The 144,179-nt window shown below is 41.2% G+C and overlaps 1 protein-coding gene across 1 annotated transcript; it reads left to right on the top strand.

The window, feature by feature from the left end:
• Positions 1-48,734: 48,734 nt before the first annotated feature.
• Positions 48,735-119,767, top strand: LOC126474000 (peroxisomal membrane protein PMP34-like). Its single transcript, XM_050101390.1, has 8 exons — positions 48,735-49,094; positions 49,670-49,730; positions 49,808-49,874; positions 89,874-90,025; positions 97,786-97,905; positions 108,066-108,313; positions 112,385-112,452; positions 117,320-119,767. The coding sequence occupies exons 1-8, from the start codon at positions 49,029-49,031 to the stop codon at positions 117,477-117,479; spliced, it is 942 nt and encodes a 313-aa protein (XP_049957347.1). The 5' UTR covers positions 48,735-49,028; the 3' UTR covers positions 117,480-119,767.
• The last annotated feature ends 24,412 nt before the right edge of the window (positions 119,768-144,179 follow it).

Raw genomic sequence — 144,179 nt, 5'->3', positions numbered from 1 at the left:
GATGATGAGTGGATTTAGTAAAAGGACGGATATTTAAGTGGTTGTACTTAGACTTCTAGATATATCAAGATAGTCTGACATTTGCATTAAGGAAGAGAATACTTTTGTGGTGAAACCTTTCAGAATGATACGCAGAATATATTCTATTTAATTTGTCGTAGGTAGTTGTTCACAGAAGTAAGACATACATCGAAATTTTTGTTGTTGATTTTAGGTGAACAGTAAAGCCTTCGCACTTAAGCCAGATATTTACGTTGAATGTGAAAGACGCTTCGACTGAAACACACATTTATGTTTGCTGATGCTTTTGTCCTGTATAGTGATTCGCTAAGTACGCAGTAGATTTACAAAAGATTTGTCATCCTCAAGTAGGGATTCTTTGGTATTTAAATACGTTTGAGACTGTTACCAATGAGAATCCCGAGGCACTCGAATTCATCACTGGTTATCTTTACTGAATTTAATAACCGAGGAGATGCTGGCAAAATATTAAAGCCATTCATTTCGTAATGTCTGAATAACTCACTCATAGCTTTTTGATCATTCGTACTACGAGTCAATTTTCACTTCTTGTGTTGTCATACATTATCCGCTTGTTGTAAAACCGCCATGTCCTGGGAAAAACTTTTATTAAACCCTAATGTGAACACATTAAAACACAGAGATCATGATAGTCCTGCACATATCATACTCAAACCACAATATTTTTTTATTCCAGTAATCAACGCTCTGATGGAGGTTGCATCAGGTTTCTTTAAAAAGTTGGTTAGGATATACAGCCTCTCCCACCTTCGCACCAGCATAGATAAGATCACGTTATCGTATGTGTTCTGATATGTAAATCTCATCTAAGGTTGCTGTCAATGCAAAGTCCAAAATCCTCGCCTGAAAAATAATTCACACAATTCAAGGTTAAATTCTATACCAGTAACATTTATCTCCTGCGAATCATGGTCGATGTATTGCCTTGTGAAATAACATGGACTCCGTTCTTCAGATATTGGAATACTGGACTTTTTTTACGAGTAACAGGAAGGCTAGGGCCGTCTACTTACTACGACATTGTTCAGAACAGCAATGCGAAATTCTCGTATTGTCTTCAACGCTCAAGGTGATGGGTACGGACGGGACTGTGTTTGACTTGAACTGGTCTTATTTAGATCCACTTACTGGACGGGCGAATTACGCCTCTAATAAGCTCCAGCGAAAGTAGTGCCTCCCATTGAAAAACTAGGCAAAAATTTTAGGAGCGTTGACTGTTGTTGGCTGCAGAAATGGTTAACGCACAAGTTTCCTGTTTTTAGAAAAAAGGAGTGAAGTTAATGAAACTGTGTAACTTAACTACTACTGCTACAAAAATTGTTCTTTGTACTTAGAGTGAAATTATTAAATGTAAATATTTGCTTTCTACGTGCATTCTCTAATGCATTCTCGGCGTCAAAATTGTGGGTTACATCGTTTTACCTCCAATAAAAATTTGAAACTTTATTGGTGTATTCCACATTTTTGTACTTTTACACGTCATTGTTGCTCTCTACGAACAAAACGTGCATTTACTGCCAGAATCGAGTAACCTACATTATCATAGTTTTAAGAAAAATGATGGAAATAACACTATTTAAATTAAACAAACCGTACTATTAAAGAACACAAACAATATTTATTTCACATTTTGCTACAAACATGGGACACAAAGTAAAACCTCTTTCTCTACTGACGTTAGTACTCACAATAATGTAACGTTTTAAGGCAATATTACAAAAATGTCTAGACATTTCTCCCAGTAAACAAGGTCTCACTCATTTTCGACTTCTTCACTCAAAGATATGTCTGTATCAGACTCTGGAAGTGTAGTCTGTGAATTAATAATATCTTCATAAAAGCTGTGATGGATGGGAGGAACATATTTCATCAGTTTCCTTAAATCTGTAGCTTTAGCATGTGTTAGAGTAGGTTTTTTCACCTCAGATAGCTTCAAAAGCGTGACACAACCTGGTTGATGTATATGACGCCCTTTTCTGGTTTTCTTGCAATTCATGGACCTGTATGGCATATCTCGATTTACTGTTTCCGAGAAATCGATTTCAAAAGGTTTTTCCTTGTGAAATTTCAGCCGCTGTATCTTCAGTCATTTGATTTTGTCACAGTCCATACATATTTTCTTCTTAACAGTTACATCTTTCAAAGGTTTGATTCTTTTAAAATCATCTTCCTTGAGTGACTTGACGTTTGTTTCCTTTCTTCTTTGCCTCCACAATAATTCAAATAAGACTTTCTGTATCAAAAATATATTGTTCGTTCTTCATCTCATTATCTATGCATGAGAAATCCTGGTCACAGGCCTTGAAAAAGTGTCCTGACACAAAAAATTTCGGTTCAATTGTCTCAACACTTATCTCTGGGTTCGTGACAATATGCAGCAACACATGAGACAGATTGAAAATTCGATTTTGTTCCCCACAAGTATCACTATAGCAGACCAGTTTCTTAACATGCAAGGGAAGATTTTTCACATAACGCAAAATACATGAAGCAACTTCCTGCAGTCCTCTAACTGCTTGTGCCTCTTGTCAGAAATACATGGAAGCATTGTCTTCCACTAGATTGTCGATACAGAAACTTTTGCAACTTAACTGCAGGGAGTTTAGGCAATGAAAGAACACTCTGCAAATCGAATGCTATAACACACATCTAAGGATCAGATCTGGCCAGTTCTACATCTTCCTTCACTTGGGACATCGTCAGTTCAGCTCTTCGAGGTGTAGTTGACGTGACAGTTCCAACATTTTCTTTTCATTTTCATCAGTTGAAGCTGCTGTTTCTGTTTTCTAAATTTCACAACAGAATGTGGTGGATGGAATGAAAGTTTGAAATCTGAAGTAAATACCTGACGGTAAAGAGATCCCTTTACTGGAGTGTAATCTCGTTCTTTACACCAAACCTAATACAAGCGATGCATTTTGGCAATGTTCATTTCGGGGTTAAGGTGTTCTCGATTTGGATTGTCCTTTCTAGAATAGTGTAAGTGATACCTTGGGAACGATTCTTCGTGTTCTTTAACTTGACGTTAGACTTCTGCATGAGTTTTGTTTGCAGGTTCAAATTTACCAAAATTATCTGAAGCGACTTCTCATTTTTGTTTGTAAGAAGTAACAGCACAATCTAGCCAACCAGACGAAATTTGAAAGGTGGTTTTGGAAAGCAATTCTGCACACATTAACATTAGTACCACCCTGTTTCTTTAAAGCATATGTCAGAGTGAATGCACGACATGATTCTGTTGTACTATATGACCGCTTCTTCATTGTTTGTTGCACCAATCCACGGATAAAACTTTTTTGAGCTAATTCATCTTCTTTGCGGGAAGAGAACCTTTCAAAATTGCACTGCCTGTCTTCTTCAGGGACATTAACCTCACAGCTTTTAGGACAACTGCAATGATATAACTAAACTTCTTGTACATGCCAGTAACACGTTCCATCTTCTTTACATTTCGTTTCCACAAATCAGTATTCCTTGTTCTCTTTCTACCCTTTTTTGAATGGCAGGAGGGTCATCTTCAACAGCAATAAAGTTTCCACCCGCATCCAGATCAGCAATTTCACCTTCAACGACAGTAACTGTTGTTTTAGTTAAGGTACTTGGCATTTGTCCATCATTTCCAGGATCTGTGAGAGTAGGGTTACCTCTTGTACTGACGCAGCAGATGGGTCTTGCTGTTTCAGCATGGGTTTGTCTTTTCACATTTCTCTTTTTAAGCTTCCTTTTGGGGGTTTCATAATCTGAGTCACCTTCGTATGAAGAAGCATGTGGAACATATTCTTGATCAGAACCAGAATCACTCAGAGTTTCTTCACGTAATGAATGCATAGTGGCTTTCATCAATTTTGCACTCAATTAATTTTAAAATAATTGTCTACAAGCTACACCACTAATGTTTTGCTCTTGAATGGCACCTGAACGAAGTACAAAAAGATATGCTATAAAAACAATGTAATGAAGCAACAAAAAACACAAAAATATAAAAATGGGTGTTTGTGGGTTACACCATTCCTGCGCCAAACTCCTCAATTGTATGTGAGTAATTCATAATTCTCAATTTTCTACTATTACTGTTATTACCACTACTGCAATTGGCGTTCTCTTATACGTTGTCTTGGTCGAGAGAACACTTTCAAGTTACACATAATTGCAAGGTGCAACAATCGGGATGATTCACTAATTTGACCGTGAATTATTAGCCAACATAGTCTTGTTGTGATGGCACTTCAAACGGCTGAAAGCGAGGGAAATTGCAGCTATTATTTTTCCCGAGGACATGCAGCAGTACTGTGTAATGTAATGAAGACAGCATCCTCTTTGGTAAAATAGGCTACCATTTGGATCTCCGGTTCGGGATTACTCAGCGGGATGTCGCTCTCAGGAAAAACGGAACTGACGTTCTACGCATCGGAGCACAGAATGTTAGATTCCGTAATAGGGTAAATATGTCAGAGAATTTAAAGAAAGATATGGAGAGTGAGAAGTTAGATATAGTGGGTATTAGTGAAGTACGGTGGCAGGAAGAATAGGACGTTTGGGCGGGTGACCACTGAGCTATAAATACAAAATCAAATATGGGTAATGCAAGAGTAAGTCTAATAATGAATAATGAAATAAGAACGCGCGTAAGGTACTACGAGAAGCGTAGTGAACATATTATCCTAGGCAACACAGACACAAAGGCAACACAGATGTAGGATAGATTGGAAGAATGTATGATGAGATAAACCACATTATTCAAGTGGTTAACGGAAACGAATATTTAATTGTGATTGGGGATTGTAATTCGATAGTAATAGAAGTTAGAGAAGGAAAAATGATAAGAACACGGGGCATGGGAAAAAAATGAAAGGGAAAGCCGCCAGAATCGTGTACAGAGCATAATTCAGTCAACGCTACAACTTAGTTTAAAAGGACCTTTGGAGAGAAGGTAAGCTGCTGTTTGATAATATAAAGTTTAGATGGCAAGCCAGTACTAAGCAAAGAAGCGGAAGATGAAATGAAAAAATATAGAAGGACTATACATGGGAAATGACCTTCAAGATAGTGTTCCAGAAAACGAATCAGAAAGAGATGACGATGCGATAGATGATATTGCGAGACGAATTTTACGGAACACCGGAAGAGGGTTGGGTTGGGTTGTTTGGAGGAAGAAACCAAACAGCGAGGTCATCGGTCACATCAGATTAGGGAAGGAAGTCGGCCGTACCCTTTCAAAGGAACCACCCCGGCATTTGCATGGGGCGATTTAGGGAAGTGACGGATAATCTAAATCAGGATGGCCGGTCGCGGGTTTGAACCGTCGTCCTCCCGAATGCGAGTCCAGTGTGCTACCACTACGCCACCTTGCTCGGTAACGCTGGAAGACTTCAATCCAATATGACCCATGGATGGATGACATTCGCTTGAAGTCAGAGAGACAGAGAGATTCTCGTGAGAACCAGTCATGACAAAACTATTCCACTTGGTCTGCAAGAAATATGAGACAGGGGAAATACCCTCCGACATAAACGAGAGTGCAGGTCCGATTCAAAGGCAGTCGTTGACAGTTGCTGATATTACCGAACTATCAGTTTAAAAGTCATGGTTGCAAAATACTGACGTGATGACTGGGTGTTGTGTGATGTTCTTAGGTTAGTTAGGTTTAAGTAGTTCTAAGTTCTAGGGGACTGATGACCATAGATGTTAAGTCCCATAGTGCTCAGAGTCATTTGAACCATTTTTTTTTGCAAAACACTGACAAGAATTATTTACAGAAGTGTGGAAGCCAACCTAGGGAAGATCAGTACAAACACGCGATGCAGTGTTGGCCCTACAGCATATCTTAGGAGATAGGTTGAAGAAAGGTAAATCTACATTTATAGCATTTGTAGATTCAGAGAAACCTTTCGACCATGCTGACTGGAATACACATTTTGAAAAACTGAAGATGGCAGAGATAAACTTCAGGGAGCGAGAGTTCACCTATAACTTGTACCGAAAATAGACCACAGTTTTAAGATAGGACATGAAAGGGAGCCGTTAGTTAAGAAGGACATGCAAGAGGTCTATAATCTAGCCTCCATGTGATTCAATTTCTATACTGAGCCTGCAATAAAGGAAAGCAGGGAGTTAATCTACAGGAAAGTGAAATAAAATCGTTGAAACTTGCCAACAACATTGTAATTATCTGAGAAATGACAAAGGACGTATTAAAAACAAATGACCGATGAGAATAGAGTCTTGAAAAGAGATAAGTTGTTGATGAATTTTGCTATTTGAGCAGCAAAATAATTGATGATGGCTGAAGTAGGAAGGATATAAAATGCAGACTGCAGCACTTATGAAAAAGAGGAATTTTTTAACATCTAATATAAATTTATGTTTCAGGAAGACTTTCCTGGAGGTATTTGTCTGGAGTGCAGCCTTGCACGGAAGTGAAATATGGACACTAAGCAGTTCAGACAAGAAGAGAATAGAAGCTCTTGAAGTGTGGTATTGCAGAAGATTAGATCGAATAAGTAATGTGACACTACAGAAGAAAACTGATGATCAAATCGAATAACTAATGATGAGATACTGAATCGAACTGAGGAACAAAGAAATGAGTGGTGCAACTAAAGGAGAGATCCGTTGATAGGACACTTCCTGAGGCAACAAGGAATCGTCGGTCTGATAATGGGAGGAAGTGTGACTGGTAAAATTGTTGAGAGAGAGACCAAGTCCTGGGACTGAATACCAGAACAACAGCATCAATCCATGCAAGAATGTACCCAGTATCTGATCAGGGGGTGGGGGGAGGGGGTGGTGGTCATTTCATGTTATTTTTCATGTTATGGCTTTCTTCAAATTAATGTTGAGCTGATGCGTCTTACGTTTGGTGATGGAAGCGGAGGAGGAGGAGGAGGAGGCGAGCTGAGTTCGGCTTCGAAGATTTTATTCTATGGGGAGGAGGGGGGGAGGTACCTGTTTTCCCCTTCCTCTGTCTCTAGCTGCCTGTACTCTTGAATTTATGTGTGTAGCTTACTCCCCTCACCTTATATAAAGATACCACCCGCCTTCCCAAAAGTTGCGAGACACGATTTGTCTGATTATAGAAGGCCTCTCCGGCTTGGATGGTAGCTGTCGTACTGTCAACATAGCCCTCAGCTGCATCACAGCATACAAACCCTCCCGTTCGCCACTGAAAATGTTCCCCTGGAAAAGTACGGAGGATGTAGTAGCAGATCTAAGCACTTGACGACGAGTCTTGAGTCGTGCCGTAGTAGCTCTTCTGCTAAGTACACTGCGAACGAAAGGCAATCCAGTACCATAAAATAAAGGTGTAAGTGAAATATCCAGTTTACATTCTGCATGAGTCATTATATTTATCAATTGGCTATTCATAGACAATATGCTATAATTAACTAAGGGATCCAATATGCTATAATTAACTCAGGGATCCAATTGAGTGTCTCATCTGTATATTGAGAACTTCGGATATTTAGAAAAGATGGTAATCTTCGATACAGCAATAACAGTATATGAAATTAAGAGTATACACGTTAGACACAGGATGAATTAGGACTCTGCCGTCAAATATTCAAGGATACCTTCTGACTATTTCGGTCTAAGGGACACGCGGTCTCCGGCGGCTTGTTAGAGAGTAATGTAATTATGATTTATTCGGTTTCTTGCCACAGTCTCCCATGTTTCAGCGAAAATGTCTTCACAACAGTGAAGAAGTCAAAACGTACAACACACAACGCAGAGTAATGCAACCACCCTCAGACGAAACACTGTACTGTGATTTCGTTGCCGTCACTGCCGAAACAGCCCAGCATAGCGTCGTCTTGCCCGCTCTTCCATTGCATTCTTAGAACGGATCCCACCAGCAAGCAGAAACTATAGGAGATTCACTGGAGCCGTGCTACTCATAGCAAATAAGTGTACTATATCAAAAAACTTCCGCAAGTTATATGTACACTGACGGAAAAAAATCGCAGTACCAAAAAAAATTAATATAGAGTAATGAAATTTTGGGAATACATTTGTCTAGCTAATACATGAAAATGATTTACGGTGCAAGATCACATGTTAATGTAAGCGCGAGATAATCAATTGCAGATGTGAAATGGTGGTACATTAAATAACCGGAGCAACCACCAGTATGTTGATTCAGACATGCAAAAGTGCATGCATTGTGATGTAATGGTGCGAGATACCAGTTTGTGGGATGGAGTTCCATGCCTGTTGCACTTTGTTGGTCAATACGGCGATGGTTAATGCTGATTGTGTGTGACACTGGTGTCGTCCGATGATATCCCATATGTCTCGATTGAAGATAGATTTGCTGATCGAGCAGGCCAAGGCTCTCTGCACAACAGGTCGTATAACCAGAATGAAGTACAAATTTGCAGTCAGGCTGCGCGGGATAACCCGAGAGTGCTCCTGCAGTCATACAAAATCGCATCCCAGACCATAACTCCAGAGGTAGGTACAGTGTGCTAGCATGCAGACGAGTTGGCTACAGGCCTTCTAACCAACACACGGCCATCACTGGCAACCAGGCAGAATCAGCTGCATCAGGAAACAAAACAGACATCGGCCTTGTCCTCCACTGACCACTCGCTTGGCACTACTGAAGTCCCAAGTAGCGGTTGTTTGGGGTTAGTGGACTGCACCTGCAGGGCGTCTGGCTCGGAGCTGTCCTAGAAGTAACCGATTTGCAATAGTATGTTGAGTCACTGTGGTGCCAACTGCTGCTCAGACTGCTGCTGGAGATGCAGTACGTGTGACAGAGCCATATGCTGAATACATCGGTCTTCCCCCTCGGTAGTGCCATGTGGTCGCCCAGAGCCCGGTCTTCTTGTGACCATCACTGCCAGCAGTGAAGTACAGTGGCCACAATCCTGCCAAGTCTTTCTGCAGTATAACAGAAGAAACATGCAGCTTCCCGTAGTCGTACTACACGACCTCGTTTAAACTCAGTGAGGTGATGATAATGGCTTCTTTGTCGCCTTAAAGGGGTTCTTGACGAAAATTAGCTCACCACGTTCAGTTTCAAAGGTAGCTAACGCTGACAACCATTACATCATGTAATTAAAGCGATTTGCGTCCTCATAGTGGTGCTGCTAAGGCCACTCTGTTGCGACTGGTGTGAAATATGAAAAGACATCATCTTTCAGATGTAGGTCCTACCAACTTTCGTTTATGTCACATAAAAGCATCTTGCTGTTGCGTTTTTTTTTTTTTTGTTGTTGTTTTTTTTTTCGTCTTTGTACCCGTATGAAGGGACAAGTTCGAAATTACAAAAAAAAAAAAAAAGTGATAACAATGACTATCAAATGGTCGACGAACTTCTGGACAGTATTACAGTATTGACGCTGCCCACTGTATACAATGGACTGAAGTAGACGAGTCCTCAGACTTCCGCATCTCAAACAGAAAAGCCTGGTCCTTGCTGAGAAAAATAGAAGGTACCAACATACTAAACCGCATGAAGGAGGCTGTTACTCACAAGCAAGTAGCAAATAACATTAACTCCTTCACCTCTAGAACTCCTAAGATTCGATCACATACAATTAAGGTCAAAAAGGAATTAAGGTTCTCAAACTAGCCCACAAATCTGAGTCGGACTACTCGAGACCATTCAGCAGTATGAAAATAAAAGAAACTCTCAAAGAAATGAAAACACGGAAGGCACCTGGTTTTGATGGCTTCCATTCAGAATACCTAACTCACAGTGGGAAGTATGTAAAAAAATAGCTAGCAGCATTCTTTACTAATATGCTCCAAACCGGTAACATAAACCGTGATCTGAAACGAGCAAAGATCATAGACTTCTTAAAACCATGTAAAGTAAATGAGAAACCATAAAACTAACGACTGATTTCTTTACTTGGCACGGTACACACATTTTGGAAAAAGTGTTGTATAACAGAATCAGCCACAAATTTTTCGAAACCTGTCTGCTGAACAGGCAGGATTCTGCCCAAACTACAGCTGCACCGACCAGGTTCACTCATTGACAACTTTTCTTCAAGCAGGATTTCAAAACAAGCAAAAGACCTCCTTGATGTCCTGAATGCTGGTAATGGGACAGAGTTGGTCCCACACATGTGTTATTGGAGACAGACCTAGGAATCTTGTTACCCATGGGAGTATGTCAACATCACGCAGAAAGTTCAGAGACACAAGCAATGTCCTGTTGAAAAATAGCACAACAATATACTCTTTTGGAGGGTAACATACGAGATGCTTGTTGTTTGTGACATACCACTGTGCAGTCAGATTTCCCCAGTCATAAGCAGCTGTGACCTGATGTCATATGCGATGACTCTCCACACCATGAGACCAAGAGTGACACCACCGTGCTTCTCCAAAACATTGGAAGAAAGGGACCCCATCCCAAGTCGCCACCATTCTCTCCGACGAGGGTCATGTGAGGCAGTATGGGGTAGGGCAGAACTGCGATTCATCGCTGAACACAATGCGACACCATTTGTCGACAGTTCATGTTTCTCAGTCACAGCATCACTTCAAGCACAGCAATTTGTGTTGTGACGTTATAGACAGCCTGCGCATAGGACAGTAATTCCCCAATCTAGCTGCTGCTAGCTACCGACTTATGGCGTTGTACGGTGCATTACTTTCTCTCGGATGTCAGTCGCAGTTGTGAGGGGGTTACGATATGCTTGGTGCAGAATACGGCAGTCGCCCTTTGCACTAGTCAGAGGTGTCCGATCGGAACCTTGACGACGAGTATATCTCCCCTCATGTTACCAAATAGTACAGCATCGGGCCACTGTCACACCTGTATGTCCCACAAATCTGGACATAGCACGATTCGACCTGCTGGCCCACAATGGGGACCCTCCCAAACGCTGTCAGGCACTGATAAATCTGTCTCGCGTGAGTACACGGCATCTCCGTGTTCTTCACAGTGACCCCTCAATGTGTGACGCTTTCAGGCCCCTTACACAACTTAACAGGCCTGGTAACAATAATAAACACGAATAACACGTTGGTGGCCATTCTACCCAACACAGACAATTGCAGCTCTCATCATTTACAAACCTGCCGATGGTGTCTACGCGTACTTTTACATCCAACCGTCTGTTCCGGAGCTATCTTCGTCAACTATGCGCTACTGCTGCAGCTCACATCATCGACTGTCTTCCTTGTATGCTCATATGTAGGCAAGCCTTTGAGATTTTTTTTTACTATCCCTTGAACTACAGTTTTCAGCAAAGGTCATGTCGCAATATGTACCAAATCGTCCTCTCTCTTCGAGGCACTTTTCGCGGCGACTCATTACAATAGCTCTTCATTCGTTACTCCATCAACAGATCTGATTTTCAGCAATCCTCTATAACACCATATTTCAAAGTCTTCTAATCGTTTCATTGCTCTCTTCCCGTGGTACACGTTTCGCTTCCATACACAGCTCGAAGCCTGACATAAGTCCGCCCCGACGGCTGGATGGCCTCAGCCGTGCTAAGGGGCCTTGGTTCGATTCCGGGCTGGGTCGGGGATTTTCTCCGCTCAGGGACTGGGTGTCGTGTTGTCTTCATCATCATTTCATCCCCATCCGGCCCGCAGGTCGCCCAGTGTGGCGTCGAATGTAATAATAAGACCTGCACCAAGGCGGCTGGACCTGCCTCATATGGGTGGGGCCTCCCGCCCAATGACGCCAAACGCTAATTTCATTTTTAACTAACCTAAAGGTTTTTTGACTTTTGTTTTACAGGTTACGTTTTTCGATGATAGCATCTTTTTTTTTCAGTAAGCCCTCTTGCCCTGAGAAATTCTTGCTACATGTACCTCAGAAAGCGTCGGTCAATGCAGCATCGCCAGTGACTCGTGCAACGATCCCGCCTCGGCGCTCAGATATTGCGCAACAAAAAGTGCTGAGCCCTTCCTATCGGAAGTGCCACCTGATAAGCAAACGACCGCAAACTCGTTAAAGCGATTACGAAGCGAACGGTTTCGTTAACTCGTATATGCCGCCATTCACACGAGTTACGGCGCCGACAGGCTTCAGAAAAAGCTCCGAAATCTGGAAATTTGTTGTAAGGTCTTATGGGACCAAACTGCTGATGTCATCGGCCCCTAAGCTTAACGCACTACTTAATCTAACTTAAACTTACTTACGCTAAGGACAACACACACACCCATGCCCGAGGGAGGACTCGAAACTCCGACGGCGGAAGCCGCGCGGACCGTGGCAAGGCGCCCGAGACCGCGCGGCTACCCCGTGCGGCTAAAGAACTCCGAAGTAACAAGTCGCTTCGACCTGTGCGGATAATAGTTCATTGGAGAAAACTGAACTAACACCGAACCATGGCACCGACCGATGCGGCTAGTTTTTGGGACCGGCAAATTCTTAAGATTTTAATATGGTTCCAAAAGGATTAATTAAAGAAGAAAATGAAAGCTTGGCATAAATGAAGAAGTGTAAGAATCAGTTGGAAAAACAAACCAAACATAAAAATTCAGTGTTTTACTGGTAATTTCTGTGTAAGTGTGTAAACATATGTTTATCACTGATTTTAGTTTTGATTTACTTATCTACTTCGTGCTTTTTCATGCATTTGCTTAATATAGATTTGTTGCAAGGTAGGTCCATATTTGTTTGGCTAACAGTGAAATAGATCGCCAAATGTCACCCGCCTGTACAAACCCGTTGTTGCAGGTTCTATTTCACATACTGCAGTCCAGTGGTCGTCAGACTGCAGCCTACCGAACCAAATATTTGTGCAGCCCGCGGTTCACAGCCGTACTTTATAATAACTTGCATCTAGTGACTAACAAACGAATCCAGAAACGTCAGCTAACCTTAAGAGATTCTACGTATACGTCTTCAGCTACATCCATACTCTGCAAACCACTGTGAAGTCCATGGCAGAGGGACGTCCGATTGGACCACTTATTACAGCGTTTTCCCGTTCAATTCACGTATGGAGCGCGGGAAGAATGGTTATTTAAATGGATCTTTGCGCGCTGTAAGAAATCCAATCTTGTCCTTACGGTCCCTTTGTGAGCGATGGTTGGGGGGTTGTAATATATTCGTAGTGTTACCATTCAAAGCTGGTTCCCAAAACTTCGAAAGTACGTTTGGTCGGAATAGTTTCCGTCTATATTCAAGAGTCTGCCAGTTTAGTTCTTTCAACAAGTCTGTGACACTCTCGCAGGTCAAACATACATGTGACCAATCGTGCTGCTCTTCTCTGTATGCGTTCAATATTCGTTTCAGTGTTATCTGGTATAGGCCGCACAAACTTGAGCAGTATTCTAGAACAGTTTGTGCGAGTAATTTGTAAGCAGTCTCCTTCGTTGACTTGTAACGCCGGAAATGCATCTCCTCCTATTTCCATCTATTGTACTATAATTTTTTTTCCTTGTTATGTTACCTCAAGATATGACATTTCTGTGTCTTTATATATTGTAATTGTTTTACTATATATATATATATATATATGCATTTGTGTCGATGTATAATTGGTTGTTTTGTAAATATTATTTGTATTTTTACGCTGGGTCTTGCCTAGGGAAAACTATGCTATCGAACGAATACATCGATAGGTCGTGTGGAGAACCAAAGTGTTTAGGATCTTTGAGAGTGTTAACTCTGCCGCGCGGAGCGCAAGCAGAGGGGAGTCTGGCTGGAGTAGTGCAGTGGAGCAGGTGTGTTGTGTGACGCTCCCGCGAGTTGCCGCGCTTTCGGGGTTTGGCAGCATGTAATTGCGCTCGAATTGCTATGATAGTTTCTGACACGGTGTCGCGGACGGGAAGCATTAGCTGGCGCACATTAAGAGCCCGTTTCGCCTGGTGACCGTGTCGAGAAGAAGGCGCGCCAACATCCAGCTTCTGCAACAGCGACGGCCGACAATGAGTGACTGTCATCACCTGCTCGATCGACGGCTTCAAACCTTCAATCAACCAACAAGGAAGACTGGTAGCACGTAAAGTTTTAGAACTGTATGGCAGACCTCAGCTTTTAAAATTGTTGCATCACAAAATTACAGCAACTTAGCATGAACCTTTGTTGCTCATTGTCCCAATTGCATTACCAAGCAGGGTCCCTTCCTTTTCCGGAATGAACCCGAGTGTCGTTGAAAATCAAACGCCAGCATTAAAGTAATATCATTCGATTTCACTGCTTTAATTTCAAAGTTCAGTTAAGGTATTCATAGCTGACTACAATATTTAGATTACACAAGCACAAATTAAGGGTGCGAGTATTGTTACCGTATTTTAGCTTACCTGTGACTGCAGCTCAGCTTGGTATGTACTAAATTTTACTATTGTCAATTGTTCAGAATCATTTAATTCAAGTTCAAAGTTAAATCTCTTATTTCTCAACTGCGTAGACTCAAGTAGCTTTTGAAATGATTGCTGAGGTAGCCCAAGACTAACCGTATTTTACTGAATTTCGATGTGCTTCAGAAACAAAGCTCACTATTAATTTCAGTCACTAAATTAACGTTCAACTTTCTGGTTTTATTAATTCTTTTGCTAAATTAAGTCAAAGTGTAGCGAAATTTATTACTTCTGACAAACTTTCAGTTTTCACACCAAACGTGTCAACCTTCAGTTGCCACGCTTCTAGTGCTAATTATATGTGTAATAACCTTTCTTTTTCAGTTACTATAGTAATTGTCCATAGGACTGGCGACCGTAATTTCCCCCAAATATCAAATATCTAATTACCGCTAGTTAATTGTTAATGTAACGGCCGCACATTTACTTTCTTTATTAACTTTACCCCTTTTCAAAATTAATTTCAGCTAGTTTCATTTGCATTTTTCCTTTCATTTAGATGTAACCATTTCCTCCCTCTTTACCGACAGATTAACTTCGGTGACGATTGCTTTTCCCAAATTTCCATTAGGTACACGCGGTTTAATTTTTCACTGTCATTAAGGTCGATAAGTGAGGGGGAGGCTGACTGCATTTCCCTAATACCGGTATTCTGCCAAAAACCGTTCTGTTATCTGCTTTACCCGTGACTCAGCCCATGAAAGCGATCGCTTCAGTTCATGTGCCTACAAAGTTTTACACTCAGGTATTTGTATGAGTTTACCAATTCCAATTGTGACTCACTGGTATTATAGTCATTGGTTACTGCGTGTTTTCGTTCTGTGAAGTGCACACTTTTACATTTCTGAACATTTAAAACAAATTGCTAATCATTAAATCACTTTGAAATCTTACGTAGGACCTGATTGGATACTTGTGCTGTTTCTTTCAGACTGTACGTTGTTATAGATAACTGCATCATTTTCGAAAACTCTGAAGTTACTATTATTATTGTCCACAAGACCATTCAAATACGACATGAATAGCAAGGTACGCAACACACTTCCCCTGGGTACATCTCTCGAAGACTCTTCATCCAAGATAACTTGCTGCATCCTCCCTACCAAGAAATCCTCAATATAGTCACAAATTTCGCTTCACACCCCATAATTTCGTACTTTTGATAATAAGCATTGTGTTGGTACTGTTAATAAGCGTTGTGTTGTCACTGTGTCAAATGCTGTTCGAGAAATATTGCGTCTACCTGACTTCAGTATGTTACACCAGAAAAGAGCGACTTGTGTTTCACATGATCGATGTTTTCGAAATTCGAACTGATGGCAATGAAGAGATTATTCTGTTCGAGATTCCTTATTATGTTCGAGATCAGAATATGTTCTGATTCTACAGCAAATGGATGTCAGAGATATTGGACGGTACTTCTGTGGATCACTTCAGCTACCCTTCTTCTATACTCGTGGGGCATGTGCTTTCTTCCAGATACTGGCCACGGCTCTTTGCTCGAGGGATCTCAGCTGCAGAAGGGCTCAGCGGCAAATTGGGCATAGAATCTGATAGGGGTTCCGTCGGGAATTCGGGCTTCGCTCAGCTTTAAGGATGTCAGCTGTTTCTCAACGCCACTGACACTAACATCACTAGCATCTATTTCACTCTACTTTTCAGTGATACGAGAATGAAACTGGCGCAATGGTCCTCGGTCTTCTTACTTTTTTCCACATGTCTCGTTTTCATTTGCCTGCTCCTTACAGCAGAAAGTAGATGATGTTATTTCTACTTACGTTGGGCGGTTGCTCCGAAACGATAATCGCTTACGTATCCAAGCACGTGATACACGTCATGCCTATTTGACGTTTGTTGCATGCTGCCTTCACTGCGTTGCAACTTTTATGGCCAGCAGTGTACATCGAAAGCGATAGTATTATCAAGAAACCGAATGTAAACCTAAATGATTATGTCCGTGGTTCATTGAAGAACATAGGCGTCTGATGCTTCGCTGCTCTATAAAGTAGAGTACGTGGTGATAGGTGTGGCTGCTGGTAGTAATTTAATAAAATCTAGGAGGCAGCATGTGTTTCGGAGCATACGTTACATCACACTTTATTGGAAACGGTGGTCTGAAACAGACGATACTTATAGACAGTCCAGTGACGTTGTGACCATGTGTCAAAAGCCTCAATAACCATCTTTTGCAGCACGAACATTCAGGGAGAGAGTCAGTGAGGTTCTGGAACGTACCGACGGGTATGTGGAGCCATGCCGACTCCAGTGCCGTGTCCAGCTGCACTATGTTTCTCGTCTGAGGATACATGGCGCGGACAGCCCGATCGAGGTGGTCCCAACATCCTCGACTGGGTTTAAGTCTGGCGTGTTTGGTGACCAGGGGAATACTGTTAAATCACTCTTGTGGATTCGAACCACACATATAAACTGCCAGCTGTGCGAAATGTTGGATTATCCTGTTGGTAGAGCCCATTATTCTGAGGAAAAATAAACTACATATAGAGGTGGACTGGTCTCCAAGTATAGATGCATACTTCTTTTGATATACTGTGTCTTTCAGAATGACGAGATCACTCACGGAATGGCACGAAAACATTCCCCGGCCCATGGCACGCCCTCCTCCAGCCTGGTCCCTCCCGACGATTGTTGCAGGCCGTATACAGCCCTTGTCGCCGATGCACAGCATTCAACGTGGCTGCATGAATCGACTGCCTGCTGCAGAGGCCCATACGCAGCAACATTCGTTGAACGGTCGTTGAGGAGACATTTTTGGTATCCCCTTGCTTCATCTGGGCAGTCAGTTGCTCAACAGTTGTACGTCTATTTGCCAATACACATCTCTGCAGCCGTCGTTCACCCTTGTCATCTATGGCCCATGATCCACCGCAGATTTAGATAGTGCCATTTTGCTGTGCATGGTATACTTTAATCACGGCAACACGAGAAAAATTTACAAACTTAGCCGTTTCGGAAATGTTTCCACCCCTATCCTGTAAGCCAATGATCGTGTCTTTTGGACGTCAGATAAATCGCGCCATTTCCGATTAGGACAACGTCTGCACTCTTTTCCACATCCCCCTTACACTCTTTATATACCCTCCACTGTTAGTGCTGCCACCTGCGGTCTGTGCGTGGTTATTACACGTTGACGTCGAACATAGGTTGTGCTTACATTAATGTATTAATGTGTCTGGACCGTGTATGTGATCTTGTCAAAATCATCAGCTAAGATTGTAATGGACATGAAAACAATGTGGCTAGACAATGGAAATTTGCTGGTCAGGGAATGGAAGTGTGAAATTTTGTCTTCAGAGATGGGTGCTCGAGACATGCAGTGCCAGATATGTTCAGAAAGCACTATGTGGTAGTGCTATATTCTTTTCTTTCCCGGTGGGGGGGGGGGGGGGATGAGGTTCATACATGAAAACTGTTACAACATCGATATAGTCTTCCCCACATACAAAGAACCTGCAGCAGTGGTATGACGAGAATGAATATTTGATGTTCTGGCCTTAAGATTTCTTGGATATCTACCCGGGGAGTACGTCCAATATTTCATCAAGTAACACCCCCCCCCCCCCCCCCAAACCACTACTGGTTAGATAATGTGCAGCTACCTCTGCTAAGTTACTAAGAACTAGGAGAGCCGGTTCCACGACGAAACACAATTGTGTTCAGGTGCAGAGAGAGTCTGGTCAGGATAGTCAAGGTCTGGGCACTTACAGAATACGAAGTTTCTCGTGGACTAGAAGGAAGTTCATTTCTTTTACGGGCTGCAGTTGGATACCCCCCAGATCGATCTGCAACGTCACCGGTCGTGACGAGACCGAGAGGCGGCACATTGGAATTGTAAGTTTGCCCTTTCGCACTTAGTTCCACAAAGGAGTTACGAAGGAAACATCTCCTAGGTAGCTGGATACGGGTGCAAGTGCTATGTGAGGCAGACTGTGTGAACTAAACGTAAAGAATCTGAAGGCAGCTTAGGATGAAGAGAGGCTGGCTGTTACTTAAAGTGCACAGACAGATATGCAATGTGCGGTCAAGGCACTGCAGAGTAATCGTAGAACTGAAGTCAGCAGCAGCCGGTAACTACTTAGCAAACAACTCTGTGTTAGCTAACCTGCCACTTAACTCCAACTTTTCACACCACGCTGCTGGAAATGACCAGAAACGTAATGAAAGAAACATTTGTACAGGAGGTGGAGATGAAGTCAGTAATGGCATGTAAATAGCCAGTTCCTCAAGATTTTAAGATCTACAACGGTGCTTAGGGAAGAAACGCAAGAAATTAAAATAGCCAGAAAGCAACCAGGAGATGCAGATAGTTGCCACATGGCCGTCCCTGAATCTCGTAACCTTCGAAGTGGAGAGCTCAGGCAGCGGCAGTTAACATTTACAGTGTGACCACACATGGGTGTGCTGTACATTGATAAGCAAAAACATTACTACCTCCAAACTGGTCGTACTTGGCACGCAAGACGACCGTAAAACTCGCCTAGGCAGTCCGATTATTATCTCTTACTTTAGGATGAGATTTTCACCCTGCAGCGGAGTGTACGCTGATATGAAACTTCCTGGCAGATTAAAACTGTGTGCCCGACCGAGACTCGAACTCGGGGCCTTTGCCTTTCGCAGGCAAGTGCTCTACCATCTGAGCTACCGAAGCACGACTCACGCTCGGTACTCACAGCTTTACTTCTGCCAGTACGTCGTCTCCTACCTTCCAAACTTTACAGAAGCTCTCCTGCGAACCTTGCAGAACTAGCACTCCTGAACGAAAGGAGTGCTTCGGTAGCTCAGATGGTAGAGCACTTGCCCGTGAAAGGCAAAGGTCCCGAGTTCGAGTCTCGGCCGGGCACACAGTTTTAATCTGCCAGGAAGTTTCATATCAGCGCACACTCCGCTGCAGAGTGAATATGTCATTCTGGAAACATCCCCCAGGCTGTGGCTAAGCCATGTCTCCGCAATGCCTTCAGATTCTTTATGTTTAGTTCACACAGTCTGCCTCACATAGCACTCATTGTAGCATATTTTCGTACTGTGTCGCATGCATGAAACCTTCAGCCGACGTAAGGTGTCGTCTTGATGCAACGCTCCGAGGAATTTCCTACTCGTCGTTTTTAGAGGATTATGACAAACAGACCAGACAACAAAGAATCGTTTTATTTTATTGCTTTGCCAACGCTACTCATTTATTAATTTCGTATTTGGTCTACAACTTTGCTTCCGCCATTTTTTCTCGAGGTTCGAAGCTTTATTGTGAAAAAATTACAAAGCATCTACGATTCAGAGTATTGGCCACCGCTGACTGCTACTTTCTCCCATCTTTAGGGTAGCATACGAATCCTTCGGCGGAAGAACTTGTCGTCTTTCGAGACCCATAAATCGATCCAGTTTTGCACTTCTGCATATGACAGAAGTATCGGCAGCCAGAACGCGTGCCTCTTGGTCGAAAAAGGTGGTGCTCAGAGGGAGCAGTATCTGGAGAATACGGCGGGTAGGGTAGCACTCGGCATTTAAACGTTTCTAACAAGGGAACCTCCCCACCGCACCCCCCTCAGATTTAGTTATAAGTTGGCACAGTGGATAGGCCTTGAAAAACTGAATCCAGATCAATCGAGAAAACAGGAAGAAGTTGTGTGGAACTATGAAAAAATAAACAAAATATACAAACTAAGTAGTCAATGCGCAGCACAGGCAACATCAAGGACAGTTTGAGCTGTAGAGCGCTGTGGTTCCGTGGTTAGCGTGAGCGTCTCCGGAACCAGAGGTCTTTTGTTCAAGTCGTCCATCGACTAAAAAGTTTAATTTTTTATTTTCAGACAATTATTATCTGTCCGTCCGTCCGTTCGATGCGAGGTAACTGCACCGTAGTATGGGGACGCCACACCTAAACAAACATCGAAACACACGACGTCAGTCGACAACAGCGCACGGAAGAGAGAGTATTCCTGCTAACGAGGCTCCCTGGATGGCAGTTAACTGTTCACTACTTTGGACGAGAGTGCATCAAATACGTGAGATGTATTCCGTGGGCAATATGAATCCAGCAAATATAGCTCGCGACTTCAATAACAATCGCATGGTTTTGCGGTGCGGTCGCAAAACACAGGCGCGTAACTTATTACAGTGAACAGAGACGTCAGTGAACGAACGGACAGATCATAACTTTGCAAAAATAATGAAAGTAAAATTTTCACTCGGGGGAAGACTAGAACCAAGGACCTCTACTCCCACAGCGGCTCACGCTAACCACGGGACCACGGCGCTCCTACGCTTAGACCGTCCTTGATGTTGCATATCTTGCACATGGACTACTCAGTTTGTATATTTTGCTTACTTTTTTCATAGTTCCACACAACTTCTTCTTGTTTTCTCGATTGATCTGTGTTCAGTTTTTCAAGGCCTATCCACTGTGCCAACTTATAACTAAATCTGAGGTGGGTGCGATGGGGAGGTTCCCTTGTAAGTATGTTTAACGGGTTTTGCGACGCGAGGTAGAGCACTGTCATGCTGCAAAATCACTTTTCAGGTCCATCGTTGTTTGTGGCCGTTTCTCTTTCAGTGCTCGGCTCAAACACATCAATTACTTTCGATAACGATATCCTGTGATTGTTTCCGTCGGTTTCAGTAGCTTCGTAAACCTTCTCTCTTCCAACGCCATGCCGGCATTCGACGACAAAATCGCCGTTCTTGAAACAATTCTCTGACCAATCTTTCACTAACAGGTGCCTCACCATTGGTCTTACCCAGCATTTTATGAGTCTCAGACGCAGATTTCTTCATGTTAAAGCAGAAAATTAAAACTTCCTGCAAATGGCGAGAATTGGGCTCGTAAGTTGACATATTCAACCGAGAGTAACTGTGTAATGCTATCACAAATCGACTAGCATTTTAATGCTGTTATGTTTACAAATGCCCAAATTATTGTATGACACCACTTGCACCACCACCAGCTGCTACTGCCATCTGTTGCAAAACGGCGAAAACAAAGTTGTAGACCTAATAGATTTATTTTTAGTATGTTCCTTTTCATACTTATCACAGGAGATCATTCATGTTATGAATGATAATGCGTGTGGTAAGGCTAGGAGCCCCACCTGCGGGGAGCCCGGCCACCTGGTAAAAGTCTCTTTAACTGCCGCCACTTGGGCGAATTGCATGTCGATGAGGATGAACTGATGATGAAGACAACACGATACCCGGTCCCAGAGCAGAGAAAATCTCCGACCCGGCCCGGAATCGAATCCGAGCCCCATACGTTGCATTTCGCCGTACTGATTACTCAGCTATGGGGACGACCTTATGTTATGAAACTTGGTACGTATAAAACTTGGGCAAAATAAAAGTGGCTCTGAAAATATTTATAAAACTGACCCATCTTAATTAAAAGAAGGACTGCTCATGGCAGAAGACACTGGAAACCGTAATTTCGATGCTCATTCTGTTGTTGTCGCAGGTTTGTGCATGAGGATCTCCCGCACGTTCTGTCATGATATTTCAGTGAGTGCTTGGACCAGACGTGTTTAGTGATCCAGCTGAATGATACACCAAATGATGCTCACTATAAAACATGCACGTTCATGTTCATTGTCAAGTGTTATGCGATGCACGATTCGTGGCATACGTGTGCGAGACAGTTTGGGCAACAGTATAAAGCTGCATTTGTTTTGACAAAAGCTGCAGCAAAATCTACAGTGCAAAATTTAGTGCCCAGATGACGCGAAATGGGCTCTGTAGCGAATAAAAATCATAACTATCCTGAAAGTATTCGAACACCAGAGAACAATTCTGTAGTGGAGGAAGACCTGGAATAAAATCCGGCGAAATCTCAACGCCGTTTATACAGGATATTTAACTCGAAACAACTAAATATTTCGAAAACTACACCATCTTACGAAAAAAAAATGTTCTAGGTGAAAAGTTAATACAGAGGGGTCCACAAAAATGTAGGAACTCTTTGATTTTCAATATTAATGGAACAAAGTGACATTCTGTTTCCACTTTACAGCCCTCTGAATTCGACGTACACTTGATCGGTTTACCCCGCTTTCACATGCACAAATCTTCGCCGATTTTTGAGTTGAACTAGTAAAATGTTGCAACACAGCAGCACTGGAAGCTGGATTTGTTGATGTTTTTGGTCGGTCAGACCTATCCTTATCAGCATCTTGAACATTACCGATGGCTTAAAATTTATCCGTAATTCGATAAGTAGTTGTATTTTTTGATGACTGGGTTGTGAAGACATTACGCCATTGCCGTTATGCCTCCCATCATATTTTCGTTCTTCCAGTACCACTTCGATGCGGCCTTGCGTTGCGTGAACGGCGATCTTACCTCATCCACTGCTGCACTCACGTGTACTGGAAAACGAGCGCGAAGATCTGCTGAGAAATCAATGGACCACGCTACCGCGCAAAACTGACGTCCCGTTAGCGACAGCCCCGGACGATGCACAAGTCCCACCCAATCACCCCCCTCCACAACAATCCATATCCTAAGTTCCGCCCATGGTCTGCTGCATGTTCCAACATCAAAGTTGTTCGTATCACAGATATGCCAGTCATGGTTCAAGTGGTTCAAATGGCTCTGAGCACTATGCGACTCAACTGCTGAGGTCAACAGTCGCCTAGAACTTAGAACTAATTAAACCTAACTAACCTAAGGACAGCACACAACACCCAGCCATCACGAGGCAGAGAAAATCCCTGACCCCGCCGGGAATCGAACCCGGGAACCCGGGCGTGGGAAGCGAGAACGCTACCGCACGACCACGAGATGCGGGCTATGCCAGTCATAACAAGGGAGAAAATCAGTAGTTAGTACGAAATACAGTTTTTCCAGTACCATTGTGAAAAGAATTAGAAATCTGTTCATTGAATACGCGAGTTGAAAAATCATCAATAAGAAAGAAAAATAAAAATGGTATCCACGCTGTCTTTTTTATTTCATGAGCTTTCATCTGCACTATATCAAAAAATCTGATATTTGTTATCTGCAGTGAGCGCAAATTTCCGTCACCTCGCGTAGTGTAAGAAATTCTGTTGGGAAATATTAATTGGTAGTATCGCGAAGGATGCTGTCCATTATCTCGATTGTCTAAAGTCAATGTTGTGCATAAACAAGGCAAAGTCGGTGCCTTGGTTTGTTTCTAATTACCTCATTAAGACTAAAGAATATAAGAGTGGGATAATGTAGAAATGCGTAATGCAAGCAGTCAGATATTTATACAGTGACTTTCTTCATTAATATTTGCCTGTGTAATGGGTGAATTTTTACTTGTGAACTGTTGTGACTGCTTGCTTATGGCAGACACAAGTTCTTCTTCAGTGTTTGAGAGCTTTAGAGCTGCCTATTGTTAAACATATGTACATAATTTCGTCAGTGTCATTCCAACAAATCTTATCGTACTTTAATGTCTGTTAGATATCAGTTTTGACAGCAGTTGGCCACAACAGTCAAGATTAGGTGCATTGTGTATGATAACTTTATTGAGAGTGCATATCTACGTTTCATTTTGACAGTATTACACAAACTGCTAAGAAGTACTAACAGCACAACACTGCTAGTATGAACAACCGCGGTGAAACAAAAAACGAGCAAAAACACGACAGCGACGAGAACTACCGAAGATCATATTGATGCGCTCTTGGTTGGTGTGGCGGGGGGTAGGTGTGGAGGGGGGTAAATGGGCGGGGCTTGTGCAAATGTCCGGGGCTGTCGCTAACGTTTCCTGCAAAACTGCAACGATATGTCATTTTGTTCCAAAGCTATTAACTATCAAAGAGAGTCTACATTTTTCTGTACCCCTGTGTATTAGTAAAAGGGACATCTGTCTGTGTTACAACTGGCCACTTCCTAACCAACCCTTCGACGTGGGGGGCGTCAACTCTGAATTTTCAACCCACCATTTTTATTGCATATTCGGAGTCTACGCCAAAAACTACCTACGGTTTACTGAAACCATTGTTTACATTCGTGGTAGATGGCGCTGTAATCGACAAATATCAAAGTGTACATGTTCTTGCAATTACGAACCGACACATTTGATTCTACTGTTAATTTATGATTTAAATGTAAACCTTTGTGTTCTAACGTTTGGTACTGATATTCAAACTTTACTTGAGTGCTGCAAATGTGATTGTACAGTACATATAGTATACTATACATTGACTTTTTGGCAAATAAGCTACTTGTATGGTAATGAAGTTTTCTGTTCCTTACGGCGTTGGTTGTGGTGAGCCCCCAGACCATCGGAATGCCTGATTTCGCTCTCGAACCCCGCCATCAGGGTGACTGATTTCGATGTGTGTTTACATCCAGGCGCCGTAACTCTCGCTCTGGCCGCTACGCGTCTACCGGCGAAATGAAAACCACAACCGTTGTAAAAGAAAGGAAGATTGGGTTTGACGTCCCGTTGACATCGAGGTCATTAGAGACAGAGCACAGGCGCGGATTGTATCAAGGATCGGGAACGAAATCGGCCGTGCCTTTTCAAAGAACGCATCGCGGCATTTGCCTGGAGTGATTTAGGGAAATCAAGGAAAACCTAAATCTGGATGACGCGATGCGGGTTTGATCTGTCGTCCTCCCAAATGCGAGTCCAGTGTGCTAAACACTGCACCACCTCGCTCGGTACAATCGTTGTGATAGGTAAAATTCCCATGAAGTGATAGTGACAGCCGCACCTGCCATGGATACTCACAGAAATGAAGCACCTCAGTAGTGAGAGGCAAGGGGACTCGCCGAAATCAAGTATCCACATGAGACAAGAATACTTATTACATGTCACACAGTTGTTTCTGGATCACGCTGAACGTAGTTTCTGACCAGACACTGAAACGGTAACATGTTATATTACACAGTCGAATTAGAAACATAACAGTAAATTTCGAACTTAAATGTCGAATTGTAGAACACATTTACATCATAAATGAAGTGTAGAATCAAATGCGTCGTTCTTGATTGCGAAAACAGGCACACCTGATATTTGTCGATTACAGCGTCATTGTCCACGAATGGAAAACAATGGTTTTGAGTAAACCGTCAACATTTTTTGGCGTAGAATGAGAAATGCGATAAAAATTGGGATTTCCCATTTGAAAATAAAAAATGTTGACCCTACCCACGCAAGAGAGGTGTAGTACAGACAGATGTCTGCTTTACTAATATATTAACTTTCCACCTAGAACATCTATTTTTGTAAGACGCATCGTTTTCGAGATATTTAGTTGTCTCAAGTTAAAACTAACATCCTGTAGTTCCAAGTGTCAAATAAAAGGTCGTCGTGTCCAATCATTTCAAAAAGAACATGCATCTCTATCATTACAAATTTGCTGCTGGGCAAGAGTTAAAACGTCTAGATGAACTTTCCCGTGTTGAGTTCTGCCGGTGGTTCCTCAGCGAAGTGGAATCAAGACTTTCGGATCGTCAGTATTTCATAACTTCAGGTAAGGGTTGGTTCAACATGTAAGGGTACATAAATAAATGTCGTGTGACTAGGGCCTTCCGTCGGGTAGACCGTTCGCCGGGTGCAAGTCTTTCGATTTGACGCCACTTCGGCGACTTGCGCGTCGGTGGGAACGAAATTATGATGATTAGCACAACACAACACCCAGTCCCTGAGCGGAGAAAATCTCCGACCCAGCCAGGAATCGAACCCGGGCCCTTAGGATTGAGCCGGCCGGAGTAGCCGAGCGGTTATAGGCGCTACAGTCTGGAACCGCACGACGCTACGGTCGCAGGTTCGAATCCTGCCTCAGGCATGGATGTGTGTGATGTCCTTAGGTTAGTTAGGTTTAAGTAGTTCTACGTTCTAGGGGACTGATAACCTCAGCAGTTAAGTCCCATAGTGCTCAGACCCTTAGGATTGACATTATGTCGCGCTGGCCACTCAGTTACTGGGGGCGGACGAAGGGCACGTGAACCCACAGAACATTCATCATTATGCGTAAGAAAATATTCCTCAGACCTATTCCATAATGTTAAGATTGATGTTTGATGCATAATGTCTAATGTCTGCACCGGAACACGATTCTTTCACCAAACTGTTAATGTTGACCGTTAAGTCCAAGAACTGTTTAATCCATATGTCGATCAACTTACAGATGATGAATAACTTCATGAATATTTTCAGCTTGCCAGAGCAACAGCACGCACCGCCTAGACAACAATCTCTCTCCCTGTGATTTTTGCCTGTGGGGCATATTGAAGGGTCATGTGCATCAAACAATCCACGCGCACTGGAAGAGCTACTGCAGAACAGTGAATACGCCATTGCTGGTATCCCTCAGACAGAGCTGTTACGCGTGTCTCACAGTTTGATAAATCAAGCAAAGCCCTGCATCGTCGTCAACGGTGGCCGTTTCCAGCATCTTCTGTGATGTTCATTAAAAATGGCCAATCTAGCGACATTTTTGCTGTAAACATTTCCTCCGCGACGGTTTTATTTTACCTGTCCTGTACAGTAACTGTCCGAGAAATTTCTAGAGGTAAGTTGGGCATGGAAACTCTGCAATGTGGTGAGAAGTTTCAGTTGAACCTGGAGAAATTTCAACTACACTTGGTACCTAGAGCAAGTGGTCTACATTCTTTAACTTTTTTTTTCATGACAGGAGTGAATGTGCCACTTTAGTCTGGCCTTGCGTTTCGCCTTGAAAACTTATTGCCTCATGCGGGACTCTGTTGCTTTCTTCAGTTTGTAATTTACGACAAACTGATAACATTTATCTCAGTACAAATGAAATTGTTTGGACACTTAATGTGTTATTAATTTCTTTATTAAAACCTGAGGTTAGTCCACTATAATGACCAAAACTAGTAGTGTTTCACTAGAGAGGGGACACACGCCTACTATGTGAGCAGTAGGGCTATGCTGACTTTTGCACATTGACACTGCCAGGAAATTCAAGAACGCAAGATGGCAGTACTAACCCTATTATGCTTGCAGGAAATTAAAAACAAAAAATCCGAGAAAGCGGATCTATCTAACATGTACAAGCAGCGATTATGGTGCTATGTTCCGAAGTATCCATACGATCTGAAATTTGCATCATGTTCAAAAGTATATGAATGACTTTTAACATTAAAACCATGTGCAGATATCGACAATACTACAATATTTCCATCTCAAAAAAAGTCAGCTTCACCTGAATTTCGCGTAACTTACAAGTTAAGCAGCATTTGTCAAAGAGCTTAGTTCGATTAATGGTCCACACTTGGTGTAAGACATGGTAGTTCCTAAAATTAAATACACATACACACACACACACACACACACACACACATACATGCTTCTAAATTTTACACCGTGTTCAAAACTATCCAAACAACTTGTATTAGTTATCAAAATATGTAAGCTCCACCTAAACTGTGTAAATTAGTGTCATGTTCAAGGCATCTTAACGAACTGTATTATTTATCAAAAATATACAGTACGTATTTCTACGTCTAAAACCTATGTGAAAACACATCAGCAACACAGTGTTTATGTCAAGTGTCACAACATTATTTGTATGTGTAAAACTTCTATCTCAGTATGTAAAGGGTGCAGGTTACAGTATTTTCACATTTAAATTGTTCTATAACTGTACAAAACACATGGTATCTGCTCAAATAACGTGCTAAGTAGGCATTCAACATTCCATCCTAAGCCTGAATGAGACTATGTACAAAAACAATCCTGAAGAAACACCCCTTTTTGAAACACCCCTTTAGGGGGGGGGGCAGACGATAAACACACACACAATGTTTATTTCAAATGTCACAATCTTATTTTCATGTTTAAATTGTCCATAAAAACACATAAATGCCTTAACTTAGAGCACTTCCATGTCTAAACTGTATGTGAAACTCTATGTCGGGAACACACACAATATGAACGAATAACTAATCTAATATAATCTAAATACAATTGTATGGCTTCTGTAGCCAGATATACTTAACATAAAATTTTTCTGTGTATGTTACCGTGTTATAATGTGAAACATAGTAATGGAAAACCAATGTTTTGGCCATGGTTACAGTGGACTTCTTCTGGGTCTACTATATGATATGGTGCTGTACCCAGAAAACTTGTATGACAGCACACATCACCTTTATGTCCAGGTTTACAATGATATCTGCATACCTAAAACGTCTGTCAAGATATGTAAAGAGTGTTGACATTTCGATCACAGTCTTACTTGAGGCTGTGTTACTCACAGTACAAAAGTCAAACTAGTAGCATCTGACATTTTAAAGAGTTTTTCAGCAAAGCTTCTCTTCAGCAAGCACCGTTTAGGGGGGGGAAGAATGCATCATCTTCTATACTAGAAAAATGTAATCGATGTTTAGTGACAGATTGATGCTGGTTTTTATTATGCCTGATGTAGGCGTATTCGACGTTACGTACAAAAACAATCTTTCAAAGAAGGACGGCGCCAAGGCTCTCTTAACATTTACAGATTGAATTTCCTTTCTTTTCCATAATCAACTACTATATAACATCAAAATTTAATACAAGGGTAAACACACAACATAGCCAAAGATAAACATAATGACCGAGCTTCATTTTGGGGGGAAGAAGGTGTTTTGATGAGACATTTTTTTTTGTATCACTTAAATTGCATATTTTCGTAAGGTGCAAATATGACTTCATAATGCTCTGAATACAGGGTACAAACACAGAACATGGGCAAGGAAATTGATGGACAAGGTTCCACACACACACAGAGAAATTTGATACCACAAAAAAAGATCTTCGCACCAAAATAACGTTACTGATCAAATGTGTAATGATTTTGACTGTATAATTATTTATCAAAGATTTAAAGATTTTGACTACAAAATATGTGCAGGTTGCTTATTGTACTACACAAGTACAATTTATTACGGATTTCTGAATGCAAATGAACATTGATCTTGCATCAAAATAATATTATTTATCAAAATACATAAGACCTTCGAGTGGAAAACACACTTGGTAGAATCATCATAGCCTGACTGTTCTGTAACATAAAACGGTTTCCATAATAGCGCTACTGACAAAAATTACAAGTTAAGCAGCACTTGGTGATGACTGAATTTCGGTATCAGTTCCACACTTTTTATGGCACATTAAGGGACAAAGGTGAACAAAATTACTTATAAAGTGCATTCCAGATGAATATATTTGCATAAGGAGATGCTTACTGAAGAGGGGAGAGTTCTCATTATGAATCGAAGTTTTGGATTAAACAAATTCAGTGCACAGTGCAAAAGGACGATGAAGCTGCTCAGGATCATTTAATTTCTGACGATGAGTTTCAGATGCAATTTGCTATTTTTCACTTTAGAGTTTCTAGTTTTTTTTTCGTTCAAGTAATTACTTTCTTTGTAACATTATTCCTACATGACTCTGCCAAACAGCATCAGCATTTTTCTCTCTATGCGTATGAAATTTAGAAATCGCAGTTTCACAGTGGCCTTCTCACAGCTCAGCTAACCACCTTGCAAAATGAGAAAGATGGCCTTAAAATACGAGAATAAATCAACAAATTACTCTATTTCTTCTCATATTTTGTTGCTACATGTTGTTTCCAAGGCCTCAGCTTATTCTGCCTCTCACAAACATGTGACAGGCAAATGTTGATAAGTTAGCTACAAATAACTACATGAAGTGAAGTACCAACTTGACACCTGCGATGACTGTAACTGGGTGTCCTAAGACTTGAGCTAATGCATACTGATTGTGTGCAAAAAGCAGAAGATAATAAAATTTGTGTTCATGTGTGTGTGTGTGTGTGTGTGTGTGTGTGTGTGTGTGTGTGTGTGTGTGTGTTTGAGAGAGTAGAAGAACATGTGGCACAGAATTCTACACGAAAAATATTTTTCTCCAGAACGTTTCAACTATCCAAATACCATTATCCTATTCCTATAATGTTCCTTCTATCACATGTAATTCACTGAACATAAATGAACCGAAGACATGTCAATAAAATATGCTCACACTTGTACAATATACCCATACATGCATGGTCTGATGTGGCAGAATACACCCCATGGGATGTATGGAGAGAGTTAGCTATACAGGCCAATTCAAAGTGAATATACCGATGACAAAGGCTATAACTATTTAATGCATAGTGATACATCGATACGTTTTACAGAGAATGTAAAAGAAAGTTCAAAATTACTATCCTTGCGCAAGTGCAATGAATCGGAAAGCATGCACATTTTTAAATCAACGTCTTCCGTAAGTATTAGATTGGCCATATTGGACATGATGACAATGTGTTATGCTCTTGGCCACATAGATCTCTGGACTTGATGCTAACTGACGTTTTTTATATGAGGTTATGTGAAAGACCTTGTGTATGTGCCTCCTTGGCTAAAAGCAATTCTGTATCTCAAAATGCACATTTCTATTACACTTGCCGTCGTTGACTCCACATATGGTTCAGAATGTATGGAGTGAAATTGATTATCATTTACATCTTGTCGATGTGATCAAGGGCACTCACAGAGAGCAGCTATAAAGTACGTAATTTTTTAACTTTCTTTCACATTTTCTGTAATTCTTATTTACGTATCGCTAGAAATTAAATAGTTTTAGCCTTTTCTAACCGCTATATTCGTTTTGGATTTCACTGCATTGTACACCCTTCTCCAGTTCTTTCCCTTTTGCACCAGCGCCAGTAAGAGATCTCTGCTCTCCACTATACTGCTGCAGTAGTCCAGATGCTAGACTTGTTATTGGAAGAAGCGAGATTCAACTTACCCTTTAGCTATCCACGTTTTGGTATCTAGTGCTATCCAGAGACCACTAAGCGAAAGCAGACGCAAGTCTTTCTACTGTGCCACAGTCGGTTTCTCTCCACACTTAAGTCCATGACTCTCTGATGCCCTCCACATAGACAGGATATTAAACCCTAAACTTTCCTACTTAGTTTCCTTCTACTCATTTTTTGTAGTCCCATATGACTGTGACACCTATATATCCTCTCTGTCAACAGCTTTCTCACCATCCTTAGCTTATGCAACTTTGCCACTGCTAGCAGCTTCTACCAAAGTTAACTCCAAAGAAACTAGACTAGTATCACAATATACAGTGGACAACAGAAATACGTCGGTCGCGAATACATTCATCACATTGCCATCATTGCCTTTTAAAATGTATGCAGCTCTTATACTAACATTCTTTGAAATGACGTGGTTTAACCAAGAAATCATTTGGCTGTTGCTGGCCCACCCCATCCTAGGCTTGGGATGAAAAGTAACGAACACAAAAGAAAAACAGTCATCCGCCCTTTCCATTACACTGAGTGCTGGCACGGAGAAAAATGGTTCAAATGGCTCTGAGCACTATGGGACTTAACATCTGTGGTCATCAGTCCCCTAGAACTGAGAACTACTTAAACCTAACTAACCTAAGGACATTACACACATCCATGCCCGAGGCAGGATTCGAACCTGCAACCGTAGCAGTCGCGCGGTTCCGGACTGAGCGCCTAGAACCGCTCGGCCACCACGGCCGGCTGGCACGGAGAGTACTGTGATGCCTGCTCATTGCAAAACAGAGTATGCAAACAAAAAAGGGAGCGCAGTGGCTCCGGCACTGGCCTATCCTGGAAGTTCGAAGTTCAAATCCATGTCCGCTATTATAAGGGTAGGGTTGCTCCTGATCTCCCAATTCCGGTGACTGCTGGAATGGTTCTTTCGAAAAAGCTGGATTCTATTTCTTTCCCCACTCTTCTCGAATTCGAACGTGTGTAGTCCAGTCAATGAAGACCGAGAATGGTTGAATAGGGAAAAAGTATTTAGCCAGTGATAGCAGAGACAATAAAATCGCCATAGTCAAATACATATTGACCATGTTACACTTGCGGTGGGCTCTTGAGTGTGGTAGACAGTTTACAATTCCAGATGTTCAGCTTTTTTTTACGTAATGGCTCACTTAACAATTACTAATAAATACTCATTTAATAAACTGAAAATAACTCCACTATATCAACACGAGCTCAGAGAAGTTATTTTGTCTACTCATATAAGAGAACTGGACGAGAAATGCTGCGCACGTTTAGTCTGCCTGTAAACTGAAAAGCGAGCACCTCTCGTAAGATTGGGGGGAGGGGGGGGGGGAGATATCTTTTCCGTAAGAACGCTGGAGCTGTCGTACAAGATGAATTGTAAAATTCGATTTCCCCTCTACCAGCGTAGCACTGTGTGCTGAGATCTGTGTAGATTCTTTCCATAAGCGTTTCTTGCTTTGGTATTATTAGTAACTCATACGTATTCCGTGTAGTGTTACTGCACTTTGTGGAAAATAAACCACCCTTCCCCGGGCGTATCTACGTAGTGCATCGCCAGTGACTCATAAGGCGTGCTGTGGAAGGGTTGGTACAGTTTTGCGAAACTCCCTGTAGTTGCTTCTTGTGGCGTAGTGGGGTAGAGAGAGTGGGGAACCGCTTGCTCGCTCTTCAGTTTTCAGACCTATTAACGAGGGAAATGAGTGATCCACAATCCGGCGACCTCCCTCTCACCTCTTGTTTCTGCTCCTTCAGAAGACAATATATCCCGTGAAATGCCTCTACTACAATTAAGACATGGTACACACATTTAATATTTGCTTTTAATCCACTTCATTCAATAATAAACATTGATTCTTTACCACTATTTTTAATAGCCTGCGAGTTAATCCTAAACGACAAATTAGTCGGACAATTTCTGTAGGAAATTTAATGGAGTTTAATTTTGTACTATTTATAGAAACAGTAATTTTCGAATTATTTAAAGTAAACAAAAAAAGTCACCTTTAAACGCCCCCTCCCCCCGCCCTCACCCCTCGCTGGTCATACCACACTGGTCAGAATTTTTAGTATGTTGTTCATGGCGTCCCACCCCACCACTGTACAAAAACTTGCAACTACCCTTTTCTCCCCATAATTTTACTTCGTTGACTGGACTTCTAAAGATCTTTTCTTCGACGGGAAGTTAAATCCTTATCGCCCATCTTTCACGTAACAAAAACTCGCCGTACTGTCGGAGTCGAGCAACGGTATCTATGCCTAGGCTAAGATACCGGATACTTTTACTCAACTACCCACAGGAGGGTCAATGTGGAGGCTGGCCTCGCCCGTTCATCCTGTCAGTGGGCCCGAGCAGGCACACGGGGGCAAAGGCTTGCTGGTTATTGGGAGCTCCAACATTAAGCGGGTGATGGAGCCCCTTAGGGAAATAGCGTACGGGGCTGGAAAGAATTCCAACGTGCATTCGGTTTGTCTGCCCGGGAGCCTCATTCAAGATGTGGAGGCGGCCTTGCCTGCGGCTATCGAGCGTACAGGGTGCAGTCGTCTGCAAGTAGTTGCTCACATCGGCACCAATGATGCCTGTCACTTGGGTTCTGAGGCGATCCTCAGTTCGTACAGGCGGCTGGCGGATTTGGTGAAGATCGCTGGACTTGCACGTGGGGTGCAAGCAGAGCTCTCTATTTGCAGCATTGTTCCCAGAGTGGATCGGGGTCCTTTGGTTTGGAGCCGAGTGGAGGGTCACAACTAGAGGCTTCGTCGACTCTGTGACGGTCTTGGCTGCAGATTTCTAGACTTGCGCTATTGGGTGGGGAATTGTCGGACGCCCCTAGAAGGGTCACGGATGCACTACACAAAGTAAGCGGCTACTCGGGTAGCAGAGTACTTGTGGCGTGCACATTTCATCTGAATATATTGGAGGATCAACTTTCATAAAAGCATGAACATGCTTACCTTCCACAGTGTGGAAATCCTCCTAGGCAGTAGTGCGAGGTGTCCTGATGAACACTCACCAGTCGACGTGCAGGCAGGGAAATCAGGACGTGCTCAGTGTAAAGACACTTCAGCTATCAAGATATTAGAAGTAAATTTTCAGAGTGTTCAGAATAAAGTTTCTTAATTTACTGCCCTCCAGGAAACGTGTGGCGCGCAAATTATTCTCGGGACTGAGACCTGGCTGAAACCTGAGCTAGGAAGTTCTGAAATATTTAGTGAGGGTTGGAACGTGTATCGGAAAGACAGATTAGACACCGTTGCAGTTGACAAAAATATTGTGTCTACTGAGGTCGAAGTAGAGCGTGATTGTGAAGTTTCTGGACACGTTTAACAGGGCTAGGAGAAATAAAGTTAATTGTTGGATGTTATTACCGGCCACCAGGTTCCACCGCGACAGTTCTAGAATCATTCGAAGGGAGTCTACACTTTGTATCGCAGAAGTACCCGGGCCATGCTGTATTAGTCGGAGGCGACTTCAACCTACCTAGTATAGACTGGGATGTCTATGGATTCATTACAGGTGGTACAGACAAGCCGTCGTGTGAATTACTTTTGAAAACATTATCCGAAAACTGTCTCGAGCAGTTAAATCGACAGCCAACGCGTAATGGAAATATTTTAGATCTGGTAGCCATGAACAGACTAGCCCTCATCGACGGTATCAGTGTTGAGACAGGGATTAGTGATCATGATGTTGTCATTACGACTATAGTTAAAAAGTCGGTCAAGAAGGCTAGGAGAGTATTCTTACTAGAAAGAGTAGATAAGCAGTTGTTAGCATCCCACTTCGTAAATGAATCGACTTCATTTACTTCCGGTGCGATGGACGTGGAAGAATTGTGGGCAAATTTACACATTGTAAATCACGCATTGGAGAAGTATGTGCCGAAAAAGTGGATTATGGACGGAAAAGACCCACCGTGGTTTAGCAGCGCAATTCGGAGAATGCTCAGGAAGCAAAGACAGTTGCACTCGTGGTACAAGAAAGACCAGGAGAATGAGGACATGAAAAAGTTAGTAGAGATTCGTGCTGCTGTAAAAAGAGCTATGCGTGAAGCATACAACCACTACCACCGTGGTAGTGAAAGGAAATTCTGGTCTTACGTAAAATCGGTAAGCAGGTCGAAGGCTTCAATCCAGTCACTCACTGATCATTCTGGCCTTGTAAACGGAAGACAGCAAAATGAAAGCTGAAATTTTAAATTAAAATCTTTCATTCACGAGGATCGTACAAACATACCGCCGTTTGAGTCTCGTACAGATTCTCGTATGGAGGACATAGTGAAGCAGCCGAATGTGTTGAAAATAAATAAATCGCCAGGTCCTGATGGGATTCCAATTCGATTTTACAGAGAGTACTCTACTGCATTGGCTCCTTACTTAGCTTGCATTTATCGCGAATCTCTTGCCCAACGTAAAGTCCCGAGCGACTGGAAAAAAGCGCAGGTGACACCTGCATTAAGAAGGGTAGAAGGACGGATGCTCAAAATTACAGACCAATATCCTTAACATCGGTTTGTTGCAGGATTCTCGAACATATTCTCAGTTCGAATATAATGAATTTCCTTGAGACAGAGAAGTTGCTGTCCATGCATCAGCACGGCTTTAGAAAGCATCGCTTCTGTGAAAGGCAACTCGTCCTTTTTTCACATGATATCTTGCGAATCATGGATGAAGGGTATCAGACGGATGCCATATTCCTTGACTTCCGGAAGGCGTTTGACTCCTAACTAAGGTAGGAGCATATGGGATTGATTCCCAAATATATGAGTGGCTCGTAGACTTCTTAAGTAATAGAACCCAGTACGTTGTCCTCGATGGTGAGTGTTCATCGGAGGTGAGGGTATCATCTGGAGTGCCCCAGGGAAGTGTGGTAGGTCCGCTGTTGTTTTCTATCTACATAAATGATCTTTTGGATAGGGTGGATAGCAATGTGCGGCTGTTTGCTGATGATGCTATGGTGTACGGGAAGGTGTCGTCGTTGAGTGACTGTAGGAGGATACAAAATGACTTGGACAGGATTTGTGATTGGTGTAAAGAATGGCAGCTAACTCTAAATATAGATAAATGTAAATTAATGCAGATGTATAGGAAAAAGAATCCCGTAATGTTTGAATACTCCATTAGTAGTGTAACGCTTGACACAGTCACGTCGATTAATTATTTGGGCGTAACATTGCAGAGCGATATGAAGTGGGACAAGCATGTAATGGCAGTTATGGGGAAGGCGGATAGTCGTCTTCGGTTCATTGGTAGAATTTTGGGAAGATGTGGTTCATCTGTAAAGGAGACCACCTATAGAACACTAATACGACCTATTCTTGAGTACTGCTCGAGTTTGGGATCCCTATCTGGTCGGCTTGACGGAGGACACAGAAGCAATTCAGAGGCGGGCTGCTAGATTTGTTACTGGTAGGTTTGATCATCACGCGAGTGTTACGGAAATGCTTCAGGAACTCGGGTGGGAGTCTCTGGAGACATTCTTTTCGTGAATAGCTACTGAGGAAATGTAGAGAACCAGCATTTGAGGCTGACTGCAGTACAATTTTACTGCCGCCAACTTATATTTCGCGGAAAGACCACAAAGATAAGATAAAAGAGATTAGGGCTCGTACAGAGGCATGTAGGCAGTCATTTTTCCCTCGTTCTGTTTGGGAGTCAAACAGGGAGAGAAGATGCTAGTTGTGGTACGAGGTACCCTCCGCCACGCACCGTATGGTGGATTGCGGAGTATGTATGTAGATGTAGATGTAGAAGATGAAAAATGTGCATATTTCGTCAATTAACTACGACTTCATATAGTCTCGGGAGTACCGCGTATTCGGCTCCAATCTCATTATGCAATTATTTTTCTTTTGTTATCGTATATACAAATGTAGGCAACAGTCGACTTCACATTCCCATCATCGTTCAGCTTCAACCGAAAAAAGGAAAAAAAAAAACCGAAACATTCCACAGATTACTCGCAGAGACGGTACTTGACGCACGTTCCTTCTTGAGAAGGTCAGAATACTGCCTGCCGTTATCTCCTGGCCGTAATATCTCTTACACTGACCGATGAGCCTAGTCATCAAAACAGTTACTCAGTGGATTTTAAGCTGAATTGCCGATAACCAAGAGACTCGATCTTCAGGGATTCTCATTTGCGTTCTCGGAGTATCTTATAACATTTGCGTGTTATTTGAACCTACTGGTAACAAATCTAGCAGCCAGCCTCTGAACTGCGTAGATGTCTTCCTTTAATCGACTTGCTGCGAGCAGTCCTCAAGAATAGGTAGCACTAGTGCCATCTATGTGGTCTTCTTTGCATCTGAAACGCACTTCCCTAAAATACTCCCAATAAACCATTCACCTTCCCTAGTACAGTCCTTAAATGCTCGATCCATTTCATATTACTTTGCAATTCGCCTAGATATTGGGTCAAAGATCATACTATTAATGCTGCATTCGAACATTACTGATCTGTTTTTCCTAATCAACTGCAATAACTTACACTTTCCTACATTTAGAGACAGCTGCCGATCGTCACACCACTAGAAACTTTATCTAACTCATCTGGTGCCCTCCTACAGTCACTCAACGACGACACCTTCAACTGCACCACAGCACCATCAGCAAAGAGTCGCAGATACTGCCCACCCTATCTGCTAGATCATTTACGTATGCAAAAAACGACAGCTGTCCCATCACGCTTCTCTTGAGTCACTCCTGACGATACCCTTGTCTCTGATGAACACTCGCCGCCGAGTACAAAGTACAGGGTTCTATCACTTAAGAGGTGTTCCTCCCACTCACGTATCTGGGAACCTAAACCGTACTCTCGTATCTTCGTTAAGAGTCTACAGTGGGACACCACCTTCAGAAATCTAGAAATATGCACTGTTCCTGTTGCCCTTCATCCATCATTACAGATTTAGGATGTTGTAGGCTGTGCAGACTGGTAAAATAGGGCAGGGGGGCAAACTGTGGCAGAACTAACACCAGACTTTAATTCTGGGCAGGGTAAAAGTGTGTCTGAACACACTGTGCAGTGAACTCTCTAACGATGAGCCCTCGTAACTGACGACCCATGCATGTGCCAATGTTAACACTGTAACATCAGCAACTACAGCTGAAATGGGTATGTGACCATCACCAGTGGATGTTTGCACAGTGGCATAGTGTCACATATTCTGATGAATCCTGATATCTTCTTCACCAAGCAAATGGGAGGGCACGAATCCGTTGTCTTCCAGGGAAACAGCTCCTTGATACCTGTACTGCGGAGCGGAGGTAATATGGTGGCGACTCCATTATGCTCTGGAGAGCTCTGGGCATCCATGGGTCCAGTGGAGCTCGTGCAAGGCATCATGACAGCCAAGTAGCATCCTACACATCCTACACATCTCTTCATGACGATCACATTTTCCAAAGGCATTGGCCGGCTGCTGTGGCCGAGCGGTTCTAGGCGTTTCAGTCCCAAACCGCGCTGCTGCTACGGTCGCAGGTTCAAGCCCTGCCTCTGGCATGGATTTGTGTGATATCCTTAGGTTAATTAGGTTTAAGTAGTTCTAAGTTGAGGGGACTGATGGCCTCAGATGTTAAGTCCGATAGTGCTTAGAGCCATTTTGAACCATAGGCATTGGCATTTTTCAACAAGATAATGTTCCATGTCACAATGCCGGGAATGCAATGGTGTGGTTCGATTTGACGAACACAGTGGTAAGTTCCAATTGATGTGCTGGCCCCCAACTCACAATATCTGAACCCTATCGAACACATCTGCGATGTGATAGAACATGGCGTTGGAGCTCATCGTCCCCCCACCCCAGAATTTACTGAAAGTAGGTGACTTCGGTATGCAAATGTGGTGCCAACTCTCTCCAGCGACCTACCAAGGCCTCATTGCTCCCATGCCATGACATGTCGCCGCTGTAATCCGTGCCAAAGATGGACATACTGGCTATTAGGTAGGTGGCCATAATGTTCTGGCTGATCATTGTGTACCTTAGTCTGTTCTGCTAAGAAATTCGTGGGTGGAGTAGAAAGAGTTGGCCATCAACAAATCCTTTATGCTTCTCTTAGAATGAAATTTATTGGTAATTTTTATGGCTGCTGGAATGTCATTGAAAATGAGTGCGCTTACTAGGTGTAAAGGGGCTGTAGAGAGGACCCAGGTGAGGATACTCCACGTAAAACGACTGAGGCCAATTGTCTGTAATACAACACCTTATTGATTGGCAGCAATACACATAACACGTGACATACTTCAAAGACTCAAAATTAAATGACTCCAAAAACAGTCATGCAGCACCACTGTGCCACTCACCAAGGAGTTTCCCCTATGTTAGCTGATGCAGACGCTGCTGAGTCTCTGCAGAGCTCCCTACCCAGTAATGTGCATCGCTCAGGGGGAGAGGGATTTGGTTGATGACACTGCCATTGACCTACTCTTCACGCAAGCACGCATGAGCAACCATGCTTTGGCTGGATTCCTAAGATGGGCAGGGCTGTACCGTTTCTCAGCATATTGAGTGGTTGTTATTGGTCAGTAGACATGGTATTGTGGAAGGGAGGGAGAAACCATTGTGGTCGTCCTAAAGGGATTGCTGATTAGCATTGGAGTGGGGGTAGGGGTAGCTGTGACTGGTGGAGGTGCTGAAACTGTGGCTACAGGTGTAACCTGTTTCGTTTGGCAGTGCTGTGGCTATGGTTTTTCTTAGTGGCTGTGAGGGTGAAGGTTCTGTCAGCTGACACAACCGATAATAAATGGTGTCTATGTTGACATCCTGTGGAAGTCTGTAATGGCGAGTGTGTATTTCCATAGGTGTGCCTTCATTACTCTGCCATTCATTGTGTTGTCCTTCCACTATGAGAATGTGAGTGACGAGTCTAACTGAGATCTCTTCAGGCTGAAATTGTTGCTTTTCTAATCATACTATAAATATATCATCATCCTGATCGATGTGAGTAATGTTTGTTTGTGTAGTTGGTGCTATTTACCATCACGCTGGAGGTATCCTCAGGACTCACACAGGTTTGAGTCTATTGACAGTAACATTCGTCGGTTTCCCCTGTAACTCGGCACCGATTGCGCCAACTTCTGTAAACTTGTTGAAATCCCATCTAATCACTTTGTGTGGAACTGATTACGGTACTTGCAATGTCAAATGGAAAGTATGGACTCTCGTTACTACCGTACATAACCACAGTTCTTTAGGGCTCGATGGACGAAGATTTTATGTGAGCCGTGTGCTTTGAGGGCGGGGGGGGGGGGGGGGGGGGGGGGGGAAGCATATCTTGAGACGAGCAATTTGCTACTTCACCGTATAGATGAGCATAGTGAGTTCCGTAAAGGATTTCTGCTAGAGATGTGTGTAGATCATCTTTATAACGGAAAGCATGCATAAAATTACCCATGGTAGAGCTTTTGTCCACTCCCCTCAATGTCACATGTCACATGAAGACTGTTTATAGTGTGCAGTGCCAGCACTCCACTAGTCAATTACTTGGAGTGTGGTAAGCTCGAAAGTGCTGAACAGTGCACAAATGACAAAGCTTGGTAAAAAGTGCTGATTCATATTGTCAGCCAGTTGTAATTAAGGCTGGCAAACCAAAACGGGAAATCCATAAATTGAACGGTTTTGCTGTTATTTCTATTGATGTAGCCATGATCCAGTGGGCTCCCTGTTGATTGCTCAAAAGATATAACAGATACCATATGAGTCAGGAGGGGCCTGTCGAGGTCTACGTGGATATGCTGAAATTGGGCCTTAGAAATTGAATAACAGGTCTGTTGCTGCTGTGTACGCCATCCTATTTTGGATTCTTATCAGTCAGTTGAAGCTTGTGTTCCAATTTTACAATCTTTTTTGACATTTAGGCAAATGAAGCAGTCTGTGACAAGTTTCATTGTTGGAAGGATCACCGGATGGGACATCATATGTAGTTTGTTGAAGAAGAGCCTCCGTGTGCTAAGATGTACTAGTGGTCGAAGACAGTCCTGTGAAACATCACACAGTACTTGTTTTGAGGAGCTGGGAACAGTGGGGCATTCTGTGAGGGAACTAGTTATGGTGTCATGTAAGACTTCACATCGACGAGTGTCCTTCTGCTAGTTTGTTGTAGCCAGTACGCACTGAGAGTGCATTGATCCTAAAGAGAGATAATCTGCTATGACGTTGTCAATGCCATGAAGATGTCGAACTTGTGTTGTGAAACGTGCAATATAATCTAAATTGCGAAGCCGCTCTGGGTAACAATCTTTTACTGAATTGTGAATGGGATCTGCCAAAGGCTGTGATCAGTGTAGATGGTCAAAGGCCTGTCCTCCACATCGTCTTTAAAGTACCGTAGTGCTTCGTACACCACCAAGAATTTCATGTCATAAGCCGACAGCTTATGCTGCGAGTCAGTCAACGTTTTGAAGAAGAAGGATGTGGTTATCGTGTTCGTGCTACTGACTTCTGGAGAACCATTCCAGTCGTGGAATTGCTCGTATCTGAAGTGATGGACGATTTTGCAGTTGCGGTCTGAGAAAGCCAATCTTTAATTTGCTCAAATGCCTGTTGCATTTGTGGAGTCGATTAAAATGTCTCTTTTGCCTGTTTTTTTGTTTGCTTGCTAATGCGTTTGTCAGTGTTATCTGGATGGCAGTTGCACAAGGTAGGTGTTCGTGGTAAAAATTTAACATGTCAAGGAATCAGCATGTTTCTTAAATGTGATGTGGCCATTGAGGTTGCCTGATGATCTCAGTCTTTTGTATTGTAAGCTGTATACGTTCACTGCTAACTGAATAACGAAGAAAGGCATCTACTTATTGTCACAGGTTGACATTTGTCATCATTGACTTCCAAGTTTATGTAAGGCATCAGAAACAAGTTTGAGATGCTCACTGCATTTGTTTTGAGGTGTAGAGAAGACTAAAATAGGTGTAGCAAAAGGAAAACAGTAAAAGTGGTAGTCTATGAACCTTTACCATGTCTGTACCGCATTTTCGTGTCCGTATAGCTTGTAACGGATTAATGAAGTCCAAAGGGTGTGATAATAGCTGTATGTGGTATGTCCCCTTCGTTCATGGGAATCTGTTAATAAGTCTTTTTGCAGACCAATACATTAAACACACGGATGCCTGCTAAATTATGAGTATATTCCTGAATATTCAGAACTGTGGGACAGTCAGGAATAGTGCAGGCGTTGAGAGCCTGATAGTCACGCACAGTCTATGTATTCCATCCTTAGGTACATGATACATGGGTAAGGCCCAAGGATTATCAGACTGTCTGATAACACCGGATTTTAATAATTCATACATAGCCAAGGTGGCTGTGCAAAGCTTATCTGGGGCTAATCTACATGTCTTATGTCAGAGATGAGGGACTGCCACAGTGTTGATTTTATTAACGGTTCTGTCATCGAGAGCACGTTGTCTGAACTGCATAGCTGACTCTGTTGAGGCTGGGGGGACACAAAATAGCAGCATGGGTACCGGAAGAATGATACACTGGGCTGACCTGTGGCAGTTCTGGTGTAGATGATGCAGGCTGCTTCGATGGTGCATGTCTGACTGTTGCCCACTACCCCCTGCTCGCTGACTTGTTCAAGGTGGTAATGTTAGAAAGATGGGGTCGTTCTCTAGTGAGCTGCTCCAAGTATGCAAGAGAAGTTGTGAGCTCGTCTGTGGATGCACGATTTTCATCATGCACAGTGTGTTTCTGTGCAGGCAAAGTGTTTCTTGTTTAATGTCGAGGTAGTACGGACTGAGTTGTTGCTACTTCAACACTGACGCCAGACAGTGTCGAAGTGTTTGCTGGTCCCGTTTGTGTGTGTCGACAGGAAGAAGAGTTTGTGAGTTGGAGTCCACGAAGTTGGAAGTATGGATGGCAGTAGACTGCCAAAGATTCCACTTCAAGAATGTCTGCTGCTATAATGCAGAAGAGTTCCATTTGCCAAATCTGGGAAGAGATGAAAATACTGTACTGTTGTGCAGTGTCTGCGTTGTATTATATAGTCCGAAATAATGTTCCTTCAGACATGAGTGCTTGTTTGAAGAAACAGTTACTGCATTGACAGTCAACAGCCACATTTAAATTAAGAAATGATTCACAAATTGCGATTATGGTTTTACAGCAGCTGTAGAATAGTTAGGAAGAAATTAAAATCTTTGCTGAACTGGTACTTGAACCCGGATTTCCTGCTTGGCGAGAGCAGCTCTTTAACCCCTTTGACCGCGTGGAGTGGCCGCGCGGTTTAAGGCGCCATGTCACGGACTGCACGGCCACTCCCGCCGGAGGTTCGAGTCCTCCCTCTGGCATGGGAGTGTGTGTTGTTCTTAGCATAATTTAGTTTAAGTAATATGTAAGTGTGGGGACCGATGACCTCAGCAGTTTGGTCCCTTAGGAATTCACACACATTTGAACATTTTAACCCCTTTGGCTATCCAACCACGCTTTTAAAAGTAGCCTAAATCTTCATTGCAAATCTCCATACATGACCAAAGAAACATTGCTTGAGACTATATACTATAGCACAGGCATTGCCCTACAGTACAGTATTTCAGAATCTTGGTAATATAGTTCGAGTTCTAGAGAATGTAGGCAACAGGAGAAATGGCGATTTGGGTCACTTCTGGAGGTGTGCTCAGATAGCTGAAGTGCTTAAATGACCACTTGTGACAAGTAGGAAATCTGTATTCGAGTCCCAGTATAGCACAGATTTTCATTTGTTCTCAACTGCAGCTGATGTGGAACCGTATCGCAGTTTGCAAAGTATTTCTTAAGAGATGGAAATATCTTAGAAAGTCAGTCCCCAGTATGGGTTCCCTGACGTCAGTGATGAAAAACTGCCATGTCTTCCAAACCCAGCTCCAAGGTTCGAGATGTGGTTACATATACTAAATTATGCGAATTTTTCACCACAGAGATTTTTTAAGGAAGATAAAAGTTTCTTCCAAAGATGGTCTCTCACTTGGCATGGCGCTCACTTCAGTCCCAGTAACAACAAGAAAGTGTTGGTTGCGAATAAGATCCAGGACATAGAGTTACCGCCCTCACTTGGGGACATTGTACATCTGGATTGGCTCACGTGTTGAGTAGCTAGTCGACTTTTGGCAGTGCAACGATCTGGAGCACCTTCTGCGGATCGTTCTTTCTGTTTTAGTGATTGCAAGGTGCTGCGCGGTTGCATGTTTTACGGCCGAAATGCGCCTGAAACCAACAAAAGCGTGGCTGCATCTTGTTGCTGGCATCTGGGGTGTTTGTTATGACTGGCTGGAGGTCGCTGCCCATGTAGGTGCGAGTGATATCATCCTTGGCTGCAATCGTGCAGGCTCGGATCTACTTGTCTGCGTCATATCATCCTTCACGGACTGGTCCCTGAGCGAGGGGGGTGGGGGGTGGGGGTGGGGGTGGGTGGGTGGGTGGGTGTGTTGGTAGGGGGGGGGGCATCTGGTCATTATTGTCTGCTGCATTAAAGCATTTTCGAATTTTCGATGTAACAGTCAGGAGTCTGTCTGCCAAAATTACTTCTCTTTCTAATGACTCTTGCTTATGTGAGATCATTTTATGTTCTGACTAAGGAGATAATTTCACTATGAATGGTGTTCACAAGGTGTGATCTAGCGTGAGTATGACGTCGATTAACATTTGAAGGCATCTCCAGAGATGGGAAGGCGTTTTGATTCCTAAATATCCATCATAAACAACTTGGCATTACTGCTGTTCCTCTGTTCTGCTGAGGTGTGGGAGGATTGCTGTCTTCACTATGTCATATTTGATGGAACCTAGGGGCGACAAAACAGTCACTAACAGTGTCAGGATGCTCAATTAGATGGCTCAGGAACGTGACAAACAAGGAACTGTCCTAAGAAATTCCGTGGTTGTAGAGGATGCACTCGGTGAGAACATACCACACAGCCAGTAGATCAGGGTGAAAGGGTGACAGTTTGGGCTGTGGACTGAGGTGAACAGTACTATCATCAGAATTCTGGTATGCATGTGGTATCACAGTTGGCAGGAGAACGACATGGGATGGCCATGAAGCAGAAGGGAGTCCTGTGCATGTGTTTGTCCACGGCCCACTTGGTGGTGCAAACGGATTCAGCAGAATTTAAGGGGCCCGGCGATAGAATCGAGGTAAATTCCTCTGTGTCTGTCTGTGATAGTTTGTTTAACAGCAGATTGTTCATATGCAAAAGAGATGCATTTGTTAACAAAGTCAACCAAAAGACTGGTAATCAGGACACATTGTGTGGATGCATGATGTGGCATTGTTGATAGCATCAGCACTGCACAAGAAAGTCGTATTTTCACGTTTTAAAAAAGGCGAAGGTTGTTCCTGTTGAAACAGAGCACTAAACTGAACACTGCATAAGTCACTATTTGTATAAGTATTTCTCCAGACTAAAGTTGCAAAATGGTTCCACTGTGGTTGCATACAAGATGAAATTGAGAACACAGGACAATTTGTACTGTAGTAGGTGCGAACAATCGCTGCTGAGACATCAGTTGTAGAGTAGACCCAGGTGAGGATACTCCACGTAAAAAGACTGAGACCGCAGGTACTTAATAGAGTACTTTATTGCTTGTCAGCAATACACAAAACGCAAGCACATACCATAAAGGCTCAGGTCGAACCTACACTAACGAAGGTGATAAAAGTCATGCGATACCTCCTAATGTCGTGTCAGAACTCCTTTTGCCTGGTGTAGTGAAGCAACTCGATTTGGCATGGACTCAAGGAGTCGTTGGAAGTCCTCTGCAGGAATACTGAGCTATGCTACCTCTACAGCCATCCATAACAGCGAAAGTGTTGCCGGTACAGGATTTTGTGCACGAACTGACTTCTCGATTATATCCCACAAATGTTCAATGGGATTCATGACGGGCGATCCGGGTAGCCAAACCATTCACTCAAATTGCCCAGAATGTGCTTTAAACCAGTCGACCAACTGTGGCTCACTGGCATGGCGCATTGTCATCCATAAAAATTCCAATTTTGTCTGGCAACATGAAGTCCATATACCATTGCAAATGGTCTCCAAGAAGTTGAACATAACCAATTCCAGTTAACAATCGGTTCAGTTGGGCCAACATGTCATGTCCGGCCATCCTCATTAGGTTTTTCGTGATTTCCCTAAGTCACTTCAGGGAGGTGCCAGGATGGTACCTCTGAAAGTACATGGCCGACTTCCTCCCCTGTCCTTCCCTAATCCAATGAGACCAATAACCTCGCTGTTTGGACCCCTCCCCAAACCAACCAATCACGGTCCTACCCATATGGTCACAACCCTAGGAAAATGCTTCAGGCGAAGTCGTGCTGTTAGCAAGGACACACTGACGGTCATATTCTCCTATAGCCCATTAACGCTAAATTTCGCCACACTGTCCTAACGAATACATTCGTAGTACGTTCCACATTGCTTTCTGCGGTTGTTTCACGCAGTGTTGATTGTCTGCTAGCACTGACAACTCTATGGAAACGCCGCTGTTCTCGGTCGTTAATCAAAGACCTTCGGCTACTGCATTGTCCATAGTGAGGGGTAATGTCTGTAATTTGGTATTTTCGGCACACTCTTGATACTGTGGATTTCAGAATATTGAATTCCCTAACTATTTTCGAAATGGAATGTCCCATGAGTGTAGCTCCAACTAACATTCCGCGTTTAAAATCTGTAAATTACCGTCGTGCAGCCATAATTACGTCGGAAATCCTTTCATATTAATCAGCTGAGTACAAATGACAGCTCCGACAGTGCATTGCCCTTTTATACCTTGTGTTCGCGATTCTACCGCCATCTGTATGAATACATACAGCTACCCCCTGACTTTTGTCACCTCATTGTACACCAAAGATAGTCCTGCGACATCACTCCGCCACTAAACATTGAGTTTTCCGTATGTTCGCAGATGCAGTCGTTGCCGAGTCACTACAGAGTCTACATGCGTCAGGAACGTAACTGAAAAGTATGATTCGTTTAAAGTAGCTTGTAATTTTCAAAAATTCCCTACTATTTTCGAGGCTGTTTTCATGGTACTTTAATTTCCGAAAATTAAACGAGAAAGTTGAAAATTGATAGGCGTATGTAAACATAAAAATGTTTTTAGCACCCTCATCCCCCGCCGTTTGCATCCGCGCCTGTCTCATCCCGCAGAATGACAGTAAAGCAACAGTGTTCATTGTTTTTCTTCCCAACAATGTCAATGTTTTGATTTGATGTACAGTGTTAACGCACCACGGTTTTCACTGTACGAGGTGCAATCATAAATTTGTTATCATCACCACAAAATTATAAAGTTATCTAATTAATTTTTTGTTTGGTAATAGGTACATGTCTGGAGTCTTGATAAAACATTGAAATATCCGCGCCGCAGCACGCTGCTAGAGGAACCAAAACAAAGTGACACAGCCCATGAAAAGAAAAAAAATGGATTTTCGAGCCTTAATTCATTTTCGACAGCTGCGGAAATGTTGTAGCTGTTTCAGGACAATCCTAAGGTCCAAAGCAGTCATCTAGATTAGCTTGCTATTGAATTCAACAACGTAGCTTAATGTCCATTGGCTCCTTGCTGTAGGAGTGATAGGACTGTATGTGTGTACACTTAAGTGCATGATTACTTGGGCCTATGTTACCTCCTACCATTACAGCTCATGGATAATGGCTTATGTCTATGTATTTAGTTCTACTTTTAAATTTCTCCTAGTTAGTTCACTTTTAACAACCTCGACAGTTCGTGTAGGCATTCAGCTGTCAAATATCTTGATAAACGTAAGGCCGTATTGGTGGGCTTGAAATTCACAGAAACCGCATCTAGTCAAAGATGCATTGAACATGTTGTTGAAAAGAAATTATATACTTAAACATAACAAAAAGGAAATAATTTCGTTTTAATTATACGTCGCAAATTTTTTTTAGTAGAATGTACTGAGCTATCGTCCCATTGCCCCGCGGAAAATAATGTTCGTAAACTTTCGTGTCCTGCCATGCCATACATACAGACATATAAATTCAGTGTCATCTTGAAGAGAACTAGAACATCTAATGAATACTATCTAGTAGCAAGTCTACGATCTGAATATAAGTGTACAACCACCCCCCCCCCCCCCCTCCCGGTCCTTGTTCGAATTTTGAGTATAGTATTTTTCTTTTTTTTTTACACTGTTGAGGAAAATCTCGAGGTATACGGTGATCATTGCGTGGTTCATTCTACATGAAAGTGATGGTTTACAGATGCCGCATGTGGGATACGTAATTAAGTAAATAATGTGAATACCGGGAAGAAATTAAACAGTAAACGAAACGCAGATAATCTAGCAATGTTTCTGTCGGACATTATGTAGATGACTGAAGTTGTCAACTTTTCTACAGTCGTTATACAAGTACGTTTTTAGCTGTCAACGGACATTTCTCTTACGTAAGTGGCAGTTCAGAGTCAGCACTAGTAATTACCGTATCTGCTGGTCATTGAGAAGCTATTAGAACTTCGCGCTCCAAAGGTCTTGGGCTGCCAACATCATAAATGTTAGCTCGTAGAATGCTTAGTTTCGACGGTGAGGGCATCATCGTAGTAGTAACGTCTTACTGATATTTTGAAACGTTTCGAGTGTAAATGTTTCTGATTGTACACAGTAAAATGCTTAGTACGCGATTTGGAAAGAGTCACGAACGACAACAACAAATGAAAACCTTTGGTTTTTAAAGGGTTGTCAGCGTGCATCCTTGTTGGGGACGAGAAGTGCAAATCATATTAACAGAGAAGCGGTATGACGATGGGTGTAAGTGTAGGGAAAGGATTTAAGAGATAGTTTTTTCGAATGAGCCGAAAAGAATTTCGGGCGAGTTTTCTTCATGAGATGTGTAAAGTTAAAAAAGATCTTTTTTGTGAAAAAGTTCGGTGTTGAATTGTACCGGCAGTATTAAAATAACTTTGTGGTTTAATTGATACTGGTGTAAATTTACTAATTATGAGTGACCGTAGCAGGAATTTATTTACGTACGAGACACTTGTCCATGCTATGGCAGGAGCAGCTGTAAGTATGAATATTTACACATCAGTGTTATAAATACAGTGGCAAAAAACTGTGTTACTGGCAGCTGTGTTTAACTGTGCCAAAATGCAAAGTGGAGAGGAACACAAACATCAAATAACAAATTTGGCAATATTTTATATACCGGTACAATTATAGAGTATGCAGTGGCCGGTAGCTGCCACTGCCGCAGGAAGTAGTGAATTTGTATAAGGAAAAACCACTGTTTGTATTCTGAGTTTTCGTTATTATAAACTAACAAATGGTGAATTGATATTGTCGTGTGTCGAGAAGTTTGTCGCTGTAACTTTTTTCCAAGTTAACGACTGAGTTTTTGAAATGAAGACGTAATCGTGGCATATTTAAGTTGCCGAAGTAGAAAGCCTCAGTTCCATACATCAGTTGCAAATCTAAAAGAAAACTACGAAATTGTAGTAGTACTGCACACACAAATAGATTTTCTTGCCCTTTGCTGTTGGTTCAAAGTAACTTTTAGTTTGTTGCTTGCCATTAACATTTTACTTGGTAGCATAGCCAAATAAATACTACCCAATTACATTTCTGTTTCTGGTTTACAGGGCAGCGTTGTTGCGATGGGGACATTTTATCCATTGGACACAGTGAGAGCGAGGTTACAGTGTGAGTACACTTTGGCTACAGTATTTGGTGAGCATTAATGTGCTGGGTGTTTGACTGATAGATTTGTTTATTTCCAGTGGAGGACACACGAGAAGCAAAGAATACACTTTCTGTATTGCGTGAATTGGTAGCAGAAGAAGGCTTGTGAGTAAATTGTGCAATTTTGTAAACAGTTGAGATAATGATAAATAATATTCTACTCTTATTTCACTTTAATTGGATCAGTTACTGTAGTGCATCATTGTATCATTCAGTTGCATTGTATGCATGTTTCAGTTTCATGTCATATGGGTAAAAGATTTCACAAGCAGCAACATAGTTAGAAATACAGAAATTTCTTTGTTTATTTCCACTCACTTGTTCGTCAATACCACGTTGATGAAATTCTGCATTTTAAGATGTTGCCAGCATTCCATTTTGTTTTCAGATTTAAGGGTGGCCAATATTGCCAGAAATCAATAGTCTAAATACAATATTTCTTGACCATAGACAGAAAATGTAGAAATAAATTTTTATAGATGATTGTTTTTGCATCGCCCATTTAAATACTGGATTATTATTATTTATTTCTTTATTTTAAAAATAACTTACAATTGTGCCACTGACTTCATTAAGAAATTTTGGAGGTAGCATGATAGCTTATGTCTTATTGTCACTAGATTCTTCACCAATGGGCTGCTTAGTTTTTTGTTGACAGAAGTGACAATTTCAGGGACACATCTAATGTAATCAGCAGCACCTTTCTGTGTGGCAGCCCTGGTTTCCAAACTCTCTATTGTAGTCGCACATATACAAAAGTGCACTCCACAAATGCATATCACAGTCATCCACTGGTAAAGTTTCACATTTGAGGCAGCACATGTTGCAGTGGTAAATCATGTCCAGTAAGACCTTGTTAATTAATAAATGTGAAATTCCTGCACTTCCCACCATTGTGAAACATGAGAATTTCCTTCTGGAAAGTGGGAAGTAAGGAATTGGATGAAGTCTATGATCAAACACAGCCATTATTTAATTATTTTCTGAGAAACTAAAGACTAGTGAATATTATTATTACTGGTGCTGTATTATCTTTTTATGTGCTATCACATCAAACTGTGTGAATTCACTTTAATATTATTCGTTTGGCAGACACATCTGCTATCAACCATAAACAATTATTTTTACGTGTTAAACATGTGGTACAGCCTTGTTGCTCTACTTCATCAATAAATGTATATATTTCACATCTACATCTATACTCTGCAAACCACTGTGAGGTGCATGGGAGAGGGTATGTACTGTTATTAGGGTCTCTTCCTGTTCCATTAACGTATGGGGCGCTGAAAGAATGATTGTTTGAATGCCTCTGTGTGTGCAGTGATTAGAATAATCTTATCTTCACAAACCCTATGTGAGTGATTTATAGGGGGTTGTAGTATATTCCTCGAGATAGACTTTTTTGGGATAGTTTACATCTATCTCCATAGTCTTCCAATTCAGTTCCTTCAGCATCTGTGACACTCTCCCACAGATCAGGTAGTTCACATGGTAGAGGTGTTGGCCAACTGTTGCAGGATGAACTAGGGTTAGGTTACTTGGTCACAAGCTTTTTAAACCTAGAGTAGGTCTGGGTCAGGTGATAGAGGATGTATGAGGAGTAAGTAGGTTCACTTTGCAAAGAATTCACCCTAATTATTCAGTTGAGAGTGACCTGGTATTAAAATCTTCTGCTAGGAGAGTTAATTTAGAGGTGGAATAGCTGCGTGGTTCAGGTATGGGGTCTCATATCAGTGTGGTTCCTGTTGACTCTAACAGCAAATGGGACTATACTAGGCATGGCCTTCACCCCAACAGGAAAGTGAAAGAAAAACTGTCTGGGCTAATAGCAAATAACTTGGGAGGGGGGCACTATCACAAGTAGTGAAGTACTAGTGGTTACAAGTGACAGAAAAGTTTTTTTTTTTTTTTTTCAAAAGATGTTTCGATACAGTTTGAAAATGGCATTCACGTTGATAAGTCAGTCAGTAAGCAAATTTTAATGTGCACAATTCATGCAGACTGACTCTTATTGATTTATTGATACTAGTGATACTCAAAAATTGACTGGAAAATGAGGTTAATCCAGTTGTATTTCAGTCATGGCAAAAAATCAGTTATCTTCATTGTGTCAGAATATCCGAGGTCTAAGGGGTAAGCTTAATGAGTTGCTTATTTGTGTTGAAGAATTAGAGCTGAGCAAACCAGTTGATATAATCTGCCTCTCTAATCATCATGTGATCACTGGTATAGATACTTTAAATGTTACAGTATTCAAGTTAGCTTCTTATCTGTAGAGAAAATATGGAGAAAGGAGGGGTTGCCACATTTGTCAGAACCTGTTTTGATTTCAAGGATATTGATATTAATAAATTTTGCTCAAAGCAGCACTTAGAAGCTTGTGCAACAGAATTACTATTTCATATTAAGTCCTTTATAATAGTAAGTATATACAGATCACCTTGTTGTTGTTGTTGTTGTTGTTGTTGTGGTGGTGGTGGTGGTGGTGGTGGTGGTGGTGGTGGTGGTGGTGGTGGTCTTCAGTCCTGAGACTGGTTTGATGCAGCTCTCCATGCTACTCTATCCTGTGCAAGCTTCTTCATCTCCCAGTACCTATTGCAGCCTACATCCTTCTGAACCTGCTTAGTGTATTCAACTCTTGGTCTCCCTCTTACAATTTTTACTCTCCACGCTGCCCTCCAGTACTAAATTGGTGATCCCTAGATGCCTCAGAACATGTCCTACCAACCGATCCCTTCTTCTTGTCAAGTTGTGCCACAAACTTCTCTTCTCCCCAATTCTATTCAATACCTCCTCATTAGTTATGTGATCTACCCATCTAATCTTCAGCATTCTTCTGTAGCACCACATTTTGAAAGCTTCTATTCTCTTCTTGTCTAAACTATTTATCGTCCATGTTTCACTTCCATACATGGCTACACTCCATACAAATACTTTCAGAAACGACTTCCTGACACTTAAATCAATACTCGATGTTAACAAATTTCTCTTCTTCAGAAACGCTTTCCTTGCCATTGCCAGTCTACATTTTATATCCTCTTTATTTCAACCATCATCAGCTATTTTGCTCCCCAAACAGCAAAACTCCTTTACTACTTTAAGTGTCTCATTTCCTAATTTAATTCCCTCAGCATCACCTGACTTAGACTACATTCCATTATCCTCATTTTGCTTTTGTTGATGTTCATCTTATGCCCTCCTTTCAAGACCTGTCCATTCCATTCAACTGCTCTTCCTAGTCCTTTGCTCTGTCTGACAGAATTACATTGTCATCGGCGAACCTCAAAGTTTTTATTTCTTCTCCATGGATTTTAATACCTACTCCAAACTTTTCTTTTGTTTCCTTTACTGCTTGCTCAATATACAGATTGAATAGCATCGGGGAGAGGCTACAACCCTGTCTCACTCCCTTCCCAACTACTGCTTCCCTTTCATGTCCCTCGACTCTTATAACTGCCATCAGGTTTCTGTACAAATTGTAAATAACCTTTCGCTCCCTGTATTTTACCCCTGCCACCTTCAGAATTTGAAAGAGAGTATTCCAGTTAACAGTGTCAAAAGCTTTCTCTAAGTGTACAAATGCTAGAAACGTAGGTTTGCCTTTCCTTAATCTTTCTTCTAAGGTAAGTCATAGGGTCAGTATTGCCTCACGTGTTCCAACATTTCTATGGAATCCAAACTGATCTTCCCCGAGGTCGGCTTCACCAGTTTTTCCATTCGTCTGTAAAGAATTGGCATTAGTATTCTGCAGCTGTGACTTATTAAACTGATAATTCAGTAATTTTCACATCTGTCATCATCTGCTTTCTTTGGGATGGACGGATCACCTTAGGGAATTTTAATCTCTTCATAAAAAATCTGGAGTCTCTGTTGTCCCAACTCACAGTAAAAATCAGTGATTGCTGGTGATTTTAATGTGGATGTATTGAAAAGCTCTGTCAGTGAACAATTATTACAATCAGTAACACTATCATATGGTTTAGTTCCTACTGTGAACTTTGCAACTAGGATATGTAAATGCTCTGAGACTGCTATTAATAATATCTTCATATAAAAATCTTGGGGGGAAAAGACATATCACAAAACCGATAGTAAATCGGCTATCTGATCATGGCATGCAGCGTCTTGTGTTAAATGTTAAAACTTGTCAGGAGACAAAAAATCTATTAAATCTGATTACATGTACATAATAAATCAGTCAGAAATTGAGGAATGCAGGAAACTACTCAACGACATCAACTGTATAGGTGTTTACAATACTTCTGACTCAAATGGAAAATACAAAGTATTCAGTAATAAAGTTACTTTCAGTTTTGAAAATTGTTTTTCACTAAAGGTAACTCAAATCATGCAAGGAATAAAGATATCATGTGGGGCAAAAGGAGACTGTATCTACTATCTAGGAACAGCTCTGATGATAGCATTGTAATGCATTACAAAGAATACTGCAAAATATTGAAGCAAGTAATTCAGACATTGAAGCAGCTTTGTTACGAGAAAAAGATAATTGCATCAGGCAACAAAATGTATGGGATGTAGTGAAGACAGAGACAGGTGGAGCCAAAAAGGAAGAGGAACAGATAGCTCTAAAAATAAAATAATAAAATGAGACTTTGGTAACAAGTGCATATAGTGTTGCAAACTTTTTAAACAATTACTTAATTTCTGTTACTGACAGCTTGGGGTTAACAGGTTTGGTAAATAGTGCAATGGATTATATGAGACCAATCTTTAACAATAACTTCAATAAAATGTGAATGACACTCGCGTCTCCCAAAGAATTAGCATCCATCGTAAAATCCTTGAAATCTAAGTATTCTAGTGGGTATGATAACATATCAACGAATTTAATAAAAGAGTGCTCATGTGGGTTGAGTTCTACCTTAAGTTATTTGTGTAATCAATTTCTTATCAGCAGAACATTTCCAGACTGCCTAAAGTATGCCAAAGTTAAGATTCTTTACAAGAAGGGGGATAAAAAGGTACCTTTACACTATCGACCAATTTCACTTTTGCTGGCTTTCTCAAAAATATTTGAAAATGTTATGTTCATGTGTCTCTGCAAGCATCGGACTGCAAATATATGTTGTCCAAGTCACAGTTTGTGTTTCTTAAGGGTTCTGATATAGAGGAACTATTTACACGTACAGTGAGAATGTACTTAATTCATTAGCTAATAAATTGGAGGCTACTGACATTTTCTGTGACCTGTCAAAAACCTTTGACTGTGTGAACCACAGTATTCTCTTAAGTACATTGGAATGTTATGGTGCCACCGGCAATGCTGCAAAATGGTTTGAATCTTACGTAACAGGAGAACAACAGCAGTCCTATTACACTTCCCTGGGGCACTCCTGACGATACCCTTGTCTCTGATGAACACTCGCTGTCGAGGACAACTTTCTGGGTTCTATTGTTGAAGAAGGCTTCGAGCCACTCACATATCTGTGAACTTATTCCATATGCTTGTACTCGTTAACAGCCGGCAGTGGGGCACCGTGTCAAATGTGTTCCAGAAATCTAGAAATATGGAATGTACCTGTTGCCCTTCCTCTATAGTTCTAAGTATACCGTGAGAAAAGGGCAAGCTGAGTTTCACATGAATGAAGCTTTCTAAAACCATACTGATTCATGGACATAAGCTGCTTAGCTTCAAGAAAGTTCATTGTATTCCAGCTGAGATTGTGTTAAAGGATTCTGAGGCAAACAGAACTTAGGGATATTGGTCTGTAATTTTACAGGTCCGTTCTTTTACATTTCTTGTATACTGGAGTCATCTGCTTTTTCTTCCAGTCCCTTGGGACTTTGTGCTTGGCAAGAGTGTCATGATAAATTCAAGATAGGTAAGGGGTCAGTCCCACAGAGTACTCTTTGTAAAATGGAAACGGGATTCCATCTGGATCTGGTGAGTTATTTGTTTCCACATCTTTAGGTCACTTCTCTACACCAGGTATGGTTACTTCTATGTCATCCATACGGGAGTGTGTCCAATGGTCAAATGACGGTGTGTTTGTACATTTCTTGTGCATGAATGAGTTCTTGAATGTGAAATTTAAAACATGGAAGCTTTAAACCCGTGTAGCGAATTTATATACAACTAGAATTTTCTCTGGTTCCCTGCTAGATCTTGTGCTAAGGTGTGACGGTAGTAGTTGTTGTATGCTTCGCACATAGACCTTTTCACAGACACACAAATCTCTACAAACCTTCACTTGTCATCATTTGTGTGTCCTCTTTTGAACCTAGAGTGCAACAGCCTCTGCTTTTTCAGCATCTTACAAATTTCTATATTAAACCATGGTGGACCTTTTCCATTCTTTATCCAGTTACTAGGCACGTAACTCTCCAGGCCACGATTTTCGATGTGGTTCAACTTTGCCCATAAATCCTCTGCATCCATCTTACAGGTACTAAGTGATGCCAATTCACTGTCTAAGTAAGATGTTAATAACTTATTATCTGCTCTCTCTAGCAGTAACACTCTCCAAGCCTGAAACTTCCTTGCAGATTAAAACTGTGTGCCGGACCGAGACTCGAACTCGGGACCTTTGCCTTTTGCGGGTAAGTGCTTTCAGTCCAGCACACAGTTTTGATCTGCAGGAAGTTTCATTTCAGCACATTCTCCGGTGCAGAGTGAAAATCTCATTCTGGCCCCCCTCTAGCCTTCTTTACTGATTTATTAACTTTCGTAATCATAGTTGCTATAATGACATCATGATTGCTAATCCCTGTTTCTATACTGACGTTGTCGATAAGGTCCAGCCTATTTGTAGCTACAAGGTCTAAGATATTTCCATTGTGGGTGGATTGCCGAGCTAGCTGCTGAAGACACGTTTTCAGAAAACGTGTTCAAAGGTATTTTGCATTACTGTCTGTCTGTACCCCTCGTAATGAACCCATAGACGTCCCAGTCTGTACTTGGCATTATTGCATGATCTTAGTATTTACACATTATTGACTGTAGACTTTCTTTGAATGACTCTAGAACTGCCACAGCGGAGTTGGGTGGCCAGTAAAAACATCCAACAATTAACACAGTTTCACCTACACCTGTTATATGTGACCAGACGACTTCACTTCACACTCAACTGCGACCTCAATAGAGAAAATATTTTTGTCAACTGCAATGAAAACTCCCACAACTACGGCCTCTAATCTGTCCTTCCAATGTGCATTCCATGACTCACTAAATGTATCACAGCTTTCCAGTTTGGGCGCAAGAACTTTCCTGGAGGGCAGTAAATTCAGGAACTTTTTTATGAATACTTCAACAGTTCACTGACAAAATTGTGACAGTGTGTCTGTATTCTGAACACTGTTTGACTTTCCTTGCTGTAAATCAATTGGTGAGTGCTCATCAGAGTACCTCAAACTACCACCTAACCTAAAAAAAACCTTATGTGCACTCTACAAGTACTCTGCTAACCAGAGTAGCTGCTTCCATTGTGTAGTGCACCCCTATCAAGGGGAGTCCTACAAATCTCCATGTCATAATGAAGGTCCAGAAATCTGCAGCCAAGACCATCATAGAGTCGATGAAGCCTTGGTTGAGATCCTCCACTCGGCTTCAAACCAAAGGACCCCTATCAACTCTGGGAACGATGCTGCAAATTGTGAGCTCTCCTTGCACCCTGTAGGCGAGGCTTGCAGTCTTCACCACCTCCGCCAGCTACCTGTACAAACTGAGGATTGCGTCAGAACTCATGTGTGACAGGTGGTGTTGGTGCCGATGTGAGGCACAACTTCAACACGACTTAACCCTGCATGTTCAGTAGGCACCAACACATCTCAGATGAGGCCCCCTGGCAGACATATTGGCTTTCTTTCCAGCCCTGAACACTGTCTGCCTAAGGGGCTCTATAATGTGCCTAACCACCTGTTTTACCCAGAACTTACGGGTAGTCACTGTAGAGAGAATAGTTGAGTGTAGACTACTTTAAAGTGTAGGAGGATACGCTAGCAAAGCTGTTTTGAAGTCCTAAAAGAATGCTGTTACATATTGATAGTAGTTTACTGATGCTAATTAGCTCAGTAACTGACAGAATAGGTTTCTTAATTAAAGATCTTTGTATTTTAACCACTGTATTGTGCCACAGTCCTAGGTTGTGTTCATTTTAAGGTTCAGAGCAAGTATATTGATAACTGATCATTGCTTGTATCTGGGCACGGTGCCCAGATCTACATCTTATTATCCAAAAACAGTAGTGAAGTGTATGGCAGAGAGAACTTTGCATCGTACCAGATGCAGGGGCTTCTTCTCCTTCCATTCACGAATAGAGTGCAAGAAGAATGACGACTTAAATGCCTCTGGTTGTAGCATATCCCTATTTTTCTCACTTAAAAGAGGGCTATTCCATGTCTAGTGGTCTAATTTTGGAAAAAAGTTCCCACATGACCATCATGGACTTTGGATTTTGCTGGACTTTTGTATGAACATTCACACATGTTGCCAATGAATACTGGTAAAGATTTACTTTTGCCAATTTAATACTTGCAGAAATATAGTCATTTGTTTGCCCCATGTGCAGCTATCAACAGTGCACCTGTGAGTTCTCGCCAACTTTGAGACATGATACATAGGTTGGAACTTAGTGGCAACACTGCTCTGGAGACACTATGCAGTGGAATCTACTATTGTCACTGATAGCATACGTTGTTGACCTTACCTCAAAGCAAATGGACTTGCCTGTCCCACATCACCAATGAACGGAGTTGGATCAATATTGAATGTGCCAGAGGCCGTACAGCACGACAGTGTCATCAAGGTCTTCAAGAGGCGTGCGGGGAATCGGCATTGCTGTACAGAACAGTGGCACGTTGGGTAAAGGGTTCAACACAGGTTGGCAAACTGTGGCAGACATGCATTGGGCAGGTCGTCCTAGCGTCTCAAGAAGTGCATACTGTTGCCACGTTAGTGGGCAATGATCGACACCATATGATTTGTGAGCTCGCCCGCGAAACTGGATTAGCGCATACGACTGTGCTTCGCATCCTGAAGGAATGCCTGGCATGTGAAAAATTACATCCCCATGGGTTCGGCATGACTTGATGGAAATGCATGAGGGGATGCATTACAATGCTGCTCAGGCGCACTTGGAGCACTATGAGTGTGAAGGAGAGGCTTTTTTATGCCATATCGTAACACTGGATGAGACATGGGCCACATCGTACAATCCAAAACTGAAATGCCAATCCAACGAATGGCGTCTACAAGTTGCCGCGAAAGTTGAAAGTGCGTAAGAGCCCCAGTATGGTGAAAGTTATGCTAATTCTCGTGTACGAATGTCATGGTGTTATCCTAATGCATTATGTTCCTCCACGGCAGACCGTCAGTGCACAGTATTGCTGTTCATTTGTGGAGCACCACCTGTGACCAGCTTTGCGAAAGAAGTGTCGACACTTTCTGTGCAAACCACCCAACATTTTGCATGACATTGTGCGGGCGCATACAGCGCAAGCTGTGGCTGCTCTGTTCGGTCTGTGGGATTGGAAAGTACTGTACCATCCACCTACTCCCCGGACTTACGTCCTTGTGACTTTGATTTGATTGCAAAGATGAACGAACCACTTCGTGGCATTCGCTTCAGAACTGTTCCAGAGATTAGACAGGCAGTAGACTGCTCCATTCGCACCATCAACAGTACAGGCTCTGCTAACAGTATACTATGCCTTCCACATTGCTGGCAATAGGTTCTACACAATGCTGGTGACTACTTTGAAGGACAGTAACAGGTGCAAACATATAACACTTTTGTATCGGTTGTGAATAAATAGTTGCCACTATTTAAGTTCCAACCCTCATATATCCGGTAACACTTTCTGGAAAGAAACAAAACTAGTCAATCTTGTCCAACTTTTTGCTCTATTAAGTGAAATAATGACGAAAAAAAATTGCTCAGTGGTTTACATATGATTTGAAGCAAAGTTGATAAAAAAATAGATGCTCAAAAAAATGCGAAGTTTAGCTTTTTATATCTCTGGGAGTAATGCAGGAAGCATTTGAAACTTTGCACAGAACAACTTGCCAAAACAGGGTCATAGAATATAAAATTTAGTTCTCCTAGTGCTTTCCAGTAGCTCATAAAATGAGGGCAAAGTTAACGATTTTTCTAAAACCACCAAAAATTGCTATTTTTTTGACCCACTTTTACAAAAATATGTATTCTGCAAACTCATTTTAAATGTTTTAATTAAAATGACCATGTTCTTAACCACCTAACAAACTATATTTGGTTTTACACCTTGTTGGTCTTTTTTAGGGCCTTATATGCAAGCATATAAGGCCCTAAAAAAGAATGACAAGGTGAAGGAGCATTGCAAATGAGCCCGGTGGTACTCAAAAATTAAATCTGACATTGGTTATTATGTTCTACAGTTGTTTAGTACTCCCTATAGAAGATAATATCAATAGTCTTGATGACTTGGAAATGAGCATGAGTCAGAAAAACTGCAAGTAAGTAGTCTTTTTTGACATCTCTACAGCATTCAACTCAACAAAATCCATTGTATAAAAGTAAATGAAATGGAATATGGAATCCAATAAAAAGAATAGTTTTCCTTTTTTTGTGGCTCTTATAATTTGAGGGACATCATCTGGCTGGTAGTATACGTTTCCTTATGACAGTCTGCAGCAAATTAATGAATCAGTAAAAAATTCAAGTAGCTTAAGATAAACATAAGTTTAGGACCCTAAGAGAGACCTTTTCTATAACTTAAAGCTATATTGACCTCCCCTGTGGGTCTGGGGTTTAGAATATGCCCAAGGTCGTAAGAGGCAACTAAAAGTAGTCTCACACTTTTCAGACCTATGAGTTCAGGTTCCAGTGTATGGTTTGACCTTCCACTTTCAAAATTCTACAGAAGTGCGGACCATATGGGGAAGGACGCCTTAGGTGGTGCACGAGTGCCCTTAGATTCAATCTCCTAAATCACTTGTCGTGGCTTTGCATCTCCACCTGTGATTCAACTCTTTGGGCGAGGACACTTTCTGGGGTATGTCATCATCTTCTGTTGTCTCCTGGGTATGCCACCTTTTAACGTCCTGTCCGAATTTTAATACACTGGGCATTGATCTTGGCCTGCCATGTACTCTGGATGTCTAAGGACATTTGATTATGCTGTTTTCTTTTAATCCCTTGTCTATTAATGTGCCTTTTATAGTGGTGTCCTATTTAGTTGCTTTTTTAACATTGTGCCTTGCAGTGCATTCATAATTTAGTCTGGGTGCTAATGACCACTGTATTTGTGCACCCTAAAACCAAAAAACAGAACGTTGTCTCCTGTCCTCTTCCACCCCCATGACAATATTGGATTTCTCTGCACCCAATATCCAGTTCAGTAGCCAGTCTGTTGTGGTGGGGCCATCATGTATCCATTTGGTGGTAGCCCCTGACAACACATTGATCGCACTACTGATGCCTGAGCTGTAAACTCCCCCACATATGCCTAGAAGTAGATGCCTGTCTTCCTGGGGAATCAGGACTCCCATCAACGGCCATCATGCCAGTTGGCCTTTGCTGTGGCTGGGTGGCACCCGTGGGGAGAGCCCGTGATCGGAGTGGGTGGCATCAGGGCAGATGACCTGCAATGAAGTGGACAAAGTCATCTCTTGCTGGTGACCGTATGGCACCAGTAGTCTCTAAGAAGGGCAAGATAGAATACAGTGCCAACAGGTATGACCCTAAATCGTTTCCCTCCATCAGTACACCATGGGAGGAACATAGAGCTACAGAACGGAGAGAGCCATATTCACCTTGGATTTTAGTCTGTAGAAGAACTGATGGGGACTCTTTTCTACCGACAAAGCCTCAGTTTTTTGTTTAACACCTTGAGGATAAGTTTGGAGAAGTGACAGTGCTGTTCAAGATGCGAAGTGGCGCCGTCTTGAGTCAGACAGTATCCCCAGCCCAATCCCGAGTGTTACTCGTCTGTGACAAGCTGGGTGATATTCCTGTTTGTCACTCCCCATAAAAGCCTCAAAATGGTCCAGGGGATTATTTTCCATCATGGCCTCCTCTTGCAGTCTGATGACGAGCTCTGTGCCAATTTAGGATGGCAGGTGTTCATTTCATCTGGCGCATTTACAGGGGACCCAAAGACAACAGGGTTGCTACCAGTGCCTTCATTTTGGCCTTGGAGGGTGATTCATTGCCTGAAAAGGTTTACCGCTGTGACATTAAACCATACATCCCTCCCCCTACGCGCTGCTCTAAGTGCTGGAAGTTTGGGCACATGTCTTCCCGCTGCACTTCCAGCGCCACATGTCGAGACTGCAGACGTCTGCTGCACCCATATACTCCATGTGTGCCCCCTCCCAGGTGCATCAACTGTGGAGAGCACCACTCCCCCTGCTCACCAGACTGCCCAGTACACCAAAAGGAGCAGAAAGTTAGGGAATAAGAGACCCTGGACCAGTTGATATACACAGAGGCTAAACGTAAATTTGGAAGATTACACCCCATTCGGTTGACATCGAAATACGCTGCAGCTACATCACCATCACTGTCACCATCGCCATCCCAAGTGCCTGTGGTTCCCCACTCTGTGCCACGAATACATCTGCCCCCTTGGTGGTAAGGGGCAAATTTTCCTCCATTGCTCCCAAAGCAGCTACGTCGGGAGCAAGGCCCCCTCCAAACACATGGGACATCAGTCCCCTCTCCCCCCCAGCCGGAGAAGCAACAGCCTCCTCCAGTTCCTCTTGTTTGGAAGGGATCTCTTGGGGCCCTCTCTTCCAAGGTCTCCTCTAATGCCATGGAGGACACTCGCCATGGCTCAAGGAGCCAAAAGCTGCTGGATGGAGAGCTTCTTGGTCTTCCTCCGTGCCTGAAGCTGCTTCGGAGAAATCTTCCCAGCAAGCCCCTAAAGTGAAGTGAGGGAGCAAGCAAACTAAGAAGAAGTCTGAAGCTTTACACCTACTTTCGGCATTGCTCTCCAGGAAACCTGGTTCCCGGCAATGCGGACTCCTGCCCTTCGTGGCTGTAAGGGATATTACAGTAACTGTAGCAACTATAATAGTGTGTCAGATTGAGTTTGTGTCTATGTCCTGAACTCAGTATGCAGTGAACCTGTGCCCATTCAAACCCCTCTTGAAGCTGTGGCTGTCAGGGTTAGGACGACGCAAGAAATAACTGTCTGCAACGTATATCTTCCTCCAGATGGTGCAGAACCCCTAAAACCTTTCCTACTTTTGGGAGATATTAACGCTCATAACCTCTTGCCGGGTGGCACAGTTCTTACTGGCCGAGGCTCAGATGTCGACAATTTAGTCGCAATTCGACCTCTGCCTCTTAAATACAGGTGGCCTCACATATTTCAGTATGGCCCATATTCGGCCATTGATCTCTCGGTTTGCAGTCCTGGCTTTCTCCCATCTATCCACTGGAGAGCACATGACGACCTGTGTTCCTGTCACCGTTGAATCTCCCCCACACGGTAACATCGATTTTGGTGTTAGAGCAGGTAACTACAATGATCATTTCTGCGGCGGAAAACGCAATCCCTCGTTCTTTAGGGTGCCCCTGGCAAAAGACAGTCCCTTGATGGTCGCCGGGAGTCGCTGAGGCGATTTAGGAGCGTCGGCGAGCTCTACAGCAGCATAAGCAGCACCCTTCCCTGGAGCACTTCATAGCCTTTAAACGGCTATTTGCCTGTGATCGCCAGCGTATCAAAAGGCAGAAACAGGAGTGTTGCGAGAGGTATGTGTCAACCATTGGGTACCATACGTCACCTTCTCAAGTCTGGGCAAAGATCAAACGAGTTTTTGGGTACCAGACCCCAACAGGAGTTCCCAGTGTTAACATAAATGGCGTGTTACCTACCGACGCAAATACAATTGCTGAGCACTTTGCTCGCACTTCTGCATCGGAGAATTACCCCCCAGCCTTCCACACTCTCAAACGGCAGATGAAAGAGAAAGTCCTCTCGCTCACTACACGCTACAGTGAACCCTATAATGCCCCCTTTACAGAGTGGGAGCTCCTCAGTGCCCTTGCACATACCCCGACACAGCTCCTGGACCTGGTCAGATCCACAGTCAGATGATTAAACATCTCTCTCCTGACTATAAGCAACATCTCCTCATGATCTTCAACCGGATCTGGTGCTTTGGCATCTTTCCATCGCACTGGCGGGAGATCACCATTATACTAGTGATCAAACATGGCAAATACCCACTTGATGTGGATAGCTATCAGCCAATCAGCCTTACCAAAATTCTTTGTAAGCTGCTGGAACATACAGTGTGCCGGCGGTTGGGTTGGGTCCTGAAGTCATGTGGCCTACTTGCTCCGTGCCATGGCGGCTTCCGCCTGGGCCACTCTACCACTCATAATCTCATGTCCCTCGAGTCTGCCATCCAAATAGCCTTTTCCAGACACCAACACCTTGTGTGTTTTTTTTACTAAATCTGTATGACACTGCCTGGCATCATCATATCCTTGGCACAGTATAAGAGTGGGGTTTGTGAGGCCCACTCTCGATTTTTATCCAGAATTTCCTGTCTCTTCGTACTTTCCATGTCCAAGTTGGTGCCTCCTGTAGTTCTCCCATATACAGGAGAATGGGCTCCCGCAGGGCTCTGTTTTGAGTGTATCTCTATTTTTAGTGGCTATTAACGGTTTAGCAGAAGCTGTAGGACCATCCGTCTCACCCTCTCTTTATGCTGACAACTTCTGCTGCTCCACCAGTGGCGCCTACAGGGAGCCATCCACAAGGCGCAGTCATGGGCTCTAGCCCATGGCTTTCAGTTTTTGGCAGCAAAGTCGTGTGTTATGCACTTCTGTCGGAGTCGTACTGTTCGTCTGAAACCAGAACTTTACCTTACTGATAATCCCCTCATTGTAGTGAAGATGTATTGATTTTTATGACTAGTTTTCAATGCCCGATTGACTTGGGTTCCTCATCTTCGTCAGCTTAAGCGGAAGTGCTGGCAGCACCTCAAGCCCTCCGCTGCTTGAGCAACACCAACTGGGATGCAGATTGCTCTATGCTGCAGCAACTATACAGAGCCCTTGTTCAATCCCACCTCGACTATGGGAGTGTGGTTTATTGTTCAGCGGCACCCTCAGCATACCGTTTACTCTACCCAGTGCACCACTATGGCATTTGACTTGTGACGGGAGCTTTTAGGACGAGTCCAGTGACCAGCATCCTTGCGGAGACTGGAGTTCCTCCATTGCAGGTCAGGCGTGCACAACTGCTTGGCAGTTATGTTGCACACATTCGTAGTTCCCCTGCGTATCCGAATTACCGTCTCCTTTTTTTCCCACCCAAGGTGGTTCATCCCCACATCGCCGGCTCAGGTCAGGGCTTACAATTGCACTTCACGTCCGATCCCTTCTATCTGAACTGGAGTCCTTGCCTTTACCACCTATACTTGAGGTCTAATCGCGTACACCTCCATGGTGTACACCTAGGCCGCCGCTTCTCCTGGACCTTTCACATGGCCCAAAGGACCCGGTTCACCCCGCAGCTCTCCACTGTCGCTTCATTTCGATTCTTGACATGTACCGAGCCCATGAAGTGATGTACACCGACGGCTCGATGGCTGATGGTCACATCGGCTTCGCGTATGTCCATGGAGGACATACTGAACAGCATTCCTTGTCTAATGGCTGCAGTATTTTCACTGCAGAGCTGGTGGTTATATCTCTTGCTCTTGAGCACATCCGTTCATGCCCTGGGGAGTCGTTTCTTCTGTGTACTGACTCCTTGAGCAGTCTACAAGCTATCGACCAATGCTACCCTAGTCATCCTTTGGTAGCGACCATCCAGGAGCCCATGTATGCCCTGGAACAGTCTGGTCGTTCAGTGGTGTTTGTGTGGACCCCAGGAGACAGCAGAATGCCAGGCAATGAACTTGCTGACATTCTGGCCAAACGGGCTACACGGAAACCGCTTATGGAGATCGGCATTCCAATAAGTGACCTGCGTTCATTTTTGCGTCGCCAGGTTTTTCGCCTTTGGGAGACGGAAGGGCGTTTCTCGGTACGCACAACAAACTGCATGCCATTAAGGAGACTACGAATGTGCGGCAGTTCTCCGTGCGGGCCTCTCGCAAGGACTCTGTGGTTCTCTGCTGGCTCCACATTGCCCATGCTTGGGCGACCCATGGCTACCTTTTGTGTTGTGAAGACCAGCCTCAGTGTCGATGCGGTGTCCAGTTGACAGTGGGCCTTATTCTGGTGCACTGCCCCACTTTGACTGCCCTGCGACGAAATCTTCAATTACTGGACTCGTTGCTGCTAATTTTAGCTGACAATACCTCATCGGCTGATTTAGTTTTACGTTTTATTTGTGAGGGTGGGTTTAATCATTTGATCTTAATTTTAGCACATGTCCTTTGTCCCTCTGTGTCCTCCACTCTAGTGCTTTTAGGGTGGAGGTTTTAATGTGTTGCAGAGTAGCTTGCTTCTCCTTTTTATTCTCATAGTTAGCCAGCCATGGTAATCTGTTTTGTCATTTTAATCTCTTCTAACTGTGTCTTGCGTTTCTGTGGTTATCTTCTCCCCTTTTTTTCCTTTTAAGCGTTTGTTGCCCTTCCGTCATTCTTGTGGGTTTTCCTTTCTCTTCATTTTGTGTTGTCAGTCTTGCTTGTTTTATTCTCACGCTTGTGGCATTGTTTTATTCAGAATAAGGGACCGATGACCTAGCTGTTTGGTCCCTCCCCCCCTCTTTTAAACCAACTAACCAACCTATATTGACCATTCACTCTTTTAAACCAAGCAACCAACCAACCTATAATGGCCATTCAGAAATATGAAAAGTTCTCAAGTACCACTACCAGTCACGAAATTTGTTAACTACTAAATTATTTATTTAATGACATGTTTTGATGTGATACCTCATCGTCAGACTGTAGTGACATTACAAAAACATTAAACATAAGTGTATACAGATATCAAAGTTTCTTTACATGACTGCTGCAATCATCCTGTGAAGAGAAAGGAGGATAGTCTAGTAAGAGGCAATTTCACTTTGTATATTGGTCACCTCGAAACATGCCACTAAATAAATAATTTAGTAATCAGCAAATTTTCTGACTGGTAATGGTATTTGAAAAGCTTTGAAGACCTCTTCTAGATTTGGCCCCTAAAATAGAAATGTATCATCGGCTTGGGATTCTGTGTAAAGAAATCCTTATAAGTTTTGGGAACATGTGGCAGAGAAACTCGCTCATGGCTGCTGTTGCACAGCTATCGTACATGGCTCCGGTGGCGTTGGTGGGGACGCTAATTTTTTTCACTTGAAAAGGAACCAGCTATGGTTAAGGCACCATGGGCCTACCAACGTATTTACACAAATTTTTATATCTACACTAATGTTCTGCCGTAATTGTAAACTATGTTAACACAAAGTATGCTATACCCTAAACAAGAATTAAAGTACCCATCACTCAATCGAAAGATATACTAATAAGCCTCCTATAACATGAATCCATTCCATAAAATGTCAGAAAGACTGCTGTGAACTTAACCAAAATTTTCACAATGTGACAGTGGTGTAAATTTGCAGGCTGTTTGTACAGTGTGTCATCAGCTGTTATGAAACAATTTTACTGCCACGATCTCTATTGGCTTGGCAATACACAGCTAAACTGTGAAGTTGATAACCTTTTGAGTCTGTTATTGTAGTTTTGATATTGCCCACCAGAGAGTGCTAAACAATAATAGAAAATAATAAAAGATGTCGGATTTAATATGAGTGCAGAATGTGGGCCCATCTTAAATGAGTCTCCACTTTGTCATGTTTTAGGGCCTTATAAGCTTGCATTTCAAAACCAAATATAGTTTTAAGGTAGTTTAGAATATGGTTTTAGTAATGAAAATGGTTTGAAAGAGCTTATAGAAGTCACTTTTTCTGTAAAAGTGGGCCAAAAGTAGCTATTTTTGGCATTTCTTAGAAAAATCATAAACTTTCCCCTCGAATTGTAACCTATTAGAAGGCAGTAGGACAGTGAAATTTATTTGAAGACATTGCATTGATGAGTTATTCTGTGCTATCTTTCAGGTTTATCCTGCAGTTACATCCATTGATATAAAAAGCTGAACATCACATTTTTTCAAGCGTCTATTGTTTTTTCAGCTGCAGAGGCCCATCATTAGGAGCGTTCAATGCACTATGTGTTCAGACACAATTGTACTCTGCCTAGCATTAAAGTTTGATGTTATTTCCACCATAGTTCGCTGCCTGTCCTGTTTTACCAGTTTGCCCAGCCTACAATGTCCAACATCTGTAATGAGGTATGGCCGCCCAGTTCCATGATGTCTGGACTTTGTTTCAACTTGGTTTGGCCACAAGTTGAAGATACCCGTCACAGCAGTCCTCAACCACCTGAAAAGTTGAGCAGTTACCAAAATGCTTGTGCTGAGTCTCCAGGCCATCGCAATCAAATTCAGATAAATCGCGCCTTCCCCATACTACACACAGACAGAATGCTCACGAATACTGCATGCCCCATGCGTGTGTCTGACTAGCAGTCATTCCTTGCCAGATGATGGTGCTATCGCTTAGATGGCTTTATATCGATAGTAGGTTGGTGGTTGTATTGCTCTGGTTGATCAATGTATGTCCGATATTTGACAACCTCTGTCTCCGATTATTTTTTATTAGGTTTATTATTCGTTATTGTGTGTACTGATCATTAAGAGCAAGTCTCTTTTGATTCCTCCCTCAAAAGTGCAGTGTCTATGAAAGAGTTACATTGTTGTTGTTGTTGTTGTTGTGGTATTTGGTCCAAAGACTGGTTTGATGCTGCTCTTCATGCGTCTATCCTGTGTGATACTGTTCATCACTGAATAACTAGTGCAATCTACATCCGTTTGAATCTGCTTATTGTAATCATGCGTAGGTCTCTCTCTAAAAAATTTTTGCCTTAGACTTACATGCAGTACCAAATTAACAGTTCCTTGGTAACTTGACCAGTTCCTTCTTTTAGTCAAGATGTACTATAAATTTATTTTCTCTCCTATTCATGTTGGTACCTACTCATCAGTTATTTGATCTACCTGTTCCGTCCTCAGTATTAAGAGTATTACACAAATTGTAAAAATGCGTATAACTGAAGTGAATTAACGGTAAAGGAAAGATAGGGGTAAAGTCAGGTATAGACATAAATAGAAATGACAGCCGGCCAAAGTGGCCGTGCGGTTAAAGGCGCTGCAGTCTGGAACCGCAAGACCGCTACGGTCGCAGGTTCTAATCCTGCCTCGGGCATGGATGTTTGTGATGTCCTTAGGTTAGTTAGGTTTAACTAGTTCTAAGTTCTAGGGGACTAATGACCTCAGCAGTTGAGTCCCATAGTGCTCAGAGCCATTTGAACCATTTTTAGAAATGACAAAATTGCATTCAAAATATGAGGTTCCTTGATCTGACATAAGAGGAGAAAGAATTGCAGGAAATAATGTTGGTTAAGGGATTAACCCATTATATCCCAGAATTAATTTTAGATTTTGATAAAATTTAACATCCACCACCCACATGGGTTAATTATCACATTATGAATGTTAATTTGTGATGGTAGCCTTAAATTCATAATTTTTTTACATATGATATACCATACGGTGGGCAGTAAGGGATAAAATTATTGAGGTATGATACGTCATACGATGGGCAGTAAGGGATAGAATTCCTTACACAATTTTATCACAAGTAATATGCTGAATTTTTCGTGATTATCATTCATTACATTAATAAATGAATAAAAAGTACAATAATAATTTTCAGGTATTGTAATGTTCATTGTATTTATATTTTAAGGTTACATTATTTATTTATACATTAAATATACATGGCAAAATCATATAGTAGAATCAACAAAATAACTGTACTGCATTACATGAATAAAGTAAGATATTACAATAATAAAGGACAAATGGCAAAAATAATAGTTTATTGGACAATTTAGTCTTCTTAGCGCCAGTGATACTAAATGAAACTCCACTTTGGATGGAGTCCCACATCGAATTTTACACAGTGAAATTTTGTGCATTTACCACATTGCCCACAGCTTCTTTGTGTGTTGTGCTCATCAATCATGTGTCCAGCATTATCAAATCTTATGTCTTCTGGCAACTGTGACAGAAATCTTGGCCTCACACCTCTTGGCTTTTCAATGTTGGGTGAAGTCAGAATTGAAAATACAATACGTCTGGTAAATTACATGAAGCTTACATTATTTAGCTGCCAGTATAGGATCCACATATTCACAACAGCACCATTTAAGAGGAACCTGATCATTGGCCAGTACCACTTTCGTGATCTTATACGAATGCAATATAGACTTCGTAGATTGTCAAAAAGATCTACCCCTCCTATGAGGTGATTATATTCCTATATGAGGGAAGACTGTAGTATGAAAACCTTCTTTCTTGGGTCTCTATTCCACCTCAAGCATTTACTTTAACCTAATATACCTTCATCCAGTACATTTGTCCCCAGAGTCACTTGACTATTGTCGTTCCATCTTACAAGTGTGATAGAATTTTCTGTATCACATAACACATGAATAGCGTCTTCTTTATATCTGGCATGTGTGCCTTCTCCAAGTGGTCATTTCTCAGGGTTCGTATGCATTTGGTTCCATTTGAAGTAAGAGATTCAAGTAGGGGCACGTTAAAGTAATTATCAATGTACACTGTGCTGTTCTGACGAATGTAGTCCACACAGAGCTTTTCAACTACAGAATGTCCCATTGGCTTATGGGGATCTCTTTGACTTGCTCCAACATATGGCTCACTTTAGATGACCTATCCATTAGATGTAGCTAAACACCCCATTTGAAACCATAGCAAATTGGTTTGCCTCTTACAAACTGTTTCACAAAGTGGTGGCCATAATAAGGCTCAAAGGCCTCATCCATGGAGAAGTTGACCCTAGAGACTCTATGATGTCTTGAAATTTCTATTTAGATGTGAAATTAATGGCCAAACCTTGTAAATTTTTTCTTATTTTTCGGTGCTGTCATTATCATTGTCATCGAAGAATCTGTGAATTTTGTCAAAAGTATTTCTGGAGATAGAATTCGAAACAAGGACATTGTTTGTGTCAGGTATGGTCTCCCAGTACATATGTCTATGCATGACAATACAATCTCCGGATAACACCAAAATAGCAATGTATTTGTAGATATCATGACTTATTTGTATGTTGTGTCCCTTTTGAGCAGCATATTTTACTGTCTCTCTCATCAGAATCTCAACCAAATCAGCATCAAAAACTCTACGAAAAAGATCTATTGGAGTCAAGTTTGATGTGTGGAGATGTATTACATCAGGTGTAGGATCACGAGATACCTCAAATTTTTGTGAAGAGTCTAGTCTTTCTTCTATTCGGTGTCTTGCTTTCCTAACTCAAAACCGTGATCGTGATTTGAAACAGCAGGTATTTTTCTCTTGCGTGGATACAGATGTAACATTTTCAACAAGGCTGTCAGAATTTACTGATCTTATCTCTGCGATGTGTCCCAGAACCTTCTTAACCTTCTTCTCTAAACCAGCAACAGTGGCAGGTTGTCTTTATGCGTCACTACCTGCATCATCTTTATCAGTCCTCGCCAACATTCGGCAGAACAAGTACAAATTCAAGCTCCTGACATGTATCAAATGTGTCAGACAAAGTTTCATCATCTTCTTCTGTGGAGAACAGGATATTTAGAACCTCTTCGTAGTCCCTAGCTCCTTTTCCATATTATATCTGAAATAAATCAGACCAACTGCCCACCCCACTGTATGATATTTCATACATAAAGATATAAGCCAGTACCACAACAAAGCAATTCCAATTTGTCATATATATTGCATTTAAGTATTCAAATTACTAATCTGTAATAATATGAGCAAAATTATGAACCTGGACATCATAATTTTATTATTATGAGGGTGATCCCAAAAGTAAGGTCTCCTATTTTTTATAAGTACATAGACCTGTTTATTTCTACAATGGTTTACATAGACCTGTTTATTTCTACAATGGTTTACATCAATTTACAGCTTGAACATTTAGCTATTTTTCAACATAATCACCAATTCTGTCAATGCATTTTTGTAGACGCTGTGGCAGTTTTCATATGCCCCTATCACACCAGCTCGCCGCCATGCTGTTCAGAAAGTTATGAACCTCTTCTTTCACCTTGTCATCAGAGCTGAATCACTGGGACCACAAATAACCCTGACAGGTACTGTGAGACTCTGAAAAAACTCAAACAGGCAATTCAGAACCGGGGAAGAGGAATGTTGAGCAAGGGCGTACACATTCTCCGTGACAACACTCGCGCACACATCGCTCGGCAAACTGTTGCTCTCCTGCAACAGTTTCAGTGGAACATAATCACCCACCTAACTTATGGTTCTGACTTCTTGGCGCGCCATGACTATCATCTGTTCCGTAGGTTAAAAGAACATTTGGCTGGAAAGAGATTCAGCTCTGACAATGAGGTGAAAGAAGAGGTTCATAACTTTCTGAACAGCATGGCGATGAGCTGGTATGACATGAGCATACAAAAACTGCCACAACGTCTACAAAAATGCATCAACAGAAATGGTGATTATGTAGAAAAATAGCTAAATTTTCAAGCTGTAAACTGAAACTGTACATGACAGGAGCAACAGTATGCTGTGGGTGATGGGAGTGAGGAAGTGGAATGAGGCAGGGAGGGTGAGGGATAGCAGAGTAGGGGTGGGGGAAGGCCTTGTGTTGCATGTGAGAATGTGCAGGAACTTGTTGGGAGCAGGGTAGAACTGCTAGGTGCACACGAGAAGTTTGGGGGATTGGTGAGGGAGGGAGTAAGGGGAGTGGAAAAGGAGAGCAGTAGAGAAGGGACTAGTGGTGCATTGGTGAAATAGAAGACCATTTAGTACTAAAGTGGGAGCAGGGAAGCGTATTGGTGGCTTGAGGATATGGACCAGTGAAGTTTTAGGCCAGAGGATTTAAGACAATGTAGGATATACTGCATGGAGAGTTCCCACATGCATAATTCAGAAAATCTGGTGGTGGTAGGAAGTATCCAGATGGTACAGACTGTGAAGCAGTCACTGACGTGGAACACATGGTGTTGGGCAGCATGTTCAGCAACTGGGTAGTCCAGCTGTCTCTTGGCCAGTTTGCAAGTGGCCATTCATGCTGACAGACATCTAGTTAGTCATGATGCTCATGTAGAAAGCAGTGTTTGCAGAAAATTTCACAACTGAAGCCATGTTTTAGGATCCAAGACCCTTTTTTGTTACAATAAGTAGACAAACACAGTCTGGATCACAACTTCTTATTTACCAAGACTGTGCTGCAGATCATCTTCAGGTCTAGATTGGAACAGAAAGGCAATAACAATAATGCTTTTACAGAAATATGATCTTACGAGCAGTTGTCTCATGGATAGTACAAATGGCCATAAAATATTGCGAACTCACACATACTTGGCACCGCAAATTGCAGTTTGTGAACATAGTGTGAAATGAACATGAAACACCATGATGTGATGGGAAGAAAAATTTTTGTGTAGTCATGGGATGTGCGTAAATCATAGATGAGTACCTTAAAATAATATAAAACTATTTATCCTTATGTAATGAAATAAAAAAAAAATCAAACTTAAAGGACACGTTAATGTAGTATGCTTCTACATCTACGTGATTACTCTGCAATTCACGGTTGAGTGCTTGGCAGAGGATTCATCAAACCGTATTTAAGCTGTTTCCCTACCATTCCACTCTTGAATGGTGCAAGGGGAAATCAAGCACTTAAATATTTCTGTATGAGCTCTGATTTCTCTTATTTTATCGTGATGATTCTTTCTCCCTATTTTGCAATGATGCAAAAGGAGCTGCCGTTCTTTGAACTTTTTCGGTGTCTTCTGTCAGTCCCATCTGATAAGGATCTCACACCACACAGCAATAGTCCAGAAGAGGGCAGACAAGTAAGGCATAAACAGTCACTTCAGTAGACCTGTTTCACTATCTAAGTGCTCTTCCATTAAATTGCAACCTTTGTTTTACTTTACCCAGAACAATGTGTAAGTGATCTTTCCAATTTAAGTTATTTGTATTTGCAATCCCTAAGTACTTTGTTGAATTTACAACCTTTAGACTTGCGTGATTTATCGTGTAACCAAAATTTTGTGATTTCTTTTAGAACTCGTGTGGATGATTTCACGCTTCTTATGATTTACAATCAGTTGTCACATTTTGCATCATACGGGTATCTTATCTAGATCGTTTTGCAGTTGGTTTTGATCATCAGATGACTTAATTAGATGACAAATGGTAGCATCACCTGAAAACAGTCTGAAAGGGCTGCTCAGATTGTCTCCTATATTCTTTATGGGGAACAGGAATATCAGAGGGCTTATAACACTATTTTGGGGAATGCCAGATAATTCTTTTGTTTTACTTGATGACTTACTGTTGGTTACTATTTCAGCAGGAGTTATGCATTACACAATAGCAGATTAAAAAAAAATGTTGTAAGCATACTGACAGGACACAGTGCATCGAAGATTTTAGTTCTTGTTTACATATTTAAAAAAAATTAAAAAGCCAGTGCAGAATTACCGAACACAATCTAAGATTTTATTTCATAATTAGACTCTTTTTTGTTCCCCTTTTTTTAAATTAAAGTGAGAACTCTCAGGCTGTTTCCATTAAAATGAAGTCTCAGATAAATTTTGGCAATTTTGCATTGGTTTTTTAAATTTTTTAAAAATTATATAAACAAGAACAAAAATGCAGTGTCCTGTGAGTATTTTTATAACATTTGTTTTTGATCTACTGTTGTGTAACATACCATTCCAGGCGAAATTTGCTACATTAACATGTCCATTAAGTCTGATTATGTATTAATTTTTTATATAATTTCCTATTAAGAAATCGTTTTACACTGTTTTAATGTAATCAGCAATGACTTATGCACATGTCATGTGATATAAAATTTTTCTACGCACCACATCATTGTTTTTTATGTTTGTTTTACACAATGTTGATAAGCTGCACTTTGCAGCACCAGATATGTGCGAGTTCAAAATATTTTGTTGGCATTTCTACTATTCATGAGACAGGTGTTCATAGTATCACACTTCTGTAAAATCATTGTTGTTTTTGCCTTTTTGTTCCAACCTAGACCTGAAGATGATATTCATTGCAGACTGAAATCGGTTGTAAAGAAAAGTTGTGATCCAGATGGTGTTTGGTTATTTATTGCAGCTAACCCAGATCACATGGCTGCTTTGACAGGTAGCCTTATCTTTGATGATACAGGAAATACCTGTACTAGACAGTAGGTGGTGACGGGAGAATATATAGTACAGGTCTTGCACATATGTCTATTGCAGAAATATGAGGCAAGGGTTTTGGGAGCAGGGGTGGAGTGGGGATGGAGAAGGATATTGTGCAAGTTCAGTGGGTGGCAGAATACCACAATGGGAATATAGTGGGTACAATATTCCTCATTTCAGGGCATAATGAGAGGTAGTTGAAATCCTGGCTGAGAATGTGATTTATTTACTCAAGTCCTGGGTGGTACTGAGTCATGAGAAGAGTGCTTCTTTGTGGCCAGACAGTGGTTATGTGACGAGGCGTGGGGGATCTATTTTTGTACAAGTTTGGGAGGGTAATTTCGGTGTGTGAAAGCCTCAATGAAACCCTTGATATATTTGGAGAGGAACTGCTCATCACTACAGATGTGTCGACTATATATGGCTAGGCTTTATGGAAGTGCTTTGTATGGAATAGGTGGCAGGTGGCAGCTATTGAAGTGGAGATATTGCTGGTGGTTAGTAGATTTGATATGGACGAAGGTACTGGTGTTGTCATGCTTGAGGTGGAGGTTAACATCGAGGAAGATGGCATGTTGGGCTAAGGACAACCAGGTGAAGCGAATGAGGGAGAATCTGTTGAGGTTCTGGAGGAACTTGGAATGTGTAAAAGACAGCTACCATTTCCTGCAGTGACTCTCCACAGTGCCTGTTCCTTTACCACATGGTGCCTTACTCATCACTGTTGATACCACCTCCCTCTATTCTGACTTCCCCGTGTACATGACCTTGCTGCTGTTGCACGCTGTCTTTCCCAACACCCTGCTGACTCCAAACCTACAACCTCCTTCCTGGTCACCATGACCAACTGTATCTCGTCCACAATTACTTCTTAGAAGGCATCACCTAACAAACAAATCCATGGTATTCTAATGAGCATTCACGTAGCACCATCCTATGCCGACCTCTTCATGGACCAGCTAGAGGAATCCTTACTAACCACCCAAAATCCCAAACTCCTCACTGTATTCAGATTCATTGAAGACATCCTCGTGATTTGGAGTGAGGATGGGGACACCATATCATCCAGTCATCTGGTCCTCCTCAACCGAATAAGTGCCTTTCTCAACATTGAAATCCAGCTCAAAGTTGGCTGTGTGAGTACCTCTGTCCATATCAAACCTACCAACTACCAACAATACCTCCACTTCAACAGCTGCCACCCATTCAGTACCAAGTACTCCCTTCCATAAAGCCTAGCAACCTGTGGTCATCGCATCTGCAGAGATGAACAGTCCCTCTCCAAATATACCAAGGCTCTCACTGATACCTTCACAGACATAAATTACCCTTTCAAATGTACAGAAACAGATTTCCTGTGTTGTGGCTGTCCAGTCATCTAGAATCTCTCACATACCCACCATCCAGATACAAAGGAGCACTCTTCTAATTTCTCACTGCCACTCAAGACTGGAGCAACGGAATCACATTTTGTATCAGCATGTCAACTACCTCTCCTTGTGCCCCAAAATGAGGAATATTGTATCCGTTATCCTTCCCACCCCTCCCACAGTGGTCTTCCACTGCTCTTCAAACCTATGGAATACCCTTGGCTGTCCCTGTTCCGACCCTGCTCCCATTTCCTTGCTCCGTATCACTGCAATAGACCTAGATGCAAGACCTGTCAAATACATTCTGTCAGCACCACCTACTCCAGTCTGGCCACAGGTGTCTCCTATCACATCAGAGGAAGGGCTACCTGTGAAAGCAGCCCCGTGATGTACAAACTAAGTTACAGCTAATGTGTGGCTTTCTACGTGGGCATTGCAACATGCTGTCTGGCCACGTGGATGACCAGCAACAAACTGGTGCCAAGAGAAGGTGAACCACCTAGTTGCTGAACATTCTGCCCAGTACCATGTGCTTCACTTCAGTAATCGCTTCAGAGTTTCCACCATCTGGATACATCCTACCATAACCAGCTTTTCTGAATTGCGCAAGTGGTAATTATCCATGCTATATACCTTATGTTCCCATACCCTCCCCCGACTGAATCTTGTAGCCCTATTCTGTCTCCACTGCATCCATGCATGTCCCCAGAAGTGGCACTACATGTGCCCCCACCCCTCCCCTGCTCTCCCTCCTCTCCCCACCCTATCGTCGTCTCGACCCCCACCACCCATGCCAGGTAGCTGCTCCTGTCGGACGCAGCTGCAGTCAGACCACACTGCTGCTGGAGACAGTGAACGTGTGCATTGCCTGTTTCAGAAGAAGCATTGTGGATGAAAGCTTAAATGTATAGCAGTCTATTCATTGTATAGCAGTCTATTCATTGTGCCTGTCTGCGTCTCAATGTCTCATCTATATCGTGAGCAGCAATCTACACTTTTCATAATATTGTAATTTCATTCTTAATGTTCCATTGTTCAACAATATTTGGCCACACTGAAAATTCCTGTCCCCTTCTGTTTCCCCATTTTCTCACACAATGAAAGTATTATCTTCGCATAGCATATTGTTCACACTAGACTGTTCTGTTTATGTATTTCAGTGACAAATTGGTTTGGCTGGTAAAACTATGTACCTGTGACACAGAAGTAAAAATAATTTCCTGTTTGTAACGAATAGTCTTGTTCGTTATCGTTAGCATGCAATGCTACATCATCCACAACAAATCATAAGAATATTTCAAAATAATGTTCAAAATTGTATGGTAATAAGTGTTATAACGTCAACCTTTCAAAGTTCATTAAATAATTCTTGAATAGTAAGTAAAAAGAAATTCAAGTGAGAAATGTAGGAAGGAAACTTCAGTATGAGGACTGGCTGCGGGAATGAGTGGCGAAGGAAAAGGTTTATAGAATACTGTGGCTCAACAGCAGAGATTCAAATTTCAGTGTCCTGCTACTAACTGTTGTTAGTAGAAATCTAAATTTTGAATCTCGAGTCTTCCACCCTCTTAACTACTCATCATGTGTTGCACAGTGTCTGTCTAACTAGAATTTGCTTTGGCTTTTACTTCCTGCAGCAAGTGCTGCCGCAAGGCCATGCCCACTTTGCCGTCCTATCAGTGCCTGCAACGGCCCTTTAAAGCCAGCAGTGCAGCAGCTCCGCAGTTAGTCATGATTTCCCTGTGGATTGTATTGAGATCTCACTACACCTTGTTGTCTTGGTCTGAATTCGCTATGTCTTATGTTTCAATCTTGGTTGACTTGCTGGACCTGTTATTCTTCTGTATCTTACACAGTATCAATACTTTTAATTTCCATTATGATAAAACCAATCAAAACAGTAGGAAAAATTATTCAGAAAAATAGGCAACAAATAGTAACTGCTCTAACTGTGTTAGATTTTGCACATGACTGGCAAAAGTAAAGAAACTACCTCTCATATCAGTGTAAGAGCATAAAGTCATAGTCAGTGTGACATTTGATTGCCGGTGATTTTGAAGGCCTGCCGGAAGGTATGGAACTTGATGACAGCCGCTAGACGGTGCTGCTTCATGTGTGGGAATCAGTGTCCCTGCAGCAAGGGCTGCCTCAAGGCCTACCTCTCATATCAGTGTAAGAGCATTAAGTCATAGTCAGTGTGACATTTGATTGCCGGTGATTTTGAAGGCCTGCCGGAAGGTATGGAACTTGATGACAGCCGCTAGATGGTGCTGCTTCATGTGTGGGGATCAGTGTCCCTGCAGCAAGGGCTGCCTCAAGGCCATGCCCACTTTGCCATCCTATCAGTGCCTGCGACGGCCCTTTAAAGCCAGCAGTGCAGCAGCTCCGCAGTTAGTCATGATTTCCCTGTGTATTGTATTGATCTCGCTACACCTTGTTGTCTTGGTCTGAATTCGCTATGTCTTATGTTTCAATCTTGGTTGACTTGCTGGACCTGGTATTCTTCTGTACCACCTCTGTCGTGTGTCTTCCTCTTGTTGTTGTCCACCTATTTACTCTCCAGTGACTCTGTGTGATGTCCTTGGCCAGTCAGCCAGTCTCACCGATTCTTGACTCATTCCTAGCCTAGTTTGATTCTGGTCAATACAGTATCTCTCAACAGTTTGTGTATTACTGCATCATCACAAAGTATCTGAATATGTGAAATACTCAGGGGGACTTGTAATACATGTTATGTTACTTTGTGAACTTTAATATTGCACATGCAGTAACATCTGGTGCCCTTGTGGTCTGTCTGTCTGGGTAAGCATAGCTTGTGATGTATCAGCGCAACAAGAAGTGATGAAGAATGGAAAGTGTTTCAGGTTGTCTTTATTGGTGAAGCAACAAAGATCTGTGGGAAGACAAGCACTAGAGTGAGAGAACAGGGAACACCGTTGTGGAACAAAAGGGTAAAGAATGAAATACATGTGAGAAACCAAAGTAAAAAATATGAGAGAGAGAGAGAGAGAGAGAGAGAGAGAGAGAGAGAGAGAGAGAGAGGGAGAGGGGGGGGGGGGTGTTAGAGGAGTGTAGGGATGACGAAGACATCAAAAATTGACCCAAGAATACAGACAGCAAAAACTAACTGTAAAACAAGTAGTAACTGAGGAGGAAAACAAATATTGGTAGTAATTTACAGATGCCCAAAGAAGACTACTGTAGCAATAAGAAACTACTGTATAAGGAAATAACGAATAAAAGGAAATGCTAAGACACCATAAAAGTTATCGAGGAGGTCTAGTTAGAGACACGGCAGGTATTCAATTAATAATGGAGATTTCTTTCAGCAAACCCTCGTATGAAGGCATGAAAGCAGCTTGAATGATAATGAGATGCAGACTGAGTATTATGAGAAGAATGGAAGTGACGAAGAAGAATCATGACTAAGTTGGTTGGAAGCAGTGGAAGCTCTAAAAAGCATGAACATAAAAAGTCTAGAGGAGTTGGTGAATTAAAGGCAGTTATGATCAAGGCGGCAGAAACATACTTGATCCATTGGCTGTCCAGACTGTTAAACACAATCTGGAGGTAGAATAAGATCCCTGAGAGAGAATCAGGTCTGATGTTTGGACTAAATGTGTGACTATACCATTGTTCAAAAAAGGTAATAGGAAACTACCTCAATATTACAGAGGTGTAACAATGCTTTCACAGGGATAAAAAATTTTGGAGAAGATCTAGAAAACATACTTTGAAGGATAATTGAAATTCTCCTAGCAGAAGAACAGCAAGAGTTTAAGAAAAGCAGGAGTACAATAGAACTGATCTTTCTGACGGGAACACTATTTGCCATGCAGTTTGGCCACGTGGTTAGAGGTGCCATGTCACAAATTGCGCGACTGCTCCCGCCGGAGGTCTGAGTCCTCCCTCGGGTATTGGTGTGTGTGTGTTGTCCTTAACGTAAGTTAGTTTAAGTAGTGCGCAAGTCTAGGGACCGATGACCTCAGCAGTTTGGTCCCTTGGGTATTCACACACATTTGAATATTTTTTGAACACCACTCAAAAAGTATCTGAAAAAAAAGAAGCATCATGCTATTCTTCTTAGACATCAAGAAAGCCTGCAACATTGTACCAAGATCCAAATCTTGGAATGTATTTATAGAAGAAATGTACTTAAGCCACTGATTGAGAAAGTGAAGATGCTCTGCGGAAGAGGTCAGTTGTAGAGTAGGAAGCGGAGAGTGAACATATAATGAAAAGGAATAAGGAGTGCTATGTATCTGAATCGAAAGCAATTGTTTTCACTGAAAATGTTATGACCCGGGGATATAAAACGAAGTCCGAGAAAAACTGAATATATAGAACAATCACATTTGAGGATTTTGCTCTGTCAGTGAATTGAAGAATAGCTATGAAGGTAAGTAGACAAGGACAACCTGAGTTTCCCATATTTGGGCATTGTGACAGATTGTAAAAACTTAACTTGAAGTAAAGTTCTAAACTCCACAAATAAAGCTTTCCAGTTTTACAATCAAATAATCAAGTCTGGACTTTTTTCTTTGGGGATGCATTAAAGATGATGTCTATCGTGATATTCCAACAACTCCAGAGGAAATGCAGGAATGTATTGTGCTTGCTTGTAATTCTCTGCAGCAGGCAGCACTGGAAGTAGTAAATAATTCTTTCATTCGATGAGTGCACCAGTGTATTGGTGTCCAGTGTCACCACTTTTAGCACCTTTGCATGTTCTACTTCTGGGCAAGGTACAGGAGAGTCAGTCAATTTCATGTTATGTTTTTACTTGGTTTTAATTTATTTTCTGACAACTCCAACAAGTGGAAGAGTTTGTGATCCCGGGCGCAAAGTCAGTATGTGTGATGTAATTAATAATGTTGTGTTTCAGTGAATGGTACACTGTGATACATTTTTGAATAGGTCTTTAGGGGAGGAAATGAAATACTGAATAAAAAATACAGGGTGCCATTTAAAAAAGTCATACCACTGTTCATATCTTTGTAAAAAGACAAAGCTAAAACAAAGGCAATCATGCTGATTAATGTCCCCCTGACGGCTAATAAACATTTGCTTGAAATATTTTGTAATTTGCTCTGGACAAACAGTTATTTAGGGTGGTCAAGATAAATGGGACACCCTGTATATAAGACCATGACAATAATTTTCTTACAGATATCACCAGGGATTTGATAGAATGTGCGGCAAGTGTACACGTAACTTTAAACCGCTCTGCAGTTTTTGAGGACTTAATTTCAATCAAGTGTATTGTTTGTGACGAAACAGTGCTAAATGGAGTTAGAATATGCGTGTTTAAACATAAATGGTGCCATTCACGCTGTTATGCTCAAGAAGATTTACAAATACAGTGTAAATGTGACATAGAGTGTAACGGCCGCGAGATCGCGAGTGAAAAGTGCTACGCGGGAATAGAAGACGGCGTGCATAACGAACTTCAAAAAGAACTTGACATTATAAAAAAATATATAAAAACAATGGAAAATTTGGTACTAAACACACGGGATCTGTCTGAATCGTCAAGGTAACAAGATCTCATTAATGCTAGCCATAAAATTCGTAGGTATGCACAACCAAATGTACAAAGTGTAAACAGTACGACTGTAACTAGAAATATGAACGAACTGATCACTCTAAAAGACACAAGTGAATTAAACGCAAGAAAAGAAAGTGTTAATAGTGCATCTATGGATAAAAATATGAACAAACTATCCACACAAAAATATACAAGTGGATTAAACGGAGAAAAACACAAGGTAAATATTCGTAAGGAAAAAAAAAGTAAACAACCACGTTATGCATAAGCAAGGATACAAGCAACAGACATATATTTTTGCAGATAGTCATGGGAGAGGAGTTACGGAAATTATGAGAAGAAATCACCCAGACCTTAATGTAACGGGCATCATCAAACCAGGCGCGCCATTACGCGAAATTCTGAAAAACAGTGACAACATATTAACGACGGGTAACAGCTGCAGCATAATAGGAGGCGCAAATGATGTTTACTGTAATGAAACTTGGCGTGCAACGAGAATCCTAAAGGAAACAATCAAAAGGATGCCTCGAGTGCATTTCTACATTGTTAGTATCCCCAGGAGGCACGATCTGATGGAAAACTCGTGCGTAAACATCGAGATTGTTACAGCAAACAGGCTATTTGAGAAAATATGTAGAGGTTTCCAGAATACGACTTTCGTAGAGATAAACAGTGTTCAAAGAGAGCACTTCACAAGACATGGTCTCCACATGAACGTAAAAGGGAAAAAGATTATTAGTGCCGAAATACTTAAATTTATTAATGAGTCATCTGTAATGGAAGTGTCTCCAATCCCAATTCCGCCAAAACAAGAGTTGTCTGTAACAGTGGAACCATCATTATCTGCAGTAGAGCTACAACAAACACCAGTAGCAGCAGCAAAGGCTCAGATATTCTCACCAGCAGTGTCAGATAAACCAATAGCAGCAGAATCACCATAATCATCAGCAGAGCTGTCGTCATCAGCAACAGCATCCAGAACAGCAGACCCCATAATACTACCTCAAGGCAATGAAAATGCATGTGAGGAAAACATACAAAGGTCATTAGCCGCAGCAGCTAACAAAGAAGGGCAGTCACCAAGTCGGGGAGCACAGGAGCCACCAGCAACAGCAACCACACAGAAGAGGTGCCTGAGGCCTGGGAGATCAACAGCAGAAGCAGCTTCCAATCAAGACAGATGCCTGAGAACTAGGAGACCTGCTACACTAAGTGAGGATTTTTTATGGTACCGAGTAAGCAGAAAGAGATCATGGAAAAAGATGTAAGTAAAACTGTCCATCTTAAATACCAGTGTGACAATAGGGAGAGGAATATAAACACCGGACAAAGATATGATCCTGGTTTAATGACACAAACTGAAAAAAATCACTGCATAGTACCAGAAGCAAAGGGAGCAAGTGAAGTGCTTAGTATATTACAGGAAGGGGAACTATTACATTTAAAGCCAACTATTAGAATACTTCACCAAAATGTTCAATACATAAACAATAAAACAGAGGAACTAGAGGTAATATTACAGGAGTATAGGCCAAACATTCTAGTAGTTACAGAACATGGGCTAAAAGAAAATCACATAGGAATTTACAACTTGAAGAATTATGTGAAAGTAGCCAGTTTTTGCAGAACTTCCTATGAAGGTGGTGGGGTTGCCATTTTTTCTAACTATAAATCAACTAAAGCCATAAATATAACAAAATATGCTATAGAATTGAGCTTTGAAGCTACAGCACTGGAAACTAAAATTGCTGGGAATTTATGTTGTGTATTAGGTTTGTATTGATCACCAAATGGTATAATTAAAACCTTCTTTGAATAGCTGGAAGATATAATCCAACACCTCTCAAAAACATATGCTTATTTGATCATTATAGGAGATCTGAACATAGACACGAGTAAAAATACGGACAATACTAAGACCCTACTGGACTTATTGTGCATATACAATCTAAAAATAAAAATAGATAAACCAACCAGAGTAACAAAGCATAGTGAAACTATTATTGATCATGTAATAACAAATATTCCTACATGCTATTGTGACACACAGGTAATAAACTCCACATTAGCAGACCATTTTGCAATCATGATAGACATAAATATAAAGACTAGTGATTCAGTGCAGAAGATATGGGAGATGAGAAGACAGAACTACCCACATAACATAAATCTGCTAAAAAAGATGTTAGAGGCAGAAAACTGGGAAACAATATATGCAGCTAAAGATGCAAACACGAAATGGAACCAGTTTTATTCTTTATTCAATTATTATTATGATGTTACATGTCCTGTTAGTAAAAGGCTTGTCAAACAGCAACAAAAAAAGAAAAGCTGGGTGACTGGAGAAGTAATCCTTGCCAGAAATAATATGAGAGTGTATTATGACCTCTCCAAACAAAAAAATAATGAGGCCTACAACACACTGTATAAAATAAAAAGAAAGAGTACTGTAGTTTTATCAGAGAAACTAAAGCATCATTCATCAGGATGTCTATAGATAAGGGAAAGAACTACTCAAAAGGTTTATGGTCGTTCATTAATGGAGAGAGAAGAAAAGTAACAAATCGGGCAGAGGACATCTGCCCACTGATGAGTGGAAAAAGCAACGCAAACCCTCTAGAAGTAGCCAATACTTTTAATAGATATTATATTACTGTAGCAGATGAATTAATAAGTCAAAATAAAACAAATGCAGTAAGTAAATTGTTAAACCCCCCACATACAAATCATACTATGGTTTTCATACCTACAACAGATGCAGAAGTGTCAAACCTAATAAAACAACTTAAAATTAAACACTCTTCTGGCTTGGATGGTGTTACATCACATCTCATAAAGGAATGCAGAGAATGTATATTAAAACCATTGACACACATGCTGAATGCTGCGATAGAAGAAGGTATATTTCCAGATTCACTGAAAGTAAGTAAAGTGAAGCCAATATTTAAGAAAGGGAACAGGGATGAATTAGGAAATTACAGGCCAATATCATTGATCTCAACATTTGCTAAAATCTATGAAATGATAATAAAGAATAGAATTGTAAGTTTTATAACAAAGTACAGTATACTGCATTCATCACAACATGGTTTCAGAGAAGGGAAGTCAACAAAAACAGCATCAACAGATATAATTGAGCACATTCTTAATTTACTTGACAGGCAACAAAAGACTTGTGGGATTTTTATGGGCCTATCTAAGGCATTTGATTGTGTGAACCACTCAAAATTAATGATGAAATTATATCAGTATGGAATTAGAGGAAAATGCTATGACATACTTAAATCATACATTACAAATAGGAAACAATGCACAGAAATCAGACATACTAGTGGGGGAAATATAACAAACTACATATCAGAATTACAAACAGTTAAACACGGTGTGCCGCAAGGTTCTGTGCTTGGGCCAATACTATTTATACTCTACGTAAATGACTTCCCTAGCTATATAAATCAGAAACTTATAATGTATGCTGATGACACAACAATCATTTGCACAGCTGACACAAAGGAGGAGCTTGAGAAGGAAGCACTCCTGACTATTGAAAATGCAAATAAATATTTAACACAAAACAACCTGTTTATGAATCAGTCTAAAACAATGAATGTAGTATTTCAGACCAAGCATAGTGAAAATTATAATATAAATGTTAATATAAATGGAAAGACTATTAAAGAAGTAACCAGCACAAATTTTCTAGGAACTATAATAGACAAACATTTGGCATGGGGGGAGCACATAGATGCACTGTGTAAAAAGATAAACAAACAGATCTTCATCATGCATAAAACAGCTAAGACTGTGGATGATAAAGTCCTCAGATCAATGTATTATGGACTTGTCTTCCCACATTTGTCTTATTCAGTTCATATATGGGGAAATGCACAAGCTGGCTACCTAAAAAGAATATTCACAATTCAGAAAAGGGCAGTGAGATGCATTGCAAAAATACCACCAAGACAGACCTGTAGGCAAGCTTTTGTACACTATAATATTATGACAGTATATTCACTGTATATATACCAAAGCATAATGGTGGTAAGGTCAAGTGATAAACACCTCCTAAATAAAGATGTGCACAAACACAGTACAAGAGGAAATGAAAATTACTACATGATAAACAGAAATCTAAAACTGTCTATGACTGCCCCAGAAGAAGCAGGCAAAAGGTTTTTTAATAAACTCCCCAAAATCATTAAAAAAGAAACAGATCTAAAATGTTTTAAAAATCATTTGAAACTATATCTCACAGAGAAATGTATATACAGTTTGAGTGAATACTAAGATGGTGTTTAAATATATCATTACTGAAATGTACCTGTAAAAATTATCATTTCTGTATGTTTTTTTGATTTGTGTGTACGTATAATGCGAAACATGTAAAACCTTTGTATGATTATGGACTATTTCTGTTTAATCATTTGTTTCATATATATATATATATATATTGAAATCAAGTTTGATGTTAATAGGCTATTGTATGACACACCCAATACTCTCAGCTGGATTTTCAGCTGGAGTCCATGGGCAAAGAATAAATAAACTGATTTTTATGGGTAGTTTGGAGGTTGTTTATGATAGTTTAAACTGGTTTAGTTGAGTGTTTATCATGTTCAATTTTTATCCTCTTAGATCAAGCCAAAATTCTAAGCTGTTTAGGGTGCTGGTGACTCAGGATAATTCGTTCTTTGGTTTCGCTTTCCAATTAGGAAGATATCATCTACAAATGAAACAGAGTAGAAAGCAATATTCAGGAGTAAATTATTTATAGAGGATGTCCCAGGATGAATGGTCAGTATTGGAGGATATGACAGACATAATCATTCAAAGCAAAACGGATGCTGTAAAATATATACCTTAAGAGCTATGAGTATCTCTTCACCTTCAATAGTGTGATACAAATCTCTTCTACTGCAATCTCTTTGCTTTTCATATTTTGTAAGGTGGTAGTATGTGTTGTTGTTGTGGTCTTCAGTCCTGAGACTGGTTTGATGCAACTTTCCATGATGCTACCCTAACCTGTGCAAGCTTCATCATCTCCCAGTACCTACTGCAACCTACATCCTTCTGACTCTGCTTAGTGTATTCATCTCTTGATCTCCCTCTACGATTTTTACCCTCCATGCTGCCCTCCAATGCTAAATTTGTGATCCCTTGATGCCCCAGAACATGTCCTACCACCAGTCCCTTCTTCTTGTCAAGTTGTGCCACAAACTCCTCTTCTCCCCAGTGTATGGTAGTATGAACTGAAAAAAAAGTTAAGTAAATATGGGCACTGAAGTGCTTACCTTGAGAGCTGTGAACACTCGTTCATATTCGCAACTGTGAAATACATCTCTTCTACTGAGCAAGTGCTCGTAGATCGTAACATTTTGCCATCCACACGTCTCATACAAATTAATTCGCCTGGCGCCGGCAGTGCTAATTTGGATTACTTGGCTTGTTGCCGGCATTCTTGACATTATCAGGAGATTATAAATTGTTAAGTGTTACTAATCTCATCCTTAGTTCTCATAAGTTCTCAACCCTGTTTCCCCACTTTTGTGGAGTTTGGAAGATACACATACGTAAATATATACAAAATTTGTTTGTTTCAAATATTTGTTTATTTAAACTTTTTGGAAAAATAATCAATTACGAATTGCACTTTGAAAAGCCAGTCGGAATTGTCTGGCTTATTGTTGTTGTCGGAAAAATTTAAAAATGATGATATTTGCGTAAATCGGTTGTGGGACATCGATTTGCAAAATATCGGTGTGTCTATCAACAGATTCATTGACCAATAATCATCGATCCTTGCCTTCTTTTAGAATTCTCATAAGGATAGCAAGCCCAAACCATTTATTATTGGGCCTCGGCAAATCAAAGTCTGACCACTGTGAACTGTCTTCTTCATCTGATTCATTCGAATCAGTTGGCAACCGTAGAGTTCGCCGAATTCTTCTTGGATATATTTCACTATCTTCTGAGGCTTCTGCTTCACTTTCATTTTTACTATATCCAATGTCTTCTTCCCAATCGACCAAGTCGTCCGGAACATCAGACAAGATGTCCACACATTCGTCATAAATAATCATATCGTCTCTTTCGTCTGACTTGATGAAACGGCACAAGTACTTATAAAAACAAAAAACTTGTTCACATGTGTAACTTACTGTTACCCAAAAAAACATCAACAGAATGCAAAAGATACCAAAGTGCTGTCGTTGGCCACTGGGTGATACTATGCTCACAACACCACTCTGGTGTCACCATCCACTGAGCGATACCATGCACGTGACACCACTGTTGTGTCACCGGCTGTTGACCACTATTTCGCATGCAGCACCACTATGGTGTCGCTGGATGGCAGTGTTAAGATATGCATTTTAAACCCAATGTATACTAGGCTTTGTACTTTGAATGATAATTCTTGTCAAATCCCTTCGTATTGACCATTCCTCCTGGGACACTGTGTATAAAATAAAAACAGGATTGGGCCTAAAATAGAACCTGGTGAGATTCTCCGAGAAATAATTTTCCAGTCTGAGAGCAGGATTTTTTCCCTGTGAAATATGATTTGAACCACTTGGCAGCACAACCCCATGATGCTACATCTTTCTCATGTGTGTCGAAGTAGTATGTGGTCACTGGGCCGAAGACTTGCTATCAAGAAGCTTTCTTCATCTTCCTTTGAACCTTTTTTGATTAATGGATTTAGCACGGAATACTTCAGAGCATTTGGGAAGCATTCTTTTTCGAGTAACTGATTTAATTATTGTGAATCGATGTCCCAATATCATATTAGAATCATTTTTAATTACTCCAGTTTGATTTCTTGTTACACCCAGTAGATTTTTATTTTTTAAAGATAATGTTACCTCCCCTATATACTTACCTGTAATTATATGTTCAGAATTTAAAACTGCTCATCCTGTTTATTTCTATGGTTCAGAATGAATTTTTGTGCAGTATTTCTTGTGCCTTCATCATGCTTCTAAATGTAGTTTCATATCATTTGACATGATTTATAAAGTTTACATCTGTATTGCTTTCCATTTAATTGTCTAACATTTAAAAAAAAATTCATTTGGTACTTTTATAGCAGCCTTAGCCCATTTCCATATGATTACAGTTTTTTATGGTAGACTCTTAAGAGGAAGTATTAGTGTAAAATATGTGAAAAAATTCAATACATTGTCATAATTTTTAGAACTGTGACACAGTGATTCACTGGCTAATTTACTTCTTCCTGTCTCAACAGAAAAAAATCACATTTTTGTTACTAAAATGCCATTTGATACATTTTTCCTATTGCCTGGATAATTTATTTTTGGTAATTGCAGAAACGAGGCATAGTGGCCACAATTTCCGTGTCAAAACTATCTTGTAAAAGCAAAAATGTAATTTACAGGATGTTAACCTGTATCAGATGAAGTATGCTCATTCCGTGAAGTTTAAGTCAAAGCCATTATATTTTTAAAGCTTAGAGCTTCTCCTGTATTCGTTTCAGTAAGATATTGTGGAGTTTAAATATGGTTACATCTTTCCCAGAGCTTCAGTCGACAACCACTTGCCCAAAGTTTTTCAGTTCATTCAAAATGAAGTGAATTATGTGGAGAATTGTTCAAAATTTCAATTGATCCTATTGTGAGCTGTTTCTTTAATGGGTATGATTTTCTTTTTTTATGTGAAAAATGGTAGTGTAAGTGCAGCAGGTGAAGAGATAGTACATTTGCTTGGTAATGACTGATCAGTAGCTGTAGATTGAAGAAAAATTGGTGCTTGATCATTGTGTTTATATTAAACATATCTTTCAGACCTCTTTTTTATTATTAGTAACCCCTATTACTATCTGATTAATAAGAATACGCACCTTCCTATTACTTTTATGTTGTGTTGTTATTAGTCATCTTATTTGTGTATGGTGCTTTGTTTAGCTGTACGTTGTATCGTGGCATGGTTCCTGTCTTGGAGAGCCTGTGTGCCTCAAATTTTGTGTATTTTTACACATTCCATGGCCTTAAGGGAACAAAAGTTCATCCTGTACAGCACAGTGCAGTGAGAGACTTGCTTCTTGGATCCGTAGCTGGTGAGTAAATAACTAGTGATGTTCATACTGGTGTGGTGGGTTCACTAATTCTTTTATCTGCAGTAGTGAAATGTGAATACATTTGTGTTAATGTCTTTATCAATAAATATGTCATTCCTGTTGTCCATATTTTTATTGACAGTTTTGCTAAGCCCAAGTGCTTACCGAAATTGGGAAACCGTAGGACCCAGTAGTTTCTCCTAGTTTCTGTGGGCTGTTCTGTTGATTGTTACTTGTTTTTGATGCCATTTGACACAGGGATTTAAAAAATGGTAACTTTACACATACTCAGCATACTATAGTCTGTATTTTCCCAACAGAATGCTAAAAAAAAAATATTAAAAAATAGATGTTTATAGACAGCCACAGAGAAGGGAAGTCAGAGCTGAAATAACTGAAAAACACACTTGCGAGTCTTTGATGCTGAAGGAACTTGTATCATTTGTCAGCCAATGCAACACTTAGTGTAGTTGTTGATAGTGGGGAGGAAATCTACACTCAGTGTTTTGTTCCTGCATAACGTCAAATTGAGGGATATCAGAGAGGTGTTGAGGTTCCTTATGTTTCTTATTCATTTCCAGATATGACACATCAGTTCATAGAAATGGTTAGGCTTAACAGGTCCACTTGGAGTACATACATTTATGTAAATAATCTCAAGAGACGTTTCACAGGAATTCTAAAATTCAAAGAATGTCCCTACAATTCCATCACATTTATTGTAACTATTTCTCATTAAAATATAAAAATTAAAAATAGTGTACTAATAAGTGATCTGTTGGGAATGAAATAGCACTCGAAAACTGCAGAAAGAAGCTGAATTGTAATCTGAGGGATAGTCACTGCTCAGTTGTGGAATTTCACCACAGAAAATATTTAAGAGTGCTGAGGGATGTCTTCAGACAGGTTAAAACTGTGCATTTTACCAGGAGAATAGGGCACTCTTGGATACAAATGTCACCCTATAGTCTTTTGTGATGAAAGCAGTTTTCTGCACCACACAAGAGTGCTTTGTACTGGCACTTTTTTGTTTCAAAAAGTGTTTGATTTATTTAGAGCAAAATGTATTATAAATATCCCAGTAGATGGCACTTTCTTTGCAAATGAAATTTCCTGTTTTATTCTGTACTAGCTGGCACCACACCTTTTTGTTTTATATGTTGGTATTGGAAACAGGAAACTGTGCTCAAGAAAATGAATTACCAGATATACTATTTCTTCTGAAGTACATTTTGGGCATAGTTGCAATATTTTTCAGCGAATGTAAAATGAATTTCTCTCGAATGAATTTTATAACAACTTCAACTTGTATAGACAACTTCTGCATTGCTGTTCATCGGGATGGTAGGGCCTCCTCTCATCAGTTCAGACCTAATAAATATGTAGGCTCATGGCTCTTCCAAGTTCATTATTCTGCAGTTGATAGCAGAAGCAAGAAGTGGTCTAGAAACAACGATTGTACATCAGAGGACTGTGGAAGCTGCTAGAATAACATCTTCTTTGTGGGTACCAGCACCTTTTTCCCACAAAAAAGCACTGTATAAAAATATTAAGAATGGAAAGATTATGGACAAAATAACACGTTTCTGCTGCAGAAAACTGAAACTGGCGATTCACCAGATTCCTGAAAAGTACACAATGATTACTTCCTGTCAATAGCTAACCAGTTAAGTCCAAATTTTGCTAGTACAGATAAGTGCGTAACAATTTTCAGAGTCCAGACAGATTAAAATAGCCATCGGGTAAACCACCTTATAAAAATGCAGAAAGTAGATAGTTAAGAACAAGTTTTGTATTATGAGCATATTTGGAGTTTTTGTGAAGGCCTTTTGTAAAAGAATAGTATTAATTTTCAGAAACAATTTATCACACTTGCTACGTAGTTTCAGGAAAAGATTGCTTACGGAAAATGCTATTTATTACTTTGTATATGATGTACTTATAGGAACAACCAAGCATTTGAGGACAATGTGCATAATCAAGGAGAAATTACAAAAAGGAATTAAAGTTCAGGGAAGAGAAATAAAAGCTTCAGGATTTGCCGATGGCATTGCAATTCTGCCAGAGATGGCAAAGGACTGGGAAGAGCAGTTGGTCAAAGCGGGTGGTGTCTCGAAAAGAGATTATTACACTGAACTGTAAAATGAGGTGAATCAAATTTTCAACATTTGGATATCTGAGTGTGGCATCTTAACAAGAACACCGCAGTTGACAAATGTCAATTCTTGACCGATTTGTCTATAACAGTGGCATATCTGAGTGCGAGATACCAACAAATGGCACTGTAAGGAGACAGTAACTATGTGCTGGACTCACGAAGTAAATGCATCAGTACTAAAACTTCTACTGGCATCAGGTACTTCCTGTGTGTAATTGGTAAGTTGTAATATTACTACTTGCATAGGAACATCTTGAGTGCTACTGTTTAATTTTTGTTCTTTGTTAATACTGCTTTGATGGTATGCGTACCTATCCCTATCTCTAGAACATCTAACAGTGATGTAGAACAGCACTGGTCGAATGAAAATGAAGGAATGGACAAGGAGAAGAATAAAAATGGCCAAGAATTCAATAAAAACAATTTCACCCTAGTGAAATTTCCTATGAAAAGATGATTTGGTTTTTTATTGGTAAAGAGAGAGCCCATAATATTAAAAATGTTGTGCCAGAAAATAGGTGAAGTGCATATATATTTGAAGGGATAGATGATCATGATATTGAGTAAATATCTTTCATGTTGATAGTTTCACAGAATTACTGAGACTGAAATTTGTATTTTAGCTTTTTTCAATGCAAGTGTCTTTATAATAGGAATGTAGAATTTAATGTATGTATGTAAGCTTGTTTGTGTTAGGAAATGGAATATGTTGTTGTGAATACACCAATATTTTGTTTTTAAATTCAAGATAGTGATCAGACTCACTACATTTTTGCTGTACGATATAAATGAGTGATTGGATTTATCCCACTTTGTGAGGTGAATGCAATCAACAATCAAATTAAAATAATAAGTGCATTTATGAATTATAAATAAATTAATATGTGAATATACCATCTTCAAGGTTGTACAGTTAAAACTTCAAATTGGTATTAAAAAACTGCACTTCTTGATCAGATTCACCTCAGTTTATGGAACATAAACAAAAATAAAACAATGGTAATGGTGTGTAAGCGAATTAAATCGGGTGATGGTGATGGTATTGGATCAAGAAATGATGCACCAAAAGTAGTTGAGGAGTTTTGCTACTTAGGCAGTAAAATAACTAATCAATGACTGAAGAAAAAGTAATTAAAATGTAGGTACGCAGTAGCAAGAAAAAAATTTATGAAAGTTTTTCAACAAAATGTAAAGTTAAGTGTTAGGAAGTCTTGTCTAAAGGTACTTATCTGGGATGCAGCCTCATATTAAGGGTAGTCAATACAGGCAAGAGGAGAAATGAAACTTAAACGTGTTGTTACAGGGAATGCTGAACATTAGATGGATAAGTCGAGTAACTACTGAAAGGACACCGCATGGAATTGGGGAGAAAGAGCTTTAGGGCACACTTGAAAAGAAATAATTTGAGATTTTGGAGGACAAATTATCGGGCATTGAGGTATATTTAATATGGTAACAGAGGAAAATTGGGAAAGGGTAGGGCATGGGCGGAGGGGGGGGGGGGGGGGGGGGGATGAAAGGGAGGTGAAAATTGTAGAGGGAGACCAAGTCTTAAGTCTTAACTGTAGTGTGAAATACAAATAAAACAGTTTTCTGAATCATTCACTTATTTATTTTGCCACTACACATTTTGGTGGTTCACACAATCAGCTTCAGGTTCAGAATCGTTTAATTACATTACTGATTTTAGTGAAGAGCACAGGTGCCTCTTCACAATAGCCAACCAAGGGCACTGTAGGTTATGTTGCATCTTTTGTTGATGGTAAAAGTTGCCTCTTGGAGAAAGCACTTAAGTTAAAGAACATGAGTTTGTAACATTAAATTGTACTTACAGGAACAAGAGGGTTGTAATTTGTCTCCATAATGCTACTTATTGTATATCTTCTTCACTACGCAATTTCAGTGGGCAGCAATTTATTTAAACACTGCCATTCATTTCCCAATAAGTTCAACCTGCAATATATATGCATGATTTATTGTAATCTTTTTTTGTATACATAAGCATTTAATAAAATAATAGAATTGTGCAGATGTCCATTTTCTGTTGCAGCCAATTCATACATTTAATATAAAGAAAAATATTTATGTTGATAACTGTATAACATAATAATTGAATTGTAATGTAGAGTATTGAATAACCAAGTTCCAGCTATTGCACTTTGTCAGGTTTGTATCCACTATAAGACAGTATATATGTAATATGTACGAGGTGTGATCAAAAAGTAATGAGGTTTTTGTCTCTTAAAGGATCTTAATTTATACACTAATATCAACTTTCTCTCCTTCAAGGTAATCCCCATCAGATATAATACACTTGTGTCAGCACTTTTTCCCATCTTGCAGGCCACTGCTGGAACTCACTTTTCATTGTGGTGTTCAGCTCCTTCAGCAAATCAGCATCTCATCAGTGGTGGCAAAACGACATACTTTTATGGTTCTCTTCTGCCTCAGTTACAGAAAGAAGGGTAGGAAGCCATGTCTGGTGAATACAGTTGTTGAGGTAATTTAGTGGTTTTATATTTTGCCAAAAAAATAAATAAATAAATAACGAGCAAGTGAGGTGTGAGTGGGAGTATTATCATGACGCAATTTCAATGAGTGGTTTTGCCACAATTGCAATCATTTTCTTCAGATTGCCACATGCAAACAGTGCATAAGTTCCAGATAGTGTTCTTTATTGACCATATGACCACAAGGCATGAACTCACAATGCACTACCCCATTGTAACTGAAGAAAACATTGCGAAGAACCTTCACATGTGATTGAACTTGTTGGATTATTTTGGCCTCAGCTCTTCATGCAGGTTCCATTGGGATGATTGGGCCTTGGTTTCTACATCATATCTGTATAGCCATATTTTGCCAACTGTTTATAATCTTCTTTAGAAGTACTGGGTCGTTGACTTCAATCAGCAATTCCTGAGCAGCATCTACGTGATGTATGTTTTGGTCAAAATTCAACGATTTCAGAACAAACTTTGCTGCTAAACATTTCATGCCCAAAACATGTGAAAAAATTGCTTGGTATGAGCCAGAGGATACGTCAACATCATCAGCACCCTCTCTGATGGTGATGTGGCAATTTTCCAGAACTATTTTCTTTAGTAGTTCCATATTGTCATCAACAATTGATGTGATAGGGCATCCAGGGTGGTCGTCATCGTTAGGGTCTTTTTGACCCTCTTTGAAACGTGTATACCACTTCTGAACTCTTGTGTTACTTGTAGTAGATTCATCAAATGCCGCAGTCAACATTTGCAGATGTGGTGCTCAAGTTAATGTAAATTCTTTGATCCATCTTTTTCGAAAGTAAAAATTTGCTGAACACTTGAAGACCCACGTAACCTTTTCAGGTGTCAACAATAAACCAAATATTCAAAAGAGCTAAAAATACAAACATACATCAGGAACATGTGTACCAACAAGATAAAAAAATGAAAATTCAATGTATAAAGCCCACAAAATGAAAAAATTCCCATTACTTTTTGATCACACCCAGTACATCATCTTTGGAGTAACAGTGTATACACAAAGTACAGTGAAGAGGACATAAAAGAAATAGCAGTATCCAGACTTCTCACTACTCTGCTGTCCCTGTAAGTACAATTTACTATCAAATTCATGTTCTTTAACTTTAAAAGTGCCTTCTCTAAAAGTAAATTTTTACCATCAGCAAAAGATGCAACATAACCTACACTGCCCTTGGTCTGCTATTGTGAAAAGCATCTGTGCTCTTCAGTAAAATTAATTATGTAATTAAACGATTCCCAACCTGAAATTGATTGTGTGAACCATCAAAAAGTGTAGTGGAATAATAAATAAGTGATCGACACAGAAAACTAATTTGTTTGTAGGTATCAATTGTTGCAACCCTCATAATTCCATCCTTTGTGAATGAAATAACCGTCTGTAGTAACAAAGTTTAAGTGGATGGAAGGTTGCCCGTATTTACACAGAGATAAAGATATTTGGATAAGACAGACTAGCATGGAGAGCTGCATCAAACCAGTCTTCAGACTGAAGACCACAGACCATAATCTTTGATTTAACAAAGTTTAGATTGTGTTATGTTACATAAGCAAAAAAAGAATGTTTTGAATTTGGCTGGGAACGGGAAGCTCATCACTGGTTCCCATTCTTATCTATAAAACAGTGGTGCTTCGATGGATACATGTATCATATTTTTGATTACCACTAAGTGTCTTCAGAATTACACTATTTTAACTGGAGCGTGTACACTTCATAATTGGTTATTATCACAAGCATATTGCATAATTGTTGTTTTTTAACTTGTAATGTAGTAAGCTATTATAAAACTGGTACTATTTAAGGAAAGTTGCTGTAGACATGTATATTAAGTTCTCCCTTATAATCATTTGATAGTTTCCTCCCTCCCTGTCTTGTGATAACTTCTTTCCTCCAACTTTTCCCTTTTTTCTGACAAAGTGGGGTAACTTCTTGATCCAGATTTGGTTGTTGTTGTCAGCTGTGTAATGTGTGTATGTGGGGAGAGGGGGGGGGGGGGAGGGCGGGGGGGGGGGGGCGCTGGCGGGCGGGCTGGCTGGTTTGTGTGCACTCCATACAAATACGAGGGTGGTTCGAAAAGTTCTCAGAGCAGAATAGAAAAAAAGGACTTACATCACTGAAACTTTCTTTATTTTTCAATGTAGTCTCCTCATAGGTTACTGCACTTGGTCCAACGATGTTCCAGTGCTTTGATCCCATCTCGAAAATGAGTTTCCTCCAGACCTGCAAAATAGTTGTCATCTCCGGCTATCAATTCTTCGTTTGAAGTGAATCTTTGTCCACCAAGAAAAATTTTCAATTTTCAGTTTTTGGAAGAAATGGAAGTATGACAGAGCCATATCAGGTGAATAAGGCGGGTGTGGCAACAATTCATACCTTAGTTGGTGTAATTTTGCCATGGCAACAGCACATGTATGCAGGCACACGTCAAGAGTTGCGACACCCATCTTGCAGGTAATTTTTTCGTTTCTAATTCTTCAGTTAAAATGTGATATACCCTTTCAGATGACATCTGACAAGCGTGAGCAGTTTCACGCACTTTCAATTGGCGATCCTCGGCGTCAATTTTGTGCACTTCTGCAATGATTTCTGGAGTAGTGACACATCTTGGTTGACCATTGCGTGGATCATCGTATAAGCTCTCCCAACAAAATTTAAATTCCTGTCCACTTGGCAACAGTCGAATATGAAGGAGCTGAGTCCCCAGTGTATTCTGGAAACCACCATGAATGTCTTTTGATTTCGTACCTTTCTTTACAAAGTGCTTAATCACTGCTCGAATCTCAATTTTTTTCCATCTTTGCAAGTCACTACGTGGGAACAACAACAGAGCCACGTCACCGTCACAGTTCTCTTCCAAGAGCACTGATGTGACACATGTTTACAGGCAACAGTCCAATGAATATCACGTGAACAACACATTGCGCTAGTGCTGACCTCTAGTGGTGATACCAAGAACGTTCCAAACCACCCTCATAGTTTTTCCACTTTTATCTATGTGTAATTCCTGTTACTCTGTAATCAATTACAGTTTTCTATGTGAATGCTCTTAAACAATTTCCTAAATGCTTTTCAGGTGTTGTTAATGTTCTTCTGACAACTCCATTATGGGTTGTTAACACACGACTGAAAATGAAAGGTGTACAGCCAAAGAAGTCACATGAAAGTAACGGTGTTGAATACACTGGCCTCATTGGTGAGTAGACAGATGTATCATGATTTTGTGAAATTAGTCAGTGATTAGGCTATTTGCCATAGTTTGTGTTTAAATTTTGCTGCATGTTCACATGAAGGTAAATAAATGTGATTGGTTTGCAAATGGGTATGACACATTTTGTGTGTGTGTGTGTGTGTGTGTGTGTGTGTGTGTGTGTGTGTGTGGAGGGGAGGGGGTTGTGGAATATTAGTTTTTGTGAGGCAGAATATGCTTTTTAGGCCAGGCAAAACATATGGAGCGTAAGAGTACATTCTGTTTTTGTGGTTAGTTGAATGATGCACCACTAGGTAGACTATTGCACGTTTGATGGAAGAATGCCTTGCTGAAATAGAGATACTTTATCAGTTCAGAAGATTGCTGGAAAGTATACTGAAATTAGTTAACAGTACAAGAGTTCAGTGCTGCATTAACAAATTCATGTCGGAGATGGTCCAGATGACCAGTATAATGGTCACAGGTTAATGTTTTATCATTTGCTAGGTAATCATTAAGAATAATTCCTTTCATATTTCAGAAACTTTTGTCATCTTCCTGGCAAATAAAATCTGCTTCAGGGTCATTCCCTGAAAAGTGAAGATTTTGTTATGTCTAGGTTGCATATTTAAACCTTTGCTATGTAAGGTCTATTAGGATTTTTCTTTTTAATGTTAATACTTCAGTGTAATTTTTAGAAATATTATCTTTCTGTTGATGAGGAATACCTGCAGTGGACCCAGTGTTGATTTGTGTGTTCTGTTTTGTGTAGATGTTCTTCAGTGCTTTTGTCATTAATGGCGATGAGTGTTTATTTTCTCTTGGTGACCATTTTACCCTTTTAAATGTGCTGATGTACTGCATACAAGTTTTTAAGAGTCTAGTTGCCATTGTTCAAATTGTTCTACAGTGTTCAGGTAAGTATTTTTTAATTGTATGTGTAATTAGATTGCATTCCCGCAGCAACCACTTGAAAATGGCTAAATTGGAACTGTGGGAAATAAATATATTCAGAGTTACAGGTAAAAACATTATCATGTAATCCAGTGAATCTGTGAATCCAGTTCAAAAGAAATTAACTTATCACCACCACATTTTCCAAGCCAGACCTTTTCATCTTTCCATTGTACAGAGACATTGATTCTTTTGTAAACCCTCGTCGCCAGTTTTGTAAAGGCCTCATTGCTACTGCTGAGGAGGCCGAGTTGCCGCTGTTACAGTAGGCCGAGATTGTGAAATGGCTTCTGGTACAGTACACCACTATTACACAGCTATGTCTGGGTCAGGTAACAGGATAGGAGAACGAAGGTTCTACAACACTCCAACAAATTAGTAACGTAGTCTCAGAAATGAGTTAAAAGTTTTACTTTTCTTTGTGACTAGTTGATTATTGAAGTCTGTAACACTGCTTGTAATGTAACACTAAAAAGGCCCTCAATGGCCGAGTGAAAATAATCGTAGGTAAACTTCACAGTACATAGTAATTGCAATTACAACTACTGTCTGTCCGATTCTAAGAGTTCAGTAAATAACATTCCCTGTCAAAGTCAGCCCTGGACGACGATATATAACCAAGTGGGAGAGAGCTGCTCTTCTATCTTCTGAGTAGGCTTGTGTCTGTTGCCGTCCAGTCATTGGCAGATTGTACTCAGCCAGCAATTGGCTGAGGCAAAGTCGATGTCTTCATCCTCAGCGCCGCCCGTGGTGCTGATGGAACTCGCGCAAGTGGCGAGTCTCTATGGCATTGGCACCTGCTTGCATCATTGCGCCTGTGGTGCTCTTGCCCTGGCTGTGTCTCGTTCAGATGACACAGAAGATTCCATTGCACTTCATTCAAATACTCCAGAGATCAATACGCTTCTTATCCACCATCTCCTGTCTTGGTAAAACTTTTTGGCATTGAGAGTAGCATACCTTCCATGCTGTGTCTCATGTGTCCCACAACAAGGAAAACATAAAATCCCTGTTCTAAAAGCAATATTTCTCTGTAATGTATGAGGCATAATAAGTGTAAATCTGTTTTTTTTTAAGAAATTAATTATCTGGAGCCAAAATACAGAGTAGTTACACATGCGAAAAAAAACAGGTGTAATGTTCTTTGTTGGTTATTAATTAAGTTACAAAAACACACTGATTATAATTAATTATTGTATGAACCTGTGGTGTCGCTAGTTCGTATCGACCATGAAACTTAATATCTGTGAATTCTAAGTGCTCTGTCGAGCCTCCATCTTAACTTTACTTTAGTCAGTTCTTTGTTACACTTCATTCTGTACGGACGCAGTTTCAAGTGTAAATATATACGAGCTAAGACACATATGGGAATTAAGTTTTCTATATCCCGATTATCAATCTTGTTCCCATAGTGGTGACCCCGCAGTTCGTTCATGTTTCGCATCTTCCGCGCCAGTGTTTATGCAACAGGTTACATGCACTACACAATGACCACACCAAACAATGCCTTGTTTGAAGATGTGGTAGCTCAACTCCGCTCACAGAGTTTCGTCGTTTCTTTGCCAACGGCGTATTCATCATTTACGCACAGTGATTCACGTTCTCCACCAACGCCGTGTGCTAACCTCACTAGTTTTCAATGGTCGACAACTATGCCGTTAGAGCGAACAATGGACTCTGGCTTCGTGTCAGTGGATTATGCCCATCCAACAGTGAATTGTGAACTGAACAATATTTCGAATTGTGTCTCTTCAAATTGAGTGTTTCAGGAACAAAGTGATCTCCATTCAAACACGTGTTTAGCCACCCACCGGCATGCTACATCAGTTACTGTCGGGCAGTGTGCAACGCCGCCATTACTACAACCCGTGCTGGATCCGTTCCATGCACATGGAGTTCCAGTTGTGTCAAATTTACATGCACAATTCAGTGTTTCACGTAACATGGACCCCTTACCTCACCTCAGTGGTCCGCCACATACACTACAGGCATGTTACGCATCAGATAGTTTCCACATGGGTGGCATTCTCAACCCCCCCCCCCCCCCCCACACTCCCCCCTCACTTGCGGTGGGTCCTTGTTTCCGGTCGCTCAACCGCTTGCCGCTCCCACAGTACGGCCTGTGTCTGCCACGCCGGTCTTTCGCCTTGTTCCGGAAGCGGGTCGTTTCCATCCAGCACTCGTCACTCATGGTCCAGTTTCCGGGCCCCCCTCGTGTGCCATCTGCCCATTTCCACGGTACTGTCCATGCCTGCCGTGCCATGTTTTCGTGACACACAGTCAACTATACCAGCTGCTGCAACTACACATTCACTCGCCTGGTTTAAATCCAGGCCTACTGCGCCAGTCTCTGACTTAACCTCAGATCAGCCGCTTCCCCAGGACACACCGAAGCCACCATCGTCACCCCCTCCTGGCCGCTTGCCGAAGCTACCGCCCTTATATGAGGAGAACCCGGCATTGTGGTTCGCGCTCATCGAACATCTGTTCAAGTTACATCATGTGTCTGATGAAAACTCAAAGATTCTCTGCCTCGTCGCACACCTCCACGACCACTCAGATTTGATTTGTGACCTGCTCCTTTCGCCGCCGCCTGCTGCACTAAAATATGAGTTCGCAAAGAAGACTATAATGGAACAACTTGCCTGCTCGCCACAAGAGTTAATAATCAAGATTCTCTACGAGGAGCATCTGGGGGAATGCACCCCCTCACAATTCTGGTGTTGCCTTCGATTGCTTGTGAACGAGCATACCATGCCTGATGCCACACTATGGGCTGTGTAGTCTGCCAAACTGTCTACCGATCTACAGATCCATCAGTTACCACTCTCGTTAGAGTTCATCGGCTCCTGCCTATGCGTTGCTGACCAGTTGTATTCGCTTCTGTGGCAACATCAGCCAGTTCATTCCACACTGTTCATCGGCACAGCCACCCCCACATACTGGCCTTCGGCTGGCAGAGGCAGGGCTTGCTCCGCCATCACCTCGCCTACTTCTCCTGGCAGTGTCTCTCCGCTGTCGGAGCACTCCAGGATCGCCCATGCACCTTACGTACTGGTCTATTTACCAGAACAAATCAACGAGGACAAGCTGTTCCCGCTGTCGTAGTCTCCACCTCCTCCTCACCCAGCTCACCCTTTCTGCTGAAGTGTTCAGCGACGACGCCAAGAAGTACAGGTTGCCATGCCAACACCCAAATGCTGACCGCAGGAACTAAGAGACGCTGAGTCCTGCGGGGAACCTAACAGGCGTCCTCTTGCATTACACTCCGTTCACCCGTCCACCCGGTCGAGTGGTTGTCTCTATGTGACTGACATTGCATCAGGTCTAGCTTTTCTGGTCGACACCGGTGTTGATGTGTCGATCATACCTACTTCGATGGCTCCACCCTCTTCTTCACAGACAGTCACTTCTACGAGCTGTCAACTCAACAATGTTACCTACCTCGGGCTCAGTAAAGGTACGGTGACCCCATCTCCTTCTCTACGTTTTCCGTGGAAGTTCTAATTTGCCGACATCAATGAACTGATCCTCTGTATGGATTTTTTTCTCATTACGAACTATCTCTGAATGTCATACAGGGTTCAGTGCTCCATCATCTTACGAACACTCACATACCATGCACCCGCACCTATGTCCAACTCTCTATTTCCACTGCAACGTACGATATACGCGAGTGCTGTGCCCTCGTGGGCAACATTGTGACCTGCATTACTGATCTACTGTCAGAATATGACTCGGCGACGCAACTCCACCAGGACAATGAGAAGTTGACACAACGCATCACATCCACTGACAGCGAGCTCATCGGGGCTCGTACCTCACTTCTGCAACTGCAGTCCACGGCGCCGCCACCTTAACAAAATTGCTCGGCCAAGCCTAGCTCGAACTCTCATCAGGTTAGTCCACAAACTTTACTTGCGTGTGACGTTCCAATCCCCCCATCGCACTCGCCTCATCCAGTGCCATGTGTTTCAAACAGTGCTGCTAATGACAGTCGTGCACGTTGTGACCAGGCCCACCTCTCTGACAGCTACCGTGCGTGTTGATAAAAACTCCCCCTCTCTCACTAACCGGCCACATGACCCAGCGGCCACTGAGGCCCCATGTGCGACGCCAGCGCTGCTCTCGCCCATGCCGGTTGTCCAGCGCAAGGTTAACAGCGGACAGTCGCTGCCCCTTCCCCTTCACTCGGCGCTGAGCATGCACGCACCCCCTCCACACAAGCGCACGCCACACTCCTGTAAGAGACATGTGACTTTTGTGCTACCTTTCCCCACTTGCACCATCGGCTATACCTCGTCACGCCCTACTCGTCCGAAGACTCGGTGCCAGGGCGTTAACCAATCTTATGTGCAGTTCTCAGTTTCTTCCGTCACAGACTGAATGACAGTCTAAATAGTTACCACTGCCAGCCCTCCTATTAGGCGTAAGGTCCGACGCCTCAACCCTATCAAGTTGCACGTGGCCCGGCAGCAAATTAATAAACTTTTGGCGACAGGTGTTCTGCAATCTTCAGACAGGAACTGGTCTTCACCAATCCACCTCGTCCCCAAACACGATGGATCTTTTCGAATGTGCAGCGATTACAGACGCTTAAACGCTTGTACCATCGTGGACAATTACCCAATGCCGAACATCAATGACTTCACACACGTTATCGGGTGCCACAATTTTCAGCGTTATTGAATTTAAACGCACCTACCACCAGATTCCTGTAGTGCCGGAAGACATTCCTAAGACGGTTATTATCGCACCGCTCAGTTTATTCCAATACCACTTCATACCGTTCGGCCTAAAGAACGCAGCGCAAACGTGGCAACGTTTCATTGAATGTATCTTGCGACAGTTTGAGTTTTGCTTTGCTTATCTGGACGTCATTCTTGTTTTCAGCAGCTCAGTGGAGGAACTTGAAAATCATCTGTCTACAGTCCTCCAGACCTTGAACTCCAATGGTGTTAAGGTCAACAAAGACAAGTTTCAGTTGCACCAGGCATCAGTCTCCTTCCTATGTTACACCGTCTCCGCTGATGGTATACAGCCTCCCAGATCTCGTGTGCAGGCTATCACGTCTCTGCTGCCACTGGCTACTTACAAAGAGTTATGCTGTTTCCTCGGCACCATCAATTACAATCGTCGCCATCTGCCTTCTGCCGCCGCTGTTCAGGCACCCCTGATGGATGCGCTATCAGGCAAACAAACTTTTGGTATCAAACCCATCTCTTGGACTGCTCTGATGCTAGAGGCCTTCAAGGCTCTGAAGACTTCTTTTGCTCGTGCTGTGACACTCACTCCCCCCTACCGCTCGGCCAAGTTATTCATCACTACAGACGCCAGCGACATCACGTTGGGGGCAATGTTGCAACAACGCAAGGGCGACACCGTTTCTCCCCTTCATTTCTTGAAACTATCTACGGCTCAGAGAAAATATTCTGCTTTCGATAAAGAGCTCCTTGCTGTTTATGAGGCAATCGAACATTTCCACCCCGATGTCGAGGGACGTTCGTTTTTCGTCCTCATCAATCACAAACCACTGGCACAAGCGTTCTGCAACCCACCTGAGGACCCACCCCCTCATTGTTACCGCCTCCTTGACCTGGTTTGTCAATTCACAATGGACTTCCGTTACATCAAGGGTGCAGATAACATTGCTGCGGATTTCTTCTCGCAGATCTGCTGTTTCCTGCATCGTTGATGTTTCCGATCTGGGCTCCCTCCAAGCTTCTGACGAAGCTTCTCAGGCTCTCCTACGAGACCCACAAACATCACTTGTTTTCACAAAGGCTAAATTTCCTGGCGTTTCCGACGAGGTGTGATGTGATTCTTCGACTGGCACCCTACGCCCTATGCTTCCACCTGGGCTGAGCCAACAGGTTTTTGATGCCCTGCATAACATAGCCCACCCGGGCATTTGAGCCGCCACACGTCTCATGTCAGAACGTTTTGTTTGGAAGAATATCAAACGGGATGGTCAAACCTGGGTACGCAGCTGCGTCACTTGCTAGCGCAACAAGATCAGTCGCCAACCTGCCCGCCTCTGGGCAAGTTCTACTTTCCCACAGGACGATTCCGTCACGTACATATTGATCTGATCAGGCCTCTTCCTCCTTTGGAGAGCCATAGATATGTCTTATCAACTATCAAATGTTTGTCTCACTGGGTCGAGGCTGTCCCTCTCCCTAACATTACTGCTGAGACAGTAGCCAAGGCTTTAATTGGCTCGTGGATTGCTCATTTCGGGTGCCCGACCACTATCACCACCAGTCAGGGTCAACAGTTCGAATCCTCCCTTTTCACCATCCTCTGCAATATCTGCAGTATTAAAAAAGTACACACTACCGCCAATCAGCCACAAAGCAATGGGTTGATGGAGAGATGGCACCGCACCCTCAAGATGGCCCTTCAATGTCACGATTGTCTCTGGTCGGAAGCTCGGAAGCTCTCCCATGGGTGCTACTTGGTCTATGCTCGACCTATAAACCTGACCTACAGGGGACTACATCTGAATTTGTTTTTGGCGAGAATCCGGCCCTACCAGGGGAACTTATTCTTCCCCCAGGTTAGCGAGGATCTTCCCCCCCTCGCCAGATTTCATTAGCCGGATGCGCACGCATTTTCAACAAATGCTTTTGCACCTGCCCATCAGTTTCTCACCGCCCGAGACTTACGTTCCCACCGCACTCTCCAACTGCTCCCATGTCATGCTGTGTGATGATGCGGTTAGGCAGCCTCTTCAACCTCCTTATCTTGGCCACTACAACGTCCTGTGCCTGGGGGACATGACTTTTGATATCATGATTAAAGACCGCACACAGACAGTTTCTCTGCATCACCTGAAACCGGCTTTCGTTGACCCTGATGGTCTCACACTGCCGTTGTCGGACTCTGCAGACGATCCATCCTTGATTGCGCGCACACCTCTTCCGCCGAAGACTGTTCGCCACCATTCGCTGGTTTCCCGACCTCACCCCCTGTTTCACCTTGCGCAGGTTTCGCTCACTCATCTCCAACATCAGTCCTGCAATGTGCTGCCGCACCGAGTGAACGACGTTTCTGTAGTGACGTTCGACAACTGAGGGGTCATTCTTTTGACAGATACTGTGGCCCCCACCATCGGACGGTCCCTTACACATCAATATTGCACACAACCTCACACTCCCATGCGCGAGTGTGACCGAGCATCTCTACGTGCTTTCATTTCTGCAGATGACTCGATCCGCTTATGGGCCCCACACGCCTCCACCACACCATCGACCACCTCACGCACTTACTCCTGGGCCGGCCGCCATCTCATCTGGCCACGGTGGTTGACGGACTATGGAGTGGACCTGCCTCTTGCCACTTCGCCATCACAACCACCCTCGCTAGAGATGGAAGTAGTTGTGGTGTGCTTGCCTACATGTACGATTTCCATGTAGGCCCACACGCCGTCACCCTTGGACATCTGTAGTACTTCATACTGCGGGCGGGGGTGGGGGGTCTGTGTGGCATCGATAGTTCGTATCGACCACGAAACTTAATATCTGTGAACTCTAAGTGCTCTGTCGAGCCTCCATCTTAACTTTACTTTAGTCAGTTCTTTGTTATGCTTCATTCTGTACACATGCAGTGTCAAGTGTAAATATGTATGAGCTATGAATATAATAGAGGGAAACATTCCACGTGGGAAAAATATATCTAAAAACAAAGATGATGAGACTTACCAAACGAAAGCGCTGGCAGGTCGATAGACACACAAACAAACACAAACATACACACAAAATTCAAGCTTTCGCAACAAACGGTTGCTTCATCAGGAAAGAGGGAAGGAGAGGGAAAGACGAAAGGATGTGGGTTTTAAGGGAGAGGGTAAGGAGCCACACACACACACACACACACACACACACACACACACACACACACACACACACACATATCCATCCGCACATACACAGACACAAGCAGACATTTGTAAAGGCCTTTACAAATGTCTGCTTGTGTGTGTGTGTGTGTGTTTGTGTGTTTGTGTGTGTGTGTGTGTGTGTGTGTGTGTGTGTGTGTGTGTGTGTGTGTGTGCGCGCGCGCGAGTGTATACCTGTCCTTTTTTCCCCCTAAGGTAAGTCTTTCCGCTCCCGGGATTGGAGTGGCTCCTTACCCTCTCCCTTAAAACCCACATCCTTTCGTCTTTCCCTCTCCTTCCCTCTTTCCTGATGAAGCAATCGTTTGTTGCGAAAGCTTGAATTTTGTGTGTGTGTTTGCGTTTGTTTGTGTGTCTATCGACCTGCCAGCGCTTTTGTTTGGTAAGTCTCATCATCTTTGTTTTTAGATATATGTATGAGCTATAACATATATGGGAATTAAGTTTTCTATATCCCGATTACCGATCCCGTTCCCATAAACCCCTTGCAACTGGTCATTGGACTGGAAATAATTTTCATTATTATAGGTGGAAAATTTATATGGGCCACCAAGTATATTACACCACTCGCACAGGATTATAACAGTAAAAGGACCTATACTTTACCAAAACTATGAAATTCCATTCACTATGTAAGCTATAAATATCTAAATAAAAATTCATCTGTGGAGCAAAAGAAGCAGTCCAGAATATTGAGTTTCTTCATGAATTTAATTTAGTAGTTCATCAAAGATCTTACATTAATTAACTAAAGACCAAAGATTTTGTAAAACTTTCTAAGCTTAAGCTAGTTTCCATGAAGAAAAATTAGATCATTTTCATTCTAGGTAGTGAACAACCATTTAATACCATATCATTAGTAAGTAAAACATATTACAAGTCAATAAACAAGTATTAATTTGGCTGTTAACATATTTGGATCATAGGAAATTTCATGGGAACAACACAGATTTTAAAATAACAAATAAGTCAATCCACTTAAGAAATCATTAATTTAATGGTAACCTATGCATCAGACGTGCATGAAGAAAAATGTTTTTGTGCACGCACACACCCACGCTCACACACACACACACACACACACACACACACACACACACACACACACACACACACAGAGAGAGAGAGAGAGAGAGAGAGAGAGAGAGAGAGAGATCAGTTCTTCTAGAGGTGGTGTGTTAAACAGGATGGACTTCTTAATTGTTGTTGAGTTAGTTTGGATAAGTTGGTGATGACTTATCTACATTGTTCTTGTTCATCATGAGTTATCTGTATCATATAGAGCAGTACTAACTATTTTTTTCTGTTTATATAGATGGCCTCATGAGAGTAGCTCGCAATGAAGGTGTGGGGTCGTTATGGAGTGGTGCTCTGCCTTCATTATTACTTGTTGTGAACCCTGCTCTTCAGTTTATGGTGTACGAGTCATTGAAAAGGCACATGAGAGCTGTGTACGGACCAACAGAAACAAGTGGTTGGGTCTATTTTCTTATGGGAGCAGTGGCAAAAGCTGTTGCTACAATATTGACTTACCCTCTTCAGATTGTGCAGACGAAACTTAGGGTAAAGTGTTAATATTGTTATTAGAATAATAATTATTATTATTATAAAACAGGTTAACAAGTAAAAAGTTTCTGATGGTACTGAACCATAGTCATACAGTATTTTTTGAAAGAACACAACGCCATTTGGCTTAATGTTACTGTGTTTTTCTTCTGTACAATCTAGATTATGGCTTTTATGCCACTTTTGAGTACAGTGCTAAAAGTTCTTAGACCATTAACATGTCATATCTGGTACAATGAAATCAGTTGGCTTTGGGCTGACTTTACAGGATATTACTTGTTAACGGTCTAAGAACTTTTAGCTTTGTACTCGATAATGGCATAAAAGCCGAAATCTAGATTGTACAGAAGAAAAATTCAGTAATTTACTGTCAAATGGTGGTGTATTCTTTCGAAAACAAATGGTTACTAAGACAATATTTTTCATATTTTCTAGATATTTTCTATAAATAGTCTTGAACCAATTAAAATTAACATTATCTGACTGTAACATGCATAATTTAAAAATATTAGAATCAGAGCATTAAGAATCTGCCATCTGTGTCTTTTGAAACATTTTAAGGAAATACCATTCTGCTAGACGTTGGGACACACAGTAAACCGAGGAGATAAATTTGTTAATACTGCACCATATGTGGTTTGTAGAACATATCCTGAAACATAAATTTTAATCAGCTTCTTTGCCATTACACACAGCTGATCAATTAATTATACATTAGTGAGAGGATGTGGAAGTGGGAGTAATAGATCAAAACTACTAGCAGCTGATTGACAAGATTGTAATAAATTGAATGTCAGCTTCAATCTTTGTGTAACTTGAAACCTCTGATCCTGTTTGAGTTTTTCCACCATTTTTATTTCAATAGAATCTGTAATTATTCTGAGCCAGATATTTGGACAATGTGCCATGATAGCAGCTTCATATTTCGTATTGATACTAAAGGCATTTTTCCTTGACATTCAGTTTGTTCGGCCATTTCAGTTGGATATGCTGTTGATTTTCTTTGCACCTCTTCTCAGCTGTGCTGAACTCCTTCATACCTGATGTCCCACAGTGGCATGGAATGTGCTATAAGCCTGGTTTTCGGGTCTCTAGATCATTCTTAATGTAATGTCACAATACCTTCATTTCAGTGGGAGTGAAATGAATGAACAAGGACAGAGGTCTAAGGTTCGGCACTAAATTTACTAATATGTCATTGGTCAATTCATCCTGAAGACACCAACAAAATGAGCATCTCACAGAATAATGGCTCTGGCAGGATAAAACAAATGTGGATCAAAGGACAGACAGGGTACTGGAATCAAACTTGGCTGTGAGTAAGGGTGTGACCTCAATATTGCCTCACATATGGTCGTAGTTTAGGCAGCAAGGCTGAATAAGACTAGTCTCAGGAGTGCCTGAAGAAGATTGGGCCACTCAAAGAAATATTATGCACATAAAGTAATCAGTTCTATTAGAGATCTGAAAACACCAACAGTCAAAACACAAAAACTTTTGGAAATTGGTACATTGCCATTATCCATCTGAGCAGCTGCCTTTACAGGATTAAAGTGCAGTTGTCCAACTTGTAATGCAATACTCTTCTATGATTCAGGCTTTCTATTCTTAGAGATGTGGCAGTTGACAGTTTTGGTCTATAGTTAATTCCCATCATCTCTTATCCTGCATTGTGTTTCTTTCCCTAAAATTCTTCCTGTTTTTTTTTTCCTATCAAATTGTGAAAGAGTTTGTGTCTCACTTATTTTGTTCTTTCCCCTCTCTATGCTAGTAAAGAAAATCTGAGGCCAATTACCTTTACTTTGTGTGACATCTGAATGCTACACCACCTTGCTTCCAGATTTTGCTGTGTGTCCTCTCATTCTCATATCTACTATCTAAAATCGTGTTGTAGCACTACAATGATCATAATGTTTTAAAGGTTTAACAGTTATACTGACAAAAAATAATTAGCTATAAATATCCCTTCTGCTTACTACGTTTATTATTTTCTCATCCAGATCTTAATTTCTGAAGTCAGATGTATTTCCAGACCCTATGTGTAGGTTAATTACTGCTGCACTTACTACCTTATTATTCATAGTAGTGGTTGGTAGAAAGTCATTGTAGGTATCGGCAACAGTTATGAAGCATTTATGCAAATCTAACTATCTAGATTACACTTCATTTATCCATGTAGATTACATATTTCAGCAGACTGCACTTATCAGACCAAAACACAAGGGAAAAATAAATACAATGTATCAAGTCAAATAGTACTTTAATGTACAATGTGTAAGTTCATGCTGGCAATTTTTACCTTGTGTTTTGATCCAATGATATCAGTAGGCTGAAATGGATAATCTGTGTGGATAAATAAAGTATGATCCAGACAGATATTTTTGTGTAAGCTATTATTCTTTATAATACTAACTTTTTTCTGTACCTTATTCATAGCAGCTTGGTGAATATCCGCTTCTTTCCTTTCCATCATAACATTACTAAATATATGGCGTGGTGTGTGACAGGCTGCACACTACAGGGTCCTTAACACTGTCATTGTTTGGCCCTAGGACTTTTTCTGTCCCTTATTGTTTCTTTCATGTCTGGCAACAATCATGATTTGAAGTCTAGGTTATAGTGTAAGACCGCCTGTAACCTAGTTCAGAGGTTTGAGAAATGCAAAAGTAACACACCTCCAATAGGGCCATGTCTAGTAAAGCACTATGATGTTTGAACCAACCTTCAGTTGGAGGACAGCTTCAGCTTTATTACCCATATATTTTATTTGTATTACTTGGCATTTTTCTGATCAGTGTACCTAATTTGTCTAGCTTTTTAGTTTTCTCAGTTGTATATTTGCCCTTTTTGTTAAACTGAAACGAAACAAGGTAAATGTTGTTTCTGTGGTTCTTTCTTTCTCTAGGACTGGGCATAGAGTGATCAACAATAAAGTAGTTTATTAATAACTGTACTGGTCAACTTCAATCCCCCCCCCCCACTTCACCAGTAATTATTAGCCTTTTATCAGTTTCCTTAGATAAGTAGACTGTTTGCGGAGTTTGCACAGTAATGTTAGAATCGTTTGAATTTTTCTTATTGCAGATAATATCTGAAGCTAGATGATGGATTACAGAAATTTTAGTACGCAAGTGATACAGTATACTAAATCATTGGAATCTGGCCGCTGTGTGCTGCTCCTTGCCACCAAGGCAAATACATTCCAATCTCGTCTTAAGTGATTTAAGGAAACTGTGGGCCAGACAAGGATTCCTATGCTGGGATGGCCACTTAAATAACATCAAAATGATTTCCTGTCACATTTTTGCCCAGCAAGAACCAGTGCCTTGTCTTTCAAAATTTGTTTTCACATGCAGAGTAGAAAATTCAATTTGTATTTGTCTGCAATTAAAAATGTAGAATCATGTGTAATAAAGTGTAAACTGTTCACCAAATCATCATTTGCAGTAGTGTGTTCATGCCCAACAGTTGCACCTGTTGTTGCACAAATTCTAAAAGATGTTGTATTTTCAGAGTTGTATAGCGCTAAAGTTCCACAATCTGATCAGTGGATTATTGAATATTATGACAAAGCTGATTTGTGAGCTCTGATGCTGAATGGCATTCCAAATAAGATTGCAATCAGAATATCTTGGGGATGAAGATATCATTCAAAATTCCTCAGGCCAATACAGCTTATTCTGTTCTTGTGCTTAGATGATTCTTACACCCAGTAAGAAAGTAATTAGCTGTAAATAGATATGGGTGGTCAGAAATAATAGTGACAATGCTTACATCATTTGAGGTGCGTATTGTAGCAGCCATAGGTCTCAGGAAAACTTAAGTGACTATCCCGTGAAGAATGTCTGCATAGTTGTCTGCCTGACAGGTGTATAGAAAATAGTCTGTTGGAGATTATTTATTGTTGTTTATTTGAAAATTTACTTGTAGTAAGAAACTAGCCTTTCCTTTGTTCTGATACTCCAAAGAAGAGTGTGACTGGCCAGCAGGAAATGTTGAAATTTGAAAAAATTGTGATTGCAGTGGCTCTTCAAAGGAATTCACTTTTTTTTTAATTTCATTTTGCAGCATGGGCACAATTTCAAAGATTTGACTTCTGATGCTGGGATGATTGAAATGACTTTATACTTACTCAGGTAAGAATTATGGTTCTTGTTACCACAGTTAATGCAACTCTACTGTCCTATGCTCCTATATAAGAACTGAGAACAGCCAAGAAAGAGACTTCACAGGTGCTCTGAAAGCAATATTGTTAGCAATTTCAAATGAGTTATGGAATGTGAATAGTAAACTGTTTGGAGCTGAAAACACATCATACCGAACATATGACTAGATAGGATGCTGATGCACATTTCTGTGGCTTTAATAAATTAAAAGCAGTAATATTTAAGAAGCTTTAATTTGGTAACTTGGTGGGGATTGTTTGAAACTTGATATTTCTGTGGTGTATGGAATGGGAAAAGTGACTATATGACTTTCAGTCTACACTATTCAAGGAGCAAGGTGGTGGTTGAAATTGGCATGCAGCCTTCTGAAGGATATAAAACATTAATCATCTGATCATTCAAATATCATTACCTCTTGTACTTCTCACTTGTAATCTATCAATATTACAAAGCCAATAGAGCAGTAGTTCCAACAAGTGATCAGCCTTCCCCCCCCCCCCCCCCCCCCCCCAAATAATGTTATTGAAACATCGTTGAAATGTTTTGCAGAATTGCACTTGCCCAGAGATAAATTCAAACACACTTTCTTGGACAGTTCAACTGTTATTTTTTGGTGTATTTAGTATTCTTTATGTAGCAAATTATCTAAAAGTTTGTGTTACACTGGTTTGTGGTATTATTGTCACTAAACAGTTAGCTGTAGCATGCACAATGTACACAATGAAACAAATACTGTAACAGAAACTTTATTTTACAATACCAGAATTAATTTTCTTAATTAAAAAAATGTGTATATATATATATATATATATATATATCCTTAATAAAAGTCCTCAATCTTTCCTCTCCCACATCCACACCGGCTGTTCAGAACATCCTCCTGCAGACCAGCCGCAAATTAGAACAGCATGCCACCCTTCACCTCAAAAAACTATCCAATCTCCTGGTTTCCCACCTCCGGAAAGGCAACTCACTCATCCTTCACAACCTTTCCAGCAAACCTCAACCTCCTCTCATTGCACACAAACCCAGTCTCTCCCATCTACTCAATCTCCCACTTCCAGCTCCACTCCCTCCAAAACCTCAAAATTCCAATCAACACAATCTGGAACCACAACACCCTAATTCAGTAGTTAACCTTTCCTCCAAACCTCTCTCCCAATCCAAACCTCTGTCCTATCCAAAGGCCTCACCTTCAGCCCCACTCCCAGATTCAATCAAACAGCCCTCGTCAAAGATTTACTGTCCTACACCCGTAGTCTCTGCTGGAAGTATCACTTTGCCACGAAGAAAAATGATCCTAATCCTACTCCTAATGATCCAACTCCCCAAGACACTATCCAAATTGAACCCTGCCTGGAACAGTTCCGTCCTCCGTCACAGCGGGACCCACCTCCTCTTCCTCAAAATCACCCTCTCCAAACCTTCCAGGAATTTCTGACTTTCAGCCTTGCCTCTCAATCCTTCTTAAAAAACCTTAATCTTACTCCCAACATCACCACTGCTAAAGCCCAGGCTATCCATGATCTGAAGGCTGACCGGTCCATCGTCATCCTTCCGGCGGACAAGGGTTCCACGACCATGGTACTTGATCATCGGGAGTATGTGGCTGAGGGACTGCGTCAGCTTTCAGACAACACCACATACAAAGTTTGCCAAGGTGATCCCATTCCTGATGTCCAGGCGGAGCTTCAAGGAATCCTCAGAACCTTAGGCCCCCTACAAAACCTTTCACCTGACTCCATCAATCTCCTGACCCCACCGACACCCCGCACCCCTACCTTCTTCTTAAAATTCACAAACCCAATCAATCCCGGCCGCCCCATTGTAGCTGGTTACCAAGCCCCCACAGAACGTATCTCTGCCTACGTAGATCAACACCTTCAACCCATTACATGCAGTCTCCCATCCTTCATCAAGGACACCCACCACTTTCTCGAACACCTGGAACCCTTACCCAATCCGTTACCCCCGGACACCATCCTTGTAACCATTGATGCCACTTCCTTATACACAAATATCCCGCACGTCCAGGGCCTCGCTGCGATGGAGCACTTCCTTTCACGCCGATCACCTGCCACCCTACCTAAAACATCTTTCCTCATTACCTTAGCCAGCTTCATCCTGACCCACGACTTCTTCACTTTTAAAGGCCAGACATACCAACAATTAAAGGGAACAGCCATGGGTACCAGGATGGCCCCCTCGTACGCCAACCTATTCATGGGTCACTTAGAGGAAGCTTTCTTGGTTACCCAGGCCTGCCAACCCAAAGTTTCGTACAGATTTATTGATGACATCTTCATGATCTGGACTCACAGTGAAGAAGAACTCCAGAATTTCCTCTCCAACCTCAACTCCTTTGGTTCCATCAGATTCACCTGGTCCTACTCCAAATCCCATGCCACTTTCCTTGATGTTGACCTCCACCTGTCCAATGGCCAGCTTCACACGTCCGCCCTCATCAAACCCACCAACAAGCAACAGCATCTCCATTATGACAGCTGCCACCCATTCCACATCAAACGGTCCCTTCCCTACAGCCGAGGTCTTCGTGGCAAAGGAATCTGTTCCAGTCTGGAATCCCTGAACCATTACACAAACAACCTGACAACAGCTTTCGCATCCCGCAGCTACCCTCCCGACCTGGTACAGAAGCAAATAACCAGAGCCACTTCCTCATCCTCTCAAACCCAGAACCTCCCACAGAAGAACCACAAAAGTGCCCCACTTGTGACAGGATACTTTCCGGGACTGGATCAGACTCTGAATGTGGCTCTGAAGCAGGGATAAGACTTCCTCAAATCCTGCCCTGAAATGAGATCCATCCTTCATGAAATCCTCCCCACTCCACCAAGACTGTCTTTCCGCCGTCCACCTAACCTTCGTAACCTCTTAGTTCATCCCTATGAAATCCCCAAACCACCTTCCCTACCCTCTGGCTCCTACCCTTGTAACCGCCCCCGGTGTAAAACCTGTCCCATGCACCCTCCCACCACCACCTACTCCAGTCCTGTAACCCGGAAGGTGTACACGATCAAAGGCAGAGCCACGTGTGAAAGCACCCACGTGATTTACCAACTGACCTGCCTATACTGTGACGCATTCTATGTGGGAATGACCAGCAACAAACTGTCCATTCGCATGAATGGACACAGGCAGACAGTGTTTGTTCGTAATGAGGATCACCCTGTGGCTAAACATGCCTTGGTGCACGGCCAGCACATCTTGGCACAGTGTTACACCATCCGGGTTATCTGGATACTTCCCACTAACACCAACCTATCCGAACTCCGGAGATGGGAACTTGCTCTTCAATATATCCTCTCTTCCCGTTATCCACCAGGCCTCAATCTCCGCTAATTTCAAGTTGCCGCCACTCATACCTCACCTGTCATTCAACAACATCTTTGCCTCTGCACTTCTGCCTCGACTGACATCTCTGCCCAAACTCTTTGCCTCTGTATATGTCTGCTTGTGTCTGTATATGTGTGGATGAATATGTGTGTGTGTGTGTGTGTGTGTGTGTGTGCGCGCGAGTGTATACCCGTCCTTTTTTCCCCCTAAGGTAAGTCTTTCCGCTCCCGGGATTGGAATGACTCCTTACCCTCTCCCTTAAAACCCAAATCCTTTCGTCTTTCCCTCTCCTTCCCTCTTTCCTGATGAGGCAACAGTTTGTTGCGAAAGCTTGAATTTTGTGTGTATGTTTGTGTTCGTTTGTGTGTCTTCTAGCACTTTCATTTGGTAAGTCACATCATCTTTGTTTTTATATATATACCTAAAAACAAAGATGATGTGACTTACCAAACGAAAGCGCTGGCACGTCGATAGACACACAAACACAAACACACACACAAAATTCAAGCTTTCGCAACAAACTGTTGCCTCATCAGGAAAGAGGGAAGGAGAGGGAAAGACGAAAGGATGTGGGTTTTAAGGGAGAGGGTAAGGAGTCATTCCAATCCCGGGAGCGGAAAGACTTACCTTAGGGGGAAAAAAGGACAGGTATACACTCGCACACACACTCATATATGAGCTAGGGCTAGGGCTGAGTCTCAACAGATCGCAGCGTGGCAACTGCTCTACCGAGTACAACACCCCGCCCGGTACCTAAGTCGTCTACAGATGATTCCGAGTCCCGACATCGAAATATAGACACCCATGATCGACCGGTAGGGGCAGGGCGGGGCCGGGAACAGATCCCAGACAGCACCGCCCGAGTGGCCCATCCGGCAAACAAGTTGGGCCTGTACGGCGCGGCGCCACGTGGGTCGACCGCGCCTAGTAAAGTCACGTATTTTCGAGCCTTTCGACCCTCAGGACTCCTTAGCGATATCGTTGCCACAATGGCTAGACGGGATTCGGCCTTAGAGGCGTTCAGGCTTAATCCCACGGATGGTGAACATCGGGATCAAGCCAGCTTTTGCCCTTTTGCTCTACGCGAGGTTTCTGTCCTCGCTGCGTGTGTGTGTGTGTGTGTGTGTGCGAGTGTATACCTGTCCTTTTTTCCCCCTAAGGTAAGTCTTTCCGCTCCCGGGATTGGAATGACTCCTTACCCTCTCCCTTAAAACCCACATCCTTTCGTCTTTCCCTCTCCTTCCCTCTTTCCTGATGAGGCAACAGTTTGTTGCGAAAGCTTGAATTTTGTGTGTATGTTTGTGTTTGTGTGTCTATCGACGTGCCAGCGCTTTCGTTTGGTAAGTCACATCATCTTTGTTTTTAGGTATATTTTTCCCATGTGGAATGTTTCCCTCTATATATATATATATATATATATACAGAGGCACATTTTACAGCATTGTTACTAATGTCTCTTCCACTGTTTATCTTTTGGTAGGAAACATGGGGTTGGTGGACTCTTCAAGGGAATGGAATCTAAACTGCTTCAGACTGTTTTAACTGCTGCACTTATGTTTGCAACATATGAGAAGATTGCAGCATTTGTCTTCAAGTTGATGTTAAGTCATCAACAAACAGTAATTAAGAGAAATCATTAGGAAAATGGTTTATAAAGAGTAGAATTCGGTGTAGGTACTAGTCTGTCTTACCTAAGAATACCAAAGGCCAGTAATCTTTAGAATGAATAACACTCAAAGAGTAGGCATTTCATGTAAGACATCCTCTTGTATGTATGACAGTGCTAAGCAGTCTTTATTTCTTTTGGTGGTGTATGAGTGTAGTGATCAGAAAAGTATTTGTGACACTTGCTAATGAAATTGTAATGATTTATATTTCTTATAGATAATATTGTGATCATTGAAAGTTGCAGTATTTCCATGACATTAGCTCTCTTATTGTTCGTGTCATACTGTGTTTTTGTCTGTCTTTTCACTGCACACTCTTACTGTATGTCATACAATACTCTTGCCTATCTGTTCACTGGAGGATTTTGTATTGGTTATATTAATTTTTTATATGAATTTCCTTTTTACCTCTGTCATTAAGAGAAATCAAAGAAAGTAGAACGTCCTCTTCTGTCGAAAATTAAGTATTATTCTCACAAGTACAACCCAGTAGCATAGACATGAGATCATTTTCAAGAAGTGTGTTACAAAGAACAAGAAAATGTCAGAGATAAAGTTATAAAAATGATTAACATGAAATTAATTTCTCAGTAATGACAAATACTAAGATTAACCTCGTTAGTGTTCTCCATGTCTGTGTTGGCCAAATCAGACTAGGGGAGTTTCATTTCCCATTCTACACTGCAGTGCAGAATATTGCTGTTGATTTTGTTAGAATAATACATGCATTCCCTACACATGAAATGGAGGTAAAAATCCAAAATGTCAAATGTTCATTCACTTACTTGCAGAAAAAAAACTAATGTGGTAGACGGAGAGCTTGGAGCTATGTAGTTAACAAGGAAGGCTTCAAAGATCTGAAGGGACTTGCTGGTGCCATAAGTAGAATATTTGTGGTGGGGAACAGAGTGTGAGGTGAAGCCTGTGTAATTCAGCATTTTGTTATTTCCAGTGACACTTGAAGCTCACACAAACCATATAATTAACCATTCAACATGCCCTGCATCATACATTTTAATGCCTGCCAAAGTTTCATCTCTGTATAATCATTCCATAATAGATGAAAGGTTGGTATTTGTGTCTCTATTACAGATATATAATCTATTTTTAGCATAAAAGTGTACTAATGTACATTCAGAACCACTCATTCTTAAAAAGCCACATTATATATAGCAATGCTTCCTCCTTACAGCAGATGAAGATTGCTCTCTAAAAAATTCCCATTCCCACTGGTATTTCAGATGCTTTATGTGATCAAAACCACCTTGGTTTTTACTCCTCAAATTGAATGTGTAATCTATTACTGAAAAAGAAAAGTGACTGTGAGTCATTGAAGTACTGGCTGTCTGTCTTACAGCTTATTGCTCCAGATTTAGCACTGCCCTTTGTGGTGATTTGTGGGTACTCCTATTTTTATGTGGAAATTTAAGAAATATTGTTACTACTCGATTGGCGACTTATTACATGAATATTCTCTGGTGGTCTCAGGGAAACAAAATGGAAATTCAACACAACATTATACAGAAGAGCACAAAAGTCATTTCATATATGACAAAGTAGGAAATAGTTTAACATTTTTAAGCCTATAGTTATTTCTTCTCATCAGTATGCACACCTTCGGAATCAGTCTGAAATTCCAAAAGTAATTCTCAGTGTTACGTAAAAATTATTTCCTTCCTTATTTTATCAATGAGAGGCAACTCTTGTGCCACTCAGTCTAAGCTTATTTTAGCCTAAGAACTGTATTGAAAGACAACTAAGTATGTCACTATGATTCATCACATTAGTATAACTCTTATATTGAACATATGTTAGTTTCACAAGGTCTTATTAGTTTCCATATTTCGAAACTGGAACATTGTGAAACCAGATGTATATTTTAATCTTTTTGTGTCATGGTACATATTAAATAGGGAATATGACAGCTCTCTGTGTTTAGTATTGACACTGAATCAAAAATAATGAATATGTAAGACAATACTGCTTTTAGTAGATTAAGTTTTTTATATTTCCTTATATTACAGTGATGAAAGAAGCTACTGTTTAATGTCAGCTAAATAGAGGGTGGACTGTATCTTGTGTAACTTAAAACTATCCCTGTAAAAGCATTATTGTATTTATTGAACCTTTGCAGACATCCATTTATTTTGTCTCTGTTCAATTAGGAGACTATAAAACTGTGATTGTGTTGCCATTGAGCATATTTCTGTGATTTTTACTTTGCTTTAATTTACTGTAATTAAAAATATTTGTGAATAATGTTTCATGTAATAATTATCTCACCATATCACACTACAGCTGCAGATAAAACAGCAGCTGACACTCTGCCATGTATAAATATTTTTTTGTACAGATAAATTTGTTCATTAAAATATTTGTTCCTTGAAACCAATAATCACATAGTGTGTCCTAGACTCGGATGATATATTACATAATCAGCAACAACTAAATGATGGAGGGGGGTAAAGAGAATCTGCTTCCCAGAGACACAGTAAGTCTACACAGGTTCCAGTCTCCAGAGCATATTTATTCTATACGGAGGAAGGTGGTTCAATTAATGCACTAAACTCACTCGCTCAAGACCAGGGTTCAAGATTCCACAGGTTTGCTGAGATTTCCCTAAATCAATAAAAGTGGCTGCAGGGATGGTGGTTTTCAAAAGTACATTTCTCTTCAGCCTTGTCCTATTAAGAGTTTCTGCCCCTTCTTGTCAATAAAATGTTAATCTTCCTTCCAAATTACTAAGCAGAAATTGGTCCAAATGACATCAATGTTAAGAGGTTCTGACCAGACATACCATTCGTATTTTGGAGAGTAAAATGACACGGGACTGGTGTTATGCCTTACATATTACAAGGTTAGATACAGCATTTCTGTTTATAAGGTATAGTACAAGGTGTAAAACTTTGCTTCTGCCGTTTGCGGATAGGTGGCGACAACGGTAAGTAGTGGTCGAAAGAAACAGATTGCAGATGTCAGGCAGTTTGCTTGGACCTCGGTCAACATAACCTCATTCAAACATTAGTTGATTTGTGTCTGCATAATGAAGTTGTTCTTGATTGAAAATGTCAGGTTACGAGCCTAATTTTTGTTATTTGCGGGTGGTGTTACTGTGCTGTTTCAATATGGAGAAAATAGCGATTGAGTCTCATCGAATGCTCTCAAGTATGGTAAGGACGCTATTAGTGAAAGTGTGTGTCGTGAGTGGTTTCAACGCTTCAAGAATGGTGATTTTAACGTCGTAGACTGGCACAGTGGTGGAAGAGAGAATGTTTTCGAAGATGCAGAATTGGAGACATTGCTGAGTGAAGACTCGCATCATACTCAAGAAGAATTGGCACAATCAGTGGGAGTGACACAGCAAGCCATTTAAAAATGTCTTGAGGCTATGGGCATGATTAAGAAAGAAGGAACTTGGGTTCCGTGTGAGCTGAAACCAAGAGGCGTTGAACAGCATTTGCGTGTTTGTGAACAGTTGCTTCAGAGGAAAAAACAGAAGGGATTTCTGCATTGCATTGTGACTGGGGACGAAAAATGGGTTCACTACGACAGCCCTAAATGCAAATGTCGTATCGGCCGCTGCACAGCAGCCATCAACTCGGCACGGCGTGCTACAACACGCGTGGCACACAGCGAGTACCGCTGGTGCCGCACACGATGTCAACAACTGGCGCAAGTGAACGGGTCGTCGTGGGGTTAGCGGCAGCGTATACACCACTATCGATACAGATTACCCTGGTGGCGCTGCCCTTGCCACCAGAGTGAGCAACCATATAAGAGCCCCATCTACCAACACTCTGATTGGTCCTGTGGATTTAAGCGAGCTCCATGAGCCCGTTTAACCAGTTCAATCTTCGCCGATGACTGTGTTACTACCCGGCTGCTGGATTCACGACAGTCGAACCATACTGTGGCCTCCCTGGCTGGAAACTTGTGACGCGTCGGTATCGACTGGTTGGCAGTGGTTTGGACTTCTATTCTCTACTAGTGACTCTGATTTCTCTTTGGTGCTACAGCCAGCGAAGTGTTGTGTAGTTGAACTTATGTTTTGTTTTGAGTGACAGGTCAAATAAATTTGGTTATCATGGAATATTTGTTGTGTTATAGTGCAGACATAACAGCAAAAAATCTCGGGGATAGCCTGGTCATGCTTCCACATCAACGGCCAAACTGAATATTCATGGCTCCAAGATCACGCTCTGCATTTGGTGGGACCAGCTTGGCGTCGTGTACTATGAGGTGTTAAAACCAAATGAAACAATCACAGGTGCTCGTTATCGAATGCAATTATTGTGTTTGAGCAGAGCATTAAAAGACAAATGGCCGCAATACAGCGAGAGCCATGATAAAGTGATTTTGCAGCACAAAACACTCAACCTCACTTTGCAAAAGAGGTCGAAACGTATTTGGAAACATTTAAATGGGAAGTCCCATCCCACCCGCCATATTCTCCAGACATTGCTCCCTCTGCCTAACACTCGTTTAGATCAATGACACACTGCCTGACTGACCAACACTTCCAACCTCATGAAGAAATCACAAATTGGATCGATTCATGGATCGCTTCAAAAGATGAACAATTTTGGATTCGCACACTGCCCGAAAGATGGGAGAATGTAGTGGCCAACAATGGAAAATACTTTGCACTAAAAACAATAATCCAAAGGGTTTACAATCTTTCTTGACAAATGAAATTGTATTATTATTTTATAAATGAATCCAGAAATAAATGTAATAAACAGTAGTATTAAATTGTGTAATTAACAATAGAAATTTTAAGTGTGCTAAATATTTTGTAATTTCAAATATTTAAAAAAAATAATAATTTTAACAACAAAAATAAAGTAATTCCTTTTTATAGATTTTGGCTTGAAAAATAACACATTGTGTATAAAATTATATGAAATTTTTCAGATAAACAGCTGGGACAATATTGACCTGTATAAAATTTGAAAACTATTTCTGGTATCTACTACTTCTGTTCAGGAAAGGTAATGCTAGAGGAGGATGCCCCTTTACAATATCCCCCTCACAAAATTTGGAAACAATGTGTTTACAACATTTTGTGAACGACTATAAGGTTTGCTAAAAGGTGTATGAAATGATGCCAACGGATAGAATACCAATGTATTGAAGTATCCGATTATAACATAGTACAGGAAACGTAACATATGAGAACATGGTATTCAGATCTGCAGAACATTCTGTCACAAGACAAATGATAGAAAGTCAAAACTACAACACTAAACTATATGAATTAGTACAGAGACAATGTAAATTACTAAAATTACAAATTGCAAGTTTACATCTATAAAGTCACAATTTCAAAATCTTCAAAAAGAGAAGAGAGAAAAAATTTAGGGTCTAAGTGTACGATTAAGTGAGCTGACTCGAAAAACTCAAGACAGGTACAGACCAGAAGAATATATTTAGTCGTGAGTACGAATATAGGATATGTTGACTCGTGGAAAGGAGAAAATAATGAAAAAAATATTAGGACCTAAGCTTAAATGATGTGGGGACCAACCCAAGAATCTAAACCACACCAGCATTCACTAGCAAAAATGTTTCGACAACAAAATGAATAAAGTTCATAATCAGATAACAGTAAGTTATGTGATACAATATTGCAGTACTCACAAGGGGAAGGCCTCAGACACGGCCAACCGATTCGGCTCAGATTTGGCAGGTCGCTTGTGTACAACCTAAAATGAAGGACTCTTAAGATATTTTGGGTCGACATCCCCACGTTTTTTAGAAAATCACTCCTAAAGGTTATGACGAGCGATCGACTCAAAATTGGCGGGATCGATAGATAATTGTAAATAGAGCAATTTTCATCATCAGGTATGGGGTCCGAAAATGCAGACTTTTCCAGAAATCGAGTTAAGAAACTTTTACAACTGCCGCTCCTGTACCCACATGGTCAACGCTTTTCGCTGACAGCACTGATAGCGCAATGGCCAAGGTAAAGGGCTGCGAATCGCGAAGAAACATAGTGGATATTATTATTTTGGTTTGTATTTTCCATATCTCAATTGATATGAATAGGAGGGTTAATAAGGTGGGCAAATAAATTTCTCAAACCTCTTGGGATAGTAAACAACTAAAATGTTACTCCAGGTCACTTTACAGTGGCTCTTCCATTCACTGTTACGTGCCCTCACTTTTCTTCGAACAACTAGATGGATGGTACTTGTCATATAAACATTCCAAACAAATAAACTCATGGCACCAAGAGCACCTAATGAATGCAATCTTTCGACAGCTACACTGTTCCCTCTCTATGATATGACGAAGAGGCAACCGGGACAACATAACTCTCCCCGCATGCATTCTATCCCATGCCTCGCTGTAAACAAGCATCGCACGGTTGGCTATCTGTGACCATGTTACAAGGCTTAAAAGTTTGATACTTTAGTAACTCACGGCGTTTGGGAAATTAGTTTGCCTTCCTTATTATTATCATTCCTTATTGATTTACTTACACTATTAACCCTCCTATCCCTATCAATTGAGATATGGAAAAATACAAACGAAAACAATAACATCCACTAGGTTTCTTCAGGATTCGAACCCGGGTTTTCCAATTCCCAGCCAGTTAACTTTTTTGCATTTTGTTCGTTATTGATCGTTGCGGACGTCGCAAGACATCCTGTTCAAGTTCAGTGGTTGATCCTTCCACTCAGTTTTGTTATTACAGAGGCCAACTGGCTCTCTGACCGAACACACTGAGCTACCATGCCGGCTTACCTTGGCCGCTGCGCTATCGGCGCTGTTTACGAGAGGCGTTAACCATGTGGTTACAGAAGCGGCAGTTGTAAAAGTTTCTCACCTCGATTTCTGGAAAAGTCTGCATTTTCGGACCGCATACCTGATGATGAAAAATACTCTATTTACAATTATCTATCGATCCCGCCAATTTTGAATCGATCACTCGTCATAACCTTTTGGTGTGATTTTCTCAAAAACGCAGGGGTGTTGACCCAAAATATCTTGGATTCCTTCGTTTTAGGTTGTACACAAGCGACCTGCCAAATCTGAGCCGAATCGGTTGGCCGTCTCTGAGGCCTCCTTCTTGTCAGGATAAATACAGGTAATCAGAGTCATAAATAGCTTTGAACGGGGACATAATCGAGTAACTTGAAGACCGAATCCAGTTTGTGGAATCAGAAATGTATACATCTTTTATACTGTCTATACTTGTAAATGTCTTCCACACTATTTACTAATAGTTCATACAAACTAACCTACATACATAGAAGATTCATTTACAGTTGATAAAAAAATACATATTGTTTTAAAGTTACATAATGTACTGGGAAGTTAATCCCCATACTTGAAAAAAAACGAACATTTATGTGGAATAACACTGTCCATAGCAGTGACTTCTTTTCTGAACAAATAGTTCCAGGAATTCTTCATATAGTATAATTTCTTGGCTAACAATTTACAAATTTCAGACACAACACATTTAGTTGACAGATGTACATAACCCAGCACCTCTGATCTCTTGTAAGTCGACTGCACCAGCAAGGGTGCAGCCATACAGGAGTGGGGGGAGTGGACCACCCACATCTTTCGGTTTCCTCCCTTGATTTCTCATCACATGCTCCAACGGGTAGGTTACTTCCTGTCTAGCATTCACATCAAATCCTGCAATATTTTTCTGTGTACTAAGTATGCTGTTCAATCCTTCCTTCATATCACACAGCATATGCTTTGCCTATTTGTATTGAAAAAACAAATATACAGGGTTTACGTCACAATGGATTAAAAAGTGTTCACATATGAAATTGATAAACAGAGCTAATGCAATGAAAAAGTGAACTATTAAGGTGATACACACAGATATACTAAGATATTATTCCTAATTTTTAACAGTATAAAATGAGTCTTCACTCAAAATTGTAAGAGGGGTCTACTCATATAGTATCATGGCATATATGTATCAAATTCTAAAGCACAAATCCATTACAAAACAATTATATAGTTGTCTGAACCTGCAAATATAGTATGGCATAGATATAAAGTCATTCAGTGTATAAGACAGAACTTCAGAAATCACATTTTACATACTACATTCCTGACAAATAAAACACAATTATACAGTTGTATGAACCTGGAAACATAGTGTATATTTTCTTCCAGGTTAGGGATCATCATGCATCCATGATCAAAGGTCTTGTCTTCTACACTAAGAGTTAACAGCACTTGAGATTTCACAAACTTGCATTGCTTGCCTGTAGCTCCTCTTATCTTTACACCTACAATTGGCATTTCCACAAAATTCTTACTATACTTGATCTTGTCCCTAAATTGTTCAGATACACCACAACTTGTGCTATCTGTATCAATCAGTTACCTCCCCACTGATCAGCTTTAATTTTAATGTAAGGGTGCCCAAAATCTAAAACATCCTTTCTGTTGTCAGATACTTCCTGCAAAAGATCACTTTCAATTTCATCAAATGCTACATCCACACTGTCTTTACAGGGTTTTATCAACTTTACTGGTACTGTTGCGTTACGTTGGTTACTCATGTTGTCAGGTAGAGATTGAACACAATGAATGGATTCTATGGCACAACTAACATCACTTGTTACAGAAGGAACACTAAACACATTACTGTCAAAATTACGGATACAAATTCTGACTAACGACAGATAAGTTATTCCAGAATGCACATTTATCTATGTCATCACCAATCTCGTCCCAGACAATTTCAAAAAGTTTTCAGCTTTATTCTCTAGGCTAACAGATAACTCACCTTTACTGTTTGGATCATTATTCTGCATGACCTTAATGAAAAACTGTTTTGACTAGACTGGTATTCCATGACTCTATCTTATATCATCATATGCATAAAAAATATCACTTAATTCAGATCCAATACAGTCATCACCTGATTACATACATCAATAACACTGTTTGCCAACCAAGAGAAGAAATCATTAGTACATACTACTTCAAAATTCTCACTACTTTCATATTTTGGTTTGTGATTAGCACGTACATCCCCATAATTAAACAGAATCCCAAAACTTTTGATCAAAACATAAATGAGAACTCTTATATTCCTTCTGTTCAATTTCAGATACATGAGCCATATCATTAACCCTATCATTATTGTCTAATTGCAAATGTAACTTGGGGGTTTTGTGCTCATTACGTTTCTCTCCCCAAAACTGTGGACCTTCATTGAGGCAAACTGCAGTTTCCAGATTTGTTACTTCTATGATTGTTTCTTCTATTAAAATGCCCATGGTTATCCACATTATTCCGCTGCTGATCAAAATGTGTGCCTCTATTGGCACTTTGATCCTGATAGAAGTTACCATTATCTCTGTTTCTGCAATTACTCCCATTGTTTTTCCTATCATTTCAATTATTATGATACACACTTCTTCCTAATGCCCTATCCAGCATCGTAAAAAATGTTTAAGACAATTGTCAGGTCCTTGTACTAGATCGCACTACAATCTTTCAGGTAATCTCCTTTTAAGTGGCATCAATCGAGGTGATTTTGTCAAATGGTTTGTCAAGGCGTGATGATTTTTTAAGTTGGCTCTTAAAAATTCTTTCAAAGTGCCATCCCTATTCCTGTAATTAGGACCATTCAAAAATGCACTTTTGATTCTCTCCTGTGCAGCTTTGGACCAAAATTTATTTAAAAAACTTTTCTCGAAACTGATAAGTTTCCCACTGACTTAAATTTAAATTTACCCGTGACAGAGCTTCACCTTCAAGACATCTTTTAACAAATTTAATGTGTTGATTGTCATTCATATCTGACACAAAACTATCTCCACAGAGGTGCAGAAAATCCACTGGATGTAAATTTTCTGATGGAAAACTTTTGATAGGAGTGTTGGACCGTGCAATACCACTGTTTGCACACAGACTTTGGCTCATAAATTTCCTGAACTGCTGAATTTTTTTTTTATCTAAAACAGTTACATTAGTTTGCATATTGTTTTCAACATTTAAATTTTTTTGGTTTAAACTGGTGAAATTTTGTTCCATTTTTTTCCGCTACAGCCTTCTGTTCAAGTCTTACATCATCAACATTCTTTGATTGTCTCACTGTCTCAACTTCCAACTCATTTTCCAAAACAATAAATTTATTTTCTAAAACATCAACTTTTTCATTCACACTTTTTAACCTCTCAGACAACCTATTTTTTAGTGCTGAAACTTTATTGTTAAGTTAGTCCATCTGATCTTGCACTTTGTCTAATTTGCTATTGTTATCTGTCTTAATTTCTTCTATTTTTGCTAAAATTAACTGCAAAAATATCAGCTTTTACTGTTTCTGTTACACAGAAGCATTCCCCTTGTCACCCAATATTATCCTGGCCTCGAAAACATCAACAAATTACTCCACCAGGGATATGACTTTCTCAAGTCAACCCCTGAAATGAGATCATCCCTTGACAAAATTCTCCCCACACCACCCAGAGTTTCCTTTCGTCGCCCCCCTAACCTCCGCAACATCCTTGTTAAACCCTACAATATTCCCAGACTACCTTCTCTACCCAGCGGTTCCTACCCCTGTAACCGACCCCGCTGCAAAACCTGCCCCATGCATCCCCCCACAACCACCTACTCCAGCCCCGCTACTGGTAAAACATACACAATTCAAGGCAGGGCCACGTGTGAAACTACACACGTCATTTATCAACTGACATGCCTGCACTGCACAGCCTTTTACATCGGCATGACAACAACTAAACTGGCTGAGCGCATGAACGGACACAGACGAACTGTCCGCCTAGGAGATGCCCAATAGCCAGTAGCGGAGCATGCCCTCCAGCATAATTCTACGGACCTAGGAACCTGCTACACCGTATGTGCCATTTGGCTTCTCCCACCCAACACCAGTCCCTCTGAACTGCGGAGATGGGAACTTGCACTCCAACACATCCTTTCATCCCGCCATCCCCCTGGACTGAACCTATGTTAAACAACCTCACTCCCATTTACTCTTCAATCTTCTACTCTTTCCCTTTCCTCTTTAGCCATTCACGCATCTTTTCATCGTACATAGTTGTGTTTATCTTTATACTATATACCTCTTTACTTCTGTATGCATCCTCTTTGGTTTGAAGCTGGCACAGTACTTACAGTAGAATATCTTTGGCTTCCCTCTGACAACCATGCCTCCATCCTTGCTACCCTCCCTATTTTCCTTTCCCTGTTGCTTCATAACCTGGGTTGTGAGTAACTGTATCTCCTTTCCCTTCTTCCCTTTCTTTCCCCTCTCTCCTCCCCGATGAAGGAACATTTCTTCCGAAATCTAGGAACGTAAATTTTCGGTTCTGTTTTATGTGGATCTATCGGCTGTACTGAGATGAGGTAAGTACTGGCCAGCCCCTCTATCTCTTTGTTAGTATTTGTTTCACATCTTTATATGAGATTTTCCATTAATCATTTAAATATCTTGTAATTTCAAATATATCTAAAAAAAAGTTTACTGCACATTCAGAGCTAGTACACATTGATTGTAACAACGAAAATAAACCAATACCCTTTCATAGTATTTAGCTTGGAATATAACATAGTGTGTATAAAATTATATTACATTTTTCAGATAAACAGCTGAGATAATACTTACCTGTCCAAAATTTGAAAAATATTTCTGGTATTGACAACTTCGGTTGAGGAAAAGTAATGCTAGAGGAGGTTGTAACTTCACAACCTGGTACTCACATTGTGAGGGTACTGGTGTGTAGTATCTGTAAGTGGTTGTTCTTTGGAGGGCGGCAATGCCCAGTGGTGCAGAGTGTCGCTAGGAGAGACAGTTGTTGAGAGGCTGTGGAAGGTGTAGGCTGCGTGAGCCAAAGGGGGTTGCATAGCGAAGGATTTATCTGTATGTTTGATAGTAGTGGCACACAGTTTGAATAATAGTGTGTTTATATTTGTGCAGTATGATAAAGGAAATAAATTAAATTTTACCAGTTCTTAATGCGTCTCCTCAGTTGGTGCCACACCATTGCATTTAACAATGAAAAAAAGTCTCCAAATACATGGTCAACTACAACAAGAGGATTGTAACATAATAACCATTAATTAACCCATATAATCTCCATGGAGAAGGGAGCTTATAACGTGAATGTTTTTTGCTTCAGTTTGATGAAAGCGTGACATTCCAATATTGGAAAGTTATGTGTTTGTATTACTATGGTCTTTCATGATTTTACGGTTGAGCAGGAGTTCATGAAAGTGCTGACACTATAGGAGAAGACGTATTTACTGCATTCCTGAAATTTGTGAAGGGTACTGACTTTGCACACTCAAAGGTTGTTACTATTACAGATCAATGAGTGAAAAGGTAATGGGTTTCTTGCTCTTTGTGCCAAATAGGATTCATTTCCAAAATCTGTGTGTTATCCACCAGGAAGCTTTACATGCAAAGTTTTTGAAGTTTGGCCAATTTGTAACTTGCCTGCCAACAATGAACAAGTTTTCTGAAGCCGTCACGGAAGAAGTTGACACTCTTGTGACGAATAAGCTGGGATAATTTTAATTCCCATCTTGTTTTGCCATCTGCCTCCTTAAATTTGTTTTGTTACTTTTAACTATTTACCATTAGCATAATGAGTATAATCTGTATTTTCAAAATAGAGAAAGATTGGCCCTCAGTTTTAAAGTAAATAACACCAGATCTAATTTTGTGCTTAGTTTTATGTATGTAATTGATTTTCTAATTTATTTAGACTATTCCTAGTTAGTATCTTTTGTTATAGAGTGAAATCAGTTTCATAACTTAAGTTCTATTGTTGACATATAAACAAATATAAATTCTGTACTAATTATAAACATTTGGAGGAGCAAATACTAGTAATCTTAAAGTATTGATTTGGCCCTATTCGAAAACATATTAGCAAAGCAAGCCCTCAATTCCAATGTGATTAACAGTTCTGTCAAAAGTACTGTTTGCGTAACGATATTTGTTAATTTCATCATTTAAACAAATAATTTGGCCTAACTCTTGTGGTAGAAGAAACTGTTAAAAAGATGTAATTTTTCAATGTATTCAGTTAATTTAACAAGTTAAGTTTTAATTGTAATTTCTGTAATGGCCATATGTATATAACTATGTATTATTGGGGGAGGGGGGGGGGGAGGGTCGTGCAAAGTGAAAGTACACTACGGTGAAACGCGAATGTGTACTTGTTGGCTACATTATTTACAGTAGTCAGTGTTGGAATCCACAACCCATTTTTCAGCCAGTGTAGCAACACAGTACATTGACACCAAGGGCAACAAACAAAGAAATAAATAAAGCAAGCAGATCCCCCCATGAACCATGGACCTTGCCGTTGGTGGGGAGGCTTGTGTGCCTCAGCAATACAGATGGCCGTACCGTAGGTGCAACCACAACGGAGGGGTATCTGTTGAGAGGCCAGACAAACATGTGGTTCCTGAAGAGGGGCAGCAGCCTTTTCAGTAGTTGCAGGGGCAACATTCTGGATTATGGACTGATCTGGCCTTGTAACATTAACCAAAACGGCCTTGCTGTGCTGGTACTGCGAACGGCTGAAAGCAAGGGGAAACTACAGCCGTAACTTTTCCCGAGGACATGCAGCTTTACTGTATGATTAAATGATGATGGCGTCCTCTTGGGTAAAATATTCCGGAGGTAAAATAGTCCCCCATTCGGATCTCCGGGCGGGGACTACTCAAGAGGACGTCGTTATCAGGAGAAAGAAAACTGGCATTCTACGGATCGGAGCGTGGAATGTCAGATCCCTTAATCGGGCAGGTAGGATAGAAAATTTAAAAAGGGAAATGGATACGTTAAAGTTAGATATAGTGGGAATTAGTGATGTTCGGTGGCAGGAGGAACAAGACTTTTGGTCGGGTGATTACAGGGTTATAAATACAAAATCAAATAGGGGTAATGCAGGAGTAGGTTTAATAATGAATAAAAATATAGGAGTGCGGGTTAGCTACTACAAACAGCATAGTGAACGCATTATTGTGGCCAAGATAGACACAAAGCCCATGCCTACTACAGTAGTACAAGTTTATATGCCAACTAGCTCTGCAGATGATGAAGAAATTGATGAAATGTACGACGAGATAAAAGAAATTATTCAGGTAGTGAAGGGAGAGGAAAATTTAATAGTCATGGGTGACTGGAATTCGTCAGTAGGAAAAAGGAGAGAAGGAAACATAGTAGGTGAATATGGATTGGGGGGAAGAAATGAAAGAGGAAGCCGCCTTGTAGAATTTTGCACAGAGCATAACTTAATCATAGCTAACACTTGGTTCAAGAATCATGAAAGAAGGTTGTATACCTGGAAGAATCCTGGAGATACTAAAAGGTATCAGATAGATTACATAATGGTAAGACAGAGATTTAGGAACCAGGTTTTAAATTGTAAGACATTTCCAGGGGCAGATGTGGATTCTGACCACAATCTATTGGTTATGAACTGCAGATTGAAACTGAAGAAACTGCAAAAAGGCGGGAATTTAAGGAGATGGGACCTGGATAAACTGAAAGAACCAGAGGTTGTACAGAGTTTCAGGGAGAGCATAAGGGAACAATTGACAGGAATGGGGGAAAGAAATACAGTAGAAGAAGAATGGGTAGCTCTGAGGGATGAAGTAGTGAAGGCAGCAGAGGATCAAGTAGGTAAAAAGACGAGGGCTAATAGAAATCCTTGTGTAACAGAAGAAATATTGAATTTAATTGACGAAAGGAGAAAATATAAAAATGCAGTAAATGAAGCAGGCAAAAAGGAATACAAACGTCTCAAAAATGAGATCGACAGGAAGTGCAAAATGGCTAAGCAGGGATGGCTAGAGGACAAATGTAAGGATGTAGAGGCTTGTCTCACTAGGGGTAAGATAGATACTGCCTACAGGAAAATTAAAGAGACCTTTGGAGAGAAGAGAACCACTTGTATGAATATCAAGAGCTCAGATGGCAACCCAGTTCTAAGCAAAGAAGGGAAGGCAGAAAGGTGGAAGGAGTATATAGAGGGTTTATACAAGGGCGATGTACTTGAGGACAATATTATGGAAATGGAAGAGGATGTAGATGAAGATGAAATGGGAGATAAGATACTGCGTGAAGAGTTTGACAGAGCACTGAAAGACCTGAGTCGAAACAAGGCCTCGGGAGTAGACAACATTCCATTAGAACTACTGATGGCCTTGGGAGAGTCAGTCATTACAAAAATATACTATCTGGTGAGCAAGATGTATGAGACAGGCGAAATACCCACAGACTTGAAGAAGATTATAATAATTCCAATCCCAAAGAAAGCAGGTGTTGACAGATGTGAAAATTACCGAACTATCAGTTTAATAAGTCACAGCTGCAAAATACTAACGCGAATTCTTTACAGATGAATGGAAAAACTGGTAGAAACGGACCTCGGGGAAGATCAGTTTGGATTCCGTAGAAATGTTGGAACACGTGAGGCAATACTAACCTTACGACTTATCTTAGAAGAAAGATTAAGGAAAGGCAAACCTACATTTCTAGCATTTGTAGACTTAGAGAAAGCTTTTGACAAAGCTAACTGGAATACTCTCTTTCAAATTCTGAAGGTGGCAGGGGTAAAATACAGGGAGCGAAAGGCTATTTACAAGTTGTACAGAAACCAGATTGCAGTTATAAGAGTCTAGGGGCATGAAAGGGAAGCAGTGGTTGGGAAAGGAGTGAGACAGGGTTGTAGCCTCTCCCCGATGTTATTCAATCTGAATATTGAGCAAGCAGTAAAAGAAACAAAAGAAAAATTCGGAGTAGGTATTAAAATCCATGGAGAAGAAATAAAAACTTTGAGGTTCGCCGATGACATTGTAATTCTGTCAGAGACAGCAAAGGACTTGGAAGAGCAGTTGAACGGAATGGACAGTGTCTTGAAAGAAGGATATAAGATGAACATCAACAAAAGCAAAACGAGGATAATGGAATGTAGTCAAATTAAATCGGGTGATGCTGAGGGGATTAGATTAGGAAATGAGACACTTAAAGTAGCAAAGGAGTTTTGCTATTTAGGGAGTAAAATAACTGACGATGGTCGAAGTAGAGAGGATATAAAATGTAGACTGGCAATGGCAAGGAAATCGTTTCTGAAGAAGAGAAATTTGTTAACATCGAGTATAGATTTAAGTGTCAGGAAGTCGTTTCTGAAAGTATTTGTATGGAGTGTAGCCATGTATGGAAGTGAAACATGGACGATAACCAGTTTGGACAAGAAGAGAATAGAAGCTTTCGAAATGTGGTGCTACAGAAGAATGCTGAAGATTAGATGGGTAGATCACGTAACTAATGAGGAGGTATTGAATAGGATTGGGGAGAAGAGAAGTTTGTGGCACAACTTGACTAGAAGAAGGGATCAGTTGGTAGGACATGTTTTGAGACATCAAGGGATCACAAATTTAGCACTGGAGGGCAGCGTGGAGGGTAAAAATCGTAGAGGGAGACCAAGAGATGAATACACTAAGCAAATTCAGAAGGATGTAGGCTGCAGTAGGTACTAGGAGATGAAGAAGCTTGCACAGGATAGAATAGCATGGAGAGCTGCATCAAACCAGTCTCAGGACTGAAGACCACAACAACAACAACACATTCGCTACACTCTGTTTCCGCAACCACAGTCTCACAGTTACTTCAACGTCTTCATCAGAAGCATAATGATGTCCTCGCAGGTCATCTTTCATTATCGGGAACAGTTGGATGTCAGATGGTGCTAAATCTGTACTGTATGGAGGTTGCCGTACCATGGTGAGATTCAGTGTCTGAAGTTCTGCTGTGATGGCACATGGAGTCTGTGGTTTGGCATTGTCATGCTGCAGGGAAACATTCCCCTTTTCCTTTCGGACCCTTGTTAGCCATTGTTTCAGAGTTCGCAGCGTTGTGATATAATGCCCTGAATTTCTTGTTGTTCCACAATCTGCGTCCCAGAACACTGTAGCCATGATTTTTCCAGCTGAGGACTGCATCTTGAATTTCTTTTTCTGGGGCGAGTCTGTGTCGAAGTTCCATAGACTGAAGTTTTGTCTACAGGTCGTAATGGTGTACCCATGTTTTTCCTCCTTTCACAGTTGAATGGAGAAAGGTGTCACCTTCATTCTCGTAACGTGAGAGGAGTTCCTGGCAAATTTCAAGTCTTTGCACTCTCATTTCAGGAGTCAGAATCTAGGGTACCCGTCGTGCACAGATCTTCTGATAGCCAAGCAAAGCAATAATGTGACCCACACATTCTTGTGAAATGCCAATTGCGCTTGCAGTTTCTCTCTGAGTGATATGAGGATCGTCCTGAATCAATCTGTCAATAGTTTGCTTGTGAAACTTGGTGGTTGCTGTCACAGGATGTCCAACTCATTGTTTGTCGCACAGGTCAGACGTTTCCGCTTGAACATCTTTAAACTTACTCACCCAACAATGCACAGTACTCACAATAACACAATCACCATAAACTGCTTTCAATCTCAGATGAATCTCCTTTGGGGTGTCACCTTCTGCTGTCAAGAACTCTGACTGCACATTGCTTAAATTGCACTGACCAACTGTCTGCTCAGGTTTCCATACTTTACACTGTAACAACTCAACTGTTCAGTGCTAAGGCTTCCCACCAACTGGAGCTGTATAGAAGAGGCTACAGAACAAGCCAGTACCTGCCACATACCAGTGCTGCCAACTGTTGAAGAGTTACGGAAGGTAGAGGTATTACTTTTCAGTCAACCCTCATAAATTAAATCCGATCATCTACATCTCATAGATTCTTCAGAAATCTTTGGAATACCTCAGATTTGAGCATGGTGACATAATTCTTCATGCAGACAAAGTGGCTTAGTAGAAGGAACACTCTGGAACAATTGTAAATCTATGTAATTTTAATTTTTTGAAGTACATTTACAGTATTATGTGGTGGTGGTGGTAACCGTAGTAAAATAGTGATTGTGACGGAAGCGGAAAATTCACCATCTTAGGCACGAGTTAAATGTTCCTGAGCACATAAAGTTGGACAGCACTGGTGTAGACTATGATGGCTTGGCTGGGTAAGGGCAGATTTGATGTACATTAGCTATGATAATAAAATTTTATTCTGAAGCTCGGAATGATTTTTGATAAAATATGTTTTTTGACACAAGCTGGTAAGGGCTGCAACATTATGTTGAACTATTTGTATGTACATCAGTTTAGAAACTTTATTGTACTTATCTATATATATTCTACATTAAATTCCCACCATTTTTTCTATCTGTATGTGATGGCTGATCTCAGGAACTGCTGTAGCGATCTTGATGTGATTTTCATTAACAGTCAGACTGACTCCCAAGAAAGGTTTGTGTACAATTTATTGTCACTATGCTAGTCAAGTCGACCAGCCAACAGATAATTCGTACTGGCAGTATTTTATAATTTTAAGTTGATAAGAGGGTGGTTTGAAAAATTCTTAAAACGGAATAGGAAAAAAAGTACTTACATTACTGAAACTTTTTTTTAAATTTCTCAATGTAGTCTCCTTGTAGATTAATGCACTTGGTCCAGCGATCTTCCAGTGCATTGATTCCATCTTGAAAATGAGTTTCCTCCAGGCCTGCAAAATAGTTATCAACTCCTACTATCAATTCTTCGTTTGAAGTGAATCTTCGTCCACCAAGAAAAATCTTCAGTTTTGGGAAGAGGTGGAAGTTGGATGGAGCCATATCAGGTGGATGTGGCAACAATTCATATCTTAGTTTGTGTAATTTTGCCATGGCAACGGCACGTGTGTGCGGGCACGTGTCACGAGTCGCAGCACCCATCTTGCAGATAATTTTTTTCATTTCTAATTCTTCCATTAAAATGTGATATATGCTTTCAGATGACATCTGGCAAGTGAGCAATTTCACGCCATTTCAATCGGCAATCCTCCATGACCATTTTGTGCACTTTTGCAATGATTTCTGGAGTAGTGACACATCTTGGCTGACCACTGTGCTGATCATCTCCTAAGCTCTCGTGACCAAATTTAAATTCCTTTGTCCACTTGGCAACAGTCGAATATGAAGGAGCAGAGTCCCGCAGTGTATTCTGGAAATCGGCATGAACGTCCTTTGCTTTCATACCTTTCTTTACGGAGTACTTAATCACTGTCGAATCTCGAGTTCTTCCATCTTTGCAAATCGCTACATGGGAACAACAGAACCACGTCGCCGCCACACCTCTCTTCCAAGAGCACTGACGTGGCTCGTGTTTACAAGCAACAGTCCGATGAATATCATGTGAACAACTCGCGCTAGTGCTGATCTCTCATGGGGATTCCGAGAACTTTTCAAACCACCCTTGTACATACATATTAAATAAAATAGTATTATTCTGAACTAATTTCCCTTATTCCCTGTGGGTTCTATCTGAATGTTAATATATTTTGCCATGCTCGGAGAGAAAGCTGTATGAATGAAATCTTGTGTAAAAACCTGTTTGCTTATTCAAGAATTCCCTGGAAGGAGGAAAAAAAATTCTTGTCACAAGTTCATGTGAAGATTCTAAGAACTGAATACTATGGTATAACTTTGACAGTAATATGTAGGGATCTCATATCTTTATTAAGATGGCTATTAAATGTAAAAAAATTGCCCCCCCCCCCCCCCCCCCCCCCCACACACACACACCACCTACATTTGTGGTGAGTTTATACTTGTATCCGAATTTTCATTTTTCCCTCATATTTCCTTTATAGAATCACAGTTCAGGTGTGCAGATGCCTTCGTTGGTTTAGCAGACTAATCCTGGCATGAAACTTGGCCTCATAGATAACACATAATAGAAGATGGAGGGCATGTCTGGGTCTGGCGAAGTTTGGTTTTTGCTCTGTGATGTTTCTCTCATTTTCCAGTTTTTAGCATTACCGCTCAGAGTGTATGATGTTCTGCTGTGGTGCACCAGTTACTCAGGTCAGTGTTTAAACACTCTAGGATTTTCTCAAATCGATTCATATAGCACTTCACAGAAGCACCATGGGGCCTTCTACCTGTTCTCACTCCACTACATAAAATTTGTGGGGAAAGTCTGTCGTTTCTATACGCTGAATATGCCCAAACGATTTGACCTGATGACCAATGATGTGATTTGTATACTGTAAATCTTCACCTTCTATATGAAGTCAACCTAAATAATGATCATAATGTATCTAAAGCTACTGTTGCTTGAACTATTGTAGTGTCTTAAGATCACAGAAGCATCTAGGTTTCACAACCAGAGAGCAGGGTAGAAACCACCACTGCTTGATATAGCATCAGTTTGGTGCATTGTGTCGGATCCCTATTCTGGAAGATGTCCAAAAGCAACATGTGCAGCACATAATATATTCTCCACACTGACTTCCAATGAGCGGTTAGTTGATAATATATTTCCCAAATAGAAGAAGTTACTTTCTTTTCCAAAGGTGTGCTGGAAATACAGATACTGAAATCCGAAAAGCCAGTTCCAGGACCTGGCTGTGTGACTATCTTTGTTTTTGGGATGTTTATGGTCAGGCCAAACTGTTCACTTGTACCACTGAAACAATTCCAGATATACAGGTGTACGAACTGGAGCAGCACTGTTACCTGCATATTGCAGTTCAGTAATGTGGTGAGACTTCAGAACTTTTATAATGTAATCTGGGCTCATTAGTCTTCCATCAAATTTGTTTTTAAGTTCTACACCTGCACTGTTTACACACAATGTCTCACAATGCATGGATGCAAGGTACAGGGCAAACTATGTTGACACAAGTACTCATCCTTTCTTGAGCCCTTTAGTAACAGGGGGATTTATCAGATGTTTCATTCTAATTTAGCACATGCCCAAAGATCTTGAATCAGTTCAACAGAGTTCAGGACAGCCAAAACATGTTAATAACTTCCACAAAGTTTCTCTGCGTATAGTATCAAAGGCCTTTTGTAGGTCGCAGAACACTAATAGTAAAGGTTCTTGTTGTTCCTTGCACTTCTCTTGTGATTGTCTGGCACATGTCATATCAATAGTGTCTCTGGAGGGGCAAAATCCGCACTGCGATTTGGGAAGTATTGTTTCTGAAAGAGTCTGTAGGCAATTTCATGTAACTAGCAAAAATTTTACTAGCCACAAAGACTAATGATATGCCATAGCAATCACTACAGATGCCTCAGTTGCCATTTTCAAAGATAGTAACAGTTGTGGAGTTCATGTCATCTGACACCTTACAGGTTCCATCACCAGAAGAAACAGGGAGAAGAGCCTGATTTTTAGAGTCAAGCCACCATCTCCTGGGGGATATTTGTCAGATCCAGGTGTCTTCCTCAGTTTCATACTACCTAGAGCCTTGCTAAATTCATGAATCGCTAGCAGGACTGCCATCCAAGTTGTAGGACATACTTCATAAATTTGTCAGCAACAGAGAGGTACACAGTTTGAAAGTAAAGTGAAGTGCCCTTTCTAGCTACGTAAGATATCCTGAGTCATTGAGGATGGCCGTACTGTCGGCAGCGTTCAGAGTTCCTAATTAGGGATGAACAGATCCATATAGCTTATTCCAGTCTAAAAACTCTGCAGGTTTCTTAGTTTTTTGTTGCCAACTGTTACTGATCGTTATTTGAGTCTGAAATTTCTGTTTGGGCTCGTGAAAATGAGTTTCCTTTTCCATGGAAGGTGGATCTTAAGCAAGAGTTGGGTAAGCATCCAGCTGGAAACTTTTCAGATTCTTAATCACTTCATCATCATGAAACCAGTCACTTCTTGCATGAAAACAAGTGACCTCTACTGCAGTCTCTTTGATGATATTTTTTTAAAGTGGTCTATTCCTGTTCAACACCTGGTGTGCAGCTAACTCAGTTTAAAAGTGTCTTGCAAGAGAGAGCACAGTTCTATCCTGCAGGTTGTCGATATTGATTTTCTCATGGAAGGATCTGGGAAGCAAGATTATAGTTTATGATGAACGAGAATCATCAGATGGCTAGCTAGCAGTTTGTGATCAGTTGCAGTCATTGATGTCCTAAGCTGTTTTTGTAATCAGAAGCTCTTTCTTGTCATGCTGCTGAGTCAATAGTGAATGAGATGCATGTGTTTTGAGTGTGACTGCATTCATATAGTCTTATAAAGTTTACGTAAGCTGTCAATAAAAAGAGTTTATCTTTGGTATGTATCTTGATAAGACTATTTTTCAGTTGATCACCGGAACTGACTCATTGCAATCTAAAGTGGGAGCACTTCCAGCAAGAGGAATTCGAACAGTCAGAATTATTTCATTGACAGAAATAGGAGTTAATCAATGTTCTTTCACTGTTTTTGTTTTTACCACAAAACCTACATCATGGATGTGTGTTCTCCTGCATTCTTTCCTTTCCAGAAGATAGCATACTGTGAGCTAGTCTCATCAATGTGTTCTTCACGTAATAGTCTGGTTTCACTTAAGGCAGCATTTGTATCTAGGGATGAGAAAACAACACAAATTAGCAGTTTTTAGAAAAATAACATGAAATTGATGACTTTTATTATGTACTGCAAAATCTGTGGTTTTGCGATGTATAAAAATGCTATAAAAATAAACATAGCAAATTGCTAATGTTTGTAACTAATAAGGCTGATCTGGAAAAAAAAGTTAATTTCCTGCATAACAAACTTTGATTTTACAATGTAAATAGTGCCAAAGTCAACAAAAACCCCACTGAATGTGACCACAGACACCACCGAACTGGACAAAAAGCAACACAAAATTTGGTACAAAAAGGCACCACCAAATTATGCAAGAAAGAGCTCTGAATTTGGTAAAACCACCACCACCAAATCTGACAAAAGCATAAAAACAACACTGAATTTGACAAGAAGCATAGCATTTGACAAAAAAACATGAAATTCAGTGAAAAAAAATTAAATCTGGCAGAAAGAAACACCAAAATTTGCCATGGAATGAAACAATTTTTTTCCTGTCCCTGTCTAATCTACCTAGCTCACAGTGACGGGAGCTGCCCTTCTTTCTGATCTGTTACCATTTAAGTCCGGAGGGGTACTGACACACTGTGTTTCAACAGTCATAATCATATTGGGCTTTCTCCACATGTTAGGAGTGACCTTCTGAGTGCATATTCTCAGTCGGGCTCAAATGTGAGTACTAATGTTTAGACCACCTTTTCTAGAGCCATCCCCCTTCAGGGTGGGCAGCAGTTACCCCAAATAGGCCTGTCCAGTCACAGATGCAGGACTGGATGCATAAGTAGTCAAAGTGGTTCTCAAGAAGGTGATTATCACACACTTGCTGTCAATGTGCAGGTACAGACTTACCAGCTTCCAGCCTCACTCAAGCCTGCTACCACTATCCTCATCCCATTACCATTGGACTTAAGGAAAATGGCAGGAGAAATTGCCATTCATGTGATTTTGTTTAAGGTGGATTTCAACTTGAGGAAGTAACCCAGTCTCTATGATTCTGGAACCATTCATCACGGCACATGGGCACGAAACATGCCTTTACAGTCAGTTTATCTGGCATGACCTCTCTCGCATATGCAACTTTTGGGAATCTCAAACATGAAATGTGCCAGGTCCTAGAATGTTGGGGGAAAAAGACTATGGAAAAAGATGTGGGAAGAGATGGAGTGTTGTGGAATGTACTTTGTCAGGTTAATTCACTGAGATCTGTCCAGCTTGGAATACCCTGAGAGTAGCTACACTACCATCGGCATAGCCCCCAACATCACATGAACACAAAAAGCACTCTAGCCAATCAATCAAGGCTACAAGGTGGTCTCCCTGTATCCCACATTTGAATAAACCACAATACGAGTTTAACTCAATGACTGCTGTATATCACAAGGTAAGCGTATGTTGAACATTTTAGTAATAACAATTTTGTTGATGCTTATTTAATACTCAGTCACAGAGATATCCTATCTGATGGCAGCAAGAGAGGGGAAGAAAACCAATGTGCACTCCGCGTGCATACCGGGGTGAGTCATTCCAGATGTGGAAAGGGTCCTTCTGGATGCCATGAAGGGTACAGGGTGCACCCATCTGCAGGTGGTGGCTCATGTCGGCACCAATGATGTCTGTCACTATGGATCGGAGGAAATCCTCTCTGGCTTCCGGCAGCTATCTGATTTGGTGAAGACTGCCAGTCTCGCTAGCGGGATGAAAGCAGAGCTCACCATCTGCAGCTTCGTCGACAGGACTGACTTCGGGCCTTTGGTACAGAGCCGAGTGGAGGGTCTGAATCACAGGCTGAGACGGTTCTGCGACCGTGTGGGCTGCAGATTCCTCGACTTGCGCCATAGGGTGGTGGGGTTTCACGTTCCGCTGGATAGGTCAGGAGTCCACTACACGCACCAAGCGGCTACACAGGTAGCAGGGGTTGTGTGGTGTGGACTGGGCGGTTTTTTAGGTTAGATGGCCTCGGGCAAGTACAGAAAGGGCAACAGCCTCAAAGGGTGCGGGGCAAAGTCAGGACATGTGGGGACCAAGCAGCAATCAGTATTGTAATTGTCAACTGTCGAAGCTGCATTGGTAAAGTACCGGAACTTCAAGCGCTGATAGAAAGCACCGAAGCTGAATCGTTATAGGTGCAGAAAGCTGGCTGAAGCCAGAGATAAATTCTGCCAAAATTTTTACAAAGGCACAGATGGTGTTTAGAAAGGATAGATTGCATGCAACCGGTGGTGGCGTGTTTGTCGCTGTTAATAGTAGTTTATCCTGTAGTGAAGTAGAAGTGGATAGTCCCTGTGAATTATTATGGGTGGAGGTTACATTCAACAACCGAGCTAGGTTAATAATTGGCTCCTTTTACCGACCTCCTGACTCAGCAGCATTAGTGGCAGAACAACTGAGAGAAAATTTGGAATACATTTCACATAAATTTTCTCAGCATGTTATAGTCTTAGGTGGAGATTTCAATATACCAGATATAGACTGGGACACTCAGATGTTTGGGACAGGTGGTAGGGACAGAGCATCGAGTGACATTACACTGAGTGCACTATCCGAAAATTACCTGGAGCAATTAAACAGAGAACCGACTCATGGAGATAACATCTTGGACCTACTGATAACAAACAGACCCGAACTTTTTGACTCTGTAGGTACAGAACAGGGAATCAGTGATCATAAGGCTGTTGCAGCATCCCTGAATATGGAAGTTAATAGGAATATAAAAAAAGGGAGGAAGGTTTATCTGTTTAGCAAGAGTAATAGAAGGCAGATTTCAGACTACCTAACAGATCAACACGAAAATTTCTGTTCTGACACTGACGATGTTGAGTGTTTATGGAAAAAGTTCAAGGCAGTTATAAAATGCGTTTTAGACAGGTGAGGGACGGGAAAAACCCACCGTGGTTCAACAACAAAGTTAGGAAACTATTGCGAAAGCAAAGAGAGCTTCACTCCAAGTTTAAACGCAGCCAAAACCTCTCAGACAAACAGAAGCTAAACGACGTCAAAGTTAGCGTAAGGAGGGCTATGCGTGAAGCGTTCAGTGAATTCGAAAGTAAAATTTTATGTACCAACTTGACAGAAAATCCTAGGAAGTTCTGGTCTTACGTTAAATCAGTAAGTGGCTCAAAACAGCATATCCAGGCACTCTGGGATAATGATGGCATTGAAATAGACGATGACACGCGTAAAGCTGAAATACTAAACACCTTTTTCCAAAGCTGTTTCACAGAGGAAGACCGCACTGCAGTTAAGTCTCTAAATCCTCGCACAAACGAAAAAATGGCTGACATCGAAATAAGTGTCCAAGGAATGGAAAAGCAACTGGAATCATTCAACAGAGGAAAGCCCACTGGACCTGACGGGATACCAATTCAATTCTACACAGAGTACGCGAAAGAACTTGCCCCCCTTTTAACAGCCGTGTACCGCAAGTCTCTAGAGGAACGGAAGGTTCCAAATGTTTGGAAAAGAGCACAGGTAGTCCCAGTCTTCAAGAAGGGTCGTCGAGCAGATGCGCAAAACTATAGACCTATATCTCTGACGTCGATCTGTTGTAGAATTTTAGAACATGTTTTTTGCTCGCGTATCATGTCGTTTTTGGAAACCCAGAATCTACTCTGTAGGAATCAACATGGATTCCGGAAACAACGATCGTGTGAGACCCAACTCGCTTTATTTGTTCATGAGACCCAGAAAATATTAGATACAGGCTCCCAGGTAGATGCTATTTTCCTTGACTTCCAGAAGGCGTTCGATACAGTTCCGCACTGTCGCCTGATAAACAAAGAGCCTACGGAATATCAGACCAGCTGTGTGGCTGGATTGAAGAGTTTTTAGCAAACAGAACACAGCATGTTGTTATCAATGGAGAGACGTCTACAGACATTAAAGTAACCTCTGGTGTGCCACAGGGGAGTGTTATGGGACCATTGCTTTTCACAATATATATAAATGACCTAGTAGATAGTGTCGGAAGTTCCATGCAGCTTTTCTTGGTTGATGCTGTAGTATACAGAGAAGTTGCAGCATTAGAAAATTGTAGGAAAATGCAGGAAGATCTGCAGTGGATAGGCACTTGGTGCAGAGAGTGGCAACTGACCCTTAACATAGACAAATGTAATGTATTGCGAATACATAGAAAGAAGGATCCTTTATTGTATGATTATATGATAGTGGAACAAACACTGGTAGCAGTTACTTCTGTAAAATATCTGGGAGTATGCGTATGGAACGGTCTAAAGTGTAATGATCATATAAAATTAATTGCTGGTAAGTCG

Source organism: Schistocerca serialis, chromosome 4 (genome assembly GCF_023864345.2).
Source record: "Schistocerca serialis cubense isolate TAMUIC-IGC-003099 chromosome 4, iqSchSeri2.2, whole genome shotgun sequence".
Taxonomy (NCBI): Eukaryota; Metazoa; Arthropoda; class Insecta; order Orthoptera; family Acrididae; genus Schistocerca; species Schistocerca serialis.
The sequence above is the reverse complement of the archived record's forward strand: the minus strand, read 5'-3'. Positions and strand labels throughout refer to the sequence as shown.

Bases quoted from the DNA above. Each gene is read 5' to 3' on its own strand.
- LOC126474000 (XM_050101390.1), top strand. From the start codon at position 49,029: ATGAGTGACCGTAGCAGGAATTTATTTACGTACGAGACACTTGTCCAT. The intron at 49,731-49,807 runs GTGAGTACACTT...GTTTATTTCCAG, and splicing joins AGTGAGAGCGAGGTTACAGT to TGGAGGACACACGAGAAGCA. The intron at 49,875-89,873 runs GTGAGTAAATTG...TGCTTTGTTTAG, and splicing joins TTGGTAGCAGAAGAAGGCTT to CTGTACGTTGTATCGTGGCA.